Raw genomic sequence first — 144179 nt, forward strand, 5'->3', positions numbered from 1 at the left:
TAAAAACGTGCAGCGGAATAAGCGGAAATAAAATAAAGATACAACACAAAGAGACAAGTCGATTTTACTTCGTTCGGAGCCTAAGTCGACTCCTACTCGAAGGCCCGCGATCCTTGATCGCTTCCGGTGGGCAACAACTATAAGCTCGTTAAAAGATTACAATTATGAGTACAAATAGAAGCTATCAAAAATTATACCGACAACAAGAAATGCTAATTCTGAAGCTTCGGGTCGTCGGGCACTTGTAGTAGCGCTTCGGAGCATCTTTTGGAGCAGCGTGTTGATGTAAGATCACTTAGAATTCGTTGTCCATTGAAGCTGCACCTCAACCCTCCTTTTATATGCGGTTCCGGGCGCCTGGATCCCTTCCGGGCGCCTGGAGTGTGACGTGGCCAACCAACCAGGATGCTCCACGTGGCGAAGTCGCGCAGCGGATAGAATTTGGTCCCGGGCGCCCGGATCCATCCCGGGCACCCGGACAGCCTTTTTCCAGCAGGTTCCTCACCTGCAAACAAAGGTTAGTCCGAGCAAAATACCCTGCAAGACAATGTTAGAATCTGATAAAACACAGTAAGTCATAATTGACAGTCTTCGGACTGTCCGAGTCTGACTTTGGATTTCCTGCCGGAAACCCTAGGTCGACCCGACGCCTACTGTTCCCTCTGCGGGGAACGCGTCCTCACCTACTCCACTCAGGAGATTTACCTGTTGCCAGTCGATCCTCCATATTGACTGGACTTTTGCTCAGCACTCGATGCTTCCGGACTTTCTGCTGGACATCCGCTTCCCCGGCTAGTCCAGTTTTTCACCTGGTTCGTGACACCAGGACTTTTCACCTAGGGTTACCACCCCCTAGGACTTTTGCCTGAAGCCATCGACCTGCCAAGACTTTCCGCATAGGGTTACCACCCCCTATGACCTAGGGTTACCGCCCCCTAGGATTTTCCCTTTGCCTAACCGCAGCTAGGACTTTCCTGAGATCCTCAAGTAGACTTGTTTAGACTAAAAAACATCTTAACTTTGAATTCTTTGCCGTTATCAAAACACGAGTTCTATCGTCGGATGCTTCCCGCACCAACAATCCTTTCCTACTCACAAAATCCATATATCAAAGTATAAACAGATAAGCATATAACCATAAAAATATGATCATTTAACATCATATGTGAATACATAGCATCCTAACATATTATTTCATAAGGAACATCATGCTATATCATATCTTAAATCATCATGTCATATAAATCATAAGGGCATAACATGTCATATCATAATTCATAAAGGACATCATGCTATATCATATCATAAAACATCATGTCATATCGATCATAAGGGCATACCATGTCATATCATAAATCATAAAGAACATCATGCTATATCATATCATAAATCATCATGTCATATCGATCATAAGGGCATAGCATGTCATATCATAAATCATAAAGAACATCATGCTATATCATATCATAAATCATCATGTCATATAAATCATAAATTATATCATGCAAGATGTCTTTTAAAAACATGTGTCATGTCATATGCAAGATGTCTTAAAACATATCATATATTACTTGAACATAATATCATCATGAGGGCCCGGCTTGTACCACACACATACATAAATGCGCGTAATCCCTAGGACAGGGTAGCTAGCCCCGAACCTACTAGGGATCTAGGTCTGTTCATAGTCCGTCGACCTAGGGGCGTACTAAGGAGTCCATCCTTTTACTAGACCCGTTCATAGTCCATCGGCCTAGGGGCGCTTATGGAGCCTACCCTTGGTACAAGCCATACAAAGTAAAATATCATATCATGGTTCATATCATAACATAACATATCTTATCTTATCATATCATGAGGAGTACTCTTAATCCCCAAAGGGAAGCAACTCTTAGACCTTTGCTTATCGTATCATAAAGCATGCATATTTGGCCACATAGCACAAGCATGGATCATAAGCATACATAATGAGCATGTTATTTGCCATATCATAAAGCATGCATATTTGGACACACAACACATGCATGGATCATAAGCATACATAATGAGCATGTTATTTGCCTTATCATAAAGCATGCATCTTTGGGCACATAGCGCATCATAAAAGACACAATCATGCATGGATCATAAGCATACATAAATGAACACAACATCTAACATAGAAAATGTTTGATCATGCATGGAATCATTAAATAACACCTCTTAATTCATAACGTAGCATGTGAGGCACATCTAGGCTTCTAAACCCTTCATAGCCGAACCACTCATAAAGAGGAAACCAAGCTATAGGCAACATGCAAGAATATACACCTAGCTAAATTCATATCATATCATTAAGAGGTACACGAGCATGCTAAGTTAACTTTTTTTTTTTAGCTTCTCTAAACCCTAACTTTGGGTTTTTAGCCGAACCATCCTTGAAGAGAAAACTAGGTTTTAAACAACATGTAAGCATAATCACCTAGCTAAATTCATATAATATTATCAAGAGATACATGAGCATGCTAGGTTAACTTTTTAGCTTCTCTAAACCCTAACTTTGGGTTCTTGGCCGAACCATCCTTGAAGAGAAAACTAGGTTTTAATCAACATGTAAGCATAATCACCTAGCTAAATTCATATCATATTATCAAGAGATACATGAGCATTCTAGGTTAACTTTTTAGCTTCTCTAAACCCTAACTTTGGGTTATTGGCCGAACCATCCATGAAGAGAGAACTAGGTTTTAAACAACATGTAAGCATAATCACCTAGCTAAATTCATATCATATTATCAAGAGGTACATGAGCATGCTAGGTAACCTTTTAGCTTCTCTAAACCCTAACTTTGATTCTTGGCCGAACCATCCTTGAAGAGAAACTAGGTTTTAAACAACATGTAAGCATAATCACCTAGCTAACTTCATATCATATTATCAAGGGGAACATGAGCATGCTAGGTTAACTTTTTTAGCTTCTTTAAACCCTAATTTTGTTCTTGGCCGAATCATACATGGAGGAAAACAAAACTTTAAACAACATGTAAGCATGAACACCTAGCTAAATTCATATCATATCCTCAAGAGGTGCATGAGCGTGCTAGGTTAACTTTTTAGCTTCTTTAAAACCCTAATTTTGTTCTTGGCCGAAACATACATGGAGGAAAGCTAACTTTAAACAACATGTAAGCATGAGAAAAACCAACCCAATCTCTTATCATAGCATACTTATCTTAAGGATGTAGTGAACATGGTTAGTTTAGGGCTTAAGCTTTCCTAGGTTCTTTCCCTATACTTGGCCGAAAGTTTACAACTTGTGACCCTAGGTTTTAAGCATTCTAATCTTATGTGAAACAAAAGCAACTTGTACCACAGGTGAGGGGATACTTACATTCCTTTCGCTTGTTGTTCCTAAGGAAAAGTGGTACCCTTGTGAGGAAGAAGAAGGAGCTTCTCTTTCTTGTCCTCCCTTTTGTTTTCTTTTTCTTGTAAGGAGTAAACCTTGAGACTCCTTCTTAGGAATAAGTTTTCTTGGAGAGAAAACCTTAGCTTGGATTTTAGGAATGAGGGAGAGAAAGCTCTATGTCTCGGTGGAGAAAGGAGAAGGAGAAAAGAGGAGGAGGAAGAAGAAGGAGGAAGAATGAACAATCTTTTCTTTCTCTATTATTCTCTCAATCCTATTTATTCATCATGAGAATAAATTATGTCTTCATTCATCCCCTTAACCCCCCTATCTCTACCCTCTCTTAATTCCCACGTAATTAGAGGAAGAAGAGGAAAGAAAGCAACTTGGCTTTTGCTTGCTTCTTTCTTTAACCAAGAGGAAGAGGAGGTAATGTTGGAGAATCGGTGGCCGGCTTGAAGGGGGGTTGGATAGACGGCACCCCCAAATACTCGCTTCCTACGTATTTGTTAGCACAGCGGAATACAAACAATACAAATACAAATACGAAAGCTAAAGACTAAGAATGAGAAAGACAAGCAAACCAATTGACACGATCGTTTAACGTGGTTCGGAGATTAGGGCTCCTACTCCACGGCTGTCCGTAAGGTGGACGATCCCGATCCTTCGGTGGATTACTCCCCGGCAAACTCCGGCTAGCTCACGTAGCTCCTTGTGGGTGGAGAAACCTCACCACAACCCTCACAAGAACTCTTTTGACGCTAGGGCACAAGTAGACTACTAATAGAGATTAACCACCTCTATTTCGTCTACTCAAACCAAGCTCCCAAGCTTTGGTTTTATAGGCCACGGGTTGGAAAACCACGCCTACCAGTCGACTGCTAAAACATGCAGTCGACTGCCCTCTGTGGAAATTCGACCGTTACATCCCAACGGCTCGATTCCACACATTCTGTTCACTGCCAGTCGACTGCACCAGTCGACTGCTAAAACATGTAGTCGACTGCTACAGTATCGCTACAGTAATGCTGCAGTAACGCTACAGTACTACTACAGTAAAACCCTAAAAACTAGGATTTTACTCCGAGTACAATCTCTCGTGCACTCGTACCCTCACCCTTATGACTCACTTGATTCTTCCTTTGCAGCTTTGACTTTTTGCCTTCAAGCCTACTTCCTTTGGCTCTCGTCCCTCGGATGCATTCAAGCCTGCGGCTCGTCCTCAATGTCATCCTTCGCGTATGCCTCGAAGTCGCTTCCATCGGCCCTTGTCCTCGCTGCCTTGTCCACGGTCCCTCGGATGCTCCATCCTTCACCGGACCCGAAGCCATCAACCTGAGTCATATGTGTATCCTGCAAACCTGCACAACTCAAATACACATATCAAATACAAGGGTGAACCTAACTTAAACCCTTTGCCCAAACACCAAAACACATGGTCCCGCGGACCATTGGGATTGCTCCAACAATCTCCCCCTTTTTGGTGTTTGGCAATACGTTTAAGTTAGGAAAAACATATAGCAAGTAAACATGCTAAAACAATGGACTTACGATGCCAAGGCTACACACTTGGACTTACAACGCCGAATGGACTTACGTTGCCAAGGCTACACACTTGGCAACCGCCATATCAATGCACAGGGCTTTTTAAGAACCTATCCCAAGGCTCCCCCTACACCTATGCTCCCCAATGAGCTAAGATTTTTACAACGGGCTTTTTAAGAACCTATCCCAAGGCTCCCCCTACACAAAGGTACTTTCAGGTTTTCCCAACTAAACATTACTTCTCCCCCTTTGCCTAACATCCAAAAAGTTCTCCAACAATATCCCAATTGTTGAAAACTTGTCATTCCAATTGAACCTAAACTCGTGTGTTTATCCCCCATGGATTTCATACACTTGTATGAGTTGACTTGGTCAAAATCCAGTGTTGAAAATAATTTCAGACTGGTATCAGTCGACTGCAAGAAGTACCAGTCGACTGGTCGCCACTGGTTGAGCGAACAGAATGCTTCTGTTTCCAGCCAGTCGACTGCATGTTTTAGCAGTCGATTGGTGCAGTCGACTGCTAAAAGTTGCAGTCGACTGGCACAGTTTTTCAGCCTTTTTCAACATTTCTGACCCAATTTCAGAAATGCACCAGAAATTCCACAAACCTCCAAAAATTCCCAAATTTTGTGGAGAGGTCTGTTTTACCCATGTCTACTTGGGAAAAATACATTCAAAAATATATCTATCACTAATCCCAAGATTGACACAAAACTCAAAACTAGCTAAAAGGTTCAATTGAACCTTGACCTAAAGTCCTAGTTTTGGCTTCCTCTTGATGTATTTACCCATACTAACCCACAATGCATCCCTAGCATTGGTTTATATGACATCTATACATCCAAAACCAATTATCATGCTATATGACCCCAATGTCATATTCTCAAGCATGAAATATAACCCAATTATGCCAAAACCCTAGGTTTGAGACTCAAGTCCGTCTCCAAACCATTTGGCACACTCCATGACTCCTCTAGACTCCCAAGTAAAATCCACCTGAGATCCATTGGCCATGGGTCCCAATTTGACTCTTAGAACTCCCCCTAGAGCCCTTAACCTTAGTCACCTCCCTAGGTGACTCATCCACAATGGCTAGGCCACATCGGTCCACCCCCGGTGACACTTGGCCTACAAACGTAACTTTCTTAACCTTGGACACCTTGTCCTTGGTTAATTTCTTCTTACCATTAAATGGCTTTCCCTTGCCATTTATTGACTTCTCCTTGCTATAGTCGTATGCAACCCTAGCATAAGACTTTCCCTTAGCCTTGGAGACCTCTCCCTTGCCATGATCATTTGCCACCCTAGCATATGAACTCTTATTGGCCTTGGAGGGACTAGATCGGTATCCCAAGCCCGATCTATCATTGTTGGGTCTTTGGCTACCCAACATCATCTTTAATTCCTTAGATCCAATAGTGAATCTCTTAAGGAATTTTTCCAAACCATCAAGCTTTGCCTTCAAAGCTTGATTCACCCTTTCTAGTTCCTAAACCTAGAATCAACATGTCCACCTTGGACATTCCTAGACCTACCCTTTCTAGGCATATGTCTCCCCTTCTTGGGATTAATGCCTTGGGTCTCCTTAGGTCTACCATTTCTAGATTTTTCATGAATGGGTCTCCTAGGGTTTTGATCTACAATTACCCTACTCCTATCATGATATTTGAAACCAAAATTTTGCATGGGCATATAATGATTAACATTATTTTTCTTAACATGCATGGGAACATAAGAATTTGAATTTGAATTACACTTCAAATTAGGGTATACCTCCCTTACCCTTGAAGCTCCCCCTTGACTTGAGCTCCTCTTCTTCTTCTCCCACTTCTTTAGATACGCCAATTTCTTAAGCTCTTTCTTCTTTGGGCATTTGGTATGGTAGTGACCCATTTCTCCACATGTGAAGCATCTAATGTGCTTCTTCTCCTTCTTTTTCCTAAAACTCAAATTAGATTCTAAATGAATTGAATTGAGTTTAGGAGATACCTCTTTCTTACCCATAGGACATCTACTCTTGTAGTGTCCCTTCTCATTGCACCCGAAACAAATGATGTGATCTTTTGACTTTGCTTCGGTGGAGGTGCTCACTAGGTTGACTTCTTCCAAGATTTCTTCTTCTTCTTCTTCACTTGTCTTGGATTCTTCTTCAACCTTTGAGGATGTAGATGCTATATCTTCCTCATTCACACTTGTGGATGGCCTTTCTTCATCCTCCTTCTCCTTGGATGTGACCGGATTCACTTCCTCTTCCTCTTTTGATGTTGAATTGGTCTCCACATCCAAATGGTCCTTCTTCTCCTCTTGAACCACTTCATCTTTCTTCTCCTCCTCGGATGTTGAACATTTCTCAACTTCTTGTTGATCTTCCTCTACTTGAGCTTCTACATCCGTTTCTTCGGATTTTTCTTTTTCTTCTTCTTCTTGTGTAGGCATGAGTTCTTCCCATTGAACCTTCTTTATTTTGCTCCACAACTCGTGGGCGTTCTTATACTCACCTACACCATTTATCACATTAGATGGCAATATATCTATTAAGATTGATATTACCTTTGAGTTTGCCTCCGATCGTGAGGTTTGCTCCTCCGTCCAATGTCGTGGTCGGAGTCTTTTTCCCTTCTTGTCTCTTGGGACTTCAAATGGGTCCTTGATAATCATCATGATGTCCCAATCCGTATTGAAGAAGATCTCCATCTTCATCATCCAATACGTGATGTCCCCAAGGCTTCCTCCTTCAAATTTTGGCGGTTCAATCAAGCCGATCATCTTTGCTTCCTTGGCGATTAGTCCAATGGAGAGCGGCCTTGCTCTGATACCACTTGTTGGAGAATCGGTGGCCGGCTTGAAGGGGGGTTGGATAGACGACACCCCCAAATACTCGCTTCCTACGTATTTGTTAGCACAGCGGAATACAAACAATACAAATACAAATACGAAAGCTAAAGACTAAGAATGAGAAAGACAAGCAAACCAATTGACACGATCGTTTAACGTGGTTCGGAGATTAGGGCTCCTACTCCACGGCTGTCCGTAAGGTGGACGATCCCGATCCTTCGGTGGATTACTCCCCGGCAAACTCCGGCTAGCTCACGTAGCTCCTTGTGGGTGGAGAAACCTCACCACAACCCTCACAAGAACTCTTTTGACGCTAGGGCACAAGTAGACTACTAATAGAGATTAACCACCTCTATTTCGTCAACTCAAACCAAGCTCCCAAGCTTTAGTTTTATAGGCCACGGGTTGGAAAACCCCGCCTACCGATTGCTAAAACATGCGATCGCCCTCTGGAAATTCGACGTTACATCCCAACGGCTCGATTCCACACATTCCGTTGTCGACTGCACCAGTCGATCGCTAAAACATGTAGTCGATCGCTCGATGTCGCTCTGATCTTGCTGCGATAACGCTTACAAGATTACTACAAAAACCCTAAAAACTAGGATTTTACTCCGAGTACAATCTCTCGTGCACTCGTACCCTCACCCTTATGACTCACTTGATTCTTCCTTTGCAGCTTTGACTTTTTGCCTTCAAGCCTACTTCCTTTGGCTCTCGTCCCTCGGATGCATTCAAGCCTGCGGCTCGTCCTCAATGTCATCCTTCGCGTATGCCTCGAAGTCGCTTCCATCGGCCCTTGTCCTCGCTGCCTTGTCCACGGTCCCTCGGATGCTCCATCCTTCACCGGACCCGAAGCCATCAACCTGAGTCATATGTGTATCCTGCAAACCTGCACAACTCAAATACACATATCAAATACAAGGGTGAACCTAACTTAAACCCTTTGCCCAAACACCAAAACACATGGTCCCGCGGACCATTGGGATTGCTCCAACAGGTAAGTCACTTGGTTTTCTCTTGTTCCTTTACTTAACTATCCTCTTACTTTTAACTACAATTTCCACTATTTTCTATTCATCTATTATTCTTTACTCTAGTGGTTACCATACACTAATTTAACTCTATCATTGGTGGGAGGTTCAAGGTTCAAACCTTAACCTCTCTTTCTTTTTATTTCATTTTGGTTTATATTTCCATTTCTCTAGTTTATTTTTATTTTATTCTAAAGGAAAAATACTTATAGGTATAGCTTATCTTTTCATGGGTGTTACATTTGGCGACCTCTCATGTCGTCGACTGACAACCTTTGGCCGTGCCGTTACTCACTAGGACTTCCCACCCCTGGAAGTGGATTTTTACTTTCCCCAAGATTCGAACTCTAGACCTCCAGACTTAAGTACTAGAGTTTATGAATCCTGGTAGCCAAGTGAGCGCTTCTCACTTGGCTACCAGGATTCATAAACTCTAGTACTTAAGCTTGGAGGTCTAGAGTTTGAATCTTGGGGAAGGTAAAAATCCATTGCCAGGAGTGGGAAGTCCTAGTGAGTAACGGCACAGCTAAAGGTCGTCGGTCGACGACATGAGAGGTCACCAAATGGGCCGACGACATAAGGCCTGCCAGTTGGGCCACCACAAGGGTTGCCCAAGAGGCCAAAGGGCCGGGTCGTTACATCTTTAGAGCTGATGTGCAATGCAGGTTGTGCTCTGATAGGGGTAAGAACAGGTTCATTAATATGCAATCAGAATCTCCTTTGTTTTGTTAGCAGTAATTAGGCATGAACAACTCGTAGTAGAAGTGTAGAGTTATTCTTTTGCTGAATTGATAAGCATGTACAGTTCCTCTTTAGTATGTAGTTCAGATTTTGTTAAGTATTAGTGCAGATTTCTGTTAAGTAGTGCAGATTTCTGTTAAGATTTAGTGCATATTTTGTTAAGCATTAGTGCAGATTTCTGTTAAGTATTAGTGCAGATTTTTAATATGCATTGCAGATTTTTTTTTATATGCATTGCAGTGCAGATTTTTCATTAAGCATTTCAGTTCTAGATTTTGAGTTCCCTATCAGTATTTTGAGTTTAAGAAAAGTATAAGAAAGATAAAGGAAAGAAAGAAAAAGGCCAAGGCCTTACGTAGATTCCAAAGTCAAAACTTTAGGGATTTTGGCCGCAAGGTGCTTGTTAAAATGCCAAGGTATTTAAAGAAGAAGTAATTAAGATATTTTACTTTGAAAGGCTAGTACTCGACTTCCGAGGTTGTCGTTAAACAAATCCAGGTGACCAATTTCGAGGTCTTGGTCTTGGTAAGACTGAGGTCTTTACCCTCGTAGGACTGGTGGCTCGCTACCCCAGTATCTATTAGGGAGCGTGCTTTGGTACTAAGCCTGGGCCCAAGAAAAGATTATTATTATTTTGAAGTATAAAAGTATAAGTTTTTGAACAAGTAAAATAAGTTTCACATAAGTATAAAAGTATAAATTTTAAACAAGTGAAATATGCTCACATAAGTTTAAAATTTAGCAAGTTTAGTTTCTTTGATGCCAGCATGATGTTTAGTTTTGCTTACTATTATCTATTATTAGATGAGCAGCTTTAGATTTTTAGCATTTCCGTATGTTTGATTCTTTTATTATTAGATGAGCATGAGTAGTATTCTCTTTTAAGTATTCAGCTTTCAGTTTTCTTCCAATCACTTGCATATTCGAGTTTTGTGAGTAAGATAGCGCTTACTAAGCAATTTTGCTTATAGTTGCATTTCCTCTTACTGCAGATAAAGGAAAGGGAAAGCTATAGTGAAGGAAGGCGACAAGGAGGTGCGGATGGATGTGTGATGTTTAGACTATAGAAGCCTTGGGGCCTAGTTTAGAAATTTATTAAGATAGCAATTAATCCATGTTGATGATTTTATTATCAGAGTGACTTTATGTGTTTTAGAATTCTTTCTTTTAATTGCTAAGTACAATAGTTCCATTGTTTGAGTTGTAGTATTATTTCATGCATGTTCTGATTATTAGATATGTTTTTAGCATGTATACACAGATTGATATGTTTTAGTTGGTATATATGCTGGAGTAGAACGTAGAGATAAGTTATTCATGTTTCCGCTGCCATTAATTGCATGTTTAGAGAGTTTTATGTATTGATAATTACATGTGAACAACTCTAATAAAGATAAGTTAGTAGTCCAGTAGCGCTCCACCCTCACAAACTGTAGTGAGGAGGGTGGGGTGTTACAAGTTGGTATCAGAGCAGTTCCTATTCTCCAGCATCACACATCAACACCAGCCTTACCGTCTTCAAGTAAGAAAGTATTTAAAAATTCTTTTATTTAGTATGTTTTTCCTTATTATAGGTAATATAGAGAAATCCTAGAAATATTTGCTTATAAGTGCAAAAGTGAGATAAAAGTTCTTGTTTGGTTCTTCTATGTTTTTGTATTTATGTCTAGGAAGAATAAAGATGATTTCAGTTTTTCTCTTTCTACATAACTAGATGTCAAGAAAAGGACATCCCCGTACCGCTCGTACTGAGGACCCAACATAGGAGAACGAAGAGCCCAGAACAGTTGAACCAAATCTCTCTGAAGTTGTTGCTCAACTCCAGAGACAAGTGGCAAAGCAACAACAAGTGATCGTCAATCTGATGGCTAATCAACAGCCAGCCCCTCCCACTCCTCCAACTATCAATGTGGAGACTCTAGTGGTGACTGAGGTTCCACCAGCTGCCCTGGAAGTCGCCACAACACCTAGAAGACAAGAAGCATACCTGATACAGTGGCTGAAGCTGAATCCAGAAAGTTTCTCAGGCACGACTGAGTCCTGGGATGCTTAAGCTTGGTTTAAGACACTGGAGAGCACCATGGAGCTTCTTGACTGGCCAGAAGTTGAGAAGGTCAAGTGTACCTCTTTCTGCCTATTTGGAGATGCTCGTATGTGGTGGAAGAGAGTTAAGAGCAAGAGAGCAGTTAATCTGATGAGCTGGGCTGACTTCGAGACAGAGTTTTATGAAGAATTCTTCCGCCAACGGATCACAATAAGCATTATGAGGAGTTTATAGAATTCAGACAAGGCGACCTGTTAGTGTAAGAAGCAGTAAAGAGATTCAACAGGCTAGCTCGTCTCTGCCCAGAGCTAGTAAGTATAGAGAAAGAACGAGTCAGACTGATGCTCCGAATGCTGAGACCAGAAATAGCACTTAACGTGAGTAATGGAACTCACCGACCACAGACTGGTGAAGAGCTAGTCAGCAGGGCATTAATCGCTGAGCACTATCTGAACAGCATCAAGACACAACAAACACAACACCAGCCAGTGAAGATAGAAGACAAGACAGTGGGGAAATAGAGACCCCAATCAAGTGATCAGAATTGGAAGGGCAAGGGTAACAAAAGGGAACAATGGAATTCAGGAGGTAGCCAAGAGGGAGGTCCAGCAAACAAGCAGACCAAGTTTCCTCCCTGTCCTAAGTGTGGGAGAGCACATCCAGGAGCCTGTCTTTTGGGTACAATCGGATGTTATTCATGTGGCCAAGAAGGACATCTAGCTAAAACATGTCCTAACAATAAGGCACCTCAGCAACAATCAGTGCAATATGGAGGCAAGCCTGCACAGTTACACCACATGACAACATCACTAGAGGGACCCTATCTCAGTCAGGGAAGGTTGGAAGGCCCACCCGTTCCAACCGATGCCAGAATATTTTCTCTCACTAAGGAAGAAGCTGCGGGTGCCTCCACGATAGTCACAGGTCAAATACCTACCCTTTAGCGTTTAGCTACTGTCTTATTTGATGCTGGGGCTACTCACTCTTTTGTGTTAATTTCTTTTGCCCAAACCAAACAAGTACCCACTGTCCAGAATTATTCTAAGTTCGAGGACGAACTTTTTATAATGTATGGGGAATTGTAACGACCCAAATTTCCTCGTTATGAGTCCTAATAGTACTTAAAAATATTTAGAAATGCTTTAGAAATATTCTAGATATGTTTAGAGTATTTTTATGCAATATTTGGAGTTCGTTTGATATTTTTACCAAAAGAAACAAGTTGCAAAAAATAAAAAGGTTAAGCCAAGGTTCGAACCGGAGACCTCTGGTTAAACAAAGCCTTAAGTTGTCTCGGTTGACCAGGAACCCAAGCGGGCGGTGCTGATAAAATAGATAGCGAAATTAATTTAAGCAGTAATAGAAAACAAAAATAATTAGGTATAAAAGAGTTTCGACCGAGGTTCGAACCCGCAACCTCCGACCCGGTCTACGACTTAAGCAGAGCGCGATAGCCAAGTGCCCAAGCGGGCCGTGCTGATTAAAGGAAGAATGAAATTAATTTAAGTAGTAGTTAATAACAGAAAATAATTAAGTATAAAAGAGGTGCGACCGAGATTCGAAACCACAACCTCTGACCCGGTAGATATTTAGGCGAAGCCGGTAGCCAAGCGTTCACCAGGTGTTTTGTGAACAAATTAATAACGAATTGGTCTTAAGCCATAACAGAAATAATAAGTTATAAAAAGGGATAAGTTCATGTTCTGTTTTCCCGTGACCTAAATCATCCTCCCCTTTCCTCCCTCACGCGTGCGGCGTTCTGCTCGGGCGAAAATAAGCCGGAGCTAGGGCATCGACTCTGGCGACCGGCCAAGGGTCGATTTCGAGAGTCTTCCACACCATCGTGATTCCCTTGTCGAGGAGACCACGTAGGTGTGAAGATGTGGCCAAGATTCCAAGCTATCCGAAACCATAGAAGTCCTCCTTTTGTTCGGTTGTGAGTCCAAGAAGCAAGGTAAGTTGCTTCTCACTTGCAGTAAGAGTAGTTTTGGAGCTTTGTTTCACTCCTCACCATCCACAGCATGCTCTTTTGTTTCGGATTGTGTTTGTGCCGAACTTATGCTTGCTAGGGATTTAGTTCCTTCTTGTTTCAGATCATGTTGTGCAGAATTTAGGGTGCTAGAGGGTTGAGAGTAGTTCCAAGATTTGCTTGCTGCTTTGTAGTTCTGTTGTAGCATGCTTAAAAAGGATTTGCTTGCTCCTTTATGTTCTGTTGTAGCATGCTTAAAGAGGATTCAGCCGTGTGATTTAATAGCATGAACAGTTAGTTTAAGAATAATTTTTTTAGCATGGTTGCAGATTTAGTTCTTTTCGGTACAATGCAAGTTTAGATTTCGGAATATGCTGTTATGGACTGGAATTTGCAGATTTCGGTTTAGTTTTCCTCTTGGCTTCGAAATATGTTGTAAAAAATTGAGATTTGTTGTGAGCTAAGGGAAATTCTGAGATTTGTCATCCCTTTTCATTTCTGCAATAGTTAGTTGAAGGAATTCTGTGCCCTATAATAAAGAAACCTAGAGTTTGCTTATATGTGGAATATAGGTACCCTATTAAACTTTTTAGGGGTGTACGAACAGTTCTTTAGAGCTGATGTGCAGTGCAGGTTGTGCTCTGATAGGGGTAAGAACAGGTTCTTTAGTATGCAATCAGAATCTCCTTTGTTTTGTTAGCTGTAATTAGGCATGAACAACTCGTAGTAGAAGTGTAGAGTTATTCTTTTGCTGAATTGATAAGCATGTACAGTTCCTCTTTAGTATGTAGTTCAGATTTTGTTAAGCATTAGTGCAGATTTCTGTTAAGCTTTAGTGCAGATTTCTGTTAAGCTTTAGTGCATATTTTGTTAAGCATTAGTGCAGATTTCTGTTAAGCATTAGTGCAGATTTTTAATATGCATTGCAGATTTTTTTTTTATATGCATTGCAGTGCAGATTTTTCATTAAGCATTTCAGTTCCAGATTTTGAGTTCCCTATCAGTATTTTGAGTTTAAGAAAAATATAAGAAAGATAAAGGAAAGAAAGAAAAAGGCCAAGGCCTTAAGTAGATCCCAAAATCAAGACTTTAGGAATTTTGGCACGCAAGGTGCTTGTTAAAATGCCAAGGTATTTAAAGAAGAAGTAATTAAGATATTTTACTTTGAAAGGCTAGTACCCGACTTCCAAGGTTGTCGTTAAACAAATGCAGGTGATCAATTCCGAGGTCTTGGACCTGGTAAGACCGAGGTCTTTACCCTCGTAGGACTGGTGGCTCGCTACCCCAGTTTCTATTAGGGAGCGCGCTTTGGTACTAATCCTGGGCCCAAGAAAAGATTACTATTATTTTGAAGTATAAAAGTATAAGTTTTTGAATAAGTAAAATAAGTTTCACATAAGTATAAAAGTATAAATTTTAAACAAGTGAAATAAACTCACATAAGTTTAAAATTCAGCAAGTTTAGTTTCTTTGATGCTAGCATGATGTTTAGTTTTGCTTACTGTTATCTATTATTAGATGAGCAGCTTTAAATGTTTAGCATTTCAGTATGTTTGATTCTTTTATTATTAGATGAGCATGAGTAGTATTCTCTTTTAAGTATTCAGCTTTCAGTTTTCTTCCAGTCACATGCATATTCGAGTTTTGTGAGTCAGATAGCACTTACTAACTAATTTTGCTTATAGTTGCATTTCTCTTACTGCAGATAAATGAAAGGGAAAACTATAGTGAAAGAAGGCGACAAGGAGGCGCGGATGGATGTGTGATGTTTAGACTATAGAAGCCTTGGGGCCTAGTTTAGAAATTTATTAAGATAGCAATTAATCCATGTTGATGATTTTATTATCAGAGTGACTTTATGTATTTTAGAATTCTTTCTTTTAATTGTTAAGTACAATAGTTCCATTGTTTGAGTTGTAGTATTATTGCATGCATGTTCTGATTATTAGATATGTTTTTAGCATGTATACATAGATTGATATGTTTTAGTTGGTATATACGCTGGAGTAGAACGTAGAGATAAATTATTCATGTTTCCGCTGTCATTAATTGCATGTCCAGAGATTTTTTTATATTGATAATTATATGTGAACAACTCTAACTAAGAAAAGTTAGTAGTCCAGTTGCGCTCCACCCTCACAGAATAGGAGTGAGAAGGGTGGGGTGTTACACGTACTGAGAACCGAGCTCAGGAGAACGAGGAGCCCAGAACAACTGAGACCAATCTTTTTGAAGTTGTTGCTCAACTCTAGAGACAAGTAGCAGTGCAGCAACAAGTGATTGTCAATCTGATGGCTAATCAGAAGCTAGTCCCTACCACTCCCCCAACTGTAAATATGGAGACTCCAGTGGTGACTGAGGTTCCACCAGCTGGCCCGGAAGTCACCACAGGGGTTAAAAGACAAGAATCATACCTTATCCAATGGCTGAAGCTGAAACCGGAAAGTTTCTCGGGCACGACTGGGCCCTGGGATACCCAAGCTTGGTTCAAAACGCTAGAGAGCACAATGGAGCTTCTTGATTGGCCAGAAGTCGAGAAGGTCAAGTGTGCCTCTTTCTGCCTGTCTGGAGATTCTCGCATGTGGTGGGAGAGAATTAAGAGAAAGAGAGTAGCCAACCAGATGAGCTGGGCTGACTTTGAGACAGAGTTCTACAAACAATTCTTCCATCATCGAGTCACAAATAAACACTATGAAGAATTTATCGAGTTCAGACAAGGTGACCTGCCAGTGGAAGAAGCAGTCAAAAGGTTCAATAGGCTAGCTTGTCTCTGCCCGGAGCTAGTAAGTACAGAGAGGGAGCGAATCAGACTGATGCTCCGAATGCTGAGACCAGAAATAGCACTTAATGTGAGTAGTGGAACTCATCGGCCGTAGACTATTGAAGAGCTGGTCAGTAGTGCGTTAATTGCTGAGTACTATCTGAACAGCATCAAGGTAAAACAAACGCAGCTCAAGCCAGTTAAGATAGAGGACAAGATGGTAGGTGGTCAGAAACCCCAGTCAAGTAATCAGAACTGGAAGGGCAAGGGTAACAAAAGGAAACAATGGAATTCAGGAGGTAACCAAAAGGGAGGTCCAGCGAACAAGCAGGCCAAGTTCCCTCCCTGTCCTGAATGTGGGAGAGTACATCCAGGAGCCTGTCTTTTGGGTATGACTGGATGTTATTCGTGTGGTCAAGAAGGGCATCTGGCTAAAGCATGTCCTAACAAGTTTAAGGCACCTCAGCAACAGCCAACGCAATATGGAGGCAGGCCTGCGCAGTTACACTACATGGCAATGACACTAGAGGGACCCTATCTCAGTCAGGAAATGTTGGAGGCCCCACCAGTTTTAGCCAATGCCAGAGTATTCTCCCTCACTAAAGAGGAAGTTGCTAGTGCCTCCATGGTCGTAACAGGTCAAGTAGTTATTTTTCAGCATTTAGCTACTGCACTATTTGATACTGGGTGACCCATTCTTTTATATCATTACCCTTTGCAAAAGAATTTCAGGTGCCTACAGAGAGCATGAACTCCAAGTTCTTGACGACCCTACCTTTTGGAGAAGTTATTGAGTCTAACCAGTGGCTCCGGGCTGTACTAGTCAGAATTTCAGACCGAGAGCTATATGTCGATCTGGTAGTCCTTGCGATGCAAGATTTCGATATCATTCTAGACATGGATTCTCTCAGCAAGTATAGTGCCTCGGTGGACTGCCACAGAAGGAAAGTGATTTTCAGTCCAGAAGATGAACCATCCTTTGAGTTCACGGGAGTCCCAAAGAGGAATACCCAGAAATTTCTCTCTTCTCTAACAGCTCACTAGATGTTGGCTAAAGGGTGTGCTGGTTTTCTTGAATACATTGTGAATGCAGAAGAAAAGAAAGGACTCAAGTAGGAGGATGTTTGGGTGGTCTATGAGTATCCAGAGGTATTTCCAGAAGAGCTACCTGGACTACCTCCCAACAGAGAAGTGGAGTTTGAAATTTAGTTAGTTCCTGGTACCGGTCCAATTTCAAAAGCTCCATACCAGATGTCTCCAGCAGAGCTGAAAGAGTTACAAGAACAACTTCAGGAGCTACTTACAAAAGGTTTCATCCGCCCCAGTCAATTCACCATGGGGAGCTCCGGTGTTGTTCGTTAAGAAGAAAGACGGATCTATGCGGATGTGCATAGATTATAGAGCGCTGAACAAAGTAACAGTTAAGAACAAGTACCCTCTTCCCAGAATAAATGATCTCTTTGATCAGCTAAGAGGGGCCACAGTTTTCTCGAAGATAGATTTATGCTCGGGATATCACCAGCTGAAGGTCAAAGAAAGTGACATACCCAGAACAGCGTTCAGAACGAGATATGGTCACTATGAATTTGTAGTGATGCCGTTTGGAGTGACTAATGCTCCAGTAGTCTTTATGGAACTAATGAATCATGTCTTCAGGGAATATCTAGATAAATTCGTGATTGTGTTCATCGATGATATTCTGATATATTCACGAACTCCAGAGTACCATACTACACACTTGAGATTAGTGCAGCAGATCCTTCATCAGAAACAACTCTATGCAAAATTCTCAAAGTGTGAATTCTGGTTAGACCAAGTAGCATTCTTAGGCCACGTCATCTCAAAAGAGGGCATCAAGGTAGATCCTGCCAAGATAGAGGTAATTAGCAACTGGTGTTGACCCAAAAACACCAGAGAAATCAGAAGTTTCTTAGGTCTGGCAGGGTATTACAGAAAGTTCATGGAGAACTTTTCCCGGATAGCCTCTCCACTTACAGCCCTGACCAAAAAGAACAAGAAGTTTGAGTGGTCAGATAAGTGCGAGCACAGTTTTCTATAGCTGAAGAAAAGACTGACCAATGCCCCCATTCTGACTATTCCAGAGAATGACAAGAGTTTTGATATATACAGTGATGCTTCCAAGATGGGCCTAGGGGCTATACTCATGCAAGAGGGGAAGGTTATAGCTTATGCTTCCAGACAACTCAAAGACTATGAGAAGAGCTACCCCACTCATGATCTTGAGCTGACAGCTGTGGTCTTTGCACTAAAACTCTGGCGACATTATTTGTATGGAGTTCAGTGCAGAATCTTCACAGACCATCAGAGTTTGAAGTATTTCTTTACCCAGAAAGACTTAAACATGACACAGTATAGGTGGTTAGAGTTGGTTAAAGATTATGACTGTGAAATCATCTACAACCCAAGTAAAGCTAACAAAGTGGCTGATGCACTAAGCCGAAAATCTAGTGCACCCCTGATGTCCTTGTCATCATTAGCACTGCCACTGTAGAAGGAATTGTCAAACTTTAGAGTTGAAGTTATTTATGGGAAACTCTCTGCATTGACCTTAGAGTAACCCTGCTTGAGGATATACAGAGAAAGTAGAGTGAAGATCTAGATATCCAAAAGATCAAGCAAGGGATACACAAAAAAAGAAAATTCAGAGTTTCGAGTATCAGACAGTAGAACCCTTTATCTGGGAAGCCGCCTTTGTGCCCCCAATGATGAGGAACTGAGAAAGAAGATTTTAGAGGAGGCTCATAGTACACCTTACTCCATGCATCCTGGTTCCACCAAGACGTATCAAGATGTGAAACAGAGATTCTGGTGGTCTGGACTCAAGAGAGATGTTGCTAAATATGTCAGTACCTGCCTGACATGCTAGAGAGTCAAAGCAGAGCACCAGAGATCAGGAGGAGTCCTACAACCCCTTCTAATACCGAAGTGGAAGTGGGAGGAAATATCCATGGACTTTATAACAGGTCTTCCAAGAACCACTAATGGATATGATGCAATATGGGTGATAGTGGACAGATTGACCAAGTCTGCCCATTTTCTAGCCATCAAAGTGTCCTACTCTATATAGCAGTTGACATAGCTATAAGTTAAGGAAGTGATCAGACTTCATGGAGTTCCGAAATCTATCATTTCTGATAGAGATTGGCGCTTCACCTCTCATTTTTAGGAGTGTGTTCAGAATGCACTAGGCACCAAACTCAAGCTCAGCACAGCCTTCCATCCACAGACTGATGGACAGACAGAACGAGTAAATCAGATTTTAGAAGATATGCTCAGGGCTTGCGCATTAGTTTTAAGGGTAGTTGGTGTAAGTATCTGTACTTAGCTGAATTCACCTACAATAATAGCTATCAGACCACTATTAAGATGGCATCGAATGAAGCGCTGTATGGTAGGAAGTGCAGATCACCCATCTGCTGGCAAGAAGTAGGTGAAAAGAAAGAAATGGAAATAGAGCTGGGCATTCAGACTGAGATGATAGATGAGACCACTCAAGTCATCCAGAAGATCAGACAGAGAATTAAGACAGCCCAGAGTAGGCAAAAAAGCTACGCTGACACACGCCGTAGGCCACTTGAATTCCTAATAGGGGATTCGGTCTTTCTCAAGGTCGCTCCTATGAAGGGAGTGATGAGATTTAGCAAAAAGGGCAAGTTAAGTCCTCGCTACGTAGGACCCTACCTGATTATAGAGAGGATTGGGAAAATAGCTTACAAGCTGGACATACCACAAGACATGTCAGCAATACACAATGTATTTCATGTCTCCACGCTAAAGAAGTGCGTCCACGACCCTAGCCAAGTGATTCAGCCTCAGTCAGTGCAGATCGAGGAGGATCTTAGCTATGAGAGCATATCTACATAGATAGTGGACAGAGAAGTTAAGAGACTTAGAAACAAAGAAGTACCACTAGTGAAGGTCATTTGGCAAAATCAGAAGCATGAGGAAGCTACTTGGGAGAGTGAGGACTGTATGAGACAAAAAATATCCAGAATTATTCCAAGTTCGAGGACGAACTTTTATAAGGTATGGGGAATTGTAACATCCCAAATTTCCTTATTTTGAGTTCAAAAAGTGCTTATAAATATTTAGAAATATTCTAGAGACTTTTAGAAATTTTTAGAGTATTTTTATAGAATTTTTGGAGGTCGTTTGGTATTTTTACCAAAAGAAATAAAGTTGCGGCAAAAAGTTGTAAGGCCAAGGTTTGGCCCTGGAACCCCTTAGTAAGCAAAGTCTTAAGAATGTCAAGATGACCAGGTGCCCCAGCAGGGGTATGCTGAAAGACAAGAGAGCTGAATAATTTTATACAGAGAAAAGATAATAAATACCCTTAGGTATAAATAGAAGAACTTGAGTGAAATAAGGGGATTCTCAACCTAATTTCGCATCTTTCTTTTGTGCGCCAAATTCCTCCTTGTCTTGGGTGAAAAAAAACAACAAAAAGAAGCCTAAGGCTTCTTGTGGTGGCCGACTAGGATAATTTCGAGGGAGCTTTTGGATATTTTCTGACTAGTCTTGACGAGAGGAACGCGTGGACGTAAGCAAAGCGCAAGGATCTCAAGTTTCACCGGAATCCTAGAGAGGTTTTCGTGTTAGTAAGTTCAAGATAATACGATAAGTACTGCTCACCTGCAGTAAGAGGTATTTTCCGTTGATTTCTCGTCGTAGAAATATTGTATGTGCAGATTTCTTTTGTGTTTTATGCATGATTGTGTGTGACCTAGTTAGTTTCACTTATAGATGCATATGAAGAAAATACCCTATCAGTATTTTGAGTTTAACAAAAGAATAAGAAAGATAAAGAAAAGAAAGAAAAAGGCCAAGGCCTTAAGTAGATCCCAAAGTCAAGATTTTAGGGATTTTGGCACACAAGGTGCTTGTTAAAATGCCAAGGCATTTAAAGAATAAGTAATTAAGATATTTTACTTTAAAAGGCCAGTACCCGACTTCCAAGGTTGTCATAAATAAATCCAGGTGTCCAATTCCGAAGTCTTGGCCCTAGTAGACCAAGGTATGCTCTTTTAGGATTGGTGGCTCGCTACCCCAACCTATTACGGAACGCGCATAAGATGGTACTTACGCCTTAGGGATCCCAAGTGAAGATATTTATTTTCAAGTATATGCTTTAGCAAAGTTTTCAAGTTTAAAGAATTTTCAAGTTTCAAGTTAAGTTAAGAAAAAGCGAGTTTAAGGAAATTAAATACTTGTATATGCTTGTTTCCTTAAGTTAAATATGTTTTAGTTCCTCTATTGGTACAAAAGTAATTACGCATGTTTATCTGTACTATCAGTGTAAGTAATAGTAAAGATTCTAGCATGAAAAGTATTTTAAAAGCATGTTTGCACATTTCGAGATTTTTTTTCTTTGTGAGCTAGATAGTACTTACTAAGCCTTGTTGCTTACTAGTTGCATTTCCTCTTACTGCAGATAAAGGAAAAGGAAAACAATAGTGAAGGTAGGAGATAAGGGGATGCATGATGGTGTGTGTGTGATGCCTGTGCTATGGAAAGCCTTGGGAATTCGTTGGGAGCGTATTAAGATTTCTTTTAAAATTACTAGTAAAATTTTTAGAGATTTTACTTTTTAATTATTGTTAAGAGAATGTCATAAATTGTTAGTTTTGCATGGGTCGAGTGTCATCTAGTATTTCTGTTATTAATGGTTGAATAGACTAGTTTAGGTGGATGGTTGCTAGATATTATGATTTCATATTTTCCCGAGATTGATGTTTTTTTTTGGCACATGAGTTATACTGTTTGATACATTGTATGTAGATTAATTTTAAAGAGTGCAAGAAATTCATTATGGTCTTTGCATGCAATTATAGTTAGAGATGCTTTAACTGCTTTCGAATTATGAGTTAAGTGTTGAAATGAATCACTTACGTCCTTTATGTGTTGCTATTTAGTAAGAATGTATTAAGAAGCTAGTGGTACTTATGCTACTTGACTGCATGTTATGATGTCACTCACCGTAAGAACCAAATTAGTGTAAAAGTTCTGCATCTAAGTTTGGAAAATTTTATGTGCTATTATCATTAGCATAAGCAACACTGGTTAAGTAAAGTTCATAGATAAGTACCGTTCACCCTAGAGAGCACTAGGAGGGTGGGCGTTACAAGGTGGTATCAGAGCGGTTCTGATGGGATGTCCAGCATCACACACAGGTCGACCAAAAAGCTGGCACGATGTCACGCTCCAAAGGAGTCCCTGTCTGAAGAAATTTCGGCAACATCTCCGCTGTACGGGTGACAATCTGAAGCAATACTACATACAAAATATACATCAGCCACACTCGGCTGGAATATATATACCATAGAAAATGGAAACAACACAACCACGCAGTTTAATATACTCAACCTACTCGACTGGACAAAAAAATAAAATAAGCACAGCGGAAAGAAAACGAAGAGAAAACCCACAAATTGTAAAGTTATCAAAACATCACAAATACCAAGTCCACACAACAAGTATCAAAACGTAGTTCTCACAACACCAAATCCAACGAATACGAAATGCAAATAAAGAGAAACAGAACCAAAATCAATTTTCGAATATGACGCGAGACCCAGGACTGGCAACCGGCATCTCTCCAAGCATCCATGAATAATCTACTGCTACCTGGCGAAAGAAAACTAATTTACGAGGTGGTGAGTATTAAAACTCAGCGGGTATAGAAAGATAGTGCATGAATATAACGTACAACTAGAAAGTGAGCCAAGAGTATAAAGTCTCATAAGAGGAATAGCAGATACTACAATAGAACCATAATAAATGCTCATACCTGAAACCATATCCTAGGCTATGTACAGTAGATCAGAACTGGTACTAATCTGCTACAGTACTGCTCATAACTACAGAGGTAATAAGCAAGGTATATACAAATTTCCAATGACTAAACATCTACGATGAGAATATATCTCAACACAAGTAAGCACATCAGCTTATGTGAACAACAACAGTAAGTAAGCAATAACAGCATATATATACAGCAGCAGCCAAAACAAATATAATAACAACAACGTATGCACGGATGGTCACTCCCGCCCACCTCTCTGCACCATGACCCCCGTATGGTCGAGAGACTGGGTCAGTGACAGACTGTACACCACTCCAGCTACCACTCACACAAGTGGCCGAGGGGACAGTTACATAGTAGCTAACTAGCTACATCTGCGACGGGGTCCCTGCTGCTCGTACTCCAGCTACCACTACCCATGAATGGTCAAGTGCGGCACGACAGGACAAGCGACATCAACTCCAGCTACCACCCTCTCGAGTGGCCGAGGATGCGACTCCTTTTTTAACGACTCTCTCGACCGCAAGGGAGAATTGGTCGTTGACATGATGCTTCAAATGCAACAATCATCATACAAATATAAACAAATTTAGGTATGCTACATGAAGTCAGCATGCTCATTATAGTACATAATAAACAACAGTCAAAACATTCAAACATGATATCTAGTATCTGCTACTGATCATGGACAACAACAAGAGACTGTATAGATATGGAAACGAATTTCTCAAAGATCGCGTGGAAGTATCAAGTGCTGGAAAATAAGAGTGGAGTCAAGGTAAAAACAGTCTTTATCCAAAATAGTTCATGCACTAAGTTCAAAGAACTACAGAATCAAAGTAAGTAGTACCCGCCTTTATATGTAGATCGTGTCAACCGTTTTCAACAAGTCCAAAAGATCACATCTAACTCGAATTCTACAATACAAGATAAGAGGCAAAACTAAGGACCTGTAATATGCCTACTAATCAGTCTACCGATCTTCCATAACTCTACTAATTAATTAGTAGGTAACCTTCAATTGCTCCTAAACCTAAGTAACGCAAATAATTCAGTTAACTATCAAATTAATTAAGCCAGCTACTTAGTTTACCCTTAGCTGATCTCCAAATCAATCAATCAATTGAACAAATTATTCAAATATTAATTCATAAATCAATATACTTACGTTTACCTATATGAGTAATTAATCAATTATTATTCAATTAACACATCCACTGTTAATCAATTTCATCAATTCCTCACTATCATAATTAACCATGTGAATCATCATAGCAATCCCCCAAAATCCAGTGATCGACTGCATCCGACAACAACCTCAATCAATTCCAATCTTCCAATTCCTAACACAGGATCAGCATAATTTCGTTACCTTAAGAGCACCGACGTAATTTGGTGGCTATCAGTGTTGGGGATAAGAAGATCGATCAGCGGTGGCTTGGTCGGCACCGACGCGATCAAGGTTGGGACATCACAGTAGCAACGCCCCACTGAACTCCCATGGAAAGAGCAGTAATCGGGCAAATTGACGTGGCACCGATCAAGAACAGCAGGTGGTGCTTGAGGTGGCTGACGGTCGGCGTCCACGCAGAGAGAAGAGAAGGAAGCAGTGGTGGATTGCCGCCGGCGCAGAAGAGACGAGAGCAGAGGGATCGGGGAAAGGAGTAGAGTCGGTGATGATGGCTCGAGAGGGAGGAGGCTCGGCGAAGGAGGGGAGACGGCGTCTTCTTCTCCTGACGATGACTTGCGGCTGCAGGCGGTCAGCGCGAAGGGGAGGAGGACCGGAGGTGGGCACCGGCCATGGCTGTTGATCGCGCGCGGTGGCGCCGCGAGCAGTACCTGGCGTGAGAGAAGAAACGGCGGAGGAGGGAGACGGCGTGTTGCTTAGGGTGTAGGGTTTAATAATCAAAAACTTAACTTTATCCCAATCAACTCCTTTAAATAGGGTATTTTAAAATAGGCTTTTCTTTGACCCCATAAAAACTTAAATAATTGCTATAAAATCCAGAAAAATTCTAATAAATTCTACAAATTCATATCAACTTAATTCCGGATAAATTATCCACTAAAACATATTTATTTTCCCCAAAATAATCTAATTATGTTAAATTTTAATTATTTACATATCTATCTATATTTTTGGCATATTACATTCTCCCCTACTAATAAAAATTTGGTCCCCAAATTTACTACTCAACCCACGGATCATGATCCAAGGATAACAACTAAGCAACATACTCATATATTACTCTGACCAAATATCATGAATAAATCTCCAACTGTAAGAGATGACTCTGTGGATTATGAGCTCACAATGCTTCGTTTACGCTCACACTACTGTCTAACCAACTGTAGGTAAATCAACTACTTTTAAAATGCATAGCACACCCTATCAGTAAATCCTCCAACATCCATATAGTGCGCTCATACTATCCATCTATCTGAGGGTGAAAATCACTACTACAACAAATCTCCATACTCACGATACTACAAACTCTACCCGGTATGCGAGGTGAATCAAAGATCTCAACCCAACCTACAACACTCCTTCCATGTTTAGAGAACAAGTTCACTTGGTATGCATGCATGTGCAAGCAGGCTTATAGAGTCCGGGCAGTCTTCTTCAACTGCCTTCAAGTCCTTTAGATCACTCACCTCTACTTTTCAAGATGGATTGAGGCTCCATATGCAGCTAAAAAAAAATTTCAGATCTGAAAATTTCTCGGTACTTTGTCTCAGATCTATTCCCCAGTTTAAGCACCAAATCCCCTTCCTCTACTTGGTCATCCAAAAGTAGGGCTCTTAAGTACTGTTTGAAGAAATGGGCTAGCATGTTTAAGAGACAGGTTTCTCGCAAGGAGAATTTTCTTGTTAGAGAACTTGAAAAAATTCAACGAAGAGGAAGGCAAAAACCACAGATGCAATTGAGAGAATAAACAACTCATTCAAGGATGAATTAGACATCAATCTCTAGGGGCAGGTCAAGTTATCTTCTGAAACAACACTTAAACTCTTAAGGAATACATCGATAAAAGGGCTTGAGCACCTACTTGAGGGCTAGGAGATCAACACTAAACAAAAGACTCCTGGAAGAAATAGGCCACACACTAGATGAGGACCTAAACCATGCGGTGGAGAATGAGCATAATTTGTTATGAGGTGGGATATGAGCTTCGCATCAGTTGAGGACCCCACAAATAGAAAATTAAATTGTCATGCAATGGTTGTGTTTCTAACTACCTAAACCACGTGGTTAGGAAAAGCTAATATTTTCCTAAGTATATCGTTATAAAGCAAGCAAAAACATTAGCACGCATGACTAAGGAAAAGGATTTTCATCAAGCTACTATTAGCAACAAAATTCTACAACCACTTTGATTGGACTTTCATCATCGAACAAATACCAAGGTATAGAAACTATAGGATGTGCAACTCCAAATCCTGGACAACCATTTCTTTCTATCATCCTAATGCTTATTTTTCTCTCACAAGAAATGAGATATCACTAATTTCTTATGTCATACTATACACATTTACCAGATCTTTTGAATATCCATTACATACCATATATTTAAGAAAATTGCAAGATCATTGATTGTGATCCAAAAGCTTTGATTAGGTAGTATAGAAGCATCGCTCATTTTGATAACAACCTTTATGTTTGTCAAAAGGCCTCCTGATTGTCACACTTCTAACCACTTGATTACCATGTCTATGCCTAAAACACTTCATACACACACAAACAAGGTTGATTGATACCGCAAGAGAAGCAATCCAACTGACAACTAGCACCGGACCTGGAATAATCATATAGTAATGTGATGAATGAATATACAGTGCTAAGAGAAAACTGAAAGGAGGAGGCTTAATGATATTCTATGATCCTCATAAATAAAACAATTATCCTCTACTTCCTTTTATAAATAGCTGTGTCAAATATTTAGATCCATATTGACAAAATGCAAGTAATAGAAAGAAACCAGTGCACTCGGTACTAAATCCTTGCGTCTGTTTTAGTGATCACGCAGATATCCAATATAACCTTAATTTCTATGCCTTTCAACTTGTCTAACAATAACCTAAACAAGACAGTGAATATAAGAGGTATAATAATCACTAAAAGTATACCTTACTTCCCGATAGCTCGGAGATTCCTGCCGTTGCCTGGTCCCAAAACTCGAAAGTCACATCGAGAGATCAACTTACAAAGGGAAAACAAAACAATCGGAACACCGAAAATCATAAATCGTAACAAGATCGAAATCTCAAAAACACAAAACTCAGCATTTGACTCGAGCCATGCTCTGATACCACTAAATTGGTATCAAACTAACTTGAAAATCCATAATATGAAAAATAAATCGCAAAATTTGAAACATAAAAATAGGCTTCGCAACTTGGCACTGATACCATAAAATTGGTATCAGATTAATCCGAAAATCCACAATACGAAAAATGACATCGCAAACCCGCTCTGATACCATAAAATTGGTATCAGATTAATTCAAAAATCCAAAACATGAAAACAAATCGCAAAATCTGAAACATAAAGATAGGCTTCGCAACTTGGCTCTGATACCACTAAATTGTCACGTCCCAAAGGAGTCCCTGTCCGAAGAAATTTCGGCAACATCTCCCCTGTACGGGTGACAATCTGAAGCATTACTACATACAAAATATACATCAGTCACACTCGGCTGGAATATATATACCATAGAAAATGGAAACAACACAACCACGCAGTTTAATATACTCAGCCTACTCGACTGGACAAAAAAATAAAATAAGCATAGCGGAAAGAAAACGAAGAGAAAACCCACAAATTGCAAAGTTATCAAAACATCACAAATAACAAGTCCACACAACAAGTATCAAAACATAGTTCTCACAACACCAAATCCAACGAATAAGAAATGCAAATAAAGAGAAACAGAACCAAAATCAATTTTCGAATATGACGCGAGACCCAGGACTGGCAACCGGCATCTCTCCAAGCATCCATAAATAATCTACAGCTACCTGGCGAAAGAAAACCAATTTGCGAGGTGGTGAGTATTGAAACTCAGCGGGTATAGAAAGATAGTGCATGAATATAACGTACAACTAGAAAGTGAGCCAAGAGTATACAGTCTCATAAGAGGAATAGCAGATACTACAATAGAACCATAATAAATGCTCATACCTGAAACTATATCCTAGGCTATGTACAGTAGATCAGAACTGATACTAATCTGCTACAGTACTGCTCATAACTACAGAGGTCATAAGCAAGGTATATGCAAATTTCCAATGACTAAATGTAACATCCCAAATTTCACGATTTGGAGTCCTAAAAGACCTTATTAAAATCTAGAAATGCTTTAGAAAAATTCTGGAGATTTTTAGAAATTTTTAGAGTATTTTTATGGAATTTTTGGAGGTCGTTTGGTATTTTTACCAAAAGAAAGAAGTTGTGACAAAAAAATATTGAAGTCGGGTTTTGAACCCAAGACCCCGGACCCGAATCCGGACTTAGCCAACCAACTGGTCTGGAAACGTTTTATTAATAATATATGAGATAAAATGTATATGATGTAGAACATGGTAATGGAGAATAATAAGAAGGAAAATAAATTGAAGAAGCTGGGTTTCGAACCGAGCTCCTCGGCCCAAGCAAAACTCGGCCCGACCAACCGAGCTGTGCTCGATTTGTTATCTACATATGAGAACAAATTTATATAAGGTATAGTTAGGAACATTGAAAATAACTCGAAACGAAAAGTGCGCGGCTGAGGAATCGAAGCTGCGACCTGGGACTTGGTCAAAACCGCAGTCAACCAACTCTTCCGCGAGTATTTCGCGAATAGGTAGGGTGCGAGGTATATATATATGTTAAAATTGAAACCCTAGTGATAAGAAAAGAGAACTTAAGTTTTCTTTTTCCCCGAACCTTTCTCTCCTTTTCTCCTCTTCCCTTCTGCGACGGCGATTCCTTCTCGGGCGGAAACGAAGCCGAGCTTAGGGCTCAACTCCGGCGGTAGGCGAGCACTCCTCTCCGTCGGTTCTTCACAGATTCGAGGTCTCCTCGTTGAAGAGAGCTCGAGGGCACGAGGAAGGGTTGGAATTTGAAGTTTCTCCGCGAACCCTAGAGGTTTTCTCCTTCGGTTTGAATTCAAGAATCAGGTAAGTTGCTCACTCACCTGCGGTAAGAGTAGTTCCGAGATTTTATTTAAGCTGGTGTTTCCTTGCGATTCGAGTTTGCTGTGAAGTTTTTTTTTGGGTTTAGGGCTTGTTGCCGTGAGCCTCAAAAAGGGAACGGAGAAGGGAAAGGTTGTATAGGTTAGGGAATTAGTCTTCTTTTCCTTGCTTTTTTTGGTTTCCTGCCATGCTATAGTTCCAAGGGGAATTGTTTCCCTAGTTTTCGGATTCTTGAGTCTTTCTTTGGTTTTGTGGAAGCAACATGAAAGAGGAACATCAATATCATATACCATACTGCATCTTCTTCACTTTCTTGATGCTTTAATTCTTCCTATAATCTGTAGAACTATGGGTTAAGTATAGATAACATTCTAGGTGGTCTATTTCGTAATGTAAAGGACACACAAATAGGAGGGAATGAAATAAGTATTCATGTAGAACAGATTTAGGTTTCTCTATATTATGTGTAGTTTCCTTACTACTAGAATAGCATGAGTAGTATTGAATTATAATGGTTTCCTTGCTTTGGATTTTCTGTACAACATTAGAACGGCTAGAAGTTAGGAGTAGCTAGTTTGCTTTGTTTTCTTTGCTTCCAGATTACACTGTACAGCTTTGGAATAGCTAGAGATTATTGAGTAGCATGCATTCTTTGCTCTCTTTCTTTTATCTCTGTTGTAGCAAGATTTAAGGTTTTAATTCCAACAAGTTTTAGATGTAGTTTAAGCTTATATAATATGCAGAATTGTGTTAGCTTAATGTGCAGCATTTTAGTGAGCAGATTTATTCAAGTGAGCATTTATATTCATTCAAGTAGAAGTAGGCATGAACAGATTCATTCAAGTGTGCATTTATATATTCATCCAGTTCCTTTGCTATTTAGATTTAGTAAATAACATGAACATGTGCAGATTTAGGTTTCTAGTTCCTTTGCTATTAGAATAACATGAGTAGATTTCTATTTTCTTATGTTATTAAATGTGCATGAGTAACCTTCCTTCTAAAACAATCAGTTTCTAGTTGCTTAGAGCTTAATATGCAGAATTGTTTTCCTTTGTTTTAAATCTGTTGTAGCATGTTTGGAGAAGTTAGATATGCTTTCTTTTGATTTGTCTCTGATATAACATGCTTATAGAAGTCAGATTTTCTTTCCTTTGATTTAATCCTGTTGTAGCATGCCTATATTCTTTTTAAGAGTTTAAGAAAAATATAAGAAAGATAAAGAAAAGAAAGAAGAAGGCCAAGGCCTTAAGTAGATCCCAAAGCTAAGACTTTAGGGATTTTCGCACACAAGGTGCTAAAGAAAATGCCGAGGCATTATATAGAAGTATTAAAAGATAACAAGTATTTTATTTTTATCAGTGGCACTGTGTTGGACTCTCTGTCCTTGGGTTGGGCTTCCATAGTCGTCCCTAGGTTTAGATAACCTAGTAGTAACGGCTCGGCCGACGGTCGACGGTCGACGACCATAGGGTCGCCAAATGGGCCACCGAATGGGCCGCCGAATGGGTCGGGTCGTTACAAAAGTAAAAGCACAGTTGCCGGGCCCAAAAAGAAGTTGATTATTATTTTGAAGTATTATAAGTATAAGTTTTTGAAAGTTTTACATAAGTATAAAGTGTTAAAGAATAAGTCTTTAAACAAGTGAAATAAGATTCAGAAAGTGTTTAGAATTCAGTAAGTTTAGTTCTTTATTCTACCATGTTTTTCTAATGGATGAGTAGTTTCATGTTTACCTATTAGATGAGTAGCATGATTAGCGAGTAGAATTACATGAGTAGATTTCTTAGCTTTTCTTTGCTATTAGTTGGACATGAGCAGTTATGTTTATGCTTTATTTCTTTTTAGAGCATATAGTTTTTAGTTCTTTTCGTATGCATGCACATTCGTGGTTTTGTGAGTTAGATAGCGCTTACTAAGCAAATTTTGCTTATAGACTACACTTCCTCTTACTGCAGATACAGGAAAGGAAAAGATATACAAAGGAAGGCGACAAGGTGGCGCGGATGGTGTGTGATGCCAGGACTATGGAAGCCTTGGGACTTAGTTTAAGAATTTATTAAGATTGTTATATATTAAGAACGTATTAGATGAGTCACTTAGTCTTCCGCTGTTAGTTAATTGTATGTTTTTATTTTGTTTCCGCTATTTATTACTTGCATGATTTGATTTCATTAAACTGCGTGGTGATGTTATTCCTTTTGTGTGTGATATGTGTTCCAGCCGCCTGTGGCTGTGTATATTATGTTATGTATGTCAGTTTAAGGTCACCGGTACAGGGGAGATTCTACCGAAATTTTTCGGTAGAGTTTCCATGTGATTTTTAATCATACCGGTTAAGTAGAGTTAGTAGTTAAGTAACGGTCATCCTTAGAGAGTAGTAGTAGTAAGAAGGGTGGTCGTTACACTAAACATCTACGATGAGAATATATCTCAACACAAGTAAGCACATCAGCTTATGTGAACAACAACAGTAAGTAAGTAATAACAGCATATATATACAGCAGTAGCCAAAACAAATATAATAACAACAACGTATGCACGGATAGTCACTCCTGCCCACCTCTCTGCAGCATTACCCCTGTATGGTCGAGAGGCCGGGTCAGTGACAGACTGTACACCACTCCAGCTACCACTCACACAAGTGGCCGAGGGGATAGTTGCATAGTAGCTAACTTGCTACATCTACGACGGGGTCCCTGCTGCTCGTACTCCAGCTACCACTACCCATGAATGGCCGAGTGCGGCACGACAGGACAAGCGGCATCAACTCCAGCTACCACCCTCTCGAGTGGCCGAGGATGCGGCTCCTTTTTTAATGACTCTCTCGACCGCAAGGGAGAATTGGTCGTTGACATGATGCGCCAAATGCAACAATCATCATACAAATATAAACAAATTTAGGTATGCTACATGAAGCCAGCATGCTCATTATAGTACATAATAAACAACAGTCAAAGAATTCAAACATGGTATCTAGTATCTGCTACTGATCATGGACAACAACAAGAGACTGTATAGATATGGAAACGAATTTCTCAAAGATCGCGTGGAAGTATCAAGTGCAGGAAAATAAGAGTGGAGTCAAGGTAAAAACAGTCTTTATCCAAAATAGTTCATGCACTAAGTTCAAAGAACTACAGAATCAAAGTAAGAAGTACTCGCCTTTATAAGTAGATCGTGTCAACCGTCTTCAACAAGTCCAAATGATCACATCTAACTCGAATCCTACAATACAAGATAAGAGGCAAAACTAAGGACCTGTAATATGCCTACTAATCAGTCTACCCATCTTCCATAACTCTACTAATTAATTAGTAGGTAACCTTCAATTGCTCCTAAACCTAAGTAACGCAAATAATTCAGTTAACTTTCAAATTAATTAAGCCAGCTACTTAGTTTAACCCTTTGCTGATCTCCAAATCAATCAATCAATTGAACAGATTATTCAAATATTAATTCATAAATCAATATACTTACGTTTACCTATATGAGTAATTAATCAATTATTATTCAATTAACACATCCACTATTAATCAATTTCATCAATTCCTCTCTATCATAATTAACCATGTGAATCATCATAACACTCCCCCAAAATCCAGTGATCGACTGCATCCGACAATAACCTCAATCAATTCCAACCTTCCAATTCCTAACACAGGATCAGCATAATTTCGTTACCTTAAGAGCACCGACGCAATTTGGTGGCTTTCAGTGGTGGGGATAAGAAGCTCGATCAGCGGTGGCTTGGTCGGCACCGACACGATCAAGGTTGGGACATCACAGTAGCAACGCACCACTGGACTCCCATGGAAAGAGCAGTAATCGGGTAAATTGACGTGGCACCGATCAAGAACTGCAGGTGGTGCTTGAGGTGGCGGACGGTCGGCGTCCACGCAGAGAGAAGAGAAGGAAGCAGTGGTGGATTGCCGCCGGCACAGAAGAGACGAGAGCAGAGGGATCGGGGAAAGGAATAGAGTCGGCGATGATGGCTCGAGAGGGAGGAGGCTCGGCGAAGGAGGGGAGACGGCGTCTTCTTCTCCGACGATGACTTGCGGCTACAAGCGATCGGCGTGAAGGGGAGGAGGACCGGAGGTGGGCACCGGCCATGGCTGTTGATCGCGCGCGGTGGCGTCGCGAGCAGCACCTGGCGTGAGAGAAGAAACGGCGGAGGAGGGAGACGGCGTGTTGCTTAGGGTTTAGGGTTTAATAATAAAAAACCTAACTTTATCCCAATCAACTCCTCCTTTAAATAGGGTATTTTAAAACAGGCTTTTCTTTGACCCCATAAAAACTTAAATAATTGCTATAAAATCCATAAAAATTCTAATAAATTCTACAAATTCATATCAACTTAATTCCGGATAAATTATCCACTAAAACATATTTATTTTCCCCAAAATAATCTAATTATGTTAAATTTTAATTATTTACATATCTATCTATATTTTTGGCATATTACACACGAAGTCCAAACGGGTCGATGGGCTGACCGGACGTTTGGCATGAAGTCCACCTAGGTCGACGGGCTAACCGGATAGCTGGCACAAAGTCCAGATGGGTCGAAGGGCTGACCTGACGTCTAACAGGTAAGTAAAGGTAAGTCACTAGAGGGGAGTGACTTTGAGGATGCGTTCCCGGGAAGGGAACTTAGGTGCCGATCCGACTTAGAACCATTTCAGAACTCTAAGTCGGGATCTTGACTAGATTCCGATCTTAGAGAAACAAAATCTAATTAATACTATTTTTGTTTATCTATAAATTGTGCTAACACTTTGTTTTGCAGGATATACATTGTATATTTGCCTCTAGACTAACATTTTCTTGCAAGAAGGAATCTGCTGGAAAATCAAGGTCCGGGCGCTAGGAGGTGTGGGCGCCAGGAACAGGTCCAGGCGCTAGGAGGTCCGAGCGCCCGGAACAAGTCCGGGCACTCGGAGGTAAATTTTATCTCCAATGTCGGTGTGCCACGTGGAGTTCACTGGTTGGCCCCGCTACATCACTTCAGGGCGCCCTGAAGGACTGCGGGCGCCTCGAACCTCCTATATAAGGAGGGTCAAGGCTGGAGCTAAAGTAACAACTCAGAATCCGCTCTCTTGTGCTCCTGCGACGCTGCGAAGCTCCGACAACGCGCTTCTCTTTTAGTTTCTTCCTTTGTCGGTATTTTTTTATTTTTTCATTGGCATTCCTGTACTTAGTTTGTAATAATTTTCGAATTTCTAGTGAATTTCCCATCAAAAGCACTCTTGTGTGCGGGCCTTGGAGTAGGAGTCGCCAAAAGCTCCGAACCAAGTAAAAGGTTCTTGTGTTAGCATTATTTTAATTTCGTCTTTTCTGTTGTGTACTCTTGATTTTTTTTTTAAATCTCTATTCACCCCCCTCTAGCGAAACTCTACGATCCAACACTTTATTATCTGAGTCTTGGTCAGACTCAACTTCTGGTTCTGGTTTGATTCTGGACTTTTCTTTTAATGTTCCTGCAATCAAGGCAACACCTTTCTCGGGTTTGACATTAGTCTGTTCATGTAGCTCCAATTCACAAAAAAGTTCATCTAACTTTAACTTGGATAAGTTCCTTGAAATCTTATACCCATCCACGGTGGATGCCCACAGTGCATTTTGAGGAAATGCGTTTACAGCGTACCTTATAAAATCACGATTCTCCATCTGGTGGTCGATCGTGTGAAGTCTGTTGAGGATGTCCTTTATCCTCACATGTAGCTGATTTGCAATCTCACCTTCTTGTATTTTTATATTAAATAATTTATTTAAATATAGATCTCTTTTTGTTACCTTTACGTCATTGGTTTCCTCGTGTAGTTCTATGAGTTTATCCCATAACTCCTTGGCGTTTTCATGTGGGCCGATGTAGTTCAGTTCTTCCTTTGTTATCCCACACTGGATTATGTTGAGGGCCTTGAAATCAATCTAAACCTTCTTCTTCATTTTTGGATTTAAATTTTTTGGGTCCATTGGAATTCCGATGTTGTCAATCGACGCCTTGTACCCTTTGGTGACACTTAACCATTGGTTGAAGTCAGTTTTCAGGTACACCTCCATCTGCTTCTTCCAGTATGGGAAATTGTCTCCATTGAATAGTGGGGGACGAACAGTGTTGTACCCTTTATTTTGGGCCATTTAGAACTGCAGATAGAAAACTAAAGTAAGGTATCAAGACTTGGTCTTGGATTAGCAGAGTTTGAGAAGAAGAATAAAAAACTTCGAGCAACTCGAGTGATGTTGCACTAACTTGGAGTTAAAAACCAAACAAAAAATCATTATTTGAAAGGGTAAGTTCTATCAATTCAAATTGAGTACGAAAAACTAAAATTTGAAAAGCAAATAAAATAATTCCCCCTAGCCTAAATGGTGGTTGCACCAATTCAGAGAAGAACCTGCTCTGATACCACTTTGGATTGAGTCGCACGTGAGAGGGGGGGGGGGTGAATCATGTGGTTTTGAAAACTTATTTCTTTTTGAAATTTAAAAGATAAGTACGCAGCAAAAAATTAAGAAGAAAAAGAACACAAGAAAACACGATCGAGTTTACTTGGTTTAGAGCCTTTGGTGACTCATACTCCAAGACCCAGATCCCGTGAACTTATCAATGGGTAACATACTAAAATTCCTCTTCTAGTACCTTCGAAAGATGGAATTGTGTAGAAACTTTTGAAATTGAGTAGAAAGTTAGAATAAGTGCAACACCCTGCACTTTTTCTTTTACAATAATTAATTACAAAAAAAACTTTCGTTACCCACACGTATGAATCAAAGTGAGAGCGCTCGAGTGCCGGTGTCGATGTGGCGGCCATGATTGGAAGTTCTCAGAGCAGTAGTCAGGTGTAGCACCTTCATAGCAGAGTCGCAGCAGGATGCTGAAGTAGTTGAAACCTTAACTAGACGCGTAGTAGCTCATATAGTAGTTGTTGTGAGAAGCTTAGTCGAGACTGACTTATAAAGGCCATGGAAGGCGCCTTCCATATGCGTTGAAGGAGCCTCCAATGGGTCAATTCTGATCTCGAATTCTACTAAATCTTTATCGCTAAATCTGTCAACTTTTATCCTTTGGAAGATGCCTTCTTCCATGAACACTGCGAAGGCGCCTTCTAATGCTTGAAGGCGCCTTTGAGTATTGTTCATCCGAAGGCTTTTTGCTTCTTTTGTCCTGCAAGTTGTGTTAGTCCAAAACAAAAACATCTAACCTGCAAAACAAGATTAGCAAAGTGATAATAAGTAGCAGTAATTAGCTCCTATCCTCCTAGGACCAGGAACTAGTCAAGGTCTCAGATTAGGTATCCAAAATGGCCTAATCTGGACTGACACCTTTTGTCTCGAGATGCGTCCTCACAAAGTCACTCACCTCTAGTGACTTACCTTTACTTACCATCTTGCAGTCAGTTGACTAGTCTTCTGACCCACCGGGTCTTCATGCCAGTTGTTCGGTTTGCATACCCAACTGGACTTCTGCCTGTTGTCTAGTCTCTCGGACCCAATCAAACTTTCTACCAGATATTTGGTCGGCCTGTTGACCTATCTGAACTTTGCACCAGCTATCCAATCCCGCGGACCTAGCTGGATTTTAGCCTGATGTCTGATCCTTCAAAATCGTCAATTCCTACACACTCAATAAAACAATTAGATCATAAAACACCTAACTTAACTCACTTGTCATTCATCAAAACCTGAGTTAGACCTTTAGTACAAACTGCACCAACATAGAGAATCGGTATGGTAAAAAGTAATTTCTCTTGAGAGGAGTAGGTAAGGACATGTTCCCTAAAGAGGCAACAGTAGGCATCGGTCCGACCTAGAGTTTTAGTGAAACTTAAAGTCAGGATCAGATAGTTTGAAGGTTATCAAAATCATACTTTATATATTGTTCATTGTCTAGACTAACTTTATTTTGTAAAAAGGTGATTTCAGTAAAAAGCTAGTCCCGACGCCTGGGAATGCTTTGGCGAAGAGGCGCCCCGAGAGGGTGCTTGGCCAGGCACCCTAATAGTCCAGGTGCTCGAAGTTGCTCCAAGCGCCCGGAGTTGCTCCAAGCACCGGGACGACCAAAATTCGATCTATATGATGAGCTAGAGCGCGATGACTTGTGGACCTACATCATAGTCCAGGCACCCGAGGGTGGTTCGGGAGCCCGGGGGTGGTTTGGACTCCTAGAGGTGGATAACTTTTGTCGGATCAAGTTTTGACGAGAGAACACCACATCAGCCCTATGGGGGTGCCCATGGGAGGTTCCAGGTGCCCAGAGTGGGCTTTAAAAGGAGGATTCGACCAACACCTCAAATATAACTTTCCAAACATCTTCTACTTCTGTGTGCTATTCAGAAAACATCTCCACAATGACCGAAAGCTGCTATGACCGCTACATTCAAGATTTGTATCTAAAGGTGTCGGTATTGTTTAAATTTCAAAAAGGTACTTGTTCTAAATTGTAATTAACTTTTTGTAACTTTGCGATTAACTAGTGATTGCCCAATGAAAGTACTCTCACGTGTGGGTCTCTGAGTAGGAGTCACCACAACTTCCAAACCAAATAAAACCTAGATTTGTTAACATTGTTTCTTTCTATCTTTATTCTGATGCTTTTGTCTCTCAAAAGTTTTTTAATGAAAGTGAAAGACACAAGTGCTATTCACCATCCCAATTGTTGGTTGCTACTCGGAATACCATCTTAGTTCCCCTGTACAAAAATTTGTACAAGCATAGAACTATCCTAGCTACCCATGTGTTCTACTAAAGTTAAATTTGGATTGCAAACGATGGTTAACATTATTAATCCAAATTTTCCCTTTAGAAGTTAAACTTGAATTATGAATGAAACTTAACATTCTTACTTCAATTTCAACCAATGCGATCTTCCTAAGTTAAACCATATTACAGAAGTTGATCAAATATCTATTTCAAGATTAAGCTTCCAGGTCAAACGTGGCGAGGCACTAGGCCTTCTTGGGTATGGGATCATCTACTACTGCCTAGACAAAACCTTTCAAAGAAATCAGATATTTAAACTTCTCACAGTAAACTAGGTTTAACAATAGAGACCTCAATAGAAACACATTATCGAAACATAAAATTGAAACAAATATCGAAAAAAAAAATGATAATAAAATCGATAACCTCTTGTGTTTGGTTTTACAAGATCTATACAAAAGGATGCACTAATTATGATGCGAAAACTTATAACTAGTTATACCTCTTGTATCTTATAGACCTCTTGATCTTCTATTCTATCTCTCTTCTTATCTCGGACGTCATGTGGACGATGATCTACCAAGATGAGAATCCACCCAAGCCTTCTTTTTCCTTCCATGTTTCGGCCACCAACTTTCTCCAAGAGATGATGAAGTTCGGTCACCAACTTTCCTCCAAGGGATGCTACACAAGATAACCTCCTTCTCTTCTTCTTCTCCTTCAAGCAACCGACCATCAATGGATTTCCACACCAATATGCTGCTAGCCACCAAGAGGGAAAACAAAGTAGAAGAGAGAAAGAGTAAGGGTCGGCCACCACCAAGGAAGAGAGGAGAGGAATAGAAGATGTATTTTTTTTTTTAGGTGAGGCACCTCTACCCTCTCTTTTATATTCCTTGGTCTTGGCAAACAAGGAAAGTTTTAAACATAATTAAAACTTCCTTATATTCCTTGCCAATGACTAAAAAGGAAAGTTTTAAAACAAAAAATTAAAACTTCCTTTTCTTCTTGTCATGGCCATCCACATGCTTGTTCTCCAAGCAAGGAAAGATTTTAAACAAAAATTAAAATCTCCCTTTTAAAAATCCCTTTTGTGGATAGTTCTAAAAGGAATGTTTTATAAATTAAAATCTCTCTCTTTTAATTCCTTTTATGGATATCTATAAAAGATAACATTTAAAATAAAACATGGTTTCAAGAAAGGAAAGCTAAGTTTTATCAAAAAATTAAAATCTTTCTTTCACATTATAGATAACTACAAATAAGGAAAGATTTCAAATCTATCTTTTATTCCTTTGTAGAAAGCTATAAAAGGAAAGATTTTAAAATTTTAAAACTCTCTTTTAAAACCAACATAAAAGGAAAGTTTTTAACAAAATAAAAACTTCCTTTTATTTCCTTTTATGACCGATCTAAAAAGGAAAGTTTTATATTAAAATCATCCTTTTAAATCCTTTTAATGGATCTTTATAAAAGGAAATATTTTTCAAAATAAAACTTCCTTTTGAATTCAATGTGGCCGGCCACCCTTGCTTGGGCTCCAAGCTAGGGCCGGCCACAACTTGAACCCATCTAACCTTAGTTAGGCCGGCCCTAGCTTGGGCTCCAAGCTTGGCTTGGCCGGCCACCTTAAGGTGGGTAAGAAGTTGGGTTTGCGTGGATATAAGACTTTATAAATAAGAGGCTACAATAGGGACCGAGAGGAGGAATTGATTTTGGTCTCCCGATGAGCTTGAGCTTCCCGTGTTCGCCCTGAACATCCAACTCAAGTTCATCAATAATATCTCATTCCACTAAAGATTTATTATTGCACTGCCGCACCAATCCCATATTACTATATGGACTCCTTCTTATCATGAATGTGTTAGTCTCCCTGTGTTTAAGTTATTGAATGCCCACTAATTAAATGAGTTACTGACAACTCACTTAATTAATATCTACCTCCAAGAGTAGTAACACTCAACCTTATCGTCATGTCGGACTAAGTCCACTTGCAGGGTTTACATGACAATCCTTATGAGCTCCTCAAGGGGACATCATCAACGTAGATTACTAGGACACAGTTTCACTCTATAATCAACAACATACCATATAAATAATATCATTACCCAACTTATCGGGCCTATTAATTTAACGAGCTAAATTACACCCTTTGATAAATCAAAAAAATAAATACTAAGTATATGTGCTTGTTATTATATCATGATTAAGAGTACACACTTCCATAATAATAGAGGTATTATTCTTTTATATAGTTAGTATAAAAAGATACTACCTCAATTGGTCTTGCTCAATACACTCATAGTGTACTAGTGTAATTTATTAGTCAAGATAAACTAATACCTAATTACACTACAACCACTCTAATGGTTTGTCCCATTCCATCTTGGTTGTGAGCCACTATTTATAATTTATAAGGATTTGATAATATGATCTTCTGTATGTCTCCTCACACTATGTTATCTACAATATAAATTAAATGGACAACTACACTTAGCATAAATGTAGGCATTTGACCAATGTGATTCTTATATGTTTGTACAAAAAGCTTGACTTTTAGTATACAATCTAACAATCTCCCACTTATACTAAAAGACTATGCTGCCATGTACCCTGTCATACATCTGATTCCCAACCTTTCAACATGCCCATCAATAGCTCTTACCTTAAGGGTCTTAGTGAAAGGATCTCCAAGGTTATCATCTGATGCAATCTAGGCAGCAACAACTTCTCCTCGTTATACGATGTCTTGTATTGGGTGGTACTTGCGCTCTATGTGTTTACTTGCCTTATGGGCTCATGGTTCCTTTAAGTTTTCTACTGCACAACTTATTATCACAATACATTGTAATAATTTTTGGGCAAAGTAGGAATCACATCTAAGTCCATCATGAAGTTTCTGAGCCACACAGCTTCTATGGCTGCCACATACTCAACATCCATGGTGGAGTCCAAAAAGCATCTATGCTTATCATTCCTCCATTGTTATAATTTTACCTCCTAAAGTAAACACAAAACCCCGAGGTCGACTTACTATTGTTCATATCTGATTGGAAGTCAAAATCCGTGTAACCCATAGGGATCAAATCATCTGCTTGGTAAACCAACATATAATCTCTATGCTTTACGGCAGTCCAATGTCTCTGTCTTGGATTACTTTAATATCTGCTAATCATGCCCATGGCAAAATAGATATTCGATCTCGTGCATAACATAGCATACATTAGGCTTCCTACAGCTGAAACACAAGGAACTGTCTTCATATCTTCTATCTCTTTTGATTTCTTTGGAGACATCTCTTTAGATAAAGATACTCCATGCCTAAAAGGTAGAAAACCTTTCTTGGAGTCTTGCATGCTAAAACGAGCTAGGATCGATCGATATATGAAGCTTAGGATAAGCACAATATTCTTTTCTTGCGATCCCTTATTACCTTGATCCCGAGAATATGCGCGCATTCTCCCAAGTCCTTCATATCGAATTGCTTGGATAACCATACCCTTACTTCCGACAACACTTTGATATTATTTCCAACTAACAAAATGTCATCTACGTATAGAACAAGAAATACCACCACGTTTCCATCACACTTCTTCTTTTACACAAGACTCATCCGGATACTGAATAAATCCATACGACTGGATTACTTCATTAAACCGGATGTTCCAAGACCTTGATGCTTGCTTTAGTCCATAAATAGACCGATTGAGCTTACATACTAGATGTTCTTTGCCCTTTCCAATAAACCACTCTGGTTGCTATATATGGATGTTTTCTTCAAGATTTCCGTTAAGGAAAGCTGTCTTGACATCCATTTGTCAAACCTCATAATCCATATGAGCAGCAATAGATAAGAGTATCCGGATAGACTTAAGCATAGCTACTGGCGAAAAGGTTTCCTAATAATCAATTCCCTCTTTCTGAGTATACCCCTTCGCAATAAGCCTTGCTTTGAAAGTTTCTACCTTCCCATCTGTCCCTCTTTTCCTTTTGTAGATCCATTTACATCCGATAGCTTTTACACTATTTGAAGGTTCTATTAGCTCCCAGACTTTGTTAGAATACATAGATTCTTTTTCTGAATTCATTGCTCTTTGCCAAGATGCACCATCTTTATCTTGAGTGCTTCATCATATGTACGGGGTCAGGTTCATGTTTACCTGGGATCAAGTCCGACGACTCTCCCAAAAACATGAATCTTTCAGGTTGCCTAACATCCCTCCAACTACGACGATGCACTATCTATAGTTGTGTATCATTTGTGACAAGTGTTGCAGTTTCTTATGGTATCTCTTCTTGTACCGTTGGTACTGGATTAGACGTGCCCTTTATTATTTCCTTAAAAACAATTTTACTCATGGGCTTGTGGTTTATTACATAGTCCTCTTCTAAAAATCGGACATTGGTGCCAACAATGACCTTCTGATCTTTAGGAGTATAAAATAAACCACCTTTCGTTCCTTTAAGATGACCCACAAACAAGCGAACTTCTGTACATGATTCCAACTTATCAGTGCCTCCCTTCAATACATGTGCTGGACTACCCTAAATCCGATTATGCTTCAGACTAGGCTTACACTCATTCCACAATTCTATGGGAGTAGAGGGTACTAACTTAGAATGTATTATATTTAGAATGTACACTGCTGTTTCTAGAGCATATCCTTAAAACAAATTTGGTAATTCTTAATAACTCATCATTAATCTAACCATTTCCATAAGAGTCATATTCCTTCATTCTGTCACACCATTCTGTTGGGGTGTACCCGGTGCAGACAGTTGGGATTGAATCTCGACCTCTGATAAGTAACTCCTAAACTCTCCTAAGATGTACTCGCCACTACGATCAGACCATAGTGTCTTGATACTTTTACCATGATGTTTCTCCACATCAGTCTTATACTCTTTGAACTTATCAAAACACTTAGACTTGCGATGCATCAAGTAAATGTACCCATATCTCGAATAGTCATATATAAAAGAGACGAAATATTCGAAACTACCTCTTGCCTGGATAGTCATAGGTCCACACAAATCAAAATAATTCCAACACATCTTTGGCTCTATACTCCTTAGTCTTAAAAAAACCTCTTAGTCATTTTTCCTTCCAAGTAAGACTCGCAGGTTGGAAAGTTTTCCACCACCAATGAACCCAAAAGTTCATCGGCTATTATCCTTTGAATCCTACTAAAGTTAATATAACCTAGCCTTAGATGCCAAAGATATGATTAGTTCATTTCCAAAGGTCGCTTTCTCTTATTAGAGTTAGAAGACGTGTTATTAATTTTCATTTGTTGCATCATGGGAGTTTTTGGATTTAGAATATATAAATTGCCAACCAACGTACCAGAATAGATAACTTCCCTATTTTTCTTGATAACAACTTTGTTATCAAAATAGAAAAAATATCAAGTTCTTTGAATAGTTTAGAAATTGAAATTTCTTTCTAAAACTTAGTATGTAAAGATAATTTCTCAAAATCCATGTGTTTTCCTATCAGAGGATAAACATCTCCCACTGCAACAGCTGCTACTTTTGCAGCATTGCCCATGTAGACAGTGATTTCCCCTTCATATAGTAGTCAGGTTTCCTGGAAACCCCTGCAATGAATTGCAGACATGATCAGTGACTCCCGTATCTACACAATAGGTACTGGTAGATAACACCACTAAATATGTTTCAATAACTAATGAATAAAATACACCTTTATTGTTCTTAGTTCCGAGAGGACAACCCACCTTAGCGTCCAAGTTTTATTTCCAATCATTATAATTGGGACTACCAAGTCTATTCTTTAGTATAATAGCTAGGGAATTGAAAAATATTTGAAATTCTAAGAATCATAAAAATATTTGGTCAAGACCAACACCTCAAAATCCTTATGAATTTTGTATGCCATATTAGTGTGGACGTATACAAATTCAAACATTTGTAAGAGGAGATTTTATCCATTAATTTTATTATCTTGTCAACCTATGTAGCGCCCGAAAATTCTCAAAGTAATTTTAGAAATATTCTATGATTTTTTTAGAATTTTAGAATACTTTTATGGAATTTTTTTAGAGTAGCGGAAGTAGCAAAAATAAATAGAAACGTAAAATAGCTTAGGCGGGAATTGAACCCGAGACCTATGGGTCCTACGACTTATAGATAGCTCTAGTAACCAAGTGAACCCAGCAGGGCCGTGCTGAAAGGAAAGGGAAACAATTATATTTATATTCAAGTAGGGTCGAATTATCCACTTAATATAAATAGGGAATTAAGTGAGGAATTGTTATTTTTCTTAAACGAGAAAACCTTTCCCTCAAACCCTCACCGCTGAACCCTCATCTCTCCCTCATCCTCTCGGCGCCCAAGCCAAGGAAGACTAGGGTTCCATCCCAAGGGCTCCAAGAGCATATTCCGGCCACAACTCCGACATGAGGGCGTTCCCCTCCGCGAGAGGAACGCTTAGGCGCAAGAAGATCGTCAGAAGGATCGTCTTCTGCGGAAATCTAGCGATTAGAATCGTAAGAAAATTAGAGCAGAAGGCAAGAAACCCCTCGCCTACAGTATAAGTAGCTAGTCGTATGTTTGAATGCATTGTTTTAGCCGTAGCGCACACCAAGCGTTTGATTAAACGCTTAGCTCAGTTAAATGCCACCATAGGCATTTTAATAGCTTAGATAAATGCAATAGAAGCATTTTTACAGCTTATTTAGTCTTGCTACAGTTTTATGGACTAGACGTCCAATGGGTGGGCTCCCACAGTTGCCCCTAGGTTCAGATAACCTAGTTCTGGGTTTAGATAACCTAGTAAAAGCAAGACAAGAGTTATTAGCTTATGTTCAGTATTTTACTTTTTCAGTGGCATTGTACTGGATTAGATATCCATTAGGTTGGGCTCCCATAGTCGTCCCTAGGTTTAGATAACCTAGTAACCCTACTAAATTCGGGTCTAGTTAGGGATGCGCGCATAGCAAGTACAGTTGCAGGGCCCAAACAGCAGCATGATTATTATTATTTTAATCTACTTATGAATATAGTTTTCAAAACTTCACAACATAGTTATGTGAATTCAGTACAGCTTTAACATCAGTTTAGTATTAGCTTAGCTCTACTTTTGTATCAGTTTAGTTTTCCATTAATACAACATGATAGTTTATGATTAGCACTTATTTCCATGATCAACTTCTTATTTCTATGTTTTGTCTGTCATGCCATGCTTTAGCATATTCAGAGCATATTTCAAATAGCATGATTTCAAAGCATAAATCGTATCGTATGCATGTTTTGTGAGGTAGATGGTTTCTTACTAAGCGAAAGCTTACAGATACTTTTTCCTTATACTGCAGATAAAGGTAAAGGAAAGGTGGACTAGCGGAGGCTGGAGGTCAATGCAAGGAGGATGTGTGTGGATGGAACCTGGAATAAAGACCTTGGAAGAACTAGAATGTTTAAGAACTTAGTGCTTCTTATCATGTTACTCTTTGCCTATTTAGTTATCTAAATGCATGAAATTATAGAAAATCTGCTTAGCTAGTTAGTAACCATGTTTAGAATGCTAATTGTTTGCTATTAGAATGTTCTCCAATTATTTTAGAACTTATGTATGTGAGTTTGGCATGACACAGTGCTGAAATCAGAGTTTGCTGCGAAATCAGAAACCCCAATCGATCAGCGGATCGATTGGGGGCCCTCAATCGATCAACGGATCGATTGGGAGCCTGGTTCCGCGAACAGCTTCTGGATCGATCAGCCGATCGATCCAGTCGCATTCTGCCGCGAACGGTAAGCTTCTGGATCGATCAGCCGATCAATCCAGTCGTGTTCTATCACGAACAGAGAGTTTGGGGATCGATCGTTCGATCGATCGGGGAAATCGCTCCCGCGAACAGAGAACTCTGGAATCGATCATTGGATCGATTAACCAGTCTGGATCGATCAGCCAATCGATCCAAAATATTAACCCGAGCACAGTAGCCATCGGAATCAATCCGTGAATCGATCCGAACATCCCAATCGATTAGCCAATCAATTGGAACGCCTGTTTCGGCTGGAAGTACCTAAGTTCAGTCCTTAATCATATGTTGTAACGCCCGCCCTCCCTGCTATCAACAAGGGACGGGGCTACGATACTCTACGTACGTATTACAGCGGAAGACTTAAAATTTATTTTTCTTAACTTAATTAAAACCGAACTACACTAACATGGTTTCATAACACGATAACAAAATAAATAAAAACTTAACATCAAGTCACCCATATTGTATTACATTTCACAAAACCAAAGCATAGTTCTTAAAGGTTTTAAAGCAGGTTCTTAATTAGTTGCCTAGCCACCACCACACACATCTTCGTTGCCCCTCCTGCTGCTCCTTTAACTCATCCAGCTTTTTCCTTTAGCTGTGGTACAAGGAAAGTAAGCTATGAGCACTCATGGCTCAGTAAGTTCATTTCCTACTCACTAAAACCAACAATTAGCACATAATCAAATAATGTCTCAACTTAACATGATCTCAACTAGTCATGGCATAACATATCATACTCTTTAAGCATATCATGCAACATAACAAACATTATAACTAGTCATGACATATCATCTCTTAAAGCATAGCATGAAACATAACATAATCATATCATGGCATATCATCTCTTAAAACATAGCATGAAACATAACATAATCATATCATGGCATATCATCTCTTAACACATAGCATGAAACATAACATAATCATATCATGGCATATCTTAAATCATAGCCTCAACACAACATAATCATAGATTATATGCATCATGATTTTAAAAACATGTATCCGAAAAACATGTGTATGTCTCATGATCTTTTAAAACCATTTTTTTCTTACATATATATACTTGAACATAATATCAACATATTTAGGGCCCCGGCTTGTACCATACATACATAACATAGATGCGCGCGTCCTAAGTATATCCAAGGTAGCAAATCTTGAATCATACTAGGAACTAGGTCAAGATCACAAAGCATGGCCTAGGGGCGTACTTGAAGAGTCCATCCCTTATTAGCCTAGATCACAAAGCAAGGCTTAGCCTAGATCACAAAGCAAGGCTTAGCCTAGATCACAAAGCAAGGCCTAGGGACTGATTAGGAGTCCACCCTTGGTACAAGCCTTACAAAGTAAAATAGCATGTATCAAAAAATGCATCATTTAGTCACATAGCATAGCATAAAAGTATGCATCACTTAGGCATACATTATGTCACAAAAGTATGCATCACTTAGGCATACATCATATCATAAAAAGTATGCATCACTTAGGCATACATCATATCATAAAAAGTATACATCACTTAGGCATACATCATGTCATAAAAAGTAGGCATATTTTAAACACATAGCATATCATAAAAACATGCATATTCTAAGTACATAGCATATCATTAAAGCATGCATATTTCTACTCACATAGCATATCATGAAAGCATGCATATTCTAAGCACATAGCATATCATTAAAGCTTGCATATTTCTAAGCACATAACATATCATTAAAACATGCATATCTCTATCCACATATCATATCATAAAAAGGTATAAATCACAAGCATACATGGTTAAGCATAAGGGTATATCATGTGATTATACTATCATAAGAAACATGGTAACATAGTTAACTTGAGTTCTAAGCTTCCTAAACCCTTGGGTTCCTATCATGGCCGAACCCCCTTAGGTCTCAATTTAGGTAAAAACAACCTCCAAGCATGTGAAACCTAAATCATCATCACATAAATTTCATGGGAAGCATTATAAGCATGATTAACTTGGTTTCTAAGTTCTCCAAGTCCTTAAACTCATGTGGCCGAACCCTATCAGTATATAAACAAGGTTTCAAATGTCATGAAAGCATGGAAACCTTAAACCATATTTATAGCATTTTTTTTCCAAATAGCATAGTAAGTATATTGAGCTAGTTCCTAAGTCCTTCAAGCCCTTAACATATGTTATAGTCAAACCTTTAACAAGTGTTCATTAGGGCTAAAAACAAACATACAAGCATGTGAACTTGAACTAACATCATGTATAAATTCATAACAAGACATTATACAACATGTATGGCCGAAACTTACCCTAGCCTCAATTAGGTCATTAAACAACATATAGCATGGGAACTTTGTCTTTCTACTTATCATATTCCATGTAAAGTGACATAAGTATATTTAATTCTTGTTCTAGGGTTTCTAGGGCATCTATTCCTTCATGGCCGAAACATACAATGGTCCATTTAGGTCATGGAAAAATTATACAAGCATGTGACACAATCAACACATTATCCTATTTTCATAAGAAGCACTTTTAACACATTTGGTTTCATTTCTAAGGCCTCTAGGTCTTTTAAACCCTACTTGGCCGAAACTCACAGAATATAAACTTGCTTCAAATAGCCTAAAAGCATGAGAAATTATACAAGTTTCATAGCATGTATAAAGACAAGCATAATAAACATACATGTGAATTGTGTCTTAGGCTTCCTAGGTTTCTTTCCCTTTTTCTTTTATTTTTCCTCATGGATGAAACCTACCAATCTCTAAACTAGGTTTTAAGTGGCCTAAAGCATGGAAAACCTAAGTAAGTTTCATGGCAAAAATTACTAAGAACATCATATACAAAGTTGGTTTATAAACAAGCTAGGACCCTTGTGATCTTACATGTCATATATCATGTAACTAATTTTCTATACTCAATTTAAAGATAAGAGCATTAAACAACTTTCATATCATAATATCACAGAGGTCTTGAGCATATTAGAATTTTGTTCAAGCTTTTCTAAACTATCCATCTTATCATAGCCGAAAATCTAAAATAAGAGTTCATAAATTTCTAGCAATGTACAACATGCAATTCTTTAAGAGAACTCTATATTCTATCATACAAACATGGTTATTTAAATGTAAAGGTCTTCCTAACCCTAAGCCCTTTTCTTGGCCGAAACATATAAATGGATTTCTTTGGTTCCAAGTAACTTTCAAGCAAGAAAACCAATAAAAACCCTTAGTAGTTCATGGGTGAAATTTTGTACTAGTTTAGTTAAACAATATTTTTCCCTAACCTCCTTAACATATTTTTGGCCGAAATTCTAGGGTTAGGTACTCCTCTGATCAAGCATCATTTAAGTATAAAAACATGAAGAAAATCCTTCCTACATAGCATAGAAAGAATATCATGAAATAAGGACTTGTTTAAATCATCCTAGATTTGAAAACCCTTTCTTTAGCCGAATTTTCTTAAATTCTTTTCTAGGTTTTCTAATCCTTATAGAATCCGAAAATCACATAAAAGCCTTGTACCATAGGTGAGGGGAAGCTTACATCCTTTTCTCTTGTGGATCTAAGGTATGGTGAAGAAGAAGTAGCCTCTTCTTCTAGTTCCTTTCTCTTGATTCCTTTGCTAAGTCCTCCTTGTATCTTAGGCTCTCTTAGGGAAAAACTTGGCTTTGGGGCCGAAGATGGAGGAGAGGGGACTGTGGTGTTCTCAGTGAGGGATAGGATGAATGAGAGAAAATGAGAGAAAAATAATTTTCTCTTTTCTTGCTCCCTTTTATGTTAAGGGGGAAGAAGTAGAAAAATTGATTTTTGCTTTCCTTCTCCCTTAACCCATTTTCTATTTTTCTTACATTTATTTTATTTTCTATTTATTCTCACCATTCATGATAAAATAAGGGGGAATGAATCCCCTCAATTCCCTCTTAATTGGCACGGCAAAAGAAGAGAGGAAGAGGGAGAGAAAGGGAGGAAGGAAAGTTGCCTTTCTCTTGTTCTTTTCTTGCTTTCTCTTCTTAGATCTTTACTCCTATCTTTATCATGCATTCCCTTTCCTTGCTATCAATATCTTCTCTCTATCCCAATTGGTTTCTACTAGTTAATTCTATGAATTATCATATAAGATGTTCAAGGTTCAATCCTTGACCTTCACTTCTTTTTATTTCATTTTATTTCTTTTTGCTTCAACTCACTTCCTATTATTTTTCTAAGGCAAAATCCCACATTCATATATTTATCTTACAAGTTTAGTGGGTATTACATATGTGAAGGTTAGATCCTCTCTTTTGAGTATAGGTACAACCTTTAAAAAGGTACTTTTAAGCATAAGATCAGATTTAGTAGCAATTGGCATGAGTTTAGAAAATTTTTAAATTAGTTCACGTTTCCGCACCTTAAAACATAGCCTAGCACAACATAATATGACGGTCCGACCTTACAGCCTAGTTAGTAGAAGGCGGGTCGTTACAACCTATCTTTATGACAAATAAAATTAATAGGTCTGTTTTCGATCAAATATTTAGTCAAAACTTTTGAATTTAAAATAATAATAATTTCTCAAAATAATATCATTTAAATTTACCAACACCTCAAATACCGTGAATTTTGTATGCCACGTTAATGTGGACATATACAATTTCAAACATTTATAAGAGGAGGGTCTTACCCATTAATTATCTTGTCAACCTTAAATTAGTTCAAACACCATGAATTTTGTATGCCACGTTAGTGTGGACGTATACAAATTTAATTGTTTATAAGAGGATGTTTTACCCATTTTATGTTGTCAACCTAACTTTATGACAAATAAAATTACCTTAAACACCGTGAATTTTGTATGCCATGTTAGTGTGGACGTATACAAATTCAAGCATTTGTAAGAGGGGGGGGGGGGGGTTTACCTAGCTTTATGACAAATTAATATATGGTTTTCCTTTGGTCACACAAATATTAGCAGTGACTCCGTTGGGGAGAATACTATTAAATGTGCCTAAGTGTATACCAATACTTGATATTTAGTCCATTAAATAGGATTGTGCCCCTTCAGTTGGAGAAGATCACACGCTCCTAAATAATTTCCTATAACCATCCATAAAGGAAGTTTGATCTAGTGATCCGCAAATAAACTCATTCATTGTGGAGGGAGGCACTCAGAGCCAACATGCAAGTTTGTTGCATCACTTACAAACCAGTAATAGAGACTGTGGAATTTATTTACTAATCCCTCTCCCACTTAGTTTTTTAAGATGAGGATTTTATCATGCACACACACATCACAGCAAATAAAAGCAATAAATATGGAAAAATAATTTTCCACCTATTATGACCTCTTCCATCACTGTCCTCCGTGTGCTGCCAGCCCTAGCAGTCACCAAAACAAGCTGCCAGCCCTAGGGCTCATATCGTTGCATCCATTGAGCTTCCTTTTCCGCTGCACCTCTGGTCCTCAAATAGCACCACGCCTCGCAAGGATATGATCCGCGATAAAATAGAGTTTTACATATATTGATCTTATATTCCTCAAAGGAATGTACATAAAGTCTAGATCAAACAAAAATGTAAAATCCTAAAACTAATACAGCTCCTGCTGTATTTAATAAGTATAATCATACACACACATAAAATGCCCTCGACATGTCCGAGGGTCCAATCACACACAATCACAATAGGCCATAATAGTTGGAGCCTACAACCATAGAGTTAATCTATTTTCACATCCTACTATTATCCTACCAAAAATATGTATGACATGTGCATAATTAAACTAAAACCAAACACACAGAGGTTAAAACCTAGCTCTGATACCAATTGCTAGTTGCTACTCGGAATACCGTCCTAGTTCCCCTATACAAAAATTTGTACAAGCATAGAACTATTCTAGCTACCCATGTGTTCTACTAAAGTTAAATTTGGATTGCAAACGATGCTTAACATAATTAATCTAAATTTTTCCTTTAGAAGTTAAACTTGAATTGGGAGCGAAACTTAACATTCTTACTTTAAGTTCAACCAATGTGTTCTTCGTAAGTTAAACCATATTACAGATGTTGATCAAATATCTATTTCTAGGATCGACTTCCAGGTCAAACGTGGCGAGGCACTAGGCCTTCTTGGCTATAGGATCATCCACCACTGCCTAGACAAAGCCTTTCAAAAAATCGGATATTTAAACTTCTCACAGTAAACTAGGTTTAACAATAGAGACCTCAATGGAAACACATTATCGAAACATGAAATCAAAACAAATATCAAAAACAAAAGCGATAATTAAAATCGATAACCTCTTGTGTTTGTTTTACAAGATCTATACAAAAGGATGCACTAGTTATGATGCGGAAACTTATAACTAGTTATACCTGTTGTATCTTATAGACCTGTTGATCTTCGATTGTATTTCTCTTCTTATCTCAAACGTCGTGTGGATGACGATCTACCAAGATGAGAATCCACCCAAGCCTTCTTTTTCCTTCCAAGTTTCGGCCACCAACCAAGAGATGATGAAGTTCGGTCACCAACTTTCCTCCAAAGGATGCTACACATGAGAACCTCCTTCTCTTCTTCTTCTCCTTCAAGCAACCGGCCATCAATGGATCTCAACACCAATATGCCGCTAGCTACCAAGAGGGAAAACAAAGGAGAAGAGAGAAAGAGTATGGGTCGACCACCACCAAGGAAGAGAGGAGAGGAATAGAAGATGTATTTTTTTTTTTAGGTGAGGCACCTCTACCATCTCTTTTATATTCCTTGGTCTTGGCAAATAAGGAAAGTTTTAAACATAATTAAAACTTCCTTATATTCCTTTCCAATGACTAAAAAGGAATGTTTTAAAACAAAAAATTAAAACTTCCTTTTCTTCTTGTCATGGCCGGCCACATGCTTGTTCTCCAAGCAAGGAAAGATTTTAAACAAAAATTAAAATATCTCTTTTAAAAATCTCTTTTATAGATAGTACTAAAAGGAATGTTTTATAAATTAAAATCTCTCTCTTTTAATTCCTTTTATGGATATCTATAAAAGATAACATTTAAAATAAAACATGGTTTCAAGAAAGGAAAGCTAAGTTTTATCAAAAAATTAAAATCTTTCTTTCACATTATAGATAACTACAAATAAGGAAATATTTCAAATCTATCTTTTATTCCTTTGTAGAAAGCTATAAAAGGAAAGATTTTAAAAATTTAAAACTCTCTTTTAAAACCAACATAAAAGGAAAGTTTTCAACAAAATAAAAACTTCCTTTTATTTCCTTTTATGACAAATCAAAAAAAGGAAAGTTTTATATTAAAATAATCCTTTTAAATCCTTTTAATGGATCTTTTTAAAAGGAAATATTTTACAAAATAAAACTTCCTTTTGAATTCAATATGGTCGGTCACCCTTGCTTGGGCTCCAAGCTAGGGCCGGCCACAACTTGAACTCATCTAACCTTAGTTTGGACGACCCTAGCTTGGGCTCCAAGCTTGGCTTGGCCGGCCACCTTAAGGTGGGTAAGAAGTTGGGTTTGGGTGGATATAAGACTTTATAAATAAGATGCTATAATAGGGACCGAGAGGAGGAATTGATTTTGGTCTCCCGATGAGCTTAAGCTTCCCGTGTTCGCCCCGAACATCTAACTCAAGTTCATCAATAATATCTCATTCCACTAAAGCGTTATTATTGCACTACCGCACTAATCCCATATTACTATATGGACTCCTTCTTATCTTGAGTGTGTTAGTCTCCATGTGTTTAAGATATTGAATGCCCACTAATTAAATGAGTTACTAACAACTCACTTAATTAATATCTAGCTCCAAGAGTAGTAACACTCAAGTTTATCATCATGTCAGACTATGTCCACCTGCAGGGTTTATATGACAATCCTTATGAGCTCCTCAAGGGGACATCATCAACGAAGATTACTAGAACACAGTTTCATTCTATAATCAACAACACACCATATAAATAATATCATTACCCAACTTATCGGGCCTATTAATTTAACGAGCTAAATTGCACCATTTGATAAATCAAAGAAATAAATACTAAGTATATGTGCTTGTTATTATATCATGATTAAGAGTACACACTTCCATAATAATAGAGGTATTATTCTTTTATATAGTTAGTATAAAAAGATACTACCTCAATTGGTCTTGCTCAATACACTCATAGTGTACTAGTGTAATTTATTAGTCAAGATAAACTAATACCTAATTACACTACAACCACTCCAATGGTTTGCCCCATTCCATCTTGGTTGTAAACAACTGTTTATAATTTATAAGGATCTGATAACATGATCTTCTGTGTGTCTCCTCACACTATGTTATCTACAATATAAATTAAATGGACAACTACACTTATCATAAATGTACGCATCTGACCAATGTGATTCTTATATGTTTATACAAAAAACTAGACTTTTAGTATACACTCTAACACCCAATGATATCAAAAGTTCTTTCTATCTCTAGCGCAACGATCCTACAAAATCATTATAAACTCAATTGGAATCAATCAACTAATCGATTGATTCTTTCAATATATTAGGATTGGTGTCAATCAATTAACAACCTTAAACTCACAATAAAATCAGTTTCTAATCGATTAAAATTTTTTCTAGTTGATTAGGATTATTTCTAATCTATTAGAGTTTAAAAAAAATAGATTCTCTACCTTAAAGACTCCCTAGTGCTAGCCCCATGGATATGGAGGGAGGTAGATACAAGTACACTGGTGTTAGACGCATGGTGGGGTAAACCTCAGGTTATCAGTTCCTAATAATTAATCTCTGGCCATTATACCAGAGATATCATGTGCTCACCATCTACGTTATATCCTAAGGGCTCAATTAGAGTTTTAAAGAATCGATATTTAATTGTCATTTTGAATCGATTCACTTCTACGTATAAAAAAAGAAAAAAAAAACCTTTTACAGATGGCCCCACTTAAAATGAAAGAAGGTTTTATTTTATTTTATCTTTTTTTTTGTTTTTATCTATTTATGTAATCGATTGATGATCTCGTAATCACATATAGTAGGATTTTAGATCGATTGGAAAAATTAATTGGATCATACCAATCGATTACCATATAGCATTAATCAATTAATAAGCCTAATTTAGAGTTTTTAAGGTTGATTAAGTGATTATCTATTCGGTTAAAGTTCTTAGTATTTTCTTGGATCTATCTACAAAACCTGCTACTAAGTTTAACTATTATGTCAGCCAAAAGCAGTGCACCTTAGGTAGGTTTAGTACTTTTTGTGTTGGTAGATGTATATCTATTCTTAGAGTAATCAACACAAAGGAAAGTTACTTTTATGTCAGAAATATGCTCAAGGTAGCTTAAAACTATGGAATAAAATTTTATTTTGTTCATATCATGCACAAAATATGTCAACCCAAAGGAATATATATTATATGGCTGATTAAGGTTGTTGTGAGCTATGAACCAAAATATAACTTATATAAAGTATCATATTATACGCACAATAGATCAGTTCAAAGGAAGACACATTGTGTGACCAATTAAAGGTTGAGTTATATCAGAGAGTACCACCAACAAATTGTATTTTAGTTTTATCAGAGAGTATTGCTTAAAAATTATATTTAAGTCCATAGATTAAAATGTAATATTGTATTTGATATCTCATAAAGATCCCATTTATATGCATTTAATATTTTATTTTATTTACATAATTTTATTCATATTTTTAGCTTTAATTAAATCATGAACTTATATAATCTACAATCTTTTAATTTTAATACAATTATTAAGTGCCAATATTAATAACATCCCAACAATAACTGGTTCAAATTTTGCTGAATGGAAAGAATATGTGATTATAGTCTTAGGCTGTATGGACTTAGACTATATATTAAGGAATGATTGCCCTACACCTCTGACTAATGCTAGCACTATAGAGCAGAGAGCTAAATTTCAACTGTGGGAGAAATCTAATGGCATGAGCCTAAACATCATGAGACTTTCAATATCGATACTAATTAAGGGATTAGTAACAAAAAGAGGAGATTCTAGGAGTTTCTTTAACCAACTGGCAGACCAAATCACCTCAAATGAAAAGGTCAAGACTACCACACTTTTTATGAAGTTGGTAACCATGTAATACAGTGGTAAATGAAATGTGAGGGAGTATATAATGGAGATGTCTAATATAGCAACAAGTCTAAAAGCACTAAAACTAGATATGTATGAGAGTATATTAGTGCATTTTGTCTTGATGTCTTTACCTACACGGTTCACTCCTTTAAAGATATCGTATAATATTTAAAAGTAAAAGTAGACATTGAATGAGCTCATTTCTCAATGTGTGCAAGAGGAGGGGAGACTAAATATTGAGACATCTGAGAGTACTCACTTAGCATCTAGTTCTCAAAGTGTGAGCAAGAAGTGAAAGATAATCAATAATAAAGGAAAAGAAAAATAAATTACAGATTTTTGGAGGCAATGGTCATAAGGAGCACAAGAAGTAGGATAAAGAATCTACTTTTTCCTTTTGCAAGAAGAAAGTGTTGGGTTTTTCGGGCCGCGAAAACCGCTTTTCGCGTCGCGAAAACCCCGAATCACCCAAAGTCGTAGATCCGTGCAAGGAAATCCGAACGAAAATTATGAGTACGAGTTTCAAATATCTAGATCTACTCCTAGATCTATGTGTTAAGAAGTATACCTTGAAGCGTGCCCTTTCGCGTTCCCGCTTGTCCAAGGAATTGCCGGATCTCTAGACCGTCAAGCGTCGGTCCTTTAGAAGTATCCACATGGACACGTAGGTGGAGAAAACCTCACACAAAGGTGTGCTAGCACCTTGGTAAGATTCGGCCAAGCAAGGAGGAGAGGGAGAGGGAGAGCTTGAGAAAGAAGAAAGGAGTGAATGAGGAGTTTTTATGAAAATGAATTTCATTAACCCCCTAAAGTGGCCGGCCACCTCTCCAAGAGTAACCCCCATTTCTCATTTAATGCCTCATTAAAGAGAATGGGTATGTAGCTCCCATGAGGTGGCACACCATGATGATGTGGAACATCATCATTGGTCCACCTAATGCCAACTCACCAATGAGGTGGCAAAAGGTCAAGTCAAAATTGACCTTTGGTCTTCCTTCTCAAGTCAACTCAAACTTGACCCAATCTCTACCATGGTTGATCTAATCTAACCATTTGATTCGAGCCAACTTAATATAATGAATCTAATTCATTAAATTAAATTGATTCAATGAGTCAAAATCTAAATTAGACTCATTGAACACATGAATCAACTTGAGTCGAACTCAAGTTAGCCCAATTAGGATTACTCTTAATCCAATTTGATTCATCAAATGAATCTAATCCTCTTGGTTCATCATATGAACCTAATCTCCATCTAATTGTCCTAAGTGTGTGACCCTATAGGTTCTTGTAACGTTGGCAATGCCCTAAACCCATTTAGGAGCATAAGTAATGAGCGGTATCTAGCAACACATCATTACTACCCAAGTTACAAGAAATGTCGAGATCCAACATCACCTTGTGACTACTAATTGTGACTTCTCACAATATATGACAAGTGTCCTTCTATCCTAAACATCTAGATTGATCAATATGAGGTATAGACCGTGTCATCCTCTAATCAATCTAAATCTTGAACTCCAAGTAGACACACTAAATCAAATGAGCTCAATATCCCATATTGACTCATTTGGGCATGGCCATGCACTTCGTGATCTCACTCTATCAAGAATACCGATGTCGCTCCCGTCATATGGGAGGGATAGATCCCATCTACATCACTCACATCCCTCTGCATAATTTGTTATATACCCAGTAATCGCCTTTATAGTCCACCCAGTTACGGGTGACGTTTGACGAAATCAAAGTACATAACTCCTTATGTAGGGATCTATGGTGACTTCAGGTCTAAGGACTAGTAGGCATACTAATAGCCACATGAGAAAGTATATGACACTCATATAACGATCCATGATACTTTCTCATGGCGGGTCATTCAATATACATTCTCCAATGTATACCCATGTGTCAGCTTGATATATCTATATCCATGACTTGTGAGATCAAGTCATCGAGCTGACCTACATGCTAGTCTTATTGCATTAACATTGTCCCTGAATGTTAATACTCGACTAGGAATGATTTAGAGTAGTGTTCCCTATATCATCTCACTATCGATTCAACTAATCGATTGATATAGGTATGAACCTTCTACTCAAGGACGCTATTATACTTAGTCTATTTGGCACTAATACAAATAAGTATAATAACCAAACAAATACCTTTATTAATATATAAGAATATGATACAATGAGTCCATACAATCATCAAATGATTGGCTCTAGGGCTCTAACTAACAGAAAGGCTATATGAAGAAAGACTACTTCAACTATGCCAATTGTATGTAAAGAAGGGTAAACTTTGTTGGAGCAGATAGACCGGCTAGAGGAGGGGGGGGGGGGTGAATTGCATGTCAAATAAAAATAACCTTTCTCGATCTTTTAACTATATTAGTAGCATAATTAAACTAAAGTAATTGAATAACTAATAAAATAAAAGAGGTAGAAAATTACTTGATTACAACCTAGGTGGTTGTTAATCCAAGGCAAATGAAAATCACTAAAAAATCTCCTTCGTTGAAGGTGGAGAAGCCTCTTACACTCGTTGGACTCTTAGAAATAAACTAGAAAATTAATACAGGAGTTGTTCTTCAGTTGATGATTATTTTCTAACTCCAGGGGTCTTTTTATAGCCCCTAGAAAACTCTATTCGAGCCTGGAAGGTGCCTCCAACATGGTCCAAGGTATCTTCTATCAAATAAGTTTTATCCGTCGGAGATAAAACTCTATCTTAGCAAACGGTTACTGGAAGATACCTTCTATGGACTGGAAGACACCTTCGTACTATTCATCGAAGATGCCTTTCAAGCCATGGAAGGTGCCTTCCATAAGACAGATCTGTCCCATAGCTGATCTCTTTGCATGGGTGATTCTCCAGCTAACCGGACTTAAACTCACCTGAACTCAACTTCAGCCTTCTCCTAGAGCAGGCTTCCTCCCTGACTTCACGTCCCTCAAACATTGTGCACGTCCTTCTCGTCCACTAGTGTACACTTCTGTAGCATCTCGTCCTTTTGGATGCACCAAGCCCATCAATTCATTTTTACATGTCATTATTCTCACTAGCTACGTCTTCTGCTCGACTTCTTGTATTTCTAAACTCCTGCATACTTAGACACAAGAATCAAATATACAGGACTTAACTTAACTTAGTTGATAACATCAAAACTACCACGAGGTATTTACAATCTCTCTTTTTTTGATGTGCATCAACCTAAGTTAAAGTTAGAGTTAAATAAAAAGTAATAACATAATTATGTAAAGAAAAGAAGTTGAAATTAGAATAAAATATTGCAATGCAATGAATAAAATTGCAAAATTTGTACATAGAAAAAATGTCTTAGCCCCCCTTAACCTTCCCCTTAACTTGTACCTATCTCTCTCCATTTGATCATATAAAAAAACTTAAGAAAAATATAATAAACTGATATAAAAATTTGTAATATTTTTGAAGGGCTGCATAACAAGAAATATTAGTAAGCTAATATTTTTTAGAAATAATTTTCAAAAATATACAATTTTACTAATTAATCTTCTATTTGACAAAAATAATTTAAAAAATTAGTTTTTTTATTTTAAAAAATTTTGTATAATTTTATCAAATATAAATAGAATAATTTATATGAGTAGAAATATTTTCACAAAAAAAAAAGAATTAGTTTAACGAATAGAATTGATCTATTTTTTTTAGAACAACTGAATATTCAAAGATAAATCATAAAAATATTTTTCAACTCTTAAAATTCTTTTAAAATTTTTAGATATGGCAAATAGATTATTGAATATAAAAAAATCAAAGTTCTTGTATTTCTATTTCCCTGAATTTTTAATATTAAAAATTAACTTTTCAGAAAATAATTCAAATTAAATTCAAAAAATATCGAAAACTTTTATTATGATAGAAGAATTCATGTTTTATTAAATAAAGATGACAATTTGCAAAAATAAATCTATAAAATATTTTTAATTTTCAAAATACCATTTTTGTTAAAAAATTCATAGAAAATAACTATTTGTAAAAAAAATGTTTAACAATTTTTTGTTTATAGATCAATTATAAGATAGCATAATAAAAATTTTCAACAAGAAATATGAATAGTAGGCATTTAAATAATTTGTTTAAATAATGTGGAAGATAAAACATATTAATATTTAAAGCATGCATAAGATTAACTTAAATTATACTAGGCATAATTTGGGAATCCAATATAAATTTTTTTCTGCTGAATTAATTAGGAATTTTGGTGGAACATTATTTCTAGGATTTTTTCTAATTTGACTCCTATGGTTTTTGATAAATCAATTGAGTCATCTATAATTTCTAAAATTTAAATTTTATAAATTTTTTGGAGTTGAACATGCATAGTCATTTTTCAAAGATGCTATTTTTTTTTAATTTATCATTTTTATTTTTGAGTTTATCAAATAATTCTAGTGGGCATACATTAGCTAATTTTCTTTTCAAATCCATATATTCCTTCTTTAAATCATTATTTTTAAATTTTAGTTTATATAAAGATTTAGTCATTAATGTTATTCCAGAATACAGTTGATAAGGAGGTAGAAGGCATACCCACTTACCATATCATGTTCAAAGTTAGAAGCTCCCCCTTTGCTGCTGCTTCCTTGGATATCGCTTCCCCTTTATCGATACTTTCCTCTTGGTTACTCGGTATGAGTGACAGTCCGGCATACACCTCCGATTCAGACTCCGATGATGACTTGTCCCACGTTGCCTTCAGATTTTTGTGCTTTGGTTTGCTTGGCCCTTTGTTTTTCTCCTTCTTTTTTAGTTTTGGGTAGTCGTCCTTGATGTACCCTTCTTTTTGACAATTGTAGCACCTTACTTTCCATTTTCTAGGAACAAACTTCTTGGCCTGCAACTTTTTAAATTTCCTAGATTTAAAACACTTAGAGAATTTTCTTACCATGAAGGATGCTTCATCTTCATCAATCAATGAGTCAGAATCTAGTCTGCTCTTCAAGGCTTGAAGTGATAGGTTCTGACTTGGTTCCTTTCTTTATCTTAGATACCAAGACTTGTGTAATTCGAAAGTAGAAAAAAGGTTTTCTAGTGTACTTACCTCGAGGCCTTTGGAGATGTAGTAAGAGTCTACTATAGATGTCCATTCTGGTGTTCTAAGGAATGCATTTAAGGCATACCTTTGCATATCCCGATTAGTTACCTTTTCTTTGAGGTTTGTTAATCCGGTGATTAGCTCCTTGATTCTTCCATGTAGATGAGCAACCAATTTTCCTTCTTCCATCCGGAGGTTGTTGATTTAGTTCCGGAGCAGGTCTCGTTTCGCAAGCATTGCTTCGGATGTGCCTTCATGTAGCTCCAAGAACTTCTCCCAAATATCTTTTATTTATAAGCTCTGATTCGACTGACTTCCTAGGATGGAAGTACGCTCAGTAGGTGGAACTCGGCTCGTCTGTTCGCTATGAAGTTGGTTTATTCTTTTTTGGTCCACTGGGATTCCTCTTTTTCAGCTCCTTATTGGTCTTTGGGGGTTATAAAACCATATTTTATTATTAAAAGTAATTCAAAATCAATTTTAAAAAATACCTCCATGTGTTTCTTCCATATCACAAACTCCTCCTCAAACTTAGGAGGGTAGATACTGGGCCCGACCATCGTCTTTATACTTTAGTCCACGGTTAGTCCTTCTGAAGTGGTTATATTCTGATACCAGTTATTGACACAAGTAGACCAGTAATAGGAGGGTGTGAATTATCTATCAAATAAATATAACCTTTCTCAATCTTTTAACTCAGATTAGTAGCATGATTAAATTAAAGCAATTGAACAACTAATAAAATAAAAGAGGTAGAAAATTACTTCGTTACAACCTAAGTGGTTGTTAATTCAAGGTAAATGAAAGGTACTAGAAAATCTCCTTCGTTAAAGGTGGAGAAACCTATGACACTCGTTGGATACTCATAAATAAACTAGAAAACCAATACAGGAGTTGTTCTTCAGTTGTTGATTATTTCCTACCTCTAGGGATCTTTTTATAGCCCCTAGAAAACTCTATCCAAGGCTGGAAGGTGCCTCCAAGATGGTCCAAAGTACCTTCCATCAGATAAGTTTTATCCGTCGAAGATAAAATTGTATCTTCACTAACGGTCACTGAAAGGCACCTCTTATAGGCTAGAAGGTGCCTTCACACTATTTATTAAAAGCACCTTCTATAAGACAGATAAGCCCCTTAGCTGATCTCTTCTCATGGGTGATTCTCCTGCTAACCAGATTTGAGCTCACCCAATAATCGATCTCCTTAAAATATGTCATACAAGCTCTGAAAAATTCCTAAGAAATTTCTAAAAATTCCTAAAAATTCCAATAAGATTATTTTCTTAAATATCCTTATTAGTTTATTATTATTTGTGTAACGCCCCGCCCCTCCTGCTAAGGCCACGGGGGTTACTCTACCCTACTTAACAACTTATTAACTTATTACAGCGGAAGTCTTACTTGTAAATTTTTTTGAAACATAGAATCCATATGTCATACCTTACATTATTTCAAGACATATAGGAATTAACATGATAAAATGTCATGGAGTTACAATCATAAAAATATCAACTAAGCACAATTCATATTTAATGAAAGCAGGTCTTTTCTTCTTTAGCCAGTCACTACCACACACATCTTGCTAGCCCTTCCTGCTGCTCCCCTAGTTCATCCAACCTTTGCCCTTATCTGTGGTACAAGAAAGTAAGCTGTGAGCACTCATGGCTCAGTAAGTTCCTTTCCTACTCACAAAATCCGTATAGCATGTCAACAATCACAAAGCATATATCAAATCATAAAGTATCATAGCATATCATACATGATCATCATATATATATCATGAGCACAATCATAGATATCATGGCATAATCATGGCATAAACACAAGGTAGCATGGCATATCATAACATGATCATCATACTCATCATGGCATATTCATAAAGTATATGCAAGGTGAACCTTTAAAACATGCATCATGCCTTTTTAAAACGTATAGTATAGATACTTAAACATAATCTCAATATAAGAGGGGATCCTGACTTGTACCACGTACATAAATGCGCGCGTCCTAGTAGGTCCAAGGTAGCAAGTCTTGAGCCCTACAAGGCATATACTAGGCCCGTTTCTTAGTCCATCGACCTAGGGGCACTTAGGAGCCCATCCCTAACGAGGCCCGTTTCTTAGTCCATCGACCCCGGGGCGCTTATGGAGCCCACCCTTGGTACAAGCCTTAAAAGTAAAATAGCATGTCATATTTACATAGTCCATATCACTCCTGTCATATTCATGTCATGAAGAGTGCTCTTGATCCCACTTATAGGGAAGCAACTCTTTTAGGAATAGCTTAAAGCATGTATATTTGAGCACACAGCAGATCATGATTTTGAGCACACAGCATATCATGAACACATGCATAATTAAGCATACAACCTATCATGAGTTTAAGCACACAGCATATCATGAATTTGAGCACATAGCATATCATGAGTTTAGGCACATAGCATATCATGAATTTGAGCACATAGCATATCATGAGTTTAAGCACGTAGCATATCATGAATTTGAGCACATAGCATATCATGAGTTTAAGCACACAGCATATCATGAACTTGAGCACATAGCATATCATGAAATTTAGCACACAGCATATCATAAAAATAAGCACATAGCATATCATGAAATTTAGCACACAACATATCATGAATAGGACCTAACATATATAAATGAACATCACAGCATGTCATACTCTCCACATATCATAAAGCATTGCATGTGAAGTTCATGGAATAACACAATTAGGTCTCTAACCCTAGTAACAAGTGGTGGCCGAAACATGTAGAGATGGTTTAGGTTATCAAGCAACAAAAGAACATGTGAACCCTAAACATCTATCATTTCTTATGACATAAGAGGCATCTTAAGCATGTTAGGTATAGGTTCCAAGCTTTCTAGGTCCCTTTTCATAACCTGGCCGAAACTCATTAAGCCTCCTTTTGGGATATTAACAACATATAAGCATGAACAACCCTAACAATTTTCACATTATATTCCATAAGAAACCACTTGAGCATATTTGATTTAGGTTCTAAGTTCTCTAAGCCTTTAACCCTAACATGGCCGAAACCCTAGCAACATGTTTCTAGGTTACAAGCAACATGAAAAGATTGATCTTCATACTAACATATCAATACATATCATGTGAATCACCATAAGTACTTTTAGTCTAAGTTTCAAGCTTCTCAAGCCTTTTAACCTAATGTGGCCGAATCTTATAAGCATGGGAATTAAGTTTCTATTGGCATATTAGCATGAAGACCATAAGAACTTCCCTAGCATTCATTTCAAAGAATAACATGGACCACTTAGTTTATAAATTTAAGCATCCTAGGTCTTAAAAACAATTGTGGCCGAATGCTAAAGAACAAGGATTCAAGTTTCAAGCAACATGTGAACATTAATTTATTTCATATCTCTTCATCAAGTAGATCATAAATATCTTAGACTTGATTTAAACTTTCCTAGGGTTATAGTCTTAAAATGTCCGAATCATCATATACATAAGAAATATTGTTCAACTTAACCTAAGATCATGGCATGTCATATTAGCTTCATATCTTGTCTTATGAGAATCATAGCATGCTTAAATTTTTAGGTTTAAAGCCCTTCTAGGCTCTCAACTCTATCATGGCCGAATATACATGAATATGGAATCAAGTTTAAATTGACATACAAGTGGGAAAAACATTAACAACACCATTTATCATGAGGTACACATCATAAGAACAAGGGAACATGCTTGGTTTAGGTTTAGAGCTCTTCTAGCTCTTTTGTTCCTTCTATGCCGAAAATCTAAGTTCATAAATTTATGTTCTAGCCAACCATTCTAGCATGAAAATATTAGTTTAACCCTCCTACCATAAGGTACATAACATAAGCAACATCATGAACATATCTTAGTTGGTTTTCAAGGTTCTTTAAACTCTTTCTTTTTGTTTGGCCGAAACCCTCATGAAACAACCAAAGGTGTTTAAGAAATATTTTTACATAACAATCACATAGCTATTGTACCACAGGTGAGGGGAACTTACCTCCTTTCGCTTGTGGTTTTTCTTAAGGAGGAAAGTGTTCTAGTTGTTAAGGAAGGAAGAAGTTTCTTCCTCTTGTGCCTCCTTTGATTTCCTTTGCTTGGGGAGGGCTAGAACTTGAACATTTCTTCGTGGAAATTAGCTTCCTTGGAGAAGAACTTGACTTAGTACTCGGATCAAGGAGTGGGAGGATCTCCTAGTCTCGGTGAAGAAAAGAAAAGAAGGAAGGAGGAGGAAGAATGAGGAAAATGAGAGATTTACTTCTCATTTTTCTATTTATTCATGATGAGAGGAATTTATGCCTTCATTAATCTTTCCCTTAATTCATCCATTACTCCTCTCTTGATTCCAATGAAAATGAGGAGAGGGAAGGGTGAGGAAGACAACTTGCCTTCTTCTTGTTCCTTCTCTTAACCAAGAGGGAGAAGAAGTGAGCAATTTGGTTTTCTCTTGCTCTTTGTTTTATTTTTCTTCTCTCCTTTAACTAACATTTTTATTCCTTCCTATGCATATGTTACTCTCTATCCTAGTGGTGATCATGCCATTAATCTTTCTCCATTATTGGTGTGAGGTTTAAGGTTCAATCCTTGGCCTCCACCTCTTACCTCTTATTTTTATTTTGTTTCTTACTCTTCTTTTTCTCTTATTCTTTTTATTTATCTCCATTCTCTTAATGAGAATAATACCCATGTATTTATAAAAATTCATGGGTGTTACAGTACCCCATACCTCATAGAAAGTTCATCCTCGAACTTAGAATAGAAATGGATATCTCCGTTTCATATCATCTTCCCTTTCCCACGTAGCCTCTTCGTGCCGTTGATTTTGCCACAGGACTTTTACTAAGGGTATTTCTTTGTTCCTTAGTCTCTTGACATCTCATTCCAATATCTGAATTGGTCGACTCTCGAATGTCAAGTCCTCTTGCACTTGTACTGCCTGTGGTTCAATCACTTGGTCGGTGCCCAGAATACATTTCTTTAACATCGAAACGTGGACCACGTTGTGAATGGCCGACATCTCTTGAGGTAACTCTATTTCATAGGCCACCTTGCCGATTCTTTTCAGAACTTGGTATGGTCCCACATAGCGCGGACTTAGTTTTCCCTTCTTGCCAAACCTCATAACTCCTTTCATAGGAGCTACCTTGAGAAATACAGAGTCTCTGACGCTGAATTCCAATGGTCTTCGTCGTTTATCTGCATAATTCTTTTGTCGGCTTTGTGCAGTTTCTATTCGTTGGCGGATGTTCTGTATGGCACGGGTGGGGTTATCGATGAATTCAGTTTGAAACCCCATCTCTTTCTTTTCACCGCCTTCGTACCAACATGTAGGAGATCTACATTTCCTCCCGTACAGAGCCTCGTAAGGTGCCATCCCAATAGTAGCCTGGTAACTATTGTTGTAGGCGAATTCCGCTAGGCATAGATATCGGCTCCAACTCCCTTTGAAGTCTAATGCGCAAGCTCGTAACATGTCTTCTAATACTTGGTTAACCCTCTCCGTCTGTCCATCGGTCTGAGGGTGGAAGGTAGTGCTGAATAATAGCTTGGTACCCAGAGTCTTCTGGACGCCTTCCCAGAAATGTGAAACAAAACGACCATCTTTGTCTGAAATGATGGTCTTAGGAATCCCATGTAACCTAACAATTTCTTTGACGTATAATTGAGCCAATTTCTCGATGGAATAAGTCATCTTGATTGCTAGGAAATGGGCGGATTTGGTTAATCTATCCACGATTACCCATATAGCGTCATAGCCGTTCGTTGTCCTGGGTAGTCCTGAAATGAAGTCCATAGATATATCTTCCCATTTCCATTCTAGAATTTGGACAGGCTGTAGTAATCCTCCCGGCCTCTGGTGTTCTTCTTTAACCCTCTGACAGGTCAGGCAGGCACTGACGTACTGAGCCACATCTCTTTTCATACCGGACCACCAGAATTTCTTTTTCAGATCCTGGTACATTTTGGTGGATCCCGGATGCATTGCACAGGGCGTGGAATGAGCTTCTTCTAATATCTTTCTTCGTAGCTCGGGATCCTCGGGAATACATAATCGATCCCTGAGATATAATATTCCACTGTCCGTGGTACGGAACCCGTTATTCTTTCCTCCTAAGATCTCTTGTTTAATCTTTTGGAGGCTTTGGTCACTGGCTTGCTTCTCTAATATATTATCGAATAGGGTGGGTGCTATGGTCAGGGTGGAGAGTTGTCCGGAGATAATCTCGACTCCGTGACATAAAATATTCCTCGGTTTCCCGATAGATTCGACCACCGGTTTGCCTTCAGTATTAAATAAAACTTTAGCATATTGACTAGAATTAGGCGGCTGGCCTGTGACGACTATAGAGGCATTCGCCATATCTTCTCCGGTGAACGAAAAAACCCTGGCGTTTGTAGTTGGTGGGGCTTCCAATCTTCCTTGGCTGATTGAAGTACCTTCTATTGCCGCTTGCATCTGATGTAATTGTGAGGGAGCACTCCTGTTCTGGCTATTCTGCTGGGGTGGTGCTTGAGCCCGGCTGGTGCAATCTCTAGCCAGATGTCCTTCCCCTCCGCAATTATAGCACTTCCTTGATCCCTTGCGACAAACTCCGAAATGCAACATTCCGCAAATAGTGCACTGGGGGTATTTCGGTTGCTTATTCACTGGGCCATCTTTAGTATTGTCCCATTGCTTCCTTTTTCCGGTAGAGGTCCCCTTCCAGTTTGTCTTGCTGCCTGAGGGTCTCTGTCCCTCTGTTCGGGACTGACTCTTATTCTCGTTCATTGCTTTCTGATAGTGTTTTGTGATTAGGGCACTGCTGACTACTTCCTCTGTAGTCTGCGGTCTATTAACTCCACCGGCCACATTTAATGCTATCTCGGGTCGAAGCATCTTCAGCACTAGTCTAACCCTTTCTCTTTCTGTGTGAACCAATTCTGGACATAGGCGTGCCAAACGGTTGAAGCATTTTACCGCCTCGTTTACTGATAGGTCACCTTGCCGAAACTCGGTAAACTCGTCATAGTGTCGGTTCGTCACTTGCATATGGAAGAACTCTTCAAAGAACTCTGTCTCGAAGTCCATCCATCTCATCAGATTAATCTGTCTCTTAGCCTTTACTCTTTCCCACCACATCCTTACATCTCCGGAAAAACAGAACGATACACATTTGATCTTTTCCGGTACAGGCCAGTCCAATAGTTCTACTATGCTTTCTACTGTCTTGAACTATGCCTGGGCATCCCATGGCTCGCAAGTACCTGAGAAATTCTCCGGTTTCAACCTTAGCCACTGGATCAAGTAGGTCTCCTGTCGGACCACCGGAATAGGGGCTATCGACGGTACTAGTGCGGCTACTAGAATAATGGGCACTACGTTCTGATTCACTGGTGGGGTGACAGGATTTTCTTGATGACCCATTAAAGTCGTGATCAGCTGTTGTTGCTCCGTGATCTGGCGCTGGAGGTCGGTAACTACCTGTGTCAGATCCGGTGGAGTCATTGTCTCGTCTGCTCGAGTAGTGCGTCTCCTAGCCATGCTTATCTTCATTAAACGACAATAAATTATCGTTATTTCTATCCACGTTAACATAAGGTCGTAATCATTCTTATTCTACCATCATGCATACCTATCCTATAGTTGTGACTTATCATAATAAGACAGGATAAGTAAACATGCATAATATTAAGGCATCATAATCAAAAGAATTTTAACTTAAACATATAAATTCTTACTTGGAGCGGCAGGAGGAAGGCTTGACATGTGTGTAGTGAGAGGCTAACTTGGCTTTGATACCATACTGTAACGCCCCGCCCCTCCTGCTAAGGCCACGGGGGTTACTCTACCCTACTTAACAACTTATTAACTTATTACAGCGGAAGTCTTACTTGTAAATTTTTTTGAAACATAGAATCCATATGTCATACCTTACATTATTCAAGACATATAGGAATTAACATGATAAAATGTCATGGAGTTACAATCATAAAAATATCAACTAAGCACAATTCATATTTAATGAAAGCAGGTCTTTTCTTCTTTAGCCAGTCACTACCACACACATCCTGCTAGCCCCTCCTGTTTCTCCCCTAGTTCATCCAACCTTTGCCCTTATCTGTGGTACAAGAAAGTAAGCTGTGAGCACTCATAGCTCAGTAAATTCCTTTCCTACTCACAAAATCCGTATAGCATGTCAACAATCACAAAGCATATATCAAAGCATAAAGTATCATAACATATCATACATGATCATCATATATATATCATGAGCACAATCATAGATATCATGGAATAATCATGGCATAAACAAAAGGTAGCATGGCATATCATAACATGATCATCATACTCATCATGGCATATTCATAAAGTATATGCAAGGTGAACCTTTAAAACATGCATCATGTCTTTTTAAAACGTATAGTATAGATACTTAAACATAATCTCAACATAAGAGGGGATCCCGGCTTGTACCACGTACATAAATGCGTGCGTCCTAGTAGGTCCAAGGTAGCAAGTCTTGAACCCTATAAGGCATATACTAGGCCCGTTTCTTAGTCCATCAACCTAGGGGCACTTAGGAGCCCATCCCTAACGAGGCCTGTTTCTTAGTCCATCGACCCCGGGGCGCTTATGGAGCCCACCCTTGGTACAAGCCTTAAAAGTAAAATAGCATGTCATATTTACATAGTCCATATCACTCCTGTCATATTCATGTCATGAAGAGTGCTCTTGATCCCACTTATAGGGAAGCAACTCTTTTAGGCATAGCTTAAAGCATGTATATTTGAGCACACAGCATATCATGATTTTGAGCACAAAGCATATCATGAACACATGCATAATTAAGCATACAACCTATCATGAGTTTAAACACACAGCATATCATGAATTTGAGCACATAGCATATCATGAGTTTAGGCACATAGCATATCATGAATTTGAGCACATAGCATATCATGAGTTTAAGCACATAGCATATCATGAATTTGAGCACATAGCATATCATGAGTTTAAGCACACAGCATATCATGAACTTGAGCACATAGCATATCATGAAATTTAGCACACAACATATCATAAAAATAAGCACATAGCATATCATGAAATTTAGCACACAGCATATCATGAATAGGACCTAACATATATAAATGAACATCACAGCATGTCATACTCTCCACATATCATAAAGCATTGCATGTGAAGTTCATGGAAGAACACAATTAGGTCTCTAACCCTAGTAACAAGTGGTGGCCGAAACATGTAGAGATGGTTTAGGTTATCAAGCAACAAAAGAACATGTGAACCCTAAACATCTATCATTTCTTATGACATAAGAGGCATCTTAAGCATGTTAGGTATAGGTTCCAAGCTTTCTAGGTCCCTTTTCATAACCTAGCCAAAACTCATTAAGCCTCCTTTTGGGTTATTAACAACATATAAGCATGAACAACCCTAACAATTTTCACATCATATTCCTTAAGAAACCGCTTGAGCATATTTGATTTAGGTTCTAAGTTCTCTAAGCCTTTAACCCTAACATGGCCGAAACCCTAGCAACATGTTTCTAGGTTACAAGCAACATGAAAAGGTTAATACATATCATGTGAATCACCATAAGTACTTTTAGTCTAAGTTTCAAGCTTCTCAAGCCTTTTAACCTAATGTGGCCGAATCTTGTAAGCATGGGAATTAAGTTTCTAGTGGCATATTAGCATGAAGACCATAAGAACTTCCCTAGCATTCATTTCAAAGAATAACATGGACCACTTAGTTTAGAAATTTAAGCATCCTAGGTCTTAAAAACAATTGTGGTCGAATGCTAAAGAACAAGGATTCAAGTTTCAAGCAACATGTGAACATTAATTTATTTCATATCTCTTCATCAAGTAGATCATAAGTATCTTAGACTTGGTTTAAACTTTCCTAGGGTTGAAGTCTTAAAATGTTCGAATCAACATATACATAAGAAATATTGTTCATCTTAACCTAAGATCATGGCATGTCATATTAGCTTCATATCTTGTCTTATGAGAATCATAGCATGCTTAAATTTTTAGGTTTAAAGCCCTTCTAGGCTCTCAACTCTATCATGGCCGAATATACATGAATATGGAATCAAGTTTAAATTGACATACAAGTGGGAAAAACATTAACAACACCATTTATCATGAGGTACACATCATAAGAACAAGGGAACATGCTTGGTTTAGGTTTAGAGCTCTTCTAGCTCTTTTGTTCCTTCTATGCCGAAAATCTAAGTTCATAAATTTATGTTCTAACCAACCATTCTAGCATGAAAATATTAGTTTAACCCTCCTACCATAAGGTACATAACATAAGCAACATCATGAACATATCTTAGTTGGTTTTCAAGGTTCTTTAAACTCTTTCTTTTTGTTTGGCCGAAACCCTCATGAAACAACCATAGGTTTTTAAGCAATATTTTTACATAACAATCACATAGCTATTGTACCACATGTGAGGGGAACTTACCTCCTTTCGCTTGTGGTTTTTCTTAAGGAGGAAAGTGTTCTAGTTGTTAAGGAAGGAAGAAATTTCTTCCTCTTGTGCCTCCTTTGATTTCCTTTGCTTGGGGAGGGCTAGAACTTGAAGATTTCTTCTTGGAAATTAGCTTCCTTGGAGAAGAACTTGACTTAGTGCTCGGATCAAGGAGTGGGAGGATCTCCTAGTCTCGATGAAGAAAAGAAAAGAAGGAAGGAGGAGGAAGAATGAGGAAAATGAGAGATTTACTTCTCATTTTTCTATTTATTCATGATGAGAGGAATTTATGCCTTAATTAATCTTTCCCTTATTTCATCCATTACTCCTCTCTTGATTCCCACGAAAATAAGGAGAGGGAAGGGTGAGGAAGACAACTTGCCTTCTTCTTGTTCCTTCTCTTAACCAAGAGGGAGAAGAGGTGAGCAATTTGGTTTTCTCTTGCTCTTTGTTTTATTTTTCTTCTCTCCTTTAACTAACATTTTTATTCCTTCCTATGCATATGTTACTCTCTATCCTAGTGGTGATCATGCCATTAATCTTTCTCCATTATTGGTGGGAGGTTCAAGGTTCAATCCTTTGCCTCCATTCTTACCTCTTATTTTTATTTTGTTTCTTACTCTTCTTTTTCTCTTATTCTTTTTATTTATTTCCATGCTCTTAATGAGAATAATACCCATGTATTTATAAAAATTCATGGGTGTTACAATTTGGGTGTCAAATTTTACAACTCTTCCATAGCATCTCGTTCTTCGGATGCGCTGAGCCCTTCAGCTCCTTTTCTCGTGCCATCCTTCTCGCTAGCTACATCATCCACTCGACTTCTTGTGTTCCTAAGCTCCTACACACTTAAACACAAAGATCAAATACATAGAACCTAATTTAACTTGGTTCACCATATCAAAACTACCATGGGGTACTTAAAAACTTCTCAACTTTACTAGTTCAAAAGTCAATTTAGCAATTATACCCATTGACACTTGGTGGATAGATACTGGTGTCATTACTCACATAAGTGTCACTATGCAAGATTATTTTAGGATCCGACTTCCGCTTGATGGTGAAAGATACATCCATATAGGGAATGAAAAGAAGGTTTTAGTCGAGTCTATTGGTGTTTTAATGCCTTATTTAGGAACTATTGTCAATTTGGATTTAAAAAATACTTTTATTGTATCGTCTTTTAGATAGAATTTCATTTCAATTTTTTATTTAGACAAATGAAGTTATTCTTATTCATTAAGCAATAAAATGTTTAGTATTTTCTCTAATTTAGTTTTGAATGGCAATGATTCCTTAGTTGATAAGTTTTATATGTAACGATCCACCTCCTTACTACCACTCTGAGGGTGGCCGTTACTTATCTATTACTCTACTTACTAGTGTTACTTATGCTATTATTAGCAATACTTAAATTTATCACGGCTCCAGAGAAGTTCCTATAGAAAAATTTGGGCAGAGTCTCCCCTGTACCGGTGACAATAATCATCAATACAAGCAAAATAAACTATCAGCCACATGCGGCTGGTATATATACTTCACAACCACGCAATAATAAGACACAACAACTTAAAAAAAAACTATTCTAGTAATAGCAAATGAATAAAGCTCCAACAGTGGGAAACAACCAAATTAACAATGCGGAATAGACTCAATTAGCAACATAAGAAAAAGGACACAACTCTTTAACAATCTCAACTTCTCTAATAACATTAAAGAAGGACTCTAAACAACTTCTTAGCCAAGTCCCGAGGCTTCCATAGTTCAACATCACACACATCCATCACCACCATCTTGTCGCCTTCTTCCTTATACTTTAGCTTTTCCTTTATCTGCAGTAGGAGGAAAATAAATCTATAAGTGAATTGCTTAGTAAGTACTAAACTATCTCACAAAAACTCGAAAGTGCATAAGATATAAAGGATGCTAAAACTGAAATGCTAAAAAGCAAAGCTACTCATGCTCATCTAATAGCAAAGCACTAAAATAATCTGCATACTCATGATATACAAGAATAAATCTGCATGCTGGAAATAAAGCTAATCATGCTCGATAAACTCATAAGGAAAGCAAATGAAAACTAATACGGTATGCTTAGAATTAAAAGAGCTAAACTTTGCTGGTTCTAAACATAGGTGATACTTGTCTCATTTACTTATAGCCTTATACTTGAAATTAATATTTAACTTTCTTCTTCTCTTTCTTTAGGCCCATACTTAGTACCAAATGCGCTCTCTCTAATAGAGACTGAGGTAGCGAGCCTCCAGTCCTATGAGGGTAAAGACCTTGGTCTTACCAGGGCCAAGACCTTGGAATTGGTCACCTGGATTTGTTTAACGACAACCTTGGAAGTCGGGTACTAGCCTCTTACTTTAAATTACTTGTTATCTTTTCTAACTAGACCTTGGTCTTTTCTCTACTTATAACTTCTCATAATCCCCTAATAGAGCTTACTAGAACACTGTAAGTATATCTAACAAGTAGAGAATTGCAACTAACTGAGCATGCTATAAAAATAAAGCAAAGCCAATCAAACTACAAGATAAGCTTAATAGCTATTCATGTTCAAGAAAACCAAGAAACTAACACTACATACTTTGAATAAAGGTTGTTCTTGCCCTTTTGAGTAGCAAGGAAAATGTTAAACCCATTTTAACTAAATAAAGGGTTGTTCTTGCCCTTTGAGTAACAAGGAAAATGCTATTCATGCTTACGGTAGTGCAGGAAGAATACAAAACTGCAAGGAACTAAATACTGGGATGCTAGTTAAGCTAGCAAGACAAACAAATCCCGAATCCTTGTAATATGGTTGTTCATGCTAACGAAAATAAGCAAAGAATTCAGAATTGAAATGATGGAAAGAAATAGGGCTGTTCGTATTCAAGAATAGCACCAAAAACTAATATTGCCACTTAGATAACCTGCTGATCATGCCTACTAATTAACCAGGATTACCTAAAATTGAAATGCTAAAGATCAAGGGCTGTTTATGCCCATCTGTATGACTAAAAAGAAAAATGAACTTGCTGGAATTTATGGGCAGTAGGTAGATATACAAGGATACAACACTGAAGTACTAAAGGCATGCTTAAAACATGAACTACGTGGTAGAATTAGAGGGCTGTTCGAACTATCCCAATTGAAGCATATCAATCACAAAACTCAAAATTCTCGTGCAAATAGGTATGACTGTTCGGCTTAACAAACAAAGCAAGGAAGGAAAAGCTCTAGCATATAATTCTACTCGGCACAACAAAATCCGAAAGCAAGGAAATGAAAACCCTAAGTTCGGAGCAACTCCTACCACAGGTGAGTAGTACTTACAGCGGTTTGCTTGGACTTACAACCGAAGAGAAGGACTTTCTAGGGTTCAGGTGAGCTTGAAATCGTGGCCTCTTCCTCGTGCTCACGGGTTCTCCTCGACGAGAGGATCACGATGGTGTATCTGGCTCTCGGAAAACCCCCTCGACCAGCCGCCAGAGACACGGAGCTACTTGTTGCGTTTTCGCCCGAGAAGGAGTTGCGGACGCCGCGTGAAGAGGAAGAAGAGAAGGGTTTTCGGGTTCGGTAAGAAGAAAAACATAATCCTTTTATAACTAGGTCTAACTTTGGGTTCTCATTATAACTTAACTATATTACGATATAGGTTTAGTTAAGAAAAGTTTGGCTGGTCTGTTGGTTAAGCGAATCTCTGCTTAACCTGAGGTTTCCGGTTCAAACCTCGGCTTGGACATTATTTTTGTCAAAACTTCTTTCGTTTTGTAAAAATATCAAACGACTTCCAAAAATTGCATAAAAATATTCTAAAAATCTCTAGAATATTTCTATAGCACTTCTAAGTATTAATAGGGACTTTTAGAACTTGAAATAGGGAAAATTGGGTCGTTACATTATAAATTGAACATCTTTACTCCTATGGTTGACAATGTAAAAATTTATAGTATAGGTACGAAAGGCAAATTGACCGATGAGAATTCTTCCATGTTATGGTATAAACATTTAGGACATATATCCAAATAACGCCTAGAAATGTTAATGCCACATGAAATTCTCAATTTCTTTTTAACATGTCAAACTTTGATGTTTGCATAGAGTGTGTTAATGGGAAGACCACTAACAAGAGGAATAAGAGGGATAGCCATTGTAGTGAGATTTTGGAGCTAATATTGTAACGACCCGGCCCTCTTGGCCCATTTGGCGACCCTCGGGTCGTCGACCGTCGGCCCTTATGTCGTCGGCCCATTTGGCGACCTCTCATGTCGTCGACCGACGACCCTTGGCCGTGTCGTTACTCACTAGGACTTTCCACCCCTGGCAGTGGATTTTTGCCTCCCCTAGGATTCGAACTCTAAACCTCCAGGCTTAAGTATTAGAGTTTATGAATCCTGGTAACCAAGTGAGATGATCTCACTTGGTTACCAGGATTCATAAACTCTAATACTTAAGCCTGGAGGTTTAGAGTTCGAATCCTGGGGGAGGCAAAAATCCACTGCCAGGGGTGGAAAGTCCTAGTGAGTAACGGCACGGCCGACGGTCGACGGTCGACGACCCGAGGGTCGCCAAATGGGCCGCCAAATGGGTCGGGTCGTTACAATAAAAGGCGCCTTTTATTGTAACGACCCGACCCTCTTGGCCCATTTGGCGGACCATTTGGTGACCCTCAGGTCATCGACCGTCAGCTCTTATGTCGTCGGCCCATTTGGCGACCTCTCATGTCGTCGACCGACGACCCTTGGCCGTGTCGTTATTCACTAGGAATTTCCACCCCTGGTCAATGGATTTTTGCCTCCCCCAGGATTCGAACTCTAAACCTCCATGCTTAATTATTAGAGTTTATGAATCCTGGTAACCAAGTGATTACCAGGATTTATAAACTCTAATACTTAAGCCTGGAGGTTTAGAGTTTGAATCCTAGGGGAGGCAAAAATCCGGTCGCCAAATGGGCCGACGACATAATGGCCGACGGTCGACGACCTGAGGGTCGCCAAATGGGCCGCCAAATTGGCCAAGAGGGCCGGGTCGTTACAATAAAAAGGCGCCTTTTTATTGTAACGACCCGTCCCTCTTGGCCAATTTGGCGGCCCATTTGGCGACCCTCAGGTCGTCGACCGTCGGCCCTTATGTCGTCGGCCCATTTGGCGACCTCTCATGTTGTCGACCGACGTCCCTTGGCCGTGCCGTTACTCACTAGGACTTTCCACCCCTGGCAGTGGATTTTTGTCTCCCCCAGGATTCGAACTCTAAACCTCTAGGCTTAAGTATTAGAGTTTATGAATCCTGGTAACCAAGTGAGATGACTGTGCCTTTTTATTGTAACGACCCGACCTTTTGGCCTCTTGGGCGGCCCTTGCGGTGACCTAACTGGCCAAAGGGCCGGGTCGTTACAATAAAAAGGCACGGCCAAGGGTCGTCGGTCGACGACATGAGAGGTCTCCAAATGGACCGACGACATAAGGGCCGCTAGTTGGGTCGCCACAAGGGCCACCGAAGAGGCCAAAGGGCCGGGTCATTACATATATATCGATATTTATAGACTATTCCCTAAGATATCTTGAAATGCACACATATATTTTATTAGCTTAAAAGATGATTATTCCAGATTTGACTATTTATACCTTATTTATGAGAAGTCTTAATGTTTGGACATGTTTAAAATTTTTAAAGTCGAAGTTGAACTTCAACTAGGTAAGAAAATTAAAGTTATCTGATTCAACCATGGAAGTGAATATTACGGTCAATATGATAAATCAGGTGAACAATATCCAAGACCTTTTATGAACTACCTTGTTGAGTGTGGGATTGTGCCTCAATATATCATGCCTAGTATACCCAATCAGAATGGTGTAGCTAAGCATCACAATTGAATCCTAAAAGACATGGTGAGAAGTATGTTCGCCTTCACTTCTTTACCAGAGTTTATAGGGTGAGGTACTGAAAATTATAATTTACCTACTCAATGGAGTTCCTAGTAAGACAATAGAACTCCATTTGAGATGTGGATGGATAGATAACCTAGCATTAGGCATTTACATGTCTAGGGTTGTCTTGCTAAGGCTAGACCTTACAAGCCTAATGAAAGGAAATTGGACTCAAGAACAGTTATCTACAATTTTGTAGGTTACTTTAAAAAATCAATGGGGTATAAATTTTTTGATCCCTCTAAGAGATCATTCTTCAAAATAAAAAATATTAAATTCATTGACAACAATGAGAGTGATAAAATTAGAAAAGTATCTTTTGAGGAAAGTGTTGGTGATCCTCTTGTAGTCACTACTAGTGTGATAAGTAGCGGTATAGTTACCATATCACACATTATGGATATTCCACATCAATGAGTGTAGTGAACTAAGATATTCCTATAATATCTCTAATACAATTGGAGGAGCCTACCATTGAAATTGAGGTAATACCTCATATTGATGAGGAAGTACCTCAACTACCTCAAAAATAAGTATCTTTAAGGCGACTCACAAGGTAACAGAGAACCATAAATTCTCATGATTATGTTTATCTATAAGAGCATGATTTTTACATAGGGTTGGAAAGTGATCCTATATCTTTTCAAGAAGTTAAATAATACTCTAACCTTGAAAGGTGGATTAACAGCATGCAAGAAGAGTTAAAGTCTATAGCAAATAAAATATTGGAAAACTTGTCAAATTGGCTAAAGGTAAGAAGCTTGTTGGTTGTAAATAGATACTTAAAACTAAGAAAGATTCAAGGGGTAATATTAAAAAGTATAAGACTCATCTTGTTGTTAAGGGATCCACTAAAAAAATACTTTGGTTACAAGTAGACTCTCTCGCCTTTGCTGAAGAAAGACTCCCTTAGGGTAATCATGACACATGTAACTCATTATGATTTGGAGCAACATTAAATGGACATAAAGACTTCTTTCCTCAACGGAGACATAGAGAAATCTAGTCAGTAGTATCGAAAATTTGATCAAATGATTACTTTATTTAGATTTAAGGAGAACCCTATTACGAAGCTGCAAGTGCATGGCTACATCATTAGTAATAAAAAGATATTGAACACACAGAGATTAGATATAAGCACTAGAGACCAAACTCAACAAATTAGCTAAATAATTGAGATTTATGAATTTTTGCATTTAAAGTAAAAGGGAAGTAAGAGAAGAGAAAGAGAGGAAGCAAGCAAGGAAAGTTGGTTGAGGGAAACGTTCTAGGAGTTTGTTTTCGTTGTAATCCTAATCAATGTATTATGAATTACCTAATATCCATCCTCTATCCTTATGCTCATGCAGGAAATTTAATTTAATATTGACATTACCCCAAGATAGTCATGACGGAGTGCTATCTCTATTAGTATCTAATGCTACCGAATGAACATAGTCCCTAGGAAATTCGGTTAATGGTATACCCTTGTCACTAGGGTCCCCGTGTAAGAGTGTATACTTAAAGCCTAGCTTTTGTAAACATTTATTTTAGAAATAAAAGAATCACATTGGTCAAATATCAACATTTATTTGTTAAGTGTAGTTGTTCAATTAATTTATATTGTAGATAACATGGTGTGTGGTGTCACACACAGAAGGTCATGTTATCAGTTCTTTATAAATTATAAGCAGTTGCTCATGACTAATATGGAAAGGAACAAACCATTAGAATAGTTATAGTGTAATTAGGTATTAGTTTATCTTGACTAATAAATTACACTAGTACACTCTAAGTGTATTGAGTAGGACCATTTAAGGTAAGTTCTTTTTATACTGACTTAATAAAAGAACTAGACCTCAATTATTATGGAAGTGTGTGCTCTTAATCCTAATATAATAACAAGCACATATATTTAGTATTTATTTCTTTAACTTATCAAAGGGTGAGATTTAGTTCGATAAATCAATAGGCCTGATAAGTTGGAAATTATATTACTTATAGTGTGTGTTGTTTATTATAGAAGGAATTTGTGTCCAAGTTATCTAGATTGAGAATGTCCCCAAGAGAAGCTCATAAGGATTGTCATGTTAAACCCTGCAGGTGGACTTTGTCCGACATGACGATGAATTTGAGTGGTACTACTCTCGGAGCTAGATATTAAATAAATGAGTTGTCAGTAACTCATTAAATTAATGGACATTCAATATCTTAAACACAGGTAGACTAACACACTCATGATAAGAAGGAGCCCATAATGTAATATTGGATTAGTGCGGTAGTGCAATAATAACTCTCTAGTGGAATGAGTTATTATTGATGAACTTGAGTTGTGTGTTTGGGGCGAACATGGGATATTCAAGTTCATCAGAAGGATAAAACCAATTTCTCCTCTAGGTCCCTGTCATAGCCTCATTAATACCTCAAATCCACTCAAGGAAAAGCCCATCTTGGTGTCCAAGAGAAGGCCTACCCAAGGCTTGGTGACCAAGCCAAGGGCCGGCCACCATCTTCTCTTAAGGGGCCGACCCCTTGCTTGATGCCCAAGCTAGAAGGGGCCGACCACATTAATTCAAAGGAGAGGGGGTGTTTTGAATTTCTAAAATCTTCTCTTTGTAGATATCTACAAGTTTTAAAAGAGAGATTTTAAAATTTAAAAAAACTTTCCTTATTTGAATTAGGCCACATGGTTTAAAAGAGAGTTTTTAAAAGTTTTAAAACTTTCCTTATTTAACCATCCTCATGGTTTTTTATAAGACAGTTTTAAATTTAAAACTTTCCTTTTTTGTAACCATGTTAAAAAGGAAATTTTAGAAGAGATGTTTTAAATTTTAAAACTTGGTTTTAATTTTTTCAAACATTCCTTTTTTAACATCCACTTTAGGAAATTAAAAGAGAGCTTGTAAAATTTTTTACAAGGTTATTTCCTTCCATTTAAGGGGCTGGCCACCCTTGCTTGGTGCCCAAGCAAGGGGTCGACCAATCAATAAATCATCCAATCAATGATTTGATGATTGAATCAATCAAAAGGAAAGAAAAGGAAAAATAAAAGGGGAAAAGGAAAAACAAGAGGAAGATTTTAATTTTTGTAAAAAGTCTTTCCTTATTTGCCTTGGGCAAGTAATATAAAAGAAGGGGAGGGGAGGCCTCATGAGATAACAATTCTTATTCTCTTGTTGGTGATCCTCTTGTGGCTGACTCTCTCTCCCTCTCCTTTCCCTTTGCTCTCTTTTCCTTGGTGGTGGTGGTGGCCGAATTTTAGAGAAGGAGGAAGAAGGCTTTGGGTGGTGTTCATCTTGGAGGATCGTCGCCCATGCGACGTCCAAGGTAAGGTGAGGAATACGGCAGAAGAACTTGAGGTTATTAGCATATAAAGAAGAGGTATAATTAGTAATTGTTTTCCGCATCATGCTAGTTATTTTTCTTTGTAAGAATTCCAAACACAAGAGGCATTAGATATTAGTTTTTTGAATTGTAATTCGAGTTGGTGTTTTCTTTTTGTTTTTTGAATTTGTGATTTGGTTGTTCTTTTTGGTTAAACCTAGAGTTATATAAGAAAATTAAATATTAACTTTCCTTAAAAGGCTTTGTCTAGGAAGTGGTTGTTGCTCCCATATCCAAGAAGGCCTAGTGCCTCGCCATGTTTAACCTGGAAGCTAATTTTGGAAATTAATATTTAATTAAATTTATAACATAAGTGGATTTGGATCAATAGTGTTAAGTTCCGATTGCGATCCAAGTATAAACTATTAAGAACAGATAAGTTAAATTTAGAATCAATAATGTTTAGTTCCGTTTGCGATCCTAATTTAACTTCTAAAGAACACAATAGGTTGTTTAGGAAAGGTTCAACACTTGTACAGTGGAACCGGTACGATCTTCATAGGACCAACCAACAATTGGTATCAAAGCTAGGGTTTGCCTCTGTGTGTTTTGGTTTTCAAATAGATTATGCACATGTCATACATAATTTAGGGAGGATAATAGTAGGATGTGTTAACTTTGTGGTTGCAGGCTCCAACTATTATGGCATATAAATATTTTGTGTGATTGGACCCTTGGACATGTCAAGGGCATTATTTTATGTGTGCATGATTGTATGTAACTAATACAGCAGGAGCTGTATTAGCCCTAGGTTTTTAGAATTTTATTTTTCGATCTAGATTATATGTATATTCCTTTATGGAATATAGGATCGATATATATAAAATTCTATATTTGTCGCGGATCGTATCCTTGCGAGGCGTGGTGCTATTGGAGGACCAGAGGCGTTGCAGAATAAGAAGAAAGATAGATGCGACGACTGGACCCGATGGCGGTGGCTAAATATGGCAGCAGCTAGAGTTGGAACACACGGAGGATAGTGATGGAAAAGACGATAATAGTTGGAAAATTAATTTCCATATTTATTACTTTTATTTACTGTGATGTGTGTGTGTTCATGTGATGTATGCTAGCATAGGTTAAAATTCCTTACCTTAAATAACTAAGTGGGAGAGGGATTTTTAAATAAATTCCACAATCTCCATTATTGGTTTGTAAGTGATGCAACAAGCTTGCGTGTTGGCTCTGAGTGCCTCCCTCTACAATGGATGGGTTTGTTGCGGATCACTAGATCAAACTTCCTTAATGGATGGTTATAGGAAATTATTTAGGAGTGTGTGATCTTCTCCAACTGAAGGGGCACAATTCTATTTAATGGACTAAGTATCAAGTAATGGTATACACATAGATGCATTCAATAGTATCCTCCCCAACAGAGTCACTGCTATTATGTTTGCGTGACCAAAGTAAAACCAACTATTAATTTTATTTATCATAAAGTTAGGATGGCAAGATAATAAAATTAATGGGTAAGACCCTCTTCTTACAAATGTTGAATTTGTATATGTCCACACTAACGTGGCATGCAATATTCATGGTATTTTGAGGTGTTGGTAAATTTAAATAGTATTGTTTGAGAAATCAATATTATTCTAAATTTAGAGTTATGACCAAAATTTATTTTGTGATTCTTAGGATAACTTTCAACCCACTGGCCATTATACTGAAAGAGAACAGACTTACTAGTCCCAACTATATAGATTGGAAAAGAAACCTGGATATTGTCTTAACTGCTAAAAGCTATAAGTTTGTACTGTCAGAGGTATGCCCAGATACACCTAATGGTGATTCTACCCCAGAGGAGATTGAGTCTCATAAGAAATGGGTAAAAGCGGATGAGATGGCGCGGTGTTATATTTTGGCTTCAATGTCAAATGTATTGCAACATCAGCATTAAATTTACCAACTGCTTATGATATAATGAACAATCTCAAAGAACTCTTTGGGTGTCACGCCCCCAAAAGAGTCCCTGCCAGACAAAAATCCGGCAACATCTCCCCTGTACCGGTGACAATCTGAAGCATCAATACAAACAAAATATACATCAGCCACATGCGGCTGGAATATTTATATACACAACCACGCAGTTATAATAACAGCCCACTCGGCTGGAATGAAACAATCACAACCACGCAGTTATATATAAAACAGCACACACGGCTGTACTAAAAAAACCAACACAGCGGAAAAACGAAAACGGAAAGCTCAATACAACACAATCAACACACTGCTAGCCGGCTAGGCTTTATACAACAAATACAACACCAAAACCATAGGATAGCCACATGGCTATACACAAATACAATGCCAAAAATAAGAAAAGAATATACGAAAGAAAGCAATCACGATCTTCGGATGTGACGTAGGACCCGGCAGACAGGATACTCCGAGCGACACCAACCATCTACAGGCTACCTGAAAACATAAATGTATACATGCGGTGGTGAGTATAGGTAACTCAGCGGGTAATAGATAAGATAGTGCATGGTCTATAAACAACATGGAGATCACAAGCATACAGTCTCAGTAGGGAATAAAGAACATGATCATACTGTCATAATCAATGCACCTAAACATATCTGACATAATAACCTGACGTATAAACTGTACAAACCACAATTAGCATAATGACAGATACATACCCAATCTGGAATCGACATATGGTACAATGATCAGTAAACTCACTGGATCTGCAACAGATATACCCGTGACACCTGTGCCATATAAGTACGACTGCATATACATGTAAAATAAATGACATGTATGCAGTATGACAACCAAATGCAACAATCATATCGCAAACAAATGCAACATACCACAAACACATGCAACTAGTATCTACTAGGCATGTATGCAAATATATCTCCAACGATGCACCGCGCACCAAATGCAAATGTGCATGCATGCTCCATGGTCACCCCCGCCACCTTTCTAGACACCACGACCCCTGTATGGCCGAGAGGCTTGGGTCCGTGACAAACCGTACTAGCCTCCAGTACATGCAGCGCTATAGGCGCCCGAAGCAGACGGTCAGCTAAGTAGTTATATAACTACATAGCTAAGGGTCCCTGACCACTCATAACTCAAACCCTCTGACTACTGTACCCTCAAGACCCACTACTCCAGAGTGGTCGAGGCTGACAGAACAATGAGCGGCTGAATGAGCGCGACAGGACATAACTCCACTCCTAGCTACCACTCTCCAACAGTGGCCGAATGGGCAGCTATAAACAACCGATGACTCTCTCACCACAAGGGAGACAATAGTCGTCAGCATGCAATGAATGATGACATGATATATATATAATCATGAAACGAACACCGCCATCATCCATGCAACTCTAAATCCACCTAAATACCCCTCAACATGAGTATAATCATCATGATAAATCCACACATCCCACCCAACACATGTACACAACTACACGTGTATAATCAACTAAGAATCTCCAAAAATCCCCCCTGAACACATATGCACAGATCGTAAATACAATCAACATGTATCCTCCAATAATAAACACATCAGACACGTGTATAAACCACAAACATACAATCAACATAACTCCTCCAAAAGTACATAACCAAACACGTGTGTACATACGACATGCAAATGTAAGGTCAACATGATGACTCCTAAAACACATACCAAACTACATACAATCCACATTATGTACCCAATCAGCATGGTAATACTAACAGTCCGACAATCCCTACAAGACCTACTCTACACGTATAATCACAACAGAGTAGATATCAAGAGCTGAGACTATATATGAATTACATAGATCATCTCTAAGTTCAAGCAAAAGTAACAAGCAGGAAAAACAACAACCGAACACGATATAAGGTAAAGTAACCTAATCCGTCAAATAACAACCATGCACTAAGCTCAAAGAAAATCTACATAGAGGTAAAGGAAGAAATACCCGCCTTAAAGTGTAGATCGTGCCAAGTAATCCCGTGTCGAGACGCTCGTCCCGCATCCAAGTCCTGTGATCAATAATATACTTAGCTAATTACATACGAAGCAATTAACTAAACAACTTTCCCCCACCTAATTAGAATAACCCTAATCAACATGATTATGGATTAGTCTCCCAACTAACCTTAACCATAATACAACCTAATTAGATTAGGTTATACATGATACATCTCCAAAACTCCTCCAAATCAACATATCCCAACCAAATTCCAAATTCTAATCATTTAATCCAATTAACACCATCATTTAATATCCGGATCATCTACTAACATCAAGAATCAATCCTACACAGTTCATCCACCTCAATTAACTCAACCACAATAATTCATCCAATCTACATCACACCACTCATAAATCTAAGCAGAATAAAGCCCCACAACCCATTAGAAACCTAATTTAGCCCATACAAATGAGGATAACAGGTGTACCTCTCTAGAAAACACTTACCGTGAGATTTTGACAGCAAATTCAGCAACTCACAGCACTTATGATCCCCTATCCGGAAACTACAAGAGCACATACACACATTTATCTCTCCAAGAATCAATCTAGAAAATCCATTATACAGCAAAGGATTGCTGAAGCCATAATCCACAATACAAAACTCACCTTAACAGCCCCTTACCTCAATCTGAATTCTGCAACAACTTCCCTTAATCAAATACTAATACAACAATGGAAAAACGATTACTGTTTGTTACCTCCACACCAGGGCACAAAGCTTTGTTTTGTCCAGCTGCCCTCACCATCACAGGGTTCACCAACCTTCAGTTGTAGCCACTGAAATCCAGAGCAAAATGATCTGATGGCCCTGGCTACAAACAATCAGAAATGTGGAGGCTGGAACCAAGCGAAGCCACTGCCTACTGAACAACAACCCTAAATCAACACTGCATCACGATCAAATGCCCAAATTAATGTTAGGGATAACCAATTACCTTCAAGAATCAATCCAATTCCATAAACTTCTCTCCGATGAAGGCTGTTGCTGTGCTCATGAGCAAAGGCAGAAGGTAGGGTGACACCGGCCATATAGAGGAACCCGGTGTTAACTCAGGATAGGCAAATGGATATCCTTGATCCAAGATTCGGTGGTGAGGAGGCAGCTAGGGCTTGGGCGGAGGAAATCAAGAGGAGGATCGGCGACAGATCCATGCCGACGAAGACAAAGAACCGAGATCGGGTGGAGAGGAAGAAATGAGGAACTTCCTTGACGAAATCACCGCTGCTCCGCTCAGATTCGAAGGCCGACGGTGGATCAATCGTGAGATAGGGGAAAGATTCCACTCCTCGAGGGGAAGAGGGAGAGGGAGGCTCGGCCGAGGTTACACCGGCGGGCGGTGGCGTGCTCGGCGTCGCTGGGAAGAAATCGCCGGAGAGGGCAGTGCGTGAGGGAGAAGAGGGGAAAGGCTCGGGGTTGAGGAGGATGAGTCGGAAATTAGGGATTATAAACTTAGGTTTAGGTAATTAAAACCTAAGTTAATTCCTCAATCAAATCCCACTTTAATTGGGTATTCCAAACAGGCTTTAGCCGTGTCCGCTGTTCGATCCCCTCAAACCCTCCGTACGAGCTCCGAAAAATTCCCAAAAAATTTATAAAAATTCCTGAAAAATCCAATAAGATTTTTCGTCCAATAATATTTATTATTTACTTTTACGATATCTTACATTCTCCCCCACTAATAAAAATTTGGTCCCCAAATTTACTGGTCAACTTAGGGATCCTCATCCAAAGTAACCACCAATCAACCTCCTCATAAACCACTCCATCCAAATATCATGAACCAATCTCCCACCCTAAAGGATGCCTCTGTGAGTCATGAGCTCACCCTACTTCTGTTATTCCCACACGGTTACCTAACCAACTGTGGATAAATCAAACACCCTAAAAATCCAAAATCCACTATCAATAAATCCTCCAACACCTGTATAGAGCGCTCAAACTATCCATCCGTCTGAGATGAAAATCTATACTAAAGTGAAACTCCTAATCCAAAATCTGCTGTAACCAAAATCAAAACCATGACATGAAATCGCTGATCTCCATCCAAAACAATACTCAGAGATACATCATCCAGTCCGGTAATCCCTCTAGAGTATAATCCTACTACTCAATCCAAAAGAATCTATCCTACAAATCAATAGCTAGGGAGTAAGTCGCCGCCCAATAATGATTACCCAAACCATTATATCCTCTCCATGTCCTGGGTAATCCCACAACAAAGTCCATCAAAACATGCTCCCATCTCGGTTCTAATATCCAAATCAACGGAGGCAATTCTACTAATCCCTGATGTTCAGCCTCCACTAGCCGACATATTAGACATCAAGCTACAAATCCGCGATGTCTTCCTTCATATCGTTCCACCAATAAAAATGCTCTCAGTCTCCCTACATCAGGTGTCAACCGAATGTATCACAAATCCAGATCAATGTATTTCCTACAGTAACTCCTCCCGGATAAGAAGTGACTCGGGAACACACACGATCTCCCACGAAAATAAAGAATCCAATTCTAATTCCATGAGAATTCTAGCTATTGGTATGAGATTACTCCGCTCATACTACACCGGAACTGCCCCAACCCTCAAATACGATACATCTGTGTAGAGTACAAATCCGTCTACACTAGAAAGTACAACTAAGACAGTGCAGTTAACACTTCTTGTTTCAACTCCTGAAACTGATCTCATACGCGTTTATCCATGGAAATGTCATACTCATCCTGAACAGTCCCGTCAACGGCATAATGCCGAATAAACCCTCAACCAATCTCCCGTAATATCCAGCTAGACCAAAGGAACAGCGAGTTTCCGGTATAGACCACGCCTATTCCCAACTGGTAACAATCTCTATCTCCTGCAGATCTACGGTATACTCCTACTGATCACCACATGTCCACATGTCCTAGTAATTTCACAGAAGACAATTATAATACGCACCACTGAACTTCGCATATAGATGTTCCCGACAAAACACCTATAGAACTATGCGAAGATAGTGTACGTGATCCACCTCGGATCGGGAATAGAGCATAATATCATCAATGAAGACAATGAAAACTAATCCAAACACTCTAGGAATACCAAATACATCGAGTCCATAACAGCATCTAGAGCACTGTAAGCCTAAATGGTAAATCCAATGACTCATAATATCCGTACAACAGACTCACTCAGCCGTAAGATCCCCAACAAATATGTGATCTGATCACCAACTACAAATCACCAAATCCATAAATATCACACAAGTGCTACTCCTCATGTCTCTATCAGCATCAAGCACTAATAATAGATCATCAAGTTATATATCCACTCATAGATCATCAAAAGCCAACATATCACCATACATGATCTCACAATATCCACGAATCAAAATCATCCTCAATATCAATCAATCATACTAGATAGTCTCCTAAACAATGATAGAGAAAAACGAAAGCATCCAACCCTCAACCCCTACTGCCAACAAACTAAATGTATCTAAAAAGTCTGTCAAAACTCATCATCTCATCTTTTTAGATACTCATATATCCATAGTAAAAGAAGATCAATCTAAAGTCAAAGGGTCACACAACCTTTTGACTAAGAGTATACCCATCTAGAAAGTATCTCCACAACTCTCATAATCATCCCATAAATGTCCCTCGATAAATATCGATAAAAGGTCAAACCCTCTAATATGAGATATAGACTACAAGTTCTGGTAAAATGATCACGTGGTCAAGGTCGTAAACCACCTGATAGAGACAATGTTAGCTGAGTCATCTAACCATTGTCTTGTACTACATCATACTGTGATTGCTCCACCCTAAGGTTCAACAACCTCCAGTATCGAGCAATGAACACAAAGATAGAAGAACGCTACAACAAAATAACTGATCAAAATATCTGTCAATCGATGCGATACCCCTCGAAGATCATCATCTGAAACTATACCTAATTATGATCAGAACTCCTAAGTATTACTCAACTAATACCACTACCTCTGCATCATTACAGTTCGTAGATCACTAGGTACATCAAGGATATCTAATCATATCCAATAGTTCCATGAGTCAGGATCTCCCATGGAACAACGTTAGGCGAGTCGACTGATCATCGCCTTATAATCCATTATGCTAACGAAGAAGTAGAGAACTACTCTCTCTCCAAACACCTCAAGGAAATCACTAAGTGATGACCTGATCTCCAAAAAACATTCTCTGCTTCTTCCTTCACGTGGTACCGGGTCACGTAAAGGTTAAGCAGCTAACTTCAATTCTTTCATGTTAGTACAAATCATATATCCAAATGTACTAACCAACTCATACACCCTAGTAACGGTTGTATCTCATAAGTGTTAAACAGGTAGCTTTACACTTTTCCACATTAGTGGAGGTATCCTATCCGATTGTACCTTCTAAGTCATCCTATCAGATACAGACAGTCCATGGTCAAAGTCCCCATGAAATCGGATACGACAATCCTCTACAGGCTGACCAAGCCGACAATGGTATACGACTAACTCAGTCCTCCCCATGACGGTACAAGTCATGTACTCAAGTGTATCTCCAAAAATACCTAACCAAGCACAAATAACCCCCAAAGATCAGAATCTCTAGAAATAGAGTATGACGATACCCTAGTGATCGAACTGCTACATAAATCGGTCGTCAACTAACTGATCTAATAAGGGTAAATCAATCCCCGTCAAAATCAACTAAGGTAAAATCGATCCCCCACTACCCCAATCAACGAGGGTAATCTATAAACCTAACCAACAAGAGTAAATCAGTACACTACTAATCAAAATAACAGGAGTACGAAACCAACTAAGATAAATCAATCTACAACTACACAAGTCGATCAGGTAAATCAATCCTAAACCGGTCTAACCAACCGGAGTAATACAAACTGAGTCAATATGAGTATACCAACACCATCAACTACCCAGCTAATAGTAATAGAGACTGGTATGTGACTCTGACTCTCAACCAACAAGTAGTAGCAGACACTAACACAACTGGTAGTATGATATGAAGAATCCCTTGAGACTGTAAATCCTTGATCTCCATTAGGTCAACCGTGATCAGTGATTGACCCAACACATGCAATGCATGCTACAAACCAATAGGTAGATACTAACAAGAGAGTACTAACACATGTCATAACAAAAGATCATGGACAACAATACATATAGCAACAGTAGTGTATGATAACAATATGCAAATATACCTCCTATAGCCTGGAGAAGTCCTGCTGCTGCCAGGTCCCAAAGCCCAAAAAGTCACATCAGGAAAACCGAAACACAAAATCCAAAACACGAATAACAGGTATCGTACCTGCTCTGATACCAAAAATTGGTATCAGATAAATCTCGAAAATCCAAAAACATAGCAAGTACCGTATACCTGTTCTGATACCACTAAATTGTCACGCCCCCAAAGGAGTCCCTGCCAGACAAAAATCCGGCAACATCTCCCCTGTACCGGTGACAATCTGAAGCATCAATACAAACAAAATATACATCAGCCACATGCGGCTGGAATATTTATATACACAACCACGCAGTTATAATAACAGCCCACTCGGCTGGAATGAAACAATCACAACCACGCAGTTATATATAAAACAGCACACACGGCTGTACTAAAAAAACCAACACAGCGGAAAAACGAAAACGGAAAGCTCAATACAACACAATCAACACACTGCTAGCCGGCTAGGCTTTATACAACAAATACAACACCAAAACCATAGGATAGCCACATGGCTATACACAAATACAATGCCAAAAATAAGAAAAGAATATACGAAAGAAAGCAATCACGATCTTCGGATGTGACGTAGGACCCGGCAGACAGGATACTCCGAGCAACACCAACCATCTACAGGCTACCTGAAAACATAAATGTATACATGCGGTGGTGAGTATAGGTAACTCAGCGGGTAATAGATAAGATAGTGCATGGTCTATAAACAACATGGAGATCACAAGCATACAGTCTCAGTAGGGAATAAAGAACATGATCATACTGTCATAATCAATGCACCTAAACATATCTGACATAATAACCTGACGTATAAACTGTACAAACCACAATTAGCATAATGACAGATACATACCCAATCTGGAATCGACATATGGTACAATGATCAGTAAACTCACTGGATCTGCAACAGATATACCCGTGACACCTGTGCCATATAAGTACGACTGCATATACATGTAAAATAAATGACATGTATGCAGTATGACAACCAAATGCAACAATCATATCGCAAACAAATGCAACATACCACAAACACATGCAACTAGTATCTACTAGGCATGTATGCAAATATATCTCCAACGATGCACCGCGCACCAAATGCAAATGTGCATGCATGCTCCATGGTATTTTGAGGTGTTGGTAAATTTAAATAGTATTGTTTGAGAAATCAATATTATTCTAAATTTAGAGTTATGACCAAAATTTATTTTGTGATTCTTAGGATAACTTTCAACCCACTGGCCATTATACTGAAAGAGAACAGACTTACTAGTCCCAACTATATAGATTGGAAAAGAAACCTGGATATTGTCTTAACTGCTAAAAGCTATAAGTTTGTACTGTCAGAGGTATGCCCAGATACACCTAATGGTGATTCTACCCCAGAGGAGATTGAGTCTCATAAGAAATGGGTAAAAGCGGATGAGATGGCGCGGTGTTATATTTTGGCTTCAATGTCAAATGTATTGCAACATCAGCATTAAATTTACCAACTGCTTATGATATAATGAACAATCTCAAAGAACTCTTTGGGTACCAGAGTCGGACTGCTAGACAAGAGGCAATGAGAAAGTTAATGATAGCCACCATGTCAGAGGGGACACCCGTAAGGGATTATATCCTCAAAATGATGGCTTATCTGAACGAAATATAAGTCCTTGGAGGTGAAATCGATGGGAAACCTTGGTCGATATAATTCTCCAAACGCTACCCAGAAGTTTTGAGCAGTTCCGCCTGAATTATAACATGAACAAAAGGGAGTATACGTTGGCGGAACTGTTGGTTGGTTCTAGGAAGATTGTACCGATTCCACTGTATAAAAATTTTGTACAAGTGTTAAACCTTCCCTAAACAACCTATTGTGTTCTTTTGAAATTAAATTAGGAATCGCAAACGGAACTTAACATTATTGATTCCAAATTTAACATATCTGTCCTTAATGGTTTAGACTTAGATCGCAAGCGGAACTTAACACTATTGATCCAAGTCCAATCTATTTTACAAAGTTAATTAAATATTTATTTCTAAAATTAGCTCCCAGGTCAAACATGGCGAGGCACTAGGCCTTCTTGGGTATGAGATCATCCACCACTGCCTCGATAAAACCTTTAATAGAAATTCAATATTTAATTTCCTAAAATAACATTAGGTTTAACCAAAAAGAACAATCGAATCACAAATTCAAAAAATAAAACAAAAACATAAATTCGAAACAAATTTGAAACTCTAGAATTATATGCCTCTTGTGTTTGCAATTTCCAAAAATAACTATACAAAGAAAACTAGTATGATGCGAAAAATAATTACTAGTTATACCTTTCTTTGTAAGCAAATAACCTCTTGATCTTATACCATATTCCTCTTATAATCTCGAACGTTGTGTGGTCAACGATCTTCCGAGATGAGAACCACTCAAGCCCTTCTTCTCTAAGCAAGTTTCGGCCACCACAAAAACTCTAAGAGATGTGAGGTTCGGCCACCACCACTGAGCTCCAAGGGATGCTAGAAACAAAGCCTCCTTTCTCTCCTTCTTCTCCTAGCTAGAACCGGCCACCATGGACTTCTCTTATGTTGATGCCTCCGGCCACCAAGGAGGAAGAGAAGAGAAGGAGAAGAGGCCCTAGGGCCGGCCACCACCAAGGAAGAGAGGGAGGGAAAAATAGAATAGAGTTCGCACACATGAAGGCACCTCCACCTCCTCTTTTATAATCCTTGGCCTTGGCAAATAAGGAAAGTTTAATAAAACTTTCTTATTTTCTTTGCCAAGGAAAATAAAAAATTAATTGATAAAAATCAATTTTATTTTCTCTTATCAAAGTGGCCGGCCACATCTATTTTTCCTTCAAGGAAAGTTTTTATTAACAAGAATTAAAACTTCCTAATTTGTTTCTAGAAATTTTTAATAAAAATTTCTCTAATAAATTTTCCCTACAAGGTGGATTATAAAAATAAACTTTATAAATTAAAATATTTCGTTTAAACATGTGGATGATTTCTAAAAAGGAAAGTTATCTCTAAAATTAAAATTTTCTTTCAATCTACAAATAAGGAAAGATATTTATTCTTTTCTTAATCTTTTGTAGAAAGGAAATATTTAATTTTTAAACTATCTTTTAAATCATGAACATGGTTACAAAAAAGAAACGTTTTCTTGAAATTAAAATCCACCTTTCAATCTACAAATAAGGAAAGATTTCAAATCTTTTCTTAATCTTTTGTAGAAAGCTATAAAAGGAAAAATTTAAATTTTAAACTCTCTTTTAAAACCATGTTATCCACATAAAATTTTTTTTTAATAAAATCCCTTTTATATTATATGTGGCCGGCTACACCTAGCTTGGACTCCAAGCTAGGGCCGGCCACTAATCTTGTCTCAATCCTTGGGTCGTGGCCGGTCCTAGCTTGGGTTCCAAGCTAGCTTGGCCGGCCACCAAAGAGTGGGTAAGAAGGTAGGTATAATTCTCTAAATACAAGAGGCTACAATAGGGACCGAGAGGAGAAATTGGTTTTGGTTTCCCGATGAAAATAAGCTTCCCGTGTTCGCCCCGAACACACAACTTAATTTCATCAATAATAATTCATACCACTAAAGGATTATTATTGAACTACCGCACCGATCCCAAATTATATTTTTGGCTCCTTCTTATTATGAGTGTGTTAGTCTCCTTGTGTTTAAGATGTTGGATGTCCACTAATTAATTGAGTTACTGACCACTCAACCTTATCGTCAGATCAGACTAAGTTCACCTGCAGGGTTTAACATGACAATCTTTATGAGCTCCTCTTGGGGACATTATCAACTTAGATGAATAGGACACAGTTTCCTTCTAAAATCAACAAGACACACTATAAGTAACACCATTTCCCAACTTATCAGGCATTTTGATTTATCGAGCTAAATCTCACCCTTTGATAAGTCAAAGAAATAAATATTAAATATATGTGCTTGTTATTATATTAGGATTAAGAGCACATACTTCCATAATAACTAAGGTCTAGTTCTTTTATTAAGTCAGTATAAAAATAACTTACCTTAAATGGTCCTGCTCAATACACTTAGAGTGTACTAGTGTAATTTATTAGTCAAGATAAACTAATACCTAATTAAACTACAACTATTTCAATGGTTTGTTCCTTTCCATCTTAGTCGTGAGCTAATGTTTATAATTTATAAAGTACTGATAACACGATCTCCGGTGTGTGACACCACACACCGTGTTATCTACAATATAATTTAATTGAACGACTACACTTGTATATATAAATGTAGATATTTGACCAATGTGATTCTTATTTCTAAATAAATGTTTATACAAAAGTTAGGCTTAGCTTTTAGTATATACTCTAACAATCTCCCACTTATACTAAAAGACTATGCTACCATAAATGCTGCCATACATCTGATTCCCAACCCTTCAACATGCCCATCAAAAGCTCTTGCCTTAAGGACCTTAGTGAAAGGATTTACAGGTTATCACCTGATGCAATCTGGGCGGCTACAACTTCTCCTCGTTATACGATGTCTCTTATTGGGTGGTACTTGTGCTCTATTGTGTTTACTTGTCTTATGGACTTATGTTTTCTTCGAGTTTACTACTGCATAACTATTATTACAATAAATTGTAATAATTTTTGGATAAATCAGAAATCATATCTAAGTCCATCATGAAGTTTTTGAGCCATACAACTTCTATGGTTGTCTTAGAGGTTGCCACATACTCAGCTTCTATGGTGGAGGTCGAAAAACATCTATGCTTAACACTCCTCTATTGTTATGGATTTACCTCCTACAGTAAACACAAAACCCTGAGGTCGACTTACTATTGTTCCTATTTGATTGGAAGTCAAAATCTGTGTAACCCACAGGGATCAAATTATCTGCCTTGTAAACTAGCATATAATCTCTAGTCCCTATAAGACACTTTAATATATGCTTTACGGCAGTCTAGTGTCCCGGTCCTGGCTTACTTTGATATCTGCTAACTATGCCCTAGGCAAAACAGATATCTTGTCTCGTACATAGCATTGCATACATTAGGCTTCCGACAGTCGAGGCATAAGGAACTGCCTTCATGTCCTCTATCTCCTTTGATGTCTTCAGAGACATCTCTTTAGATAAAGCTACTCCATGCCTTCAAGGTAGAAAACCTTTCTTGGAGTCTTGCATGCTAAAATTAGCTAAGATAGTTATTGGTATATGAAACTCTGAATAAGCATAACATTCTTTTCTTGTGATCCTTTTGATCTCGAGAACATGTGTGCATTCTTCCAAGTCCTTCATATCGAATTTGTTTGGACAACCATACCCTTACTTCCGACAACACTTTGATATTGTTTTCAACTACCAAAAATGTCATCTATGTATAGTACAAGAAATACCACCACGTTTCCATCACTCTTCTTGTATACACAAGACTCATCTGGACACTGAATAAATCCATAGGTCTGGATTATTTCATTAAACCAGATGTTCCAAGACCTTGAAGCTTTGCTTCAGTCCATAGACCGATTGAGCTTTCATACTAGATGCCCTTTGCCCTTTGCAATGAACCTCTCTGGTTGCTTTATATGGATGCTTTCTTCAAGACTTCCATTAAGGAAAGCTGTCTTGACATCCACTTGCCATATCTCATAATCCATATGAGCAACAATAGATAAAAGAATCTGAATAGATTTAAGCATGGCTACCGGTAAAAGGTTTCCCTTTTTCAACAAGCCTTGCTTTAAAAGTTTCCACCTTCCTGTCTATCCCTTTTTTCTATTGTAGACTTATTTTCACCCAATGGCTTTTACACCATTTGGTGGTTCTATAAGCTCCCAGAATTTATTAGAATATATAAATTCTATTTCTATATTCATCGCTCTTTGCCAAGATGCTGCATCTTTATCTTGGAGTGCTTCGTCATGTGTCTGGGAATTGGGTCCATGTTGACCAGGGATAAAGTCAAAAGACTCTCCCAAAACATGAATCTTTCAGGTTGCTTAACAACCCTCCCACTACGACGAGTCACTGTCTGCAATTGTGTATCATATGTCATAGATGTTACAGTTTCTTGTGATATTTCATCTTGTACAGTTGGTACTAGATTAGACATGTTCTTTATTATTTCCTTAAGAACAAATTTACTTATGGGCTTGTGGTTTACTACTTAGTCCTCTTCTAAAAATAGGGCATTGGTGCTAACAATGACCTTTTGATTTTTAGGACTATAACCCTCCTTTTGTTTTCTATAGGATAACCCACAAACAAGTGAACTCCTTTCCAACTTATCAGTGTCTCCCTTCAGCACATGTGCTGGCCTACCCCAAATCCGAATATGCTTTAGATTAGGCTTACACCTATTCTGCACTCTTATGGGAATAGAGAGTTCTTACTTAGAAGGTACTATGTTCACTTCCGTTTCCAGAGTATATCCTTAAAATAAATTTGGTAATTTTATGAATAACTCATCATTGATCTAACTATTTCCATAAGAGTCCTACACCTTCTATCTACTACACCATTCTGTTGGGGTGTGCCAGGTGCAGTTAGTTGGGATTGAATCCTGACTTCTGATAAATGACTTCTAAACTCTCCTAAGAGGTACCTGCCACTACGATCTCACCGTAGTGTCTGTTAGTTAGAGCCCTAGAGCCAATCATTTGATGATTGTATTATGGACTCATTGTATCATATTCTTATATAAATAAAGGTATTTTATTTTGGTTATTATACTTACTTGTATTGGTGCCAAATAAACTAAGTATAATAGGTCCTTGAGTAGAAGGTTCTCACCTATATCAATCGGTTAGTTAAACCGATAGTGAGATGATATAGGAAACATTACTCTTAATCATTCCTAGTCGAGTATTAACATTCAGGGACAATGTTAATGCAATAAGACTAGCATGTAGGTCAACTCTATGACTTGATCTCACAAGTCATGAATATAGAGATATCAAGTTGACACATGGGTATGCATTGGAGAATGTATACTGAATGACCCACCATGAGAAAGTATCATGGATCGTTATATGAGTATCATATACTTTCTCATGTGGCTATTAGTATGACTACTAGTCCTTAGACCTGAAGTCACCATGGTTCCCTACATAAGGAGTTATGTACTTTGGTTTCGTCAAACGTCACCCGTAAATGGGTGGACTATAAAGGCGATTACTGGGTATGTAACAAATTATGCGGAGGGATGTGAGTGATGTAGATGGGATCTATCCCTCCTATATGACGGGAGAGACATCGGTATTCTTGATAGAGTGAGACCACGAAGTGCATGGCCATGCCCAAATGAGTCAATATGAGATATCGATCTCATTTGATTTAGTGAGTCTACTTGGAGTTCAAGATTTATATTGATTAGAGGATGACATGGTCTATGCCTCATATTGATCAATCTAGATGTCTAGGATAGAAGGACACTTGTCATATATTGTGAAGAGTCACAATTGATAGTCACAAGGTGATGCTGGATCTCAACATTCTTGTAACTTGGGTAGTAATGATGTATTGCTAGATACCGCTCATTACTTATGGTCCTAAATGGGTTTAGGGGCATTGCCAACGTTACAAGAACCTATTGGGTCACACACAAAGAACAAGTGGATGGAGATTAGGTTCATATGATCAACCAAGAGGATTAGATTCATGTGATGAATCAAATTGGATTAAGAGTAATCCTAATTGGGCTAATTGAGTTGGACTCAAGTTGATTCATGTGTTCAATGAGTCTAATTTAGATTATGACTCATTGAATCAATTTAATTAAATGAATTAGATTCATTATATTAAATTGGCTTGAATTAAATGGTTGGATTAGATCAACCATGAGAGAGATTAAGTCAAGTTTGACTTGACTTGAGAGGAAGAGGAAGAGTCAAGTTTGACTTGACTATTTGCCACATCATTAGAGATTTGGCATTAGGAGGACTAATGATGATGTGCCACATCATCAAAGTGTGCCACCTCATGGGGGTTACAAATCTATTCTCTTTAATGGCCACATTTATTGAGAATGAGGGTTACCTTTTTGGTTTTGAATGAGAATGAATTTTTCATTCACTCACATACACATCATCTTCTTCCTCAATCTCTCTTTTTGCTCCTTCTCTTCTCTTGGTCGTGGGTTTCAAGCAAGGGAGAAGAAATGAGAGTGAGAATCTAATCCAAGAAGAAAGGTTAGTGAAAGTCACATAGAGATTTTAGAGGAGTGTGTTCTCTTCTTTTCGTTTCTTCTTCTTCCAATCCCATCCAAGAGCATCAAGAAGTGCTAGCACACTTGTGGTGTTCTCTTCTCCATCCTTGTGTGTTAGAGAACACATCTTGTTCGTGTGGATACTTCTAGAGAGTTGTCTACTTTGACAACTAGAGATCCGGCATCTCCTTGGACAAGCGGGACTCGCGAAGGGCATGCATCGAAGGTATAAGATTTTCTCCATGTAGATCTAAGTGTAGATCTAGGTAAACTTGTATTCGTAGTTTTTCAAAAAAATTTCTTTGCACGGATCCGTTAGCTAGGGAGTTTCGGAGTTTCCGCGACGCGAAAAAGCGGTTTTCGCGGCCCGAAAAACCCAACGGTGGTATCAGAGCCATGTGTGAAGACGAATACGAGTTTATTTTGGTTTTTATGAAAAATAAACATTCTGTGAATTTCTGTAATTTTATGTTTTTAATGGTTTTTATGAGTATTTTTCTCGTAGAAGCGAAGCACAAGTGTTTCTACGCTTGTAGGCTTCGACTACCGAGAAGTTTTTCCCAAAACGGCCAAGTTTCGCCCCAAAACCTTTTGGGACAGTGGGCTAAGGCGCTGTTAGATCGCAAATGAATCCTCGCAATGGTTAGATCGTGGGTAGGGGCGCTGCCCCTGACCCCGCAAGGGGATTCATTCCGTGATTGCGCTCGAAAACCGCTAAACGGAACCGCCGGGAAATTGTACTCGTAAAAATTGTAAAAATTATAGGAAAAATTACATAAAATTATAGAAATATATAATTTCGAATTATATATTATTTTTGTGATAGTCATGGCTCAAAGACCCAATTCGATTGGATAATTTGTGTTGTAATTTATAATACGGCCTGCGTGCCGTCATTAGTTTGTGTGTCCTGTATTTGATACGCGACCTGCGCGTCGGGCCTCCTTATTTATATTCTGGTTGTAAATTAGATTTAGACTCGAATGTAACTCGAGTTTCAAAATGTAATGTAAATTTTGAAGCGATGGAAGGTCCACTCGAGACGGAGTTACGAGGAGGGCGCGAGCAACACGAGGTGGTCAAAGGAAGGAGCTTGAGAAGCTGTTGACCTTAGGTTGACCATCCGATCTTCTCATTGGCTTGAGAAGATCTTAGTAGGGCCATGACATAATCACAAAATTTGGTTAATTACTTGTGTATGTGATGCATGTTTAATTAAGTAATTAATTAGTGCCTAACGATTAAGATTAGATCTAAATCGTGCACAAGATGCACCCTTACGATTAGATTAGATCTACATCGTGTACGAGATGCACCCTATCGATTAGATTAGATCTATATCGTGTATATGATACAACATCGACGTTTAGATTAGATCTAAATCACGTCAACTCTAATGCCTACCGTGCCGTGATACCTATGACTACCTCGATCACATGTGTTGTTGAATCTGCCAAAGCAGAGTAACACATATTATCTTGGTAGGGTACGGAGGGACAATCTTGGTCCCGCCTATCAACGCATGAGTGAGTACAACTCAATTAGATTGAGTAACTAGTTAACTCGATTGGATCGAGTATAACTATAGGGATTCTTCCAACGGTTGGAAAGATAGGACATAAATCACATTTATATTAATTCTTGGGTGTATTAGCCAAAGCTAACTCAAGTTTTAATATAACTGCGGATAATGATCCTATAAACAAGAGTTGCATAGAGATATAATTGGTAAATCGTTACCTACCGATCATACTAAATCTTGGGCGTATTAGCCAAAGCTAACTCAAGGGTTAGTATGATGTGGATCTTGTCCCACATGAATTATAAAATTTAGTGGGAGCATCATTTAGTTGAAGGCCTAATTAAATGATTCAAAAGAATATGATATTTATTTATGCATTTATTTCCCTTGTAGAATTTCCATGACGTCAAACACGAACAACTTCTCTCTGCGTTCAGTCCTTAAGAAGAACAAGCTCAACGGAGCAAATTTCCTGGATTGGTACAGGAACCTGAGAATAGTTCTCACCCAAGAACGTAAACTGTACGTTTTGGATCAACCCATTCCGGAGGCTCCTCCTGCCACTGCCACGCGAGCAGACCGAGATGCTTACAAGAAGCATCAAGATGACGCATTAGATGTGTCCTGTCTTATGCTCGTGACCATGAACTCTGAGCTTCAGAAGTAACATGAGTTGATGGGCACTTACGATATGGTTGAACATCTTTGTCACCTATATCAAGGACAAGCAAGGCACTGGAAGAGGAACTCCAAAGAATACCTAGAAGATCTTAAGAAGAAGAGAAATAAGATTTCTACTTCAGGTATACATGTTATAGAAGTCAACCTCTCTTTTCTTCATCGTGGGTAATAGATACCGGATGTGCTTCGCACATTTGTACTAATGTACAAGCGCTGAGAAACAGCAGGGCATTGACGAAGGGTGAGGTAGACCTTGTAGTAGGCAATGGATCACGGGTTGCTGTTATTACTGTAGGAACTTACTATCTATCTCTACCCTCTGGGCTTGTACTAGAATTAAATGATTGTTGTTATGTGTCTGCCTTGATTAAGAACATAATTTCAGTTTCTTGTTTGGACAAGAAAGGATTTTCATTTTACAATAAAGAACAAATGTTGTTCTGTCTATTTAAATGATATGTTCTATTGTAGTGCACCTCTGATGAACGGACTCTATATGTCATGCCCCCAAAGGAGTTCCTGTCAGACAAAAATCCGACAGAACCTCCCCTGTACCGGTGACAATCTGAAGCATCACTACAAGCAAAATACATCAGCCACATGCGGCTGAAATATTTATATACACAACCACGCAGTTATAATAACAGCCCACACGGCTGGAATGAAACAAAAACAGCCCACACGGCTGTACCAAAACACAGCGGAAAAAAAACGAAGGAAAGCCCACACAACACAAATAAATACAATGCATGCCGGCACGACTTAAACACAAATACAACACCAAAACCATAAGATAGCCACATGGCTATACACAAATACAATGCCAGAAATAAGAAAAGAATATACAAAAGAAAACCAGCACGATCTTCGGATGTGACGTAGGACCCGGCAGACAGGATACTCCGAGCGACACCAACCATCTACAAGCTACCTGAAAACATAAATGTATACATGCGGTGGTGAGTATAGGTAACTCAGCGGGTAATAGATAAGATAGTGCATGGTCCATAAACAAACATGGAGATCACAAGTATACGGTCTCAGTAGGGAATAAAGAACATGATCATACTATCATAATCAATGCACCTAAACATATCTGACATAATAACCTGACATATAAACTGTACAACCACAACTAACATAATGACAGATACATACCCAATCTGGAATCGACACATGGTACAATGATCAGTAAACTCACCGGATCTGCAACAGATATACCCGTGACACCTGTGCAATATAAGTACGACTGCATATACATGTAATATAAATGACATGTATGCAGTATGGCAACCAAATGCAACAATCATATCTCAATCAAGTGCAACAACGACAATCACATGCAACTAGTATCTACTAGGCATGTATGCAAATGCAGATGCACCGCGCTTCAAATGCAAGAATAATAATTGCGTATGCATGCTCCATGGTCACCCCCGCCACCTCTCCAGACACCACGACCCCTGTATGGCCGAGAGGCTTGGGTCTGTGACGACTGTACTACCCTCTAGCCCACTATATAGTGGTCGAGGCGGACAGTCCGCTAGTAGCTATCTAACTACATAGCATCAGGGTCCCTGACTGCTCACAACGCCGGATCTCACTAAACCTCGTGACCGGGTGGCACGACAGGACTAGGAGCAACTGCTCCAACTACCACTACCCATGAGTGGCCGAGTGTGCGGTGCTAAACTAAACCAACTGATGACTCTCTCACCACAAGGGAGACAATGGTCATCAGATGCAATGAATGATGAACATGATATATATATATAATCATCATCCATGCAACAACCCCAAACCTCATAAATACCTCCAACATGAGTATAATCGTCATGATACCTCCACATATCCCACCAAACATATGTATACAACTACACATATATAATCAACCAATAATCCCCAATGAACATATCAGACATACATGGACAACCCCACATATACAATCAACATGTATCCTCCAATAAAAACACATCGGACATGTGTATAAACCACAGACGTGCAATCAACACACTCCTCCAAAAGTACATAACAAATACGGATATACACACCACATGTGAATGCACGGTCAACCAGATGACTCCTATACACATACCCACCTATGTACAGTCCACATCATATACCCAATCAGCATGATAATACCAGCCACCCGACAATCCCTACAAGACATACTCTACACGTGTAATCACCATAGAGTAGATATCAAGAGTTGAGACTGTATATGAATTAAATGAATCATCACAAGGGTCAAGCATAAGTATCATGCAGGAAAAACAACAACCGATCATGATATAAGATAAAGCAGCCTAAACCATCACATAATAGCCATGCACTAAGATCAAGAAAACTACGTAGAGGTCAAGGAAGAAATACCCGCCTTTAGAAAGATAGATCGTGTTAAGTAATCCCGCGTCGAGACGCTCGTCCCGAATCCAAGTCCTGCGATCACATAATATATATTTAGCTATTTACATAGGTAGCAAATAGCTAAATAAACTCCCCACTCAATCAGGATAACACCACTCAAATATGATCTCTGGTTAATCCTCTAAATAATCCTTAATCACACTCCTTCTAGATCCCAACATAATCCACAATCCATTAACCAATCCAATGATCCTAAGAATGATCACCTAACAATCTACATCAATCGATCATCATATCCACAAATTTCCACCCAATACAAACCTCAATCAATCCAACACATAAAGATATCAACCACAATATAATACACACTCCAAGACGGACACCACTCTAATTCAGAAAATGATCCATCCATTACATCCAAGAAATAAGATCTCCCTTAATCAAATACTAATACGGAAATAGAAAAACGATTACTGTTTGTTACCTCCACACTAGGGCACAAAGCTTCGTTTTGTCTAGCTGCCCTCACCGCCACAAGGTTCACCAACCTTCGATTGTAGCTGCTGAAAATTGGAAGCTAGGGCAAGGTGAGGTTGCTGAATTCCCAAACAATTATCCTAAAACATAACCAACATCTCAACATATGAGTATTAGATTTAAACCTCAATCCATCAACTGAAACTAACCAACTTACCCTATTTGGATTACTCCTCCATCGACTCACGGCCGGAGAGGTCACTGTCGGAACAGGAATGGTCGGAATCCTGGTCATCCAGCGAACAAGGATGGCCAAAGCTACACAGACTAGTCAAGAATCAACAAATCTCCTCATCCTAATACAAAGAATAGATTAACTGACCTCTGTTACCTCAACTTCAACCATACCTTGTAGTCTAGAAACTCCTCGTCAAGCCATGGGATGGGTCGGATCATATGTCCCAGTAATCAGAGACGATTGGTGGCAACCAACTCACACTCACAGTGGAAACAGATCAAGAAGAGGGAAGCTAGGGCTCGGGTGAAGGCCGATGGTGGCGCTGCCCAAAGCTAGGGCACGAGTGGTTGCGACAAGGATCGTTGGCAGCTGGCTCGGCAGATCCTCTGACCGCCGTCATCACAAACAAGAAATGGACTAGGCGACGCCACTCAATGGAAGACGACCGGCGATCGAGCAACCCACAATTGAAGGCGTCGGGGTCAGATGGGGCGGCGTTGATCACGTCTAGGGCAGAGGCGATCCGGGTTGATTGCGCGTGAAACGTCGCCCCCTCGCACCGGGAGGAAGGGAAGGCAGTGGCGTACTAGGAGAGTCGTCTGCGTCGAGTCCAATGGTCGGCGATGAACTCATGGTGGTCGGCGATCGGGCGAGGAGGAATCGCCGGAGAGGGAAGAAAGGTTTCGGGCGAAGGGGTTTTGGGGAGAAAAGATCGGGAATTTAGGGATTTAAAGTTAGGTTAATTTAATTAACCTTAAGTTTATTCCTCAATCAATTCCTCTTTAAGGGGTATTTCAAACAGGCTTTCACTGTACCCCGAATCCTTCCCCTCAAAACGAGTCATACGGATTCCGTTTAAATCCCGAAAAATTTCTAAAAATTTCAAAAAAATCAATAAGATTTTTCGTCCAATGATATTTATTATTTAATTTTACGGTATCTTACATTCTCCCCCACTAATAAAAATTTGGTTCCCAAATTTACTGGTCAACTCAGGGATCCCCATCCAAGGACAACATCCAAATCACATATATATATACCACTCACTCCAAGCATAATAATCAAACAGCATCCTCATCTACTACTCCACCCTAGTATCCTAAACATATCTCCAAACATGATAATCCCCTCCAAGTGACTAGCAACAACTCTGTGAGCTATGAACTTACCCTACTCCTGCTACTCCCACTCTGCAATCTAGTCAACTATGGAATAAATCAACTACCTCTAAAATCCAAAATATATTATCAATAGATCCTCCAACATCAATATAAATCGCTCAAACTATCCATCAGTCTGAGATGAAAATCTATACTAAAGTAAAGCTCCTAACCCTAAGTATGCTATAACCACAGTCAAAACCATGATGTGAAATCGCTGATCTCCATCCAATATAACACTCAGAGATATACCATGAAGTCCGGTAATCTCTCCATCATATAATCCTGCTACTCAATCCAACGGATACATTCTACAAATCAATAGCTAGGGAGCAAGTCCTCAACAAATCAATGATTACCCGACACACCATATCCTCTCCATATCCTGGGTAATCTCACCACAAAGTCCATCATAACATGCTCCCAACTCCATTCCCACATACGAGTCTACTGACACAATTCTACTGGTCTCCGATGTTCAGCTTCCACTTGCTAGCATGCTAGACATCAAGCTACAAAATCCGCGATGTCTTTCTTCCTGTCATTCCGCCAATCAGAATGCTCCAATCTCTATACATCGGGTGCCACCCAGATGTATCACAAATCCAGATCAAGGTGTTTCCTGCAGTACCTCCTCCCGGATAAGAAGTGACTCGAAAACACATCCAATCTCCCATAGAGATAAAGAATCTAATTCTCGTTATACGAGAATTCTAACTACTGGCACTAGACTACTCTGCTCATGCTACATCGAAACTGCAACGACTCTAAGATACGATACATCTGTGTAGAGTACAAATCCATCTACACTAGAAAGTAATACTAAGATAGGTGCAGCTATCTAAACTGATCTCGTAAGCATCTATCCAAGAAAATTCCATACCCCTCCTAGATAGTCAGTCAACGACAAAACAATGCTAGAGAAACTCTCAATCCAATCTCCAGTAATATCCAGCTAGACCAAGGAAGATGCGAGTCTCCGATATAGACTACAACTACTCTCAACTGGTAACAGCCTCTAACTCTCATGGATCCACCGATATCCTCTACTAAACACAACGTGTCCCAAAAACTCGTAAAAGACAATCACAATACGTACTACTAACTTCACATATATATGTTCCCATCGAAACATCTCTAAAACTATGCGAAGCTAGTGTACGTGATCCACCTCGAATCGGGAATAGATTACAACATCGTCAATGAAGACAATGAAAACTGATCCAAATATCCTAGAAATACCAAGTACATCGAGTCCATAAAAACATCTAGGGCACGATATGCCTAAATGGTAACACCAAAGACTCATATTATCCATACAATAAGCACACTCAACCGTAAGATCCCCAACAAATCTGTGATCTGATCACCAACTATAAATCCATAAATCCATATATATCACAAACACACTACACTCCATGTCACTATCAACATCAAACACCAAATAGTATATTATCAAGTCAAATATCTACTAATAAATCATAAAACGACCACCTATCACCGCACCGGATCTCCCAATATCCGCCAATCTCCAATCATCCTCAACATCAGTCAATCATACCAGATGGTCTCCTAAGCAAAGATAGAGTCAAAGGAAAGCATCTAACTTTCAGCACTCACTACCAACCAACTAAATGCATCCATAAAGTCTGTCAAATCTCATCATCTCATCTTTTCTGATAATCGAATATCCACAGTAAAAGAATGTCAATCCAAAGTCAAAGGGTCACACAATCTCCTGACTAAAAGTCTACCTATCAAGAGAGTATCTCCACCACCCTCATAATCATTCTATATATGTCCCTCGACAAATACCGATAAAAGGTCAAACCCCCTAATATGAGATATAGACTACAAGATCTGGTAAAAAGATCAGGTGGTCAAGGTCTTAAGCCACCTAATAAAGACAATGTTAGTTGAGTCGTCTAACCATTGTCTTGTACCCCATCATACTGTGATTGCTCCATCTGAGGTTCAGTAACCTCCAGTATCGAGCAATGTACACAAGGTAAAGAGGTACTCTCTCTCCAAACACCTCAAGGAAATCACTAAGTGATGACCAGATCTCCAAAAGCACTCCCTGTTTCTTCCTTCACGTGGCACCGGGTCACGTAAAGGTTAAGCAGCTAACTTCAACTCTCTCACATCAGTACAAATCATATATCTGAATGTACTCCCCAACTCATACACCCTAGTAACGGATGTATCTCATAAGTGTTAAGCAAGTAGCTTTGCACTTTTCCACATCAGTGGAGGTATCCTATCCGAATGTACCTTCTAAGTTATTCAACTAGGTACAGACAGTCCATGGTCAAAGTCCCCATGAAAAAGGATACGACAATCCTCTACAGGCTGACCAGTCGATAATGGTATACGGCTAAATCAGTCCTTTCCATGACGGTACAAGTCATGTACTCAAATATGCCTCCCAAAATATCTAACCAAGCTCGGAATAACCCAATGATAGGAATCTCTAAAAATAGAGTAAGTCAGTCCCCTACTGATCGGACTAACAAACTAAATCGATCAACTACTATCGGATCTAACAAGAGTAAATCAGTACGCCACTAACAAAACCAACTAAGATAAGTCAGACCACCACTGCACAAGTCGATCATGTAAATCAATCCTAAACTGATCTAACCAACTGGAGTAATACAAACTGAGTCAATATATGCATACAGATATCATCCACTACCCAGCTAATAATAATAGACACTGATATGTGACTCTAAATCTAATCCAACTAATAGTAGCAACAACTAACACAACTGGTAGTATGATATGAAGAATCCCTTGAGACTGTAAATCCTTGATCTCCATTAGGTCAACCGTGATCAGTGATTGACCCAACACATGCAATGCATGCTACAAACAAATAGGCAAGTACTAGCAGAAGAGTACTAACACATGTCATAACCACTATCATGGACAACAGTACATATAACAACAGAAATGTATGATAGCAATATGCATGCATACCTCCTATAGCCTGGAGATGTCCTGCTGCTGCCTGGTCCCAAAGCTCGAAAAGTCACATCAAGAAAATCGAATCACGAAAACCAAAACACGAATAACAGACATCGTACCTGCTCTGATACCAAAAATTGGTATCAGATAAATCTCGAAAATCCAAAACAAAAACAAAGCAGGCATCGTACCCGCTCTGATACCACTAAATTGTCACGCCCCCAAAGGAGTTCCTGTCAGACAAAAATCCGACAGAACCTCCCCTGTACCGGTGACAATCTGAAGCATCACTACAAGCAAAATACATCAGCCACATGCGGCTGGAATATTTATATACACAACCACGCAGTTATAATAACAGCCCACACAGCTGGAATGAAACAATCACAACCACACAGTTATATATAAAACAGCCCACACGGCTGTACCAAAACACAGCGGAAAAAAAACGAAGGAAAGCCCACACAACACAAATAAATACAATGCATGCCGGCACGACTTAAACACAAATACAACACCAAAACCATAAGATAGCCACATGGCTATACACAAATACAATGCCAGAAATAGGAAAAGAATATACAAAAGAAAACCAGCACGATCTTCGGATGTGACATAGGACCCGGCAGACAGGATACTCCGAGCGACACCAACCATCTACAAGCTACCTGAAAACATAAATGTATACATGCGGTGGTGAGTATAGGTAACTCAGCGGGTAATAGATAAGATAGTGCATGGTCCATAAACAAACATGGAGATCACAAGTATACGGTCTCAGTAGGGAATAAAGAACATGATCATACTATCATAATCAATGCACCTAAACATATCTGACATAATAACCTGACATATAAACTGTACAACCACAACTAACATAATGACAGATACATACCCAATCTGGAATCGACACATGGTACAATGATCAGTAAACTCACCGGATCTGCAACAGATATACCCGTGACACTTGTGCAATATAAGTACGACTGCATATACATGTAATATAAATGACATGTATGCAGTATGGCAACCAAATGCAACAATCATATCTCAATCAAGTGCAACAACGACAATCACATGCAACTAGTATCTACTAGGCATGTATGCAAATGCAGATGCACCGCGCATCAAATGCAAGAATAATAACTGCGTATGCATGCTCCATGGTCACCACCGCCACCTCTCCAGACACCACGACCCCTGTATGGCCGAGAGGCTTGGGTCTGTGACGACTGTACTACCCTCCAGCCCACTATATAGTGGTCGAGGAGGATAGTCCGCTAGTAGCTATCTAACTACATAGCATCAGAATCCCTGACTGCTCACAACGCCGGATCTCACTAAACCTCGTGACCGGGTGGCACGACAGGACTAGCAGCAACTGCTCCAACTACCACTACCCATGAGTGGCCGAGTGTGCGGTGCTAAACCAAACCAACTGATGACTCTCTCACCACAAGGGAGACAATGGTCATCAAATGCAATGAATGATGAACATGATATATATATATAATCATCATCCATGCAACAACCCCAAACCTCATAAATACCTCCAACATGAGTATAATCGTCATGATACCTCCACATATCCCACCAAACATATGTATACAACTACACATGTATAATCAACCAATAATCCCCAATGAACATATCAAACATACATGGACAACCCCACATATACAATCAACATGTATCCTCCAATAAAAACACATCGGACACGTGTATAAACCACAGACGTGCAATCAACACACTCCTCCAAAAGTACATAACAAATATGGATATACACACCACATGTGAATGCACGGTCAACCAGATGACTCCTATACACATACCCACCTATGTACAGTCCACATCATATACCCAATCAGCATGATAATACCAGCCACCCGACAATCCCTACAAGACATACTCTACACGTGTAATCACCATAGAGTAGATATCAAGAGTTGAGACTGTATATGAATTAAATGAATCATCACAAGGGTCAAGCATAAGTATCATGCAGGAAAAACAACAACCGATCATGATATAAGATAAAGCAGCCTAAACCATCACATAATAGCCATGCACTAAGATCAAGAAAACTACGTAGAGGTCAAGGTAGAAATACCTGCCTTTAGAAAGATAGATCGTGTCAAGTAATCCCGCGTTGAGACGCTCGTCCCGAATCCAAGTCCTGCGATCACATAATATATATTTAGCTATTTACATAGGTAGCAAATAGCTAAATAAACTCCCCACTCAATCAGGATAACACCACTCAAATATGATCTCTGGTTAATCCTCTAAATAATCCTTAATCACACTCCTTCTAGATCCCAACATAATCCACAATCCATTAACCAATCCAATGATCCTAAGAATGATCACCTAACAATCTACATCAATCGATCATCATATCCACAAATTTCCACCCAATACAAACCTCAATCAATCCAACACATAAAGATATCAACCACAATATAATACACACTCCAAGACGGACACCACTCTAATTCAGAAAATGATCCATCCATTACATCCAAGAAATAAGATCTCCCTTAATCAAATACTAATACGGAAATAGAAAAACGATTACTGTTTGTTACCTCCACACTAGGGCACAAAGCTTCGTTTTGTCTAGCTGCCCTCACCGCCACAAGGTTCACCAACCTTCGATTGTAGCTGCTGAAAATTGGAAGCTAGGGCAAGGTGAGGTTGCTGAACTCCCAAACAATTATCCTAAAACATAACCAACATCTCAACATATGAGTATTAGATTTAAACCTCAATCCATCAACTGAAACTAACCAACTTACCCTATTTGGATTACTCCTCCATCGACTCACGGCCGGAGAGGTCACTGTCGGAACAGGAATGGTCGGAATCCTGGTCATCCAGCGAACAAGGATGGCCAAAGCTACACAGACTAGTCAAGAATCAACAAATCTCCTCATCCTAATACAAAGAATAGATTAACTGACCTCTGTTACCTCAACTTCAACCATACCTTGTAGTCTAGAAACTCCTCGTCAAGCCATGGGATGGGTCGGATCATATGTCCCAGTAATCAGAGACGATTGGTGGCAACCAACTCACACTCACAGTGGAAACAGATCAAGAAGAGGGAAGCTAGGGCTCGGGTGAAGGCCGATGGTGGCGCTGCCCAAAGCTAGGGCACGAGTGGTTGCGACAAGGATCGTTGGCAGCTGGCTCGGCAGATCCTCTGACCGCCGTCATCACAAACAAGAAATGGACTAGGCGACGCCACTCAATGGAAGACGACCGGCGATCGAGCAACCCACAATTGAAGGCGTCGGGGTCAGATGGGGCGGCGTTGATCACGTCTAGGGCAGAGGCGATCCGGGTTGATTGCGCGTGAAACGTCGCCCCCTCGCACCGGGAGGAAGGGAAGGCAGTGGCGTACTAGGAGAGTCGTCTGCGTCGAGTCCAATGGCCGGCGATGAACTCATGGTGGTCGGCGATCGGGCGAGGAGGAATCGCCGGAGAGGGAAGAAAGGTTTCGGGCGAAGGGGTTTTGGGGAGAAAAGATCGGGAATTTAGGGATTTAAAGTTAGGTTAATTTAATTAACCTTAAGTTTATTCCTCAATCAATTCCTATTTAAGGGGTATTTCAAACAGGCTTTCACTGTACCCCGAATCCTTCCCCTCAAAACGAGTCATACGGACTCCGTTTAAATCCCGAAAAATTTCTAAAAATTTCAAAAAAATCAATAAGATTTTTCGTTCAATGATATTTATTATTTAATTTTACGGTATCTTACACTATATTCTAGACCTTGAGAACCCTATCTGTAATATAAATACCAAGAGGTTCAAGTCAAATGACATGAACCAAACCTATCTCTGGCACTGTCGCTTAGGTCATATAAATGACAAGCGCTTATCCCAGCTCCATACGGATAGTTTGCTGGACTCATTTGATTTTGAATCTTATGAGACGTGCGAGTCATGCCTACTAGGCAAGATGACCAAGACTCCCTTTAGTGGGCACAGCGAAAGAGCGACTGATTTGTTAGGACTCATACATAGTGATGTATGTGGCCCTTTCAATGTCGCTGCTAGAGGAGGTTATAGGTACTTCATCACATTTACTGAAGACTTTAGTAGATATGGTTATGTGTACTTGATGACACATAAGTCTGAATCCTTTGAAAAGTTCAAAGAATTCAAGAATGAAGTACAGAACCAGCTAGGCAAGAGTATTAAGATACTTCGATCCGATCGAGGTGGAGAATGCCTTAGCCATGAGTTCCATGACTATCTAGCTGAGTGTGAGATTCTATCCCAACTCACTTCTCCAGGAACACCACAGTGGAATGTTGTATCCGAAAGGAGGAATCGTACCCTACTAGATATGGTACGATCTATGATGAGTCACACAGATCTTCCGACATACCTTTGGGGCATGCTCTAGACACGGCAGCTTTTATACTCAACCGAGTTCCATCCAAGGCCGTGATAAAGACACCATATATGATATGGACTGGCAAAGATGCCCAGGTGTTTTTCATGAGGATATGGGGTTGTGAGGCTTACGTTCGACGTCAAGTCTCAGACAAATTAGGACCCAAATCCGACAAGTGCTACTTTAATGGATATCCCAAGGAAACTAAGGGATATTACTTCTACATTCCCAGTCAGCACAAGGTAGTTGTGGCAAAGACTGGGGTCTTTCTAGAAAGGGACTTTGTTTCTAGAAAGACTAGTGGGAGCACGTTCGATCTTGAAGAAGTTCAAGATGCGAACAATAGCACTGATGCCTCGATGGAAGTTGAACTGGAACCATAAAAGGTTGTGGATGATGTTGTTCCATAAGGAGTTGAGGAACAACAACCAGTTCAAGTAGACATACATCTTCGCAGGTCTGATACGGTACGTCGTTAGCCTGAGAGATACTCATTTCTCTTGTCTGACCATGATGACATTGTGCTCATAGAGGATGAGCCTACCACCTATCAAGAAGCTGTGATGAGACCAGATTCTGAGAAATGGCTAGAGGCCATGAGATCCGAGATGGAATCCATGTACACCAACCAAGTTTGGACTTTGGTTGATCCACCTGAAGGGGTAAACCCATTGGGTGCAAGTGGGTCTTTAAGAGAAAGACTAATATGGATGGACTTATCTATAAGGGTCGCTTGGTAGCTAAAGCTTTCAAGCAGATTCATGGTATTGACTATGATGAAACTTTTTCTCCAGTAGCGATGTTTAAGTCCATTCGGATCGTGCTTGCTATTGCAGCTTACCACGATTACGAGATCTGGCAGATAGACGTCAAAACCGTGTTTCTGAATGGAAACCTACTCGAGGATGTGTACATGACACAACCTGAGGGTTTTGTAGATCCACAGCATACTAGCAGAGTATGCAAGCTGCATAGGTCCATTTATGGACTGAAGCAAGCTTCTCAGAGCTGGAATCTTCGATTCGATGATGCAATCAAATAGTTTGGTTTCATCAAGAACGAAGATGAACCTTGTGTCTACAAGAAGGTTGTAGGGGATATAGTTGTCTTCCTCATATTGTATGTGGATGACATACTTCTCATTGGGAAAGACATCCCTTTGCTACAGTATGTCAAGACTTGGCTAGGGATATGTTTCTCAATGAAGGACTTAGGTGAGGCATCCAGCATTCTAGGGATACAGATCTATAGAGATAGATCTAAGAGATTGTTTGACCTAAGTCAGAGTACATACATTGACAAGGTACTCCTTCGGTTTGCCATGCAGAACTCCAAGAAGGGATTTCTGCCGATGTCACATGGCGTGAGTCTTTCGAAGACTCAAGGTCCCTCTTCTAGAGAGGAGAGAGACCGCATGGATCATATCCCTTATGCCTCAGCCATAGGATCTATCATGTATGTCATGCTATGTACTCGACCTGATGTCTCGTATGCTTTGAGCATGACGGGTAGATACTAGTCAGATCCAGGTGAAAGTCACTGGATAGCGGTCAAGAATATTCTTAAGTACTTAAGAAGGACTATAGAATATTTCTTCATATATGGAGGCAATGATGAGCTAGCTGTAAAGGGTTACAGTGATGCTAGCTTCTAGACCGAACAGGATGATTATCGATCATAGTCAGCGTTCATATTTTGCATTAATGGTGGTGCTGTGAGCTGGAAGAGTTCGAAGCAGGACACAGTAGCTGATTCTACAACAGAGGCCGAGTACATTGCTGCATCGGAGGCAGCAAAGGAGGCAATTGGATCCGCAAGTTTATCACTGAACTTGGGGTGGTTCCCAGTATCGCTGACCCTATTGAGCTCTATTGTGACAACAATGGAGCTATAGCACAGGCGAAGGAACCTCGCTCACACCAGCGGACCAAACACATACTACGGCGCTTCCATCTCATTCGAGAGGTTATCGAGAGAGGAGATGTGAAGATATGCAGAGTACCTACAGAGGCTAACATCGCAGATCCCTTGACCAAGGCTTTGGCACAGAGGAAGCATGATGGTCACACAAGGTCATTGGGGCTTAGTGCCTACACTGATTGGCACTAGTGCTAGTGGGAGATTGTTAGTTAGAGCCCTAGAGCCAATCATTTGATGATTGTATTATGGACTCATTGTATCATATTCTTATATAAATAAAGGTATTTTATTTTGGTTATTATACTTACTTGAATTGGTGCCAAATAAACTAAGTATAATAGGTCCTTGAGTAGAAGGTTCTCACTTATATCAATCGGTTAGTTGAACCGATAGTGAGATGATATAGGGAACACTACTCTTAATCATTCCTAGTTGAGTATTAACATTCAGGGACAATGTTAATGCAATAAGACTAGCATGTAGGTCAACTCGATGACTTGATCTCACAAGTCATGGATATTGAGATATCAAGTTGACACATGGGTATGCATTGGAGAATGTATACTGAATGACCCGCCATGAGAAAGTATCATGGATCGTTATATGAGTGTCATATACTTTCTCATGTGGCTATTAGTATGACTACTAGTCCTTAGACCTGAAGTCACCATGGTTCCCTACATAAGGAGTTATGTACTTTGGTTTCGTCAAACATCACCTGTAACTGGGTGGACTATAAAGGCGATTACTGGGTATGTAACAAATTATGCGGAGGGATGTGAGTGATGTAGATGGGATCTATCCCTCCTATATGACGGGAGAGACATCGGTATTCTTGATAGAGTGAGACCACGAAGTGCATGGCCATGCCCAAATGAGTCAATATGAGATATTGAGCTCATTTGATTTAGTGAGTCTACTTGGAGTTCAAGATTTAGATTGTTTAGAGGATGACACGGTCTATGCCTCATATTGATCAATCTAGATGTCTAGGATAGAAGGACACTTGTCATATATTGTGAAGAGTCACAATTAATAGTCACAAGGTGATGTTGGATCTCAACATTCTTGTAACTTGGGTAGTAATGATGTATTGCTAGATACCGCTCATTACTTATGGTCCTAAATGGGTTTAGGGGCATTGCCAACGTTACAAGAACCTATTGGGTCACACACAAAGAACAAGTGGATGGATATTAGGTTCATATGATCAACCAAGAGGATTAGATTCATGTGATGAATCAAATTGGATTAAGAGTAATCCTAATTAGGCTAATTCAGTTGGACTCAAGTTGATTCATGTGTTCAATGAGTCTAATTTAGATTATGACTCATTGAATCAATTTAATTAATTGAATTAGATTCATTATATTAAATTGGCTTGAATTAAATGGTTGGATTAGATCAACCATGAGAGAGATTAAGTCAAGTTTGACTTGACTTGAGAGGAAGAGGAAGAGTCAAGTTTGACTTGACTATTTGCCACATCATTAGTGATTTGGCATTAGGAGGACTAATGATGATGTGCCATATCATCAAAGTGTGCCACCTCATGGGGGTTACAAATCTATTCTCTTTAATGGCCACATTTAATGAGAATGGGGGTTACCTTTTTGGTTTGAATGAGAATGAATTTTTCATTCACTCACATACACATCATCTTCTTCCTCAATCTCTCTTTTTGCTCCTTCTCTTCTCTTGGTCGTGGGTTTCAAGCAAGGGAGAAGAAATGAGAGTGAGAATCTAATCCAAGAAGAAAGGTTAGTGAAAGTCACATAGAGATTTTAGAGGAGTGTGTTCTCTTCTTTTCGTTTCTTCTTCTTCCAATCCCATCCGAGAGCATCAAGAAGTGCTAGCACACTTGTGGTGTTCTCTTCTCCATCCTTGTGTGTTAGAGAACACATCTTGTTCATGTGGATACTTCTAGAGAGTTGTCTACTTTGACAACTAGAGATCCGACATCTCCTTGGACAAGCGGGACTCGCGAAGGTATAAGATTTTCTCCATGTAGATCTAAGTGTAGATCTAGGTAAACTTGTATTCGTAGTTTTTCAAAAAAATTTCTTTGCACGGATCCGTTGGCTAGGGAGTTTCGTGGTTTTCGCGACGCGAAAAAGCGGTTTTTGCGGCCCGAAAAACCCAACACTGTCTTGATATTTTTACCTTGGCGTTTCTCCACATCAGCCTTGTACTCTTTGAACTTATCAAAGCACTTAGACTTGTAGTGTATCAAGCAAATATACCCACATCTCGAATAGTTGTCTATAAAATAGACGAAATATTCGAAAACTCCTCTTTCTTGGATAGTTATAGATCCACAAAAACCAAAATGAACCAATTCCAACACATGTTTGGCTTTTTACCCCTTAGACTTAAAAGCTTCTTGGTTATTTTTCCTTCCAAGTAGTAAGACTCGCAGGTTGGAAAGATTTCCACTACCAATGAACTCAAAAGTTCATCGGCTATTTTCCTTTGAATCCTACTCAAGTTAATATAACCTAGCCTTAGATGCCAAAGATATGATTGGTTCATTTCCAAAGGTTGCTTTCTCTTATTAGAGTTAGAAGATATGTTATTAATTTCCATTTGTTGCATTGTGGGAGTTATTGGATTTATAAATTGCCAACTAACATTCCAGAACAGATAACTTTCCTCTTTTTCTTGATAATAACTTTATTATTAAAAGAGGCAGAATATTAAGTTCTTTGAATAGTTTAGAAACTGAAATATAGTTCTTTCTAAACTTGGTATGTAAAGACAATTTCTCAAAATCCATATTTTATTCATATCAGAGGATAAGCATCTCCCACTACAACAGCTGCTATTTTTGCAGCAGTGCCCATGTAGATGGTGATTTATATAGTTGTCGAGTTTCCTGGAACCCCTGCAATAAATTGCAGCATGATCAGTGGTTCTTGTATCTATACACTAGATACCGGTAGACAACACCACTAAATATGTTTCAACAACTAATAAAATACAATGTTATTGTTCTCAGTTCTGAGAGGACAGTCTACCTTAATGTCGAAGTTTTCCAATCATAATAATTGGGACTACTAAGTCTATTCTATAGTATAATAGCTAAGGGATTGACTAACATTTGAAATCCTTAGAATCACAAAAATATTTGGTCAAGACCAACACCTTAAAATCTCCATGAATTTTGTATGCCACGATAGTGTGGACGTATACAAAATCAAAGAGGGGATTTTATCCATTAATTTTATTATCTCGTTAACCTGACAAATAAAATTAATAGTTGGTCTATCTCTGCTCAAATATTTGATCAGAACTTTGAATTTAAAATAATATTAATTCCTCAAAACAATATCATTTAAATTCACCAACACCTCAAACATCGTGAATTTTGCATGCCACGATAGTGTGGATGTATACAAAATTGAGCATTTGTAAGAGGAGGGTTATACCCATTAATAACCTTGTCAACCTATCTTTATGACAAATAAAATTACCTCAAACACCGTGAATATTGTATGCCACGATAGTGTGGACGTATACAAATTCAACATTTGTAAGAGGGGGTTTTAATTTTATTATCTTGTCAATTTATCTTTATGATAAATTAATTAATAGTTGCTTTTCTTCGGTCACACGAATAATAGCAGTGACTCCAATGTGGAGGATATTATTAAGTGTGCCTAAGTGTATACCATTACTTGATACTTAGTCTATTAAGTAAGATTGTGCCCCTTCCGATGGGGAAGATCACACGCTCCTAAATAATATCCTATAACCATCCAAATATGGAAGTTTGATCTAGTGATCCACAAACAAACTCATCTGATATGGAGGAAGGCACTCAGAGTCAACGCGCAAGCTTGTTGCATCACTTACAAACCAGTAATGGAGACCATGGGATTCATATACTAATCCCTCTCCCACTTAGTTGTTTATGGTGAGGAATTTTAACCTATGCTAGCATATATCACTTGCACACACACATAACAGTAAATAAAAGCAATAAATATGGAAATTACCTTTTCAACTGTTATGGCTTCTTCCATCACTGTCCTTCGCGTGCTACCAGCCCTCAGGTTCATGCCGTCGGGTCCATCAAGCTTCCTTTTTCCGCTGCGCCTCTGGTCCTCCGATAGCACCATGCCTCGCAAGGATATGATCCATGACAAAAATAGAATTTTTTACATATATCGATCCCATATTCCATAAAGGAATGTACATGTAATCTAGATTGAAACAAAAATGTAAAATTCTAATAACTAATACAGCTCCTGCTACATTTAATACATACAATCATGCACACACAAAATAATGCCCTTGACATGTCCAAGGGTCCAATCACACACAATATCAATATAAAAACCAAACACACAGAGGCAAACCCTAGCTCTGATACCAATTATTGGTTGGTCCTAGGAAGATCGTACCGGTTCCACTGTACAAAAATTTTGTACAAGTGTCGAACCTTTCGTAAACAACCTATTGTGTTCTTTAGAAATTAAATTAAGAATCGCAAACGGAACTTAACATTATTGATTCCAAATTTAACTTATCTGTTCTTAATGATTTAAACTTAGATCGCAAGCGGAACTTAACACTATTAATCCAAGTCCAATCTATGTTACAAAGTTAATTAAATATTTATTTCTAAAATCAGCTCGCGGGTCAAACATGGTGAGGCACTAGGCCTTATTGGGTATGAGATCATCCACCACTACCTCGATAAAGCCTTTAATAGAAATTCAATATTTAATTTTCTAAAATAAAATTAAGTTTAACCAAAAAGAACAATCGAATCACAAATTCAAAAAATAAAATAAAAACATAAATTAAAAACAAATTCAAAACTTTAGAATTATATGCCTCTTGTGTTTGGTATTTCCAAAAATAACTATACAAAGAAAACTAGTATGATGCGGAAAACAATTACTAGTTATACCTTTCTTTGTAAGCAAATAACCTCTTGATCTTCTACCGTATTCTTATTCTAATCTCGGATGTTGTGTGGGCAACGATCTTCCGAGATGAGAACCATCCAAGCCCTTCTTCTCCAAGCAAGTTTCGGCCACCACAAATACTCCAAGAGATGTGAGGTTCGGCCACCACCACCAAGCTCCAAGGGATGCTAGAAACAAAGCCTCCTTTCTCTCCTTCTTCTCCTAGCTAGAACCGGCCACCATGGACTTCTCTTATGTTGATGCCGCCAGCCACAAAGAAAGAAGAGAAGAGAAGGAGAAGAGGCCCTTGGGCCGACCACCACCAAGGAAGATAGGGAGGGAAAAATAGAATAGAGTTCGCACACATGAAGGCAACCTCTACCCCCTCTTTTATAATCCTTGGCCTTGGCAAATAAGGAAAGTTTAATAAACCTTCTTATTTTCTTTGCCATTAAAAATAAAAAATTAATTGATAAAAATCAATTTTATTTTCTCTTATCAAAGTGGCCGGCCACATCTATTTTTCCTTCAAGGAAAGTTTTTATTCACAAGAATTAAAACTTCCTAATTTATTTCCGTAAATTTTTAATAAAAATTTCTCTAATAATTTTTCCCTTGAAGGTGGATTATAAAAAGAAATTTTATAAATTAAAATATTTCATTTAAACATGTGGATGATTTCCAAAATGGAAAGTTATCTCTAAAATTAAAATTTTCTTTCAATCTACAAATAAGGAAAGATATTTATTCTTTTCTTAATCTTTTGTAGAAAGGAAATATTTAATTTTTAAACTCTCTTTTAAATCATGAACATGGTTACAAAAAAGGAAAGTTTTCTTAAAATTAAAATTCACCTTTCAATCTACAAATAAGGAAAGATTTCAAATCTTTTCTTAATCTTTTGTAGAAAGATATAAAAGGAAAGATTTAAATTTTAAACTCTCTTTTAAAGTCATGTTATCCACATAAAAATTTTTTTTAATAAAATCCCTTTTATATTATATGTGGCCAGCCACACCTAGCTTGGACTCCAAGCTAGGGTCAGCCACTAATCTTGGCTCAAGCCTTGGGTCTTGGCCGACCCTAGCTTGGGTTCCAAGCTAGCTTGGCTGGCCACCAAAGAGTGGGTAAGAAGGTGGGTATAGTTGGGTATAATTCTCTATATACAAGAGGCTACGATAGGGACTGAGAGGAGGAATTGGTTTTGGTCTCCCGATGAAAATAAGCTTCCCGTGTTCGCCTCGAACACACAAATTAATTTCATCAATAATAATTCATACCACTAAAGAATTATTATTGAACTACCGCACCAATCCCAAATTACCTTTTGGGTTCCTTCTTATTATGAGTGTGTTATTCTCCTTGTGTTTAAGATGTCGGATGCCCACTAATTAATTGAGTTACTGACAACTCATTTTAATTATGTTTTATTCCAAGAGTAGTACCACTCAACCTTATCATCATATCAGACTAAGTCCACTTGCAGGGATTAACATGATAATCTTTATGAGCACCTCTTGGGGACATTATCAACCTAGATTACTAGGACACAGTTTCTTCTATAATCAACAAGACACACTATAAGTAACATCATTTCCCAACTTATCGGGCATTTTGAATTATCAAGCTAAATCTCACCTTTGATAAGTCAAAGAAATAAATATTAAATATATTTGTTTGTTATTATATTAGGATTAAGAGCATACACTTCCATAATAACTAAGGTCTAGTTCTTTTATTAAGTCAGTATAAAAAGAACTTACCTTAAATGGTCCTGCTCAATACACTTAGAGTCTACTAGTGTAATTTATTAGTCAAGATAAACTAATACCTAATTACACTATGACTATTCCAATGGTTTATTCCTTTCCATCTTAGTCGTGAGCTAATGTTTATAATTTATAAAGTATTGATAACACGATCTCCTATGTGTGACACCACACACCATGTTATCAACAATATAAATTAATTGAACGACTACACTTAGTATATATATATGTAGATTCTTGACCAATGTGATTGTTATTTCTAAATAAATGTTAATACAAAAGTTAGGCTTTTAGTATATACTCTAACGGGAACTTTTGACAGAACTACAGGCAGCAGAAGATATATTTCATCTTAGTTCTCAGATTCACTATGTTGAATATGGTTTTACTTCTAAGTCGAAAGGCAAGAAGAAGAAGAAACAGGTTTTTTCAGCAAAGAAGGTGAATAAAACTCAGGGTATAGGACAAAAAGCTGGAATGAAAAAGTTGAAAGGCAAGTGCTTCATCTGCAAGCAATCAAGACATTGGAAGGTCGACTGTCCTCATAGGAATCAGAACAATAAAGGTATATCTCATTCTCTAGTAGTTGAAACATGTTTACAAGTGTTATCTACCAACACCTGGTGTGTAGATACGGGAGTCACTGATCATGTATGCAACTCTTTGTAGGGGTTCCAGGAAACCCGACGACTATTTGAAGGAGAGATAACTATCTACATGGGCAATGCTACTAAGGTGGCGGTTGTTGTAGTGGGAGACGTCTACTTATCTTTTGATAGGAATAGAAGTTTGGTTTTAAGAAATTATCTTTATGTACCCAGTTTTAGAAAGATTTTAATTTCAGTTTCTAAACTATATTTGGATGGATATACTGTTTCTTTCAATAACAATGTAGTTATAAATAGAAATAGAGTTATTATCTATTCTGGTGCATTGCTTGGCAATTTATATACAGTAAATCTAATTTCACCTACAAAACAACAAATGGAAATTAATAACACATCTTCTAACTCTAGTAAGAGAAAAGAACCTTCAGGAATCAACCAAACATATCTTTGGCATCTAAGGCTTGGTCATATTAACTTAAGTAGGATTTAAAGGCTTATAGCTGATGGAATCTTGGGTTCATTAGAGTTGGAAAATTTGTTAACCTGTGAATCTTGCTTGGAAGGTAAAATTGTAACGACCTAACCCATTTGGCGGCCCATTTGGTGGCCGATTTGGTGACCCTCGGGTCGTCGACCGTCGACCGTCGGTCGTGCCGTTACTCACTAGGACTTTCCACCCCTGGCCAGTGGATTTTAGCATTCCCCAGGATTCGAACTCTAGACCTCCAGGCTTAAGTACTAGAGTTTATGAATCCTGGTAACCAAGTGAGCATCGCTCACTTGGCTACCAGGATTCATAAACTCTAGTACTAAAGCCTGGAGGTCTAGAGTTCAAATCCTGGGGAAGGCAAAAATCCACTGGTCAGGGGTGGAAAGTTCTAGTGAGTAACCGCCCGGCTGACGGTCGACGGTCGACGACCCGAGGGTCGCCAAATGGGCCGGGTCATTACAATAAAAGGCGCCTTTTTATTGTAACGACCCGGCCCTTTGGCCTCTTGGGCGGCCCTTGCGGCGGCCCTCTGGCGGCCCCTTATGTTGTCGGCCCATTTGGCGACTTCTCATGTCGTCGACCGATGACCATCAGCCATGCCGTTACTCACTAGGACTTTCCACCCCTAGCCAGTGGATTTTTGCCTTCCCTAGGATTCAAACTCTAGACCTCCAGGCTTAAGTACTAGAGTTTATGAATCCTGGTAACCAAGTGAGCGGTCTCACTTGGTTACCAGGATTCATAAACTCTAGTACTTAAGCCTGGAGGTGTAAAGTTCGAATCCTGGGGAAGGCAATAATCCACTGTCAGGGGTGGGAAGTCCTAATGAGTAATGACACGATTTTTTATTGTAACGACCCGGCCCTTTGGCCTCTTGGGCGAGCCTTGCGGTGGCCCACTGGTGGCCCCTTATGTCGTCGGCCCATTTGGCGACCTCTAATGTCGTCGATCGATGATCCTTGGTCGTGTCGTTACTCACTAGGACTTTCCACCCCTGGCCAGTGGATTTTTGCCTCCCCCAGGATTCGAACTCTAGACCTCCAGGCTTAAGTACCTAAGTTTATGAATCCTGGTAGCCAAGTGAGCGCCACCCACTTGGCTACCAGGATTCATAAACTCTACTACTTAGCCTGGAGGTCTAGAGTTCGAATCCTGGGGAAGGCAAAAATTCACTGCCAGGGGTGGAAAGTCCTAGTGAGTAACGTCACGACCAAGTGTCGTCGGTCGACGACATTAGAGGTCGACAAATGGGTCGATGACATAAGGGCCGCCAGTTGGCCAGCCGCAAAGGCCACCCAACAGGCCAAAGGGTCGGGTCGTTACAATAAAAAGGCGCCTTTTTATTGTAACGACCCGACCCTTTGGCCTCTTGGGCGACCCTTGCGGCGGCCCACTGGCGGCCCCTTATGTCGTCGGCCCATTTGGCGACCTCTAATGTCGTCGACCGACGACCCTTGGCCGTGCCGTTACTCACTAGGACTTTCCACCCCTGGCCAATGGATTTTTGCCTCCCCCAGGATTCGAACTCTAGACCTCCAGGCTTAAGTACTAGAGTTTATGAATCCTGGTAGCCAAGTGAGTGCCACTCACTTGGCTACCAGGATTCATAAACTCTAGTACTTAAGCATGGAGGTCTAGAGTTCGAATCCTGGGGGAGGCAAAAATCCACTGGCCAGGGGTGGAAAGTCCTAGTGAGTAACGGCACGGCCAAGGATCATCGGTCGACGACAATAGAGGTCGCCAAATGGGCCGACGACATAAGGGGCCGCCAAGGGTCGCCCAAGAGGCCAAAGGGCTGCGTCGTTACATGTAACGACCCGGCCCTTTCGCCTCTTGGGCTGCCCTTGCTGCGTCCCACTGGTGGCCCTTATGTCGTCGACCCATTTGACGACCTCTAATGTCATCGACTGACGACCCTTGGCCGTGTCGTTACTCACTAGGACTTTTCACCCCTACCCAGTGGATTTTTGCCTTCCCTAGGATTCGAACTCTAGACCTCCATGATTAAGTACTAGAGTTTATGAATTCTAGTAGCCAAGTGAGAGGCTCTCACTTGGCTACCAGGATTCATAAACTCTAGTACTTAAGCCTGGAGGTCTAGAGTTCGAATCCTGGGGAAGGCAAAAATCCACTAGCTAGGGGTGGAAAGTCCTAGTGAGTAACGGCACGGCCAAGGGTCGTCGGTCGATGACATTAGAGGTCACCAAATGGGCCGACGACATAAGGGCCGCTAGTGGGCCGCCGCAAGGGCCGCCCGTTCAATAAAAAGCGCCTTTTATTGTAACGACCCTTCCTTTGGGCTCTTTTGCGGGTCGTCGGCCCTTATGTCGTCGGTCCATTTGGCGACCTCTAATGTCATCCCCTTGGTCGTGCCATTACTCACTAAGACTTTCAACCCTAGCTGGATTTTGCCTTCCCGATTCGAACTCTAGACCTCCGGGCTTAAGTACTAGAGTTTATGAATCCTGGTAATCAAGTGAGATGACCGCACTTGGTTACTAGGATTCATGAACTCGCGTCCTTAAGCTTGGAGGTTTAGAGTTCGACCGTTACTCACTAGGACTTTCCACCCCTGGCCAGTGGATTTTTGCCTCCCCCAGGATTCGAACTCTAGACCTCCAAGCTTAAGTGCTAGAGTTTATGAATCCTGGTAGCCAATTGAGCGTCGCTCAATTGGCTACCAGGATTCATAAACTCTAGCACTTAAACTTGGAGGTCTAGAGTTCGAATCCTGGGGGAGGCAAAAATCCACTGGCCAGGGGTGGAAAGTCCTAGTGAGTAACGGCACGGCCAAGGATCGTCAGTCGACGACATGAGAGGTCGCCAAATCGGCTGACGACATAAAGGCCACCAGTTGGGCCGCCACAAGGGCCGCTCAAGAGGCCAAAGGGTCGGGTCGTTACACTAAAAAGGCTTACTTGGCTACTAGGATTGATAAACTCTAGTACTTAAGCCTGGAGGTCTAGAGTTTGAATATTGGGGAAGGCAAAAATCCACTGCCAGGGGTTGAAAGTCCTAGTGAGTAATGGCACGGTCAAAGGGTCGTCAGTCAACGACATTAGAGGTCGCCAAATGGGCTGACGACATAAGGGCCGCTAGTGGGCCACCGCAAGGGTCACCCAAGAGGCCAAAGGGCCGGGTCGTTACAATAAAAAGGCACCTTTTTATTGTAACGACTCGACCCATTTGGCGGCCCATTTGGCGACCCTTGGGTCGTCGACCGTCGACCATCAGCCGTGCCGTTACTCACTAGGACTTTCCACCCCTGGCCAGTGGATTTTTGCCTTCCCCAGGATTCGAACTCTTGACCTCCAGGCTTATGTACTAGAGTTTATGAATCCTGGTAGCCAAGTGAGCGGCGCTCACTTGGTTACCAGGATTCATAAACTCTAGTACTTAAGCTTGGAGGTCTAGAGTTCGAATCCTGGGGAAGGCAAAAATCCACTAGCCAGGGTTGGAAAGTCCTAGTGAGTAACGGCACGACCGACGGTCGACGGTCGACGACCCGAGGGTCGCCAAATGGGCCGCTAAATGGATGGGTCGGGTCGTTACAAAAATGACCAAGAGACCTTTTAAGGTCATGGGGTATAGAGCCAAAAATGTGTTAGAACTGGTTCATTCTGATTTGTATTGTCCTATGTCTATTTAGGCAACAGGTGGTTATGAATATTTCGTCTCCTTTATTGCTGCAAATCTGAATGCTTTGATAAGTTCAAAGAATATAGGGCTGATGTGAAGAAATGTCTTAGTAAAAGTATCAAGACACTACGGTCTGACCGTGGTGGCAAATACCTCTTTGGAGAGTTTAGGAATTACTTATCAGAAGTCGAGATTCAATCCCAGTTGTCCGCACCTGGTACACCCTAACAGAATGGTGTGGCAAAACGAAGGAATAGGACTCTTATGGAAATGGTTAGATCGATGAAGAGTTATTCAGAATTATCAAATTCATTTTGGGGATATGCTCTAGAAACAACAGTGTATATTCTGAATATGGTACCTTCTAAAACAGTTTCTTTGTAACACCCATGAAATTATAGGATAGGTATATGAATATTATTTTCCTTAGAGCATAAAGAAATGAGAAGAATAAGAGAAAAAGGAAAATAAAAACAAAAGAAAATATAGAATAAGAAGAGGTGAGGTCAAGGATTGAACCTTGAACCTCCCACAATTTATGGAGATAAATTGATGAATGATAACCATTAGGATAAGGAGAAATAATTGGATAGAAAGGAATGAAAAATTTAGTTAAAGGAGAAAAGAAAACTAAGCAAAAAGAGCAAGAGAAAACCAAGTTGCTTACCTTCTTTTCCCTCTTGGTTAAGAAAAGGAGCAAGCAAAAGAGGGATTGTCTACTTCCCTCCCTCTCTCTATTTTCATGGGAATTAAAGGAGTGGGGGAAAAGAGGAGTTGAGGGAATGAATGAGGACATGTTTCATTTGGCAAAGGGATAAATAGGTTTAGAGAAGAAAAACAAGGGATTAAATTCATTTTCTTCTTCCTCCTTCTCCCTTCTTCATTCTTCACCGAACCAAGAAAACTTCCCTCTCCTCATTCCAATAGCTAAGTTAAGTTCTTCTCCAAGAAAGCTAATTTCCGAGAAGAAACCTTCAAGTTCTAGCCCTTACAAGCAAAGGAAACAAAAGGAGGTACAAGAAGAAGAAGCTTCCTCCTTCCTTGACACCTAGAACACTTTTCTCTCTAAGGAAAACCACAAGCGAAAGGAAGTAAGTTTCCCTCACCTGTGGTACAATAGCTCTTGTTGTTCTATGAAGATTCGGTTACATAAAAATCTAAGAAAACATCATGAAGAATTCACACCAAGATAAAACCAAAGGAAGGACCTAGGGAATGAAAAGATCTAAATTTGATATGCTCGATATTTTCCTTGTAACATGTATTTTATGATAACGATTTATCTCATGTCTCTATGTTAAAATGTTTGGTGGAACTTAGATTCATGAGTATTCGGCCATGGTAGAACTAAGGGCCTAGGAGAGCTTTAATTTAAAACTAAGCACGCCATGATCTCCCTAAGATAAGATATGAAACTATTATGATGTGCCCATGATTGTATGTTAAGTTGAATTCTATTTCATGTCCATGAAGGTTTGGCCATGTCTAGTTTTTGAAGCCTAGGAGAATTTAAAACAAGTCTAAGATGCTCATGACCTCCTTGATGAAATGTTATGAAACTAACTTAATGTTCTTATGTTTATTGTTGCATCGAAATTAAATTACATGCTCTATAACATTCGGCCACATCATGTTCAAGGGCTTAGGAAACTTAGAACCTAACTCAACTATGCTCATGATATTCTTTGAAATATTTGCTATGAAAGTTGTTTAAGGTTCTCTTGCTTTTAGGACACTTGAACCTTAGTTTTAAGTCCTATAACATTCGGCCACATCATGTTCAAGGGCTTAGGAAACTTAGAACCTAACTCAACTATGCTCATGTTATTCCTTGAAATATTTGCTATGAAAGTTGTTTAAGGTTCTCATGCTTTTAGGACACTTGAACCTTAGTTTTAAGTCCTATAACATTCGGCCACATCATGTTCAAGGGCTTAGGAAATTTAGACCCTAACTCAACCATGCTCATGTTATTCCTTGAAATATTTGCTATGAAAGTTGTTTAAGGTTCTCATGCTTTTAGGACACTCGAACCCTAGTTTTAAGCCCTACAAGTTTCGGCCACTTTATGATTAAGGGTTTAGGAAACATAGAACCTAACTCAACTATGCTCATGTTATTCCTTGAAATATTTGCTATGAAAGTTGTTTAAGGTTCTCATGCTTTTAGGACACTTGAACTTTAGTTTTAAGTCCTATAACTCTCGGCCACTTCATGTTTAAGGGCCTAGGAAACTTAGAACCTAACTCAACTATGCTCATGCTATTCCTTGATATGTTTGCTATGGAAGTTGTTTAGGGTTCACAAGCCTGAATGATAGTTTTTAACCCAATGTATGCTTGACAAGTTTCGGCCATGATAAGTTGTAAGCTTAAGAATCCTAGAACTCTACCTAAACTTGCTCATGGTGTTTATTATGGTATAAGAAATGATGCTTACTTAGGGTTCACATGTTGGTATGGAGTTTTTACCAAAAACCCAATCTATATGGTTCGGCCACTATAAGACATTAGGGTTAGAAACCTAATTATGTTTTCCATGTATATCATATGCCATGATTATGAGATTTCTATGTTTCTATGTTTAATTATGCACACTTATGATCTATACATGATGGAAACCCTTATGCTATGGTGTGTATTATTTATGATGAGTTATATGCCAATTTATGCATGATATATGTGATGAGCTGCGTGCCCAATTTATGCATAAAATATATGATGTGCTGTGTGCCCAAATTTTTACATACCATTATGATGAGCTGTGTGCCCAAAATCCTATATGGTATGATATGATAAGAGATACGATGTGCAAGAAATGATAAGAACCATGATATGTAAGACATGCTATTTTACTTTATGTATGGCTTGTACCAAGGGTGGGCTGCATAAGCGCCCCAGGGTCGATGGACTAAGAAACGGGCCTCGTTAGGGATGGGCTCCTAAGTGCCCCTAGGTCGATGGACTAAGAAACGGGCCTAGTATGTATGCCTTGTAGGGTTCAAGACTTGCTACCTTGGACCTACATAGGACGTGCGCATTTATGTATGTGGTACAAGCCGGGGCCCTAACCATGTTATGATTATGTTTAAGTATACATGAAACAAGTTTTCAAAGGACATGTTGCATATATTATTGCATGAATCATGTTTTTTAAAAAGTCATCCTGCATAACACATTATGATTATGTTACGATATACCATGATGCCTATGATTATGTTATGTTATGTTAGGATGAACCTTATGATTATGTTTTGATATGTTATGATCATGATCATGTTATGCTAGAATTCACTTTATGACTTTATGAGGATATGCCATGATACCATATGATTTTGTTATGATATGATGCTTCATTACATGATATGATGAGTTGTCTTTATGCTTTATGCATTGAAGCTTTATTTATGCTATACGGTTTTTGTGAGTAGGAAAGGATCTTACTGAGCCTTGAGTGCTCACAGCTTACTTTCCTTGTACCACAGATAAGGGCAAGGAATGGATGTACTAAGGGAGCAGCAGGAGGGGGCAAGGAGGACGTGTGTAGTAGTGACTTGGCTAAAGAGGAAAACCTGCTTTTAAATTAATAAGAATTATGTTCATGTTGTTTCCTTTATAACTCTATGACACTTCATCATGCTCTTTAGTATTATGGTTTAAGTTATGTTAAGCATGTTATGTGACTCATATGATAGGTAGTTGATGATGATGTGTTAAAAATAAAAGAAAGGTTTAAAGAAAAAAAAATATATATATGCTATAGATAAGACTTCCGCTGTTTTAAGAAGAAAGAATAAGTAACCCTCGTCAGCTTAAGCAGGAAGGGGCGGGGCGTTACATTCTTCTACTCCCATGGAATAGTTGAATAGGCGTATGCCGAGTCTGAATCATATCCGGATATGGGGTAGTCCAGTACATGTACTGAAGGGAGATACTGACAAGTTGGAATCACATGCAGAAGTTTGTCTGTTTGTGGGATATCCTAAAGAAATGAAGGGTGGTTTGTTTTATAATCCTAAAAATAAGAAGATCAATGTTAGCACCAATGCTCAATTTTTAGAGGAAGTTTATGTAATGAACCATAAACCCATGAGTGAAATTGTTTTAGAAGAAATAAGAGAGGGCATGTCTATTTTAGTACCAATAGTACAAGATGAAGTACCACAAGAGACTGCAACACGTGTCACACATGATACACAACTAGAGATAGTACCTCATCGTAGTGGGAGGTTGTAAGGCAACTTGAGAGATTCATGTTTTTCGGAGTGTCTTCAGACTTGATCCCGGGTAAACATGAACCTGATCCCTGGACATATGACGAAGTACTTCAAGATATAGATGCAGTATCTTTGCAAAAGGCAATGAATTCTGAAATAGAGTCTATGTATTCTAATAAGGTCTGTGAGCTTGTAGAACCACCAGATGGTGTAAAAGTTGTTAGATGCAAGTGGATCTATAAAAGGAAAAGAGGGACAGATAGGAAGGTAAAACTTTCAAAGCAAGGCTTGTTACGAAAGGGTATACTCAGAAAGAGGGAATCGATTATGAGGAGACTTTTTCACCGGTAGCTATGCTTAAGTCTATCTAGATACTCTTATCCATTGTCGCTCATATGGATTATGAGATTTGGCAAATGGATGTCATGATAGCTTTTCTTAACGGAAGTCTTGAAGAAAACATCCATATGAAGCAACCAGCGGGATTCATTGAAAAAGGCAAAGAGCATCTAGTGTGAAAGCTGAATCGGTCCATTTATGGACTGAAGTAAGCTTCAAGATCTTGGAACATCCGGTTTAATGAAGTAATCCAGTCATATGGATTTATTCAGTGTCCGGATGAGTCTTGTGTATACAAGAAGTATAACGGGAACGTGGTGGTATTTCTTGTACTATACATAGATGATATTTTGTTAATTGGAAATAATGTCAAAGTGTTATCGGATGTAAGGGTCTGGTTATCCAAACAATTTGATATAAAGGACTTAGGAGAAAGTGTACACATTCTTGGGATCAAAGTCATAAGGGATTATAAGAAAAGGATGTTGTGCCTATCTCAAGCTTCATATATAGATACAATCCTTGCTCGTTTTAGCATGCAGAACTCCAAGAAAGGTTTTTTACCTTTTAGGCATGGAGTAGCTTTATCCAAATAGATGTCTCTAAAGACATCAAAGGAGATAGAGGGCATGAAGACAGTTCCTTATGCTTCGGCTGTGGGAAGCCTAATATATGCAATGCTATGTACGAGACCAGATATCTATTTTACCATGGGCATGGTTAGCATATATCAAAGTAATCCTGGACAAGGACATTGGACTGCTGTAAAGCATATATTAAAGTACCTGAGAAGGACTAGAGATTATATTCTATTTTACCAAGCAGACGATTTGCTCCCTGTGGATTACACGGATTCAGATTTCCAATCAGATAGGGGCAATAGTAAGTTTACATTAGGCTATGTGTTTACTTTATGAGGTGGAGCCATTGCATGGAGGGGTGTCAAGCAGAAATGTGTCTCTGACTCAACCATGGAAGCTGAGTATGTGGCAGCCTCTAAGGCAGCCAAAGAAGCTGTACGGCTCAAGAACTTCCTAATGGACTTGGATGTGATTCCTGGTTTACCCAAAATCATCACAATTTATTGTGATAGTAGCGGTGCAGTTGCAAACTCGAAGGAACCATGAGCCCATAAAGCGAGTAAACATATAGAGCGCAAGTGCTGGTTAGTCCTAGGAAGATGGTACCAGTTTGACTGAACAAAAATTTTGTACAAGTGTCGAACCTTTCCTAAATAACCTATTGTGTTCTTTAGAAATTAAATTAGGAATCACAAATGAAACTTAACATTATTTATTCCAAATTTAACTTATATGTTCTTAATGGTTTTGACTTGGATAGTAAGCTGAACTTAACACTATTGATCCAAATCCACCTATGTTATAAATTAAATTAAATATTAATTTCCAAAATTGGCTTCCAAGTTAAAGATGGCGAGACACTTGACCTTCTTTGATATGGGAGCAACCACCACTTCCTAGACAAAAGCCTTTTAAGGAAAGCTAATATTTAATTTCCTTATATAATTCTAGGTTTAACCAAAAAGAACAATCGAATTACAAATTCAAAAAAATAAAAACACAAACTCGAATAACAAATCCGAAAAACTAGAATCTATTGCCTCTTGTGTTTGGAATTCTAACAAAGAAAAATAACTAGCATGATGCAGAAGGAAATTACTAGTTATACCTTCTCTTTGTATGCTAATGACCTCGAGATCTTCTGCCGTATTCCTTGCCTCGCCTTGGACGTCGTGTGGGTGACGATCCTCCAAGAGAAACACCACCCAATAGCCTTCTTCTCCTTCTCTATGTTTCGACCACTGCCACCTTTAGGGAACAAGAGAGCAAAGGGAAAGGAAGAGAGGAGAGGGCCGGCCACAAGAAGAGTCTCCACCAAGAGAATAAGAATTGTTTTCTCATGAGGCCTCCTATCCCCTTCTTTTATATTACTTGCCCAAGGCAAATAAGGAAAGACTTTTTACAAAAAATAAAATCTTCCTCTTGTTTTTCCTTTTTCCTTTTTATTTTTCCTTTTCTTTCCTCTGGATTGAATCAATCACCAAATCAATGATTGGATGATCTTTGATTGGCCCGGCCCCTTGTGTTAGCTAGTGCCCTAGAGCCAATCATTTGATGATTGTATTTTGGACTTGTAGTATCATATTCTATATAAATAAAGGCATTTGATTTTTTGGTTATTATACTTACTTGTATTGGTGTCAAATAAACAAAGTATAATAACGTCCTTGAGTAGACGGTTCTCACCTATATCAATCGGTTAGTTGAACCGATAGTGAGATGATATAGGGAACACTACTCTATATCATTCCTAGTCGAGTATTAACATTCAGGGATAATGTTAATGCAATAAGACTAGCATGTAGGTCAACTCGATGACTTGATCTCACAAGTCATGGATATAGAGATATCAAGTTGACACATGGGTATGCATTAGAGAATGTATACTGAATGACCCGCCATGAGAAAGTATCATGGATCATTATATGAGTGTCATATACTTTCTCATGTGGCTATTAGTATGACTACTAGTCCTTGGACCTGAAGTCACCATGGATCCCTACAAAAGGAGTTATGTACTTTGGTTTCATCAAACGTCACCCGTAACTGGGTGGACTATAAAGGCGATTACTGGGTATGTAACAAATTATACGGAGGGATGTGAGTGATGTAGATGGGATCTGTCCCTCCTATATGATAGGAGAGACATCGGTATTCTTGATAGAGTGAGACCACGAAGTGCATGGCCATGCCCAAATGAGTCAATATGAGATATTGAGCTCATTTAATTTAGTGAGTCTACTTGGAGTTCAGGATTTAGATTGATCAGAGGATGACACGGTTTATGCCTCACATTGATCAATCTAGATGTCTAGGATAGAAGGACACTTGTCATATATTGTGAGGAGTCACAATTAGTAGTCACAAGGTGATGTTAGATCTCAACATTCTTGTAACTTGGGTAGTAATGATATATTGCTAGATACCGCTCATTACTTATGCTTCTAAATGAGTTTAGGGGCATTGCCAACATTACAAGAACCTATTGGGTCACACACAAAGAACAAGTGGATAGAGATTAGGTTCATATGATGAACCAAGATGATTAGATTCATTTGATGAATCAAATTGGATTAAGAGTAATCCAAATTGGGCTAATTGAGTTGAACTCAAGTTGATTGATGTACTCAATGAGTCTAATTTAGATTATGACTCATTAAATCAACTTAATTTAATGAATTAGATTCATTATATTAATTTGGCTTGAATCAAATGGTTAGATTAGATCAACCATGGAAGAGATTTGGTCAAGTTTGAACTTGACTTGAGAGGAAGAGGAAGAGTCAAGTTTGAATTGACTAATTGCCACATCATTAGTGAGATGGAAAGATGTGGACCAATGATGATGCTCCACATCATCATGGTGTGCCACCTCATGGAGGTTACAAGCCTCCTTTCCCATTAATGTGGCCGGCCTCATTAAATGAGTGGGAGTTACTCATGTGGCCGGCCACACAAGAGAATGAATGGGGAATGAATTTTATTCAAGGCTCTCATTCATTTCATCTCCTTCCGCTAGCCATTCTCTTCTCGCTCTCCTCTTTCTTGGCCGTGAGTTTCAAGGAAGAAACAAGGTGAGTGGTTTTGAGTTTCATGAAAGAAAAATAGAGTGATTGTCACATAGAAGAAGAAGAAGAGTGTTCTTGTATTTCATCTTCTTTATTTTTCTTTCCAATCCCATCCGAGAGCCGTAGAAAGTGCTAGCACACTTGTGGTGCTCTCTTCTCCATCCTTGTGTGTTAGAGAACACACCTTGTTCGTGTGGATATCACTAGAGAGTTGTCTACGTTGACAACTTCGAGATCCGGCGTACCTTGGACTTGCGGGATTGCGACGGGCACGCATCGAAGGTATAAAATGTTTTTTCTTTGTAGATCTACTGTAGATTGAACTTTAAAACTCGTACTCATATTTCCGAAATTTTTCCTTCGCACAGATCCAATGGCTAGGGGGTTTCAGGGTTTTTGCGACGTGAAAAAGCGGTTTTCGCGGCCCGAAAAACTCTACAGTGGTATCAGAGTCACGTGCGAAGCGAGTACGAGTTTAGATTCATATTTTTATGAAAAATATAGATCTGTAAACTTTCTATAAATTCATGTTTTTATAATTTTAATGGGTATTTTTCTCGTAGAAGCGAAGCACATGTGTTTAGACACTTGTAGGCTTCGACTATCGAGAAGAATTTTCCAAAACGGCAATGTTTCGCCACAAAATTTTTTGGGACAGCGGGTTTAGGCGCTGTTAGATCGTAATGGAACCCTCGCGATGATTAGATCACGGGTAGGGGTGCTGCCCCTGGCCCCGCAAGGGGATTCGTTCCGCGATTGCGTCCGAAAATGCTAAACGGGACCGCTAGGAAAAATTTATTCATAAAATTGTAAAAATTATGAAAAATTACAGAAAATTATGAAAAAAAAATATAATTTAGAATTATATATTAATTTTGTGATAGTCATGGCCCAAAAGACCCAATTGGATTGGAATAAATGTATTGTAATTCATAATACGGCCTGCGTGCCGTTATGTGATGTGCGTGCTGTATTTATTTTTATTTTATTTTATTTTCACGACCTGCGCGTCGTGCCTTTCTCTTATATTCTGGTTGTAAATTAGATTTAGACTCGAATGTAACTCGAGTTTCAAAATTGTAATGTAATTTTGAAGCGGTGGAAGGTCCACACGATACGGAGTTACGAGGAGGGCACGAGCAACACGAGGTGGTCAAAGGAAGGAGCTTGAGAAGCTGTTGACCTTAGGTTGACCATCCGATCTTCTCATTGACTTGAGAAGATCGTAGTAGGGCCATGACACAATCACAAAATAATTTAATTAATTGCTTATATGTATGTGATGCGTGTTTAATTAAGTTGTTAATTAGTGCCTAGCGATTAGATTAGATCTAAATCGTGCACATGATGCACCCCACGATTAGATTAGATCTAAATCAAGTATTTGATACGCATCATCATTTAGATTAGATCTAAATCATGTCAACTCGTAATGCCTACCATGCCGTGATACCTACCACTACCTCGATCGCATGTTGTTGTTGAATCTACTAGAGCAAAGCAACACATACTATCTTGGTAGGGTACGGAGGGACAATCTTGGTCCCGCCTATCAACACATGGGTGAGTATAACTCAATTAGATTGAGTAACTAGTTAACTCAATTGGATCAAGTTTAACTATAGGCATTATCCAATGGTTGGTAGATAGGTTAAAATCACGTTTATATTAACTCTTGGGCGTATTAGCCAAAGATAACTCGAGTTTTAATATAAATGCGGATTTTGATCCTATAAACAAGAGTTGCATAGAGATGTAATTGGTAATCGTTACCTACCGATCATACTAAGTCTTGGGTGTATTAGCCAAAGCTAACTCAAGGGTTAGTATGATGTGGATCTTATCCCACATGAATTATAGAATTCAGTGGGAGCATCATTTAGTTAAAGGCCTAATTAAATGATTAAGAATATGATACTTATTTCTGCATTTATTTTTGTTGTAGAATTGCTTTGACGTCGAACACGAACATCTTCTCTCTGCATTCTGTCCTTAAGAAGGACAAGTTCAACGGAGCAAATTTCCTTGACTGGTACAGGAATCTGAGAATAGTTCTCACTCAAGAACGTAAACTGTACGTTCTGGAGCAGCCAATTCCGAAGGCTCCTCCTTCCACTGCCACGCGAGCAGACCGTGATGCTTACAAGAAGCATTAAGATGACGCATTAGATGTGTCCTGTCTTATGCTCGCGACCATGAACTCTGAGCTTCAGAAGCAACATGAGTTGATGGGCGCTTACGATATGGTTGAACATCTTTGTCACCTATAGCAAGGACAAGCAAGGCACTGGAAGAGGAACTCCAAAGAATACCTGAAGATCTTAAGAAGAAGAGAAATAAGATTTCTACTTCAGGTATACATGTTATAGAAGTCAACCTCTCTATTTCTTCATCATGGGTATTAGATACCGGATGTGCTTCGCACATTTGTACTAATGTACAAGCGCTGAGGAATAGCAGGGTATTGACGAAGGGTGATATAGACCTACGAGTAGGCAATGGAGCACGGGTTGCTGCTATAGCTGTAGGAACTTACCATATATCTCTTCCTCTGGGCTTGTACTAGAATTAGATGATTGTTGTTATGTGCCTGCCTTGACTAAGAACATAATTTCAGTTTCTTGTTTGGACAAGAAAGGATTTTCGTTTATAATAAAGAACAAATGTTGTTCCGTCTATTTAAACGATATGTTCTATTGTAGTGCACCTCTGATAAACGGACTCTATATTCTAGACCTTGAGAGCCTTATCTATAACATAAATACCAAGAGGTTCAAGTCAAATGACAAGAAACAAACCTACCTCTGGCACTGTCGCTTAGGTCATATAAATGACAAGCGCTTATCCCAGCTCCAAATGGATGGTTTGTTGGACTCATTTGATTTTGAATCATATGAGATATGCGAGTCATGCCTACGAGGCAAGATGACCAAGACTCCCTTTAGTGGGCATAGCGAGAGAGCAACTGATTTGTTAGGACTCATATATAGTGATGTATGTGGCCCTTTCAATGTTGCTGCTAGAGGCGGTTATAGATACTTCATCACATTTACTGATGACTTCAGTAGATATGGTTATGTGTACTTGATGACACATAAGTCTGAATCCTTTGAAAAGTTCAAAGAATTCAAAAATGAAGTACAGAACCAGCTTGGCAAGAGTATTAAGATACTTCGATCCGATCGAGGTGGAGAATACCTTAGCCATGAGTTCCGTGACTACCTAGCCGAGTGTGGGATTCTATCCCAACTCACTCCTTTTGGAACACCACAGTGGAATGGTGTATCCGAATGGAGGAATCGTACCCTATTAGATATGGTACGATCTATGATGAGTCACACAGATCTTCCGACATACCTTTGGGGCTATGCTCTAGACACGGCAGCTTTTATACTCAACCGAGTTCCATCCAAGGCCGTGATAAAGACACCATATAGGATATGGACTGGGAGAGATGCCAGGTGTCTTTCATGAGGATTTGGGGTTGTGAGGCTTACGTTCGGCGTCAAGTCTCAGACAAGTTAGGACCCAAATCCGACAAGTGCTATTTTATTGGATATCCCAAGGAAACTAAGGGATATTACTTCTACATTCCCAGTTAGCACAAGGTTGTTGTGGCAAAGACTGGGGTCTTTCTAGAAAGGGACTTTGTTTCTAGAAATACTAATGGGAGCACGTTCGATCTTGAAGAAGTTCAAGATGTGAACAATAGCACTGAAGCCTCGATGGAAGTTGAACTGGAACCACAAAGTGTTGTGGATGATGTTGTTCCACAAGGAGTTGAGGAACAACAAATAGTTCAAGTAGACATACCTCTTCGCAGGTCTGATAGGGTATGTCGTCAGCCTGAGAGATACTTATTTCTCTTGTCTGACCATGATGACGTTATGCTCATAGAGGATGAGCCTACCACCTATCAGGAAGCTGTGATGAGACCAGATTCCGAGAAATGGCTAGAGGCCATGAGCTCCGAAATGGAATCCATGTACACCAACCAAGTATGGACTATGGTTGATCCACCTGAAGGGGTAAAACCCATTGGATGTAAGTGGGTCTTTAAAAGAAAGACTGACATGGATGGACTTATCTATAAGGGTCGTTTGGTAGCTAAAGGTTTCTAGCAGATTCATGATATTGACTATGATGAAACCTTTTCTCCAGTAGCGATGTTTAAGTCCATTCGGATCATGCTTGCTATTGCAGCCTACCATGACTATGAGATATGGCAGATGGATGTAAAAACTGCGTTTCTGAATGAAAACCTACTCGAGGATGTGTACATGACACAACCTGAGGGTTTTTTTAGATCCACAGCATACTAGCAGAGTATGCAAGCTGCATAGGTCCATTTATGGACTAAAGAAAGCTTCTCGGAGCTGGAATCTTCGATTTGACGATGTAATCAAACAGTTTGGTTTTATCAAGAACGAAGATGTACCTTGTGTCTGCAAGAAGGTTGTAGGGTACATAGTTGTCTTCCTCATATTGTATGTGGATGACATACTACTCATTGGGAAGGACATCCCTTTGCTTCAGTCTATCAAAACCTGGCTAGGGAGTTGTTTCTCAATGAAGGACTTAGGTGAAGCATCCCAGATTTTAGGGATACAGATCTATAGAGATAGATCTAAGAGATTGCTTGGCCTAAGTCAGAGTACATACATTGACAAGGTAATCCTTCGGTTTACCATGCAGAACTCCAAGAAGGGATTTTTGCCGATGTCACATGGCGTGAGTCTTTCGAAGACTCAAGGTCCCTCATCTTGAGAGGAGAGAGACCGCAGGGATCAGATCCCTTATGCCTCAGCCATAGGATCGATCATGTACGCCATGCTATGTACTCGACCTGATGTCTCGTATGCTTTGAGCATGACGAGCAGATACCAGTCAGATCCAGGTGAAAGTCACTGGATAGCGGTCAAGAATATTCTTAAGTATTTAAGAAGGACTAAAGAATATTTTTTGATATATGGAGGCAATGATGAGCTAGCTGTAAAGGGTTACAGTGATGCTAGCTTCCAAACCGATCAGGATGACTATAGATCGCAGTCGGGGTTCGTGTTTTGCATTAATGGTGGTACTATGAGCTGGAAGAGTTCGAAGCAGGACACAGTAGCTGATTCTACGACAGAGGCCGAGTATATTGCTGCATCAGAGGTAGCAAAGGAGGCAGTTTGGATTCGCAAGTTCATCACTGCACTTGGGGTGGTTCCTAGCGTTGCTGACCCTATTGAGCTCTATTGTGACAACAATGGAGCTATAGCACAGGTGAAGGAACCTCGCTGACACCAGCGGACCAAACACATACTACGACGCTTCCATCTCATTCGAGAGATCATCGAGAGAGGAGATGTGAATATTTGCAGAGTACCTACAGAGGCTAACATCGTAGATCCCTTGACCAAGGCTTTGGCACAGAGGAAGCATGATGGTCACACTAGGTCATTTGGGCTTAGAGCCTACACTGATTGACACTAGTGCTAGTGGGAGATTGTTAGCTAGAGCCCTAGAGCCAATCATTTGATGATTGTATTTTGGACTTGTTGTATCATATTCTATATAAATAAAGGCATTTGGTTTTTGGTTATTATACTTACTTTTATTGGTGCCAAATAAACTAAGTATAATAACGTCCTTGAGTAGACGGTTCTCACCTATATCAATCGGTTAGTTAAACCGATAGTGAGATGATATAGGGAACACTACTCTTAATCATTCCTAGTCGAGTATTAACATTCAGGGACAATGTTAATGCAATAAGACTAGCATGTATGTCAACTCGATGACTTGATCTCACAAGTCATGGATATAGAGATATCAAGTTGACACATGGGTATGCATTAGAGAATATATACTGAATGACCCGCCATGAGAAAGTATCATGGATCGTTATATGAGTGTCATATACTTTCTCATGTGGCTATTAGTATGACTACTAGTCCTTGGACCTGAAGTCACCATGGATCCCTACATAAGGAGTTATTTACTTTGGTTTCATCAAACGTCACCCGTAACTGGATGGACTATAAAGGCGATTACTGGGTATTTAACAAATTATGCGGAGGGATGTGAGTGATGTAGATGGGATCTATCCCTCCTATATGACGAGAGAGACATCGGTATTCTTGATAGAGTGAGACCACGAAGAGCATGGCCATGCCCAAATGAGTTAATATGAGATATTGAGCTCATTTGATTCAGTGAGTCTACTTGGAGTTCAGGATTTAGATTGATCAGAGGATGACACGGTCTATGCCTCACATTGATCAATCTAGATGTTTTGGATAGAAGGACACTTGTCATATATTGTGAGGAGTCACAATTAGTAGTCACAAGGTGATGTTGGATCTCAACATTCTTGTAACTTGGGTAGTAATGATGTATTGCTAGATACCGCTCATTACTTATGCTTCTAAATGAGTTTAGGGGCATTGCCAACGTTACAAGAACCTATTGGGTCACACACAAAGAACAAGTGGATGGAGATTAGGTTCATATGATGAACCAAGATGATTAGATTCATTTGATGAATCAAATTGGATTAAGAGTAATCCAAATTGGGCTAATTGAGTTGGACTCAAGTTGATTCATGTATTCAATGAGTCTGATTTAGATTATGACTCATTAAATCAACTTAATTTAATGAATTAGATTCATTATATTAAGTTGGCTTGAATCAAATGGTTAGATTAGATCAACCATGGAAGAGATTTGGTCAAGTTTTGACTTTACTTAAGAGGAAGAGGAAGAGTCAAGTTTGACTTGACTAATTGACATATCATTAGTGAGATGGCAAGATGTGGACCAATGATGATGCTCCACATCATCATGGTGTGCCACCTCATGGAGGTTACAAGCCTCCTTTCCCATTAATGTGGCCGGCCTCATTAAATGAGTGGGAGTTACTCATGTGGCCTGCCACACAAGAGAATGAATGGGGAATGAATTTTATTCAAGGCTCTCATTCATTTCATCTCCTTCCGCTAGCCATTCTCTTCTCCCTCTCCTCTTTCTTGGCTGTGAGTTTCAAGGAAGAAACAAGGTGAGTGGTTTTGAGTTTCATGAAAGAAAAATAGAGTGATTGTCACATAGAAGAATAAGAAGAGTGTTCTTGTATTTCATCTTCTCTATTTTTCTTTCCAATCCCATCCGAGAGCCCTAGAAAGTGCTAGCACACTTGTGGTGCTCTCTTCTCTATCCTTGTGTGTTATAGAACACACCTTGTTCATGTGGATATCACTAGAGAGTTGTCTACGTTGACAACTTCGAGATCCGGCGTACCTTGGACTTGTGGGATTGCGACGGGCACGCATCGAAGGTATAAAATGTTTTTCCTTTGCAGATCTACTGTAGATCGAAGTTTAAAACTCGTACTCGTATTTCCGAAATTTTTCCTTCGCACGGATCCAATGGCTAGGGGGTTTCAGGGTTTCTGCGACGCGAAAAAGCGGTTTTTGCGGCCCGAAAAACCCAACACCTTGCTTGGGCACCATGCAAGGGTGGCTGGCCACTTAAAAGGAAGGAAATGCTTTTGTAAAAATTTTATAAGCAAAGAAGAAAATCTCTTTTAAAACTTTACAAGCTCTCTGTTAAATTTTCCCAATGTGGATGTTAAAAAAGGAAAGTTTTGAAAATTAAAACCATGTTTTAAAATTTAAAACTTTTCTTCTACAAATTTTCTTTTTTAACATGGTTACAAAAATAAAAAATTTAATTTTAAAACTTCTCTTCCTTTTTCCTAAAACCATGAGGATGGTTAAAAAGGGAAAGTTTTAAAACTTTTAAAACTCTCTATTAAACCATGTTACCTAATTCAAATAAGGAAAGTTTTATATTTTACAAACACTCTTATAAAACTTGTAGTTTTCTACAAAGAGAAGATTTTAAAAATTCAAAACATCCCTCCTATTTGAATTAATCATGGTCGGCCCCTACTTGCTTGGTCACCCAGCAAAAGGGCCGGCCCCCATAGAGGAGGATGTGGCCGGCCCTTGCTTAGTCACGATGTAACACCCACTAAGATTTTAAGATAAATATGAGAATGATGAATTTTCCTTAGAAAAATATTAGTAGAATGTTGAACCAAAAAGAAATAAAAAGAAATAAAAATAAGGAGTGATCAAGGATTGAACCTTGAACCTCTCATGATGTAAATGATAGGATTAATGGGTAATAACCAGTTGGGATAGGAATGATATATTGATAGCAAAGGAGGGAAACTCATGATAAGGATGAGAGTAAAAGCTAGCCAAAAGAAAGCAAGAAAAGAGCAAGAGAAAGGCAACTTGCCTTCCTTCTTTTCTCTCCCTCTTCCTCTCCCTTTGCCGTGACTTAAAGAGGACAATTAAGGGGATTCATTCCCCCTTGTTTCATCATGAATGATGAGAACAAATAAATAAATAAAATAAAAAGAAAATGAAAAAAAAGGGCTAAGGGAGAAGGAAAGCAAAAACCAATTTTGCTACCTCTTCCCCCTTAACATAAAAGGGAGCATGTAAAGAGAAGATTTTATTTTTCTCTCATTTCTCTCATTCTCTCCTCTCCACCACCGAGAGCCTCAGCCCCCTCTCCTCCATTTTTGGCCCCCAAAACAAGGTTCCTCCTAGGATACAAGGAAGGCTACCAAGGGAAATCAAAGGAGGAGAACAAGAAGAAGAGACCCTTTCTTCCATCACCACACTTTAGAACCACAAGAGAAAAGGATGTAAGTATCCCCTCACCTGTGGTACAAGTGGTTTTAATGTGTTTTTGGATTTTATGAGGATTTTAAAACCTAGAAACAAAGTTTTGAAAATTCGGCCAAAGAAAGGACTTGTTGATCCTAGGAATGTTTAATATAAGCCTTGATTCAAGATAATTTTTCTATGCTTTGTAAGAAGGTTTTCTCTCATATTTTTATATATATGTGATGCTGGATTAGAGATGTACCTAACCCTAGGGTTTCAGCCAAAAAGGTTTTATAAGGGCTAGGGAATTTATTTGTTTACCTAACTTGCACAAAACCCTCTAAATAAATGGTTAAGGATCTATTATTGTTTTCATACTTGAAGGTTACTTGGAACCAAAAGTACCCCACTCACAAGTTTTGACCAAGGATGGGTTTAGGGTTAGGAAGACTTTGAATTTAAACTCACCATGTTTATATGATAGAATATAGAGTTTCTTAAAGAGTTGCATGCTTGTATGTTGATAGAAACTCATGAACATCACTTTTAATGTTTCGGCCATGGTAAGGTGGATGGTTTAGAATAGCTTAAACAGATTTTTTTTAACATGCTCAAAACCTCCATGACAATAAGATATGAAAGTTGTTTGATGCTCCCATGCATAATTAGAGTATAGGAAAATTGGTTGCATGATATATGATAATTATGACCACAAGGGTCCTAGCTTATTTGTGAACCAAACTTATATGTATAGTTCTTTGATATTTTTGCCATAAAACTTGTTTAGGTTTTTCCATACTTTAGGCCACCTAAAACCTAGTTTAAAGACTTGGAAGGTTTCGGCCAAACATATTCTATGAGATAAAGAAAGGAAAAACCTAGGAAACCTAAGACACAATTTAAATGTATGCTTATAGTGCTTGACTTTTATACATGTTAGGAAATGTGTTATGACTTTCTATGCTTTTATGCCATTTGAACAAATTCCATGCTTGATGAGGTTAATGCATGTAGGGTTTAAAGACCAAGAAACCTTAAAATTTAGACCTCATGTGTTAAAGATGCTTCTTATGAAATTGAGATAACATGTTGATTGTGTTCACATGCTTATATATTCAACTATGATTCAAATGGACACCTTAAAGTCTCGGCCATGAAGGGATACATGCCTTAGAAACCCTAGAACTTACATTGAACATGCTCATGTCACTCTCCAAGAAATATGAAATGTAGAAAGCTAAAAAAAAAAAAAAAAAATTCACATGCTATATGTTGTTAGTGACCTAAATTGGTGCTGAGGGAAGTGTCGGCCATGACCACTTGTATGATGCCATTTATAAATTTATACATGATGTTAGAGTAAGTTCACATGCTTGTATGCTTGCTTGAAAACCTAAATGAGTACTTGTAAGTTTCGGCCATGACATAATTTTAAGGGCTTAAAGGATTTAGGAACTAACTCAATTGTGTTTACCATATTCCTTGAAACAAATGCTATAAATATGGTTAAGGTTTCCATGATTTATGTCATTTAGAACCTTGTTTCACACTTGTTAAGGTTCGGCCAAATGAGGTTTAAGGACTTGGAGAACTTAGAGTCCAAGTAAATCTTGTTTATAATACTTCCTATGAAAATGATATGTGGATGAATTAGGTTCTATATGCTTGAATGTTGTTTAAAACCTAAATTGGCACCTAAGAGGGTTTCGGCCAAGATAAGAACCCAAGGGATTAGGAAGCTTAGTACCCAAATTAATCATGTTACATTGTTCCTTATGATTGGATGAGCACATGATACACTTTTATGCTTAGACATGTGTTGGGTTCTTCGTGCCGCGAAAACCGCTTTTCGCGGCGCGGAAACCCCGAATCACCCAAAGCCGTAGATCCGTGCAAGGAAAAACAGAACGGAAATTACGAGTATGAGTTTCAAAATTTTAGATCTACTCCTAG

The sequence above is a fragment of the Zingiber officinale genome, chromosome 2B, assembly GCF_018446385.1.
Source record: "Zingiber officinale cultivar Zhangliang chromosome 2B, Zo_v1.1, whole genome shotgun sequence".
Taxonomy (NCBI): domain Eukaryota; kingdom Viridiplantae; phylum Streptophyta; class Magnoliopsida; order Zingiberales; family Zingiberaceae; genus Zingiber; species Zingiber officinale.